The following is a 118,994-nucleotide window of genomic DNA, read 5'->3' as shown; positions in this document are numbered from 1 at the left end:
TGGCAACAAAATATGTTATCCTCCTCGCTTGTCCTAGGCGCCAATATAATATAATATAATATATCCAATATAATATAATATATTCAATATAATACAATATAATTCAAGGCATTTTAAGCTATTTATGAACTTTGAATATTTGAGTTTAGATGAGAAACAGGCTAAATTGCTAATGGTTGCAGCCTGTACATTTTTAAAAATACAGTTGGTTCTGCTGTTTATTTGCAAAATTTTTCTTTATTCAGGAGACTTTTCTGTGCTTCCAGCAGAATTGTCCCAACCATTCACCTGGCACAGGTAACTTCTTATCAGGGAAATATTCCCTTGCATCTTTAACCTTCATAGTTAGGAAAATTTTATGCTTTAAGAGAAAAATGTGCCTTTGATGGGTGTGGTGTAGTCTCTGGAGGCTGAAACACTCATGGAAATATGATTTCAAGGTCCATGTGCAGCATCACTCACCTGGAGGATTCCAGCAGACAGAAAACATTTTAAGAGCCAACATTATTGAGGTATTTCATGGCAGGAACACCTTATCCAGAGCTCTCCTCCCTGCCAAAGTCCTTTGCTGTCTGAAAATCTCCAGCTTCTCATCAGAAACCTACCACAGTTTTATTATTTATATGTTATTTACACATATTTCTGCACCACCCCGCTGTCACAGCTGGAAGCTCTGTGTGAAATGGCCTGGATCTAGTCTAAGAATAAATTTGTAAAATTAGTTAATAACACAAAGTATCTACAAAACAACATCATGTCATAGGAGATCTCGGCGGCAATCTCATAGTAGAGAGAAAAAATTGATCCATTTCACAACTGAAACTGATTTTATATCCAAATATTTTTCATGTCTAAGTCTCAGTGCATTCCCTGTGATCCAAATCATGTGCTCTGGAACATTTTTAATGTTCAGGCAACCACAATTCCACCTCAGACTCAGATAATGTAATAGTGTCATGTAGTGGCATCTATTGCACACCCAATTTCAGGTTAACACACATTTTCTAATGTTGTTTCCTCTATTCCTCTTCTCTCTTTGTACTCTTTTATCCCTCCCACTGCTTGTACTTATTTTTGTGCCCAAAAATGGAAAGCATGCAGAGCAGAGGCGGTAAAAGGTGGAACTGTGTCTTTTAATCACCAGTAAGTCGGGGGAAAGAAGCAATGTCATTTTTCCCCACCAAAAAAAAAAAAAATACATTTATTTGATTATACAGACTGAAAATCTCATAACTCTTGTGCTGTGAGGCATGAAATTCATCCTGTCAGAAGAACAGCACCTTTAGAGCAGAGTTACTAAATATTTATTTCAGTGGCAATGTTCTGTAAAGCTTCGACAGCTTAGATTGAGTCCTGCTCCCAGGCCCTTTCCCTTTTTTATTGATCACATTAACACTTTTAACACTCTGCCTTCATAAATGGTCACCAGAGAGCATTCACTCACCACTTTTGCATGGAGCAGCATTATGTTTGCAGGTGTATAAATCAGATTAAATGCCTTTATCCACTTGGGGTCACAGGCTTGGTACCAGCCAGACCCTGGAGTGAACTCTCAGGGTTTTTTCCTGCCTTTTCTAGGGCTGTTTTTAAAAGTTTCCCAAGACCTGTTGGCCCATCAAAAAATTAAAAGCCAGGATGAAAATTCCACCTCTGGGGGAGAAAAAAAAGGTTGCATCTCCTTGCCAGGATACAAGTCCTTTCTGAAAGACAAAATAATTTTGTCAGAGGCAGACGAGATTTTTTTTCAACACGAGTTTTCAACTCGGCAAAGTTATTTCACAGGCACATGAGTAAGGAAGAAAAAGTCTCAGGGAGATGGGAAACCTCCTGAATCGGACTTAGGGTGTGGTTTTGTTGATTTAGCATGAATTGTGAGGAAAAACTCTTCATGAATCACAGCCAGGCCTTGAGCCTTGGCCCTCCCACTCGTGTGACCTCTGTCCTGACCACAGCTCAGTTTTGAACAAATACCACCAAAAGTGTAGCTGTCAATCACAAAGGGGCTTTTGAGACAAGTCGGTCCTGACTTCGTGATTTTTATTTTTATTTTTTTTAAAAAAAACAACAAAAGCTGTGGCGCTGTCGCATCCCTGTGGCTGCCCTGGATCACTTGGGGGCCCACAGGATGGCACTGTGCCACAGGGGATGCACTCACCCTGAGGATGCTAAAACGGATTTTGGATGGCACAATACAGCATCGCAGCTGTTTTTCATAACGAGGAAAAATTCCCAGAGAAAATAAAATTTTTTTGTTCAGTGATAATACTTTGTTACAGTTTGATAAGGAAGTGAATTTATAACATTAAAAAAAAAGTGTCACAATAACAAATTTTCTCCAAGCAGTTGCTACATAAAAACACAAAAAATTACAATTATATTTCCTAAAAGTCTATAATACAAAAAAAACTCTTCTCACCCTTATTAAATTAAAAATTAATTATCTAAAAAGTAGTAACTTAATAAAAATCCAAAATTATATCTCACTGTATTTTAATAATAATTTTAAGTAAAAAAAAATTAATAAATTTTCATTCTACATTTTATATATGCCTTCTATTATATTAATAAGTTAATAAAGTTTTTTCCCTTTATTTCTAAACTTAAACATACTCTATTCCTAATCACGTCTCACAAGGTTCATTTAAAAAAATACATTTTCATAAAAACACTGACATTACACCAAAATCAAACCATAACATGCTTTTCTCTTACTTTTGGTGTAAATACTAATTGAATGTAATAACTTTTTGGTGCCTTATGTGATTAAAAAAAATGTCCTTGAATGTGACAATCCACTTTAAATCCATTTTTCTCGGCAAGCAATATTTAAATCAATGAAACAAGAACTTAAGGTGGTGAGAGAAAGACACATAAAAAAGTTTTTTTAAAGTCACAAAACCAAAACTTTCTGGAACCTGCTCAGGTAGATCAGGTCTGATGATAGGAGTTGGTTTGGAAATCTCCTTGAGAAAGTCCTCATGGATCAAAATTGTCCATCCAATAATCTCTCACAAAGGTGCCACAACTTCCATGAAGACAAAAACTCCAGGAAATGCTGGGGATGCTCCTGTTCAGTGTGTATTTTCATGCCTGGCCCACATTAAGTCGGTTCTCCTTGAAAATTATGGAGCAGGTTCTTTGTTTTACAGAACATTCACATGATCTGTATATTCATTTTTAAATAAAATGCAAGTCACTTCTAGTCAAAAATAAGGTCAATTTAGTTGGGCCTGTAGAGAGGATTGCCAGGAGGATAACAGCAGTCCCTGTGGGGATAACAAAAGTGCATTTGAAGTCTAGAAAATAAGAGTTAAAGAAAATATGATTAATCACTGAATACTAGCAGAAAGTAGATATAAATGGAAAACAAATATCCTAAAGGAAACTTTGAAGATTTGGGCTTTCTCCGTTCACTGTCTTTATCTCAACTCTAAACTTTTCTCACTTTTGCCTTTCCAGCTCTCCCCACAGCAAGTGGCTTTTTGCAGCTCAGTTGCCACAACAAACAGAAAAAAAATGCAAAAAGTTGGCTACAGATGTTAAAAAAAAGGGATTTGAAATCAGGAAACCTGCAGTCTAGCAAAATGGATTAATGTATTCATTTGCTGAAGCAGCAAAGACATCCTGCACATTTAAACGCACTCATAATTTTAGTCATATGGTATTCACCATGAAATATTCAGTTTTTCAAGCTTCTGACAACTGACTTTAGGATTACAGAACCATTTTCCCTTTCCACTCACAAATTCTAGGTATTTTTCACTGCCAGGACCTTACCTAGGCTTTTGTCAGCTTGGAAAACTTTTCTTGCCTCTCACAGCTGTGCACTCAGCATTATCTGCTCAGCAACATGGGATCAGGAAGAATTTCCTGATATTAGAATAAACCATTTTGATGTTTTCTTTTGTGTGTTTTTTTCTTATTCTGCACTTTGCTTCCTGTGTGTCTTCCTCCCTGTGTTGCCTTGAAATTCTTGAGCCCACCAGACTTCATAAATTGCTGAGTTTATACAGCATAGTGGTTTGAGGATGTTTGTGGCAGAAAGGATGTTCTTTAGAAACACTGAAATTTTATTTTTTACTTTATTACCAATGAGTTATATCCTGAGGTAATGGAGGGCAGTGACTTGGTGCCTTTACATTAAATTCCTTTTGGGAAAAGGCCATAATTAGATATAACTTTTCCACGGCACCAACATCCTCTCCCAGCTGCCACCCTCACTACTTAGGACACCACTTCCCACCAGATACAATCCATCTGGTGCTAACAAATCCTCAAATTAAAAAAAAAAAAAAAAATGCAGCCTGTAAAATGTTTTATCGTGAACTTCTGTTCATCTGTGAATATCAGCAAAAATTTGAAGAAGACAATTACAGTTCATTTGATACCATTCTGCCATAAATCTCCACCATGTGTAGGAGAACATTCCCCTTCCCATCAAGAAATTCACCTTCATAACACAACTGCATTCTTTGGCACGCAGAGCTTTCAAAAGAAAACAAAAACCAACACAAAATGAAATTTCCACAGATAGAAATGCAAAAGTCTAGATCATGTCTGTGTGGAGAGTTGTCAGGTCATTTTCAGACACCTCATGTCTTTGGTAAAGACAATTCTTTATTCAGAAGGAAGAACAATCTCTCTCCCACTAATCTGAATCCAAAGTTGATGTTGCTTACAGAGGCCTTAATTAATTAATTTAGTGAATATTTATGGACAAAAAATAAATTACAAGTGAAAAGCAAACTATTGCAAAAAAACCCAACAAAAAAACCCCAAAGAGCTGAATTATATATTGTAACTTCTGGGGAGCTTTTCAACTTCTTCCACCTCTCTTGTGTTTTCCTTTCTTCACCACCTCCAACAGATTGCCTCTTTTTTCCCCCTTTCCTTTATTCTATCAAGCAAAAATTGCAAGTCCTTATAGTTGATAAGAACCCATGCCACAGAATTCAGCTTCATTTCCTTTTTGGTTGGTTGGTTGGTTGGGGTTTTTTCTGATGTGCTTTCAGGTTGGCTTCCTCAAAATTTTCCATGCTTTTCCAGTCTTAAGTCCCCACCTTGTTTGTTCTCAGCTTTCCTTTCCATTGAATTTGCTGTCCCATATTTTAAAGCTGTGAGCATCAGGTCATATTTTAATATCTTTATCGGGGGGAATCCCAGAAAAATGGGTTTCTGTTGACTCTTTGACTTCTTTGAACCCCACCCCTGTTTTACACCATCCCATGACTCTTCACTCCCTATCTCCCATCCACCAGGCTTGAAATGAAATCATCCCTCTTTGTGCTGCTGATTAAATGGGAGGGGTAGGAAAACAAAGAATGCAGTACATTTTCTTTTTATTTGAATAAAATGGAGGTGATAAACCCAGAAGGGTAACATTTAGGTTATTCCAGGAATTCCTGATATTTTCTCCTCCTCCTTCCCTCTTCAGTGCTGCTCTCAGGGATAACAGCCTTGAGTGTTATAGCTCTGTAAAACAAGAAAAAGCTGAGCCAGGAGAAATAGAACCTCCATGAAACATCAATTGACTATTTTCATCCTACTTCCATTCATCTTTCAATTATTATAAAATAAGTGGTAACTATAAATGCATAGACATCTAAATTCCATCACATAGGACAGGATTTATTTACTGTTAAAACAGCTTGTTAGGTGAGAAACTAATCAAGATCATATCCCTGACTATATATAGGTCTAGCTGAGTCACACTCAAAATTTTGTCGTGGCCAAGAACAGGAATTCAGTTCTATGCAGAATCAGTTATCTAGTATCAGGATAAGTAAAATCATAATAGATTAAACAAAGATCTATTATTTAAAGGATAAATATAAATAATAAATAATTATAAATATAAATATAAATAAAAAAGTGTTACCAAAAAAAAAAAAAAAAAAACAAAATTAAAACAAAAAAACCCAAACCAAAACCAAAACAATGACAAAAAAACCTCCCCACAAATACCCAAAAATCCAATCCCAAATGCCTCAATAATCATAATATAGTTAATACTGTAAACACACTTCTAGATTCTAACAATTTTCCCAGGTGTTTACTCATATTTTCACCACAGAAGTTCATCAGCACTCCGAGTTTTTCACTTCGAGCAGCTTGAGTATGGTGGTAGTTTCTCCTTTACTCCAGGACCTGCTTGCGGGTAATTTAATGTTTAAAATGTGCTTTACACTTTGGTCTCTCTTCATCACTCTGTAAGTCACATTCTGTCCAGATTCACAATTTACACATGGACTTTCTCACATTATATACTTGGTCTTTATTCTCATTTTTACCCCAAAAAGCTGACTTTGCCCACTTTTCTATTTTTTAACTAATGATGAGTTGTCTATAGGTATAAGGTCTCTGGGCTGCCTCTGTCTGCTCCTCTTCTTCACATCCCGCACCTCCATTTCTCAGAAGCCCTGCTACCACTCCAGGATTCCATTCCTGTACACCACATCTCACTCAAAAATATTTCATTTCACAGAAGAATAATGGCTTGTTACACTTATCTGCACAAAACCCCTGATTGTATCACACAAAGACGAGCGAAAGCAAAATAAATTAGGTATAGCCATGTGGTCTTTAGAAAAATTACTGATGTGGCTACACCGTGAAAAAACAGAGCTCCAGGCAGTCCAGGAGAGGTGCAGGCAAAATTAGGCTGAAAAGCCTCAGTCTGGAGGCCTTGCAGTGGTTGAAACACTTCATTTTTCAGGCCTGCCAACCTTGCACTGCCTCGAGCACTGCATCAATCCCTCTGTAAAACGAGCACTCCACTGCAAGGTTGGTGAGTGTGTAAATAATGACAGCTTATCTTGTCAAATTTTGCTATTTGCAGGGAAAACATATGCTGAAAGAAGCAACATTCACTAGGGAGAAATAGGTAGTTTATTGCACTGCAAAGAAACACCTCTACGTTTTGACTGGGCGAGTGGAACAAGGCATGAGACACTGTCACAATCAGGAATTTATGAATTATCCTTGCCAAAAAAAAGTATTTGGGCAACACATTCAGGCACATGGTGGGATTATGGGGATTGTCTGTGCAGGGACAGGTGTTGAACTCAATGATCTTTTTAGGTCCCTTCCAGCTTAGGATATTCTCTGTTTCTATGAGACATAAAATGTGCTGCAAGCAGGAGTCCTGGTGAATTTGGGGTTCCTCATCAAAAAAAGAATCTTTCAGTAAACGTGATGCTAGCTCTTTGTTGTACCAAAAAATTCATATATCACCAGGTATTGCTACAAAAGTAAAGGCAAAAGAAAACTCCCACTTATTCCAAGTCTGAAAGATTAAAAACACAGTAATGAGAGATTCCCTGTTGCCCTGGGCAAGATGGACACAAATGACATCAAAAGAAAATTTGTTCAAAATTTGAGCTCTAAAGCCCAAATCCTGAAAACAGAGCACATCTGTAACTACCCTGAAGAAACTTAATGTTGGTCACACTGGACATCATTAAGATGCAACAGACAATTAGCCTTAATTAGGTTGCAGATGCTGAACACTTTTTTCAGTCTCACCTATCACTCAGAGCAATGTGCCCCCCCAAGTCTGATGCAGGATAAAACCCTCCCAATTAAGAGGACTTTTCCAACACAAGATTAATTTTAATATCAAAGTTACCTGGAACACATCAACATAACAATGAAATAAAAAAAAAATTATTTTGAACTTCCCAAACTTTTGCAGTCAAGATTTTAATGCATTTCACCATTCATGGCTTTTCATTTTGAACCACTACTTTCCCTGAAAATTGACAAAAAATTGGAGTGAATTAAAAGGCTGTGTAACTCAAAAAGAAAACTACACACATTTTTCTGTTCAATAAAGTGTTTCAGCTCACTTTTCTTGCTTATTATTGTTTCTACTTATTTCACAAGAATTTGAGAAATGCCTACTTTACTTTTCCAATATTTAAGTTGTATAAAGCTTTTAATGCATTCACAAAATCTGAACAACTCATAATTAGCTTTTTGAGATTTTCCCAAGTAAAAAAAAAACGTGTTCCACTTGCTGTTTCCTTTTGTTCACCAATGTTTTGCCTATAATTTCAGCTACCCCTAAACTGATATGGTCAAAAATAAATCTGATGTGCTTCACAGCCTCCCTCCAGGAGATCTCTTCTGTCAATGGGCCATTAATGATTAATTATCTCTTGTTCATGGGCTATTAATTATTAATTATCTTCTGTTCATGGCCACTGAGTGTCCCTGCATGGCTGAGAAAATTCCATCATCCATGGGGAGATGCCCTGCCCAGCGGAGGAGCCAAACATTCCTACCTGGATACAATCTGACCTGGGAACAGCACAGCAGCCTTTGCCCCCTGCATTCCCAGAGGAGCAGCTTCCTTCCCCCTGCATTCCCAGGGGAGCAGCTTCCTTCCCCCTGCATTCCCAGAGGAGCCCAGGCCCATCTCCCCCAGCCCTGGAGCTCCAGAGGAAAACTCCCCCCTTGTGCAGATCCTGCTCCAGCAGAAGCACAGCTGGCACTGCAGGAGGGCTGAACCACCCTGGGATGGGGCTGAGACACCTCCCTGACCCACAGCCTGAAAGGCATATTCTGACTCTGGCACTGCTTTATTTTGTACTATTGCATTTGTATTTTTAATTTTCCTAGTAAAGAGCTGTTATTCCTATTCCCACATCCTTGCCTGAGAGCCCCTTAATTTCAAAATTATAATAATTTAGAAGGCAGGGGTTTACATTTTCCCTTTCAAGGAAGGCTCCTGCCTTCCTTAGCAGAGACCTGTCTTTTCAAACCAAGACACTGGGCAATCCAGTATGGAGTTTTATTTTGGAAACATGTCTGTGTATCAGCAGCTGATACTGCACCAGACAGACTTATTTTAGCAGACAACTCATAAATTCAAGCAGTAACCAAATTAACCATCAAGATCAGAGGTTATTGACAATTCCCTTGTGGTGTGTTTACACTTAGCAGAAGCCTTGGTGAGGAAAGTAGTTCATTAAAAACAGACTCTGTCCTAAGTAGGAGGCTCCAGCGAGGGACAGATGAAGCCAGATGGATGTGGCTCATTACAGGAGCTTGGTCCTAGCCCTAACAAGCTCAAATCCATCCCGCCAGCCCCCAAACAAACAAGCAGAGTGCAGGCAGGAGCCTTGGCCAAGTGCAGCTGGCTAATAAGGTGCTGTAATTGCCTTGTTTCTTTGCCTTCCCTATCCAAATCTAGCAACCACGTTGTTAACTTTGCCCTTTGGTTGCTTAAAAATCCTTTTGCTTCACATCAAAAATCTCGCATTTGGTTGAGGGTGACAGAGCTGAAGGCCAAACACAGCCCCAGGGCTTTCAGCAGACTCTGGTACCCGGGTTCAGGGCATCTCTGATAGTAAAAGGGTTTTAAAATCATGGGGATTAAGAGTTAAAAGGAAAAATAAGCTTAGTAGGCTCTGGAAAAATAAACACCCTAAGCACATGCAGAACTCGTACTTGCTAGAACTGCACTGTGTAGCTAGTACATGATAATTGATATAATTGTTAGATGTGATGATTGTTTAGTAATTAAATATAATTACTGTTTAATCATAAGAATAATCATGAGAAACTCTGGTCAGTGACCTAAGAAAGATCACGAGAAACTCATGTCAATGTATACAATAGAACAATATAAGTTTCATAATTAATATGTGAGTTATGTAACGATAGAATATAAAATGCATTCTGCTCTAAAGCCATGTTGGAGTCAGATTTGGGTCTGTAAACCTGATTCCCAGAGCTCTCAATAAAAGCACCTGCAGATAATCACATCCTGTGATTATGTGTGTTTCCGAACGCTAACATCTCTACAAGCTCCAAGGGCCTGACACAAGGTGCTGCCCACGACTCTCCCTGAGCACAGAGTGAACACCGTCTGTGTGAAATGTGTTCTCTGTGTGAAATGTGTTCTCTGCAGCTGAGCAGCAGCAATGGAGGATGTGTTTTCATGCCCAAAATCAGACTACAGACTACAGCACTCGCCCTCTGTGAGTTTGTGGGCCCCAAGTTGGGCAACTCCCTGAAGGCTCCCCTGGCAGGGGAAACCCTCCTGGAGCAGTTCTGTGTCAGGAACCAGAGATGCATTGGACTTTTTCAGTCTTCAGCTTCTGATTATTGTTATCATATCAAAACTTCAGCACCCTGTGCCCAGAAAACACATAAGTGTTTTCACACACGCATGTGTGAAAATATCACATAAATGGCCAACAACCTTGTGCTGCAAGGTCTTTTTATGTTTAATCAAAAACTAAACTACCCAATTAAGAAGTGACACCTAGATTATTTTCCTTTCTAACCCAATAACAGACCCCTAAAGACCCACAATGCAGATTTTTCTACCCAATTACAAGATACCACCTAAACCCAAGAAGAAAGAGGAAGAAGAAAGAAGAAGGTAAACTCAAGACAACACCCTATATCCTCCATCTTGAACCCATCTATAACATCCTAAAAATTTTAAAACCAAAATTTCTCACCTATGTGACATACTACACTACTCTCTACAATCTCTATAATCTATTTCACATTTTTGTGGTCTATGGTTTACCATGAGGCTTTGGAAGTTTTCTCCATGAGTGAGGGTCAAAGTTGGTGTTTTCCTGGGCGTCAGAGCATTCCAGGGCAGACAGGGGGATATTCCTCCTGCCCTGGGTTCCCACAGCCCTGTCTGTTCTGTTCTGAGTCACCTGTTCCACAGAATCACAGAATCACACATGACAGTCCCAGCTTCCCTGCCATGGGCACGGTTTCTTGTCAAGCACATCTGGTTAAGGAGAGGATGAGGTGGCACATTTACCTGCTCCCCACCACCCCAGACTCTTGAGCAGCATTATGATCTCAGAACTGGCCGTTAGACATTGGCTTTGATGAGCAGCACCTGGGCTGAGCCCCTCTCCAGCTCATTAGAAACACCTTTCTGCTCCCAGGAATTTTGTCTAACAAGCTCCTGCTTTTCAACCAACAGCCTTGGAAAATTTTTCCTGCCTGAATCCAAGTGAAATAGTGTTTTTGTTATCAAACTTACTAGGAAAGTTACTGGCCTGAATTTTGGCCAGGGTGACAAATTATTATTAAACCACCTTCTTGCAACCCTATAAACACCAGCCAAAAGTCTTTGGAGCTCTCTTGGATAGCAGCAGGCTGGCTATGAGCAGCATTTTCCTGGGAGTGGGGCACCTCTGAGCCAGTCAGCTCTGCAGTTTGATGTACCTGGAGCACTGGCAAAGAGTGACAGTGGATCCTGAGCTGATTCCCCCACTCCCCAACCTTCACCCTGGGAAGGTGCAAAGGGCATCCTGCGTGAGTCAGTCACTGAATTCAAGGGCACTTTTTCACATATATAAACCTTGTATGGACTCCTTAGGTTTGTGTCTGTGTGGGTATGAATATGTCACAGCAAATGTACCAGGAATGGTCTCTCCTAGATCTTTAAGTAATGTGGATTTCTAAGTAAGTTAGGCTGAAAATGAGTTAGTGTTGTGCTGCAACGTATAAATCTTTTCACTAAAGATTAGCACAGCTTATCAATTAAATACTGTTAAGTTTAAATTATGTAAAACCGTTAGGCCTGATGTGTTGTTCAAGTCCTGAGCTCAGTTTAAGCTCGGATCCACTCTGAACTTTGTGACTCAAAAAGGGAAATTTCTTTATTCCTTCTTATCCTTGCCCTTTCTTACCCTCACCCTTTTCTCCTGCCTTGCCTACTACCCTACTACACAGAGATATTGTTTAGGTTGATTTTGGGCTCAGATAGATTGATTTTAGGGTTTTGTTTGCTTTTCCTCTGTGTGCTTTCACCATCTAGTCAGTAGCAGAGTGAATCTTGCCAGCGAACTTTGTCGCACTTTCACTTTTGTACTAAACCTGCTTTTGCCAACACTTTTGGCTCTTTTCAGCCACCTTAAAACCCTGATTTGGCAGCAACCTTTCTGCTCAGCACTGCAGGAGAGCACCATCCTCCCAGCCCTGATGGTCCCACTCTGAATAGTGCCAAAATCTGAGGAAGGACAAGGTTTCAGGTCTCACCTGGCCCCATGCTCCCTTGGGTATCTCCACCCAAATTCCCTGCTCAGCAGCCTGACCAGTTTGAATTCTCTCCTGGCAGGTCCCCATGTGTTGGAACCCTGGGCTGCTGAGAATTCCAGACTTTCTGTGCTGCCAGGCACTGGCTCCCAAGAGAACACTGCATTGACCTGACGCCATGGGGAAGCATCCAAAATGGAATGACAGAGCTGGAATTATGGGTGTGGAGTTTGGATAGAAATGTGGAATATCACAGGGTGGGAAAATCAGAGTTTAAGGGCTTAGAATATTGTAATAGATATAAAGCAAGATGGAGGTTTTGGGGCAGAGGTTGCTCCTTCTTCTTCACCTCCTTCTCCATGGGTTTGGGTGGTTTTGTGTAATTGGATTAAAAAGTCCCCATTGTGGGCACAGGTTTTTGGGTATTGGGTTAAAAGTGAAAATAAAGTAGATGTCATTTCTTAATTGGATAGTTTATCCTCACAAGGCCTTGTAGAGAGAGAGAGATTGGGTCCATTTTTTAGTTTGCTAAAGTGCTGTAGAACTCAGATTTTGTGAGACTGTAACAGAGATAAGAACTAATAAATATCTAAGTCCCAACAAGAAATATTGTCTCATTTAATATTTAATCCCAACCCTGTAAAAAAGAAGCAAAGACTCCACACCCATGAAGTGCCTCAATCACTGGGATTTCCCTCTGAGCAGAACCACAAAATCCTAGAATAATTTGTGTTGGAAGGCGCCCCAAAGATCACTTAATTCCAGCCCCTCTTCTCTGGGAAGAATTTACCTAAAAGTTACACCTGGCAACACCCAACAACTGAATAGTGGTTTTGGAATATTTTTTATAAAATTTAATGTGTGATATCTACCCTTCTCAGAAACAAAGAGATGAAAGGTAGGCACTGCTAGGAATTAAATTTTCATTGTGTTTTGGAAGCAAAGGGACACCAAACATTATTGTCTTGGCAGAACTGGAAGGGTAGCAGAACATATGCACATCCAACCTGGCTTGATCTTTTCCTCAAAGAATAAGGATATTTTTTTTTAGTACCAGTTGCAGATGAGAATAAAGAGGAAAAGCTAAGAGAAATCCCAACCGTTCCTCTTTGCACTTCTCACACTCCCACCTAGAATTTGCTAAACACACAGAAGAAAAAGCTTTCCTTCACTCCTCATCCAGTCACTCCACCAAAATTAGGCCTTCTTAATTGAGAATAACGTGTTCTAGCTGGTGTTGAAATGGTTAATGTGACCAGAAAAATGCATACTTTACATGGAAAAAAAAATAAAATTGGGTTTGGCTGGCAACTGTGGAGCAAAACAAGTAGAATTATTGCCATTTAAATTTCATATCCCACTGAAAAACTATTTAGTGCAGAAACTGTTTCAGACACAGAATAGTCTAGTTAAAAATAATTATGGGAAGAGCTGAGAGCAAAACTAATTCCTAAAGACAGAGTATATATTATTGTAGCCACTGCACTGATAAACATGAATCTGATAATCTTATGATTAAAATGTGCTGAAGCAAACCCTGGTAAAATAGGCTGCAGTAGATTTAAAGAAAATGTAGATGTAGAAAAATGTAAAAAATGCTTTTCTCAAATAAGTGCCCCATTAGAACACAAAATGAATGCACTGGCACCAGGAGCTTGCAGGAAATCACTTTGGCCGCTGTGTCCTGATTTATACAACTGCTGTGATTCTCTATTTTTTTCTTCTACTTTCTTTACACCCTTTTTTTCTTTTTTATTCCTCTGAAAGAAGAAACTCTCACACAACTTCAACTAAGCTATTTCAGAGTAACATGAAAGCTCTGACTTAGGCTGACAAATGACCTCCCCGTAGGGATCTCTTTCTCTGCACAAAACTGGCCATTGAAAAATATTGTAATCAGACATGGTGGTGATTTTATTGGAATAAGCTTATTCATTCCTGTTGGCTGTCAAGCAAGTTTCTGCATGAGCCATTTATCAAAAAATCAATGGGAGGCTTTTGAACATCATTTTTCTTGAAAACGCACAGAAATACCTAAGCTTCATAAATGTATTGATGTGTGTCCCTATGTGTGTGGGTGAGTGAAATGAAACTGTGTCTGGACAATGAAAAACGATAAGGAGCTCTAAAGTTCTCTTAGATGAGGTCCCAGTGCAGCAAGGAAATCCCAGAAAAACTTTCCATCAAGGAGGGTCACTGTGTAGATTTCCCAGAGCCAATGAAACAAATAAATGAGCAAAATGACTTCCTGAAATGTGAAATGTAAGATAACTGCAGTGATAAAAAATGAATAAAAAATCGTCCAGGAGAGTTTCAAAAATTCAGATTACATCCAGCACAAAAGGGGAATATTCATAATCTTCTACTCCTTCTGCTATTGGATTCTCTGACTTGAAAATCTGCTATAGACCAGTGTCAAGAAATGGGATATGTGATAGACAAACCATTGTTCCAATGGTTATTAATATGTTTTATACATTAGAGAAAGGAGAAATTTGACAATTTAAATATATGTCAATAAAATCTAATTGCAGACAGAAATAAGCAAAAAAAAAAAATCATTCCTAGTATGTCCATGTAGGTAAATTTTGAAACCCTTATTTTAAATCATTGTCCAGCCTTACCAAAGCATTACTTTGGTAAAAATATCTGGAATTACACCAAAGAAATACACTTAGATGGGAAGTGGTGTCATTTCCAAAGCACAAAAAAAAATGGTGATTTTAATGAAACATGCAAAGGGGAAAGGGAAGAAATAAGGAAAAGGAAGGAAAAGGAAAAAGGAAAAAGGAAAAAAAGGAAAAAGGAAAAAGGAAAAAGGAAAAAGGAAAAAGGAAAAAGGAAAAAGGAAAAAGGAAAAAGGAAAAAGGAAAAAGGAAAAAGGAAAAAGGAAAAAGGAAAGGAAAAGGAGGGGAGGGAGGGAGGGAGGGTGTGACTGATAAATTGACAAGGAAACATGTATGAAAATTAAAGTAAATTGAAGCTTAAGGAAATACTTTTCATCAAAGGAATCCTAATGGTGCAAATCTGTATGCAGGAGCCAATTTTAAGACAAAAGCTGCGTGATACTTCAAGAAGGAGATATGTAAAATCTCATGCTGTTACTCTGATTACTGGTTAGATTTACAATATAAACTTCACAAATTACAGTATACAGAGTGCAGAGGCAGAATAAATATTCTTTCTAAATCTTAATCACTTTCTACATGGAAAATCTACATGGTGATTATTCAGAGACCAAAAGAGTAACCTGTAAAAGCATTCATCTTTATTTTTTTTTAATCTTTTTGATGGGGGGGCTGAAAGGGGGGAGCATAAGCTTAATAAGAGGAAATTGCAGTATTTAAATACACCCGAGACCACAAAGCATAGTATTAGCAGAGTAAATTACTCTCATGCTCAAGGTGCCAAAAGCAATTTGGGCTGTATACAGAAACAAAATCACAAGATTAAGTCAATGTGTTTTCCCCATGTTTGTGGGGAAGGGATAATTGATTGGAATAGCAGGTCACACCTACACTAATGCACCATTCAGTAGCTGACATCATCTGTGCATCTTTGAAATGAACACCAGCTCATAACATTCACTTAGATACCTTTTAATTACTTTGCTCTGCAGCCAGAAAATGGAAGGCTAACTCATTAACCTTCTTTGCCTTTCTGGAAGGTGTTTTTTTCCTCTTCATGTTTATGCTTGTTTGGACCTGAAGTTATTCCCACAGGCTGCAGAAGTATCCATTAGCAAACCTGGTCCAGCTGCAAGTTCTCTTTCACTGCTTAATATATTCAGCAATCTGTTCTTCATGATTCAAACCCAAATTCCAGCCTTATCAGTAAATAGAAACTCCATATATTATTTTTCCTATTTCTGGGCATGAAGCGTTTTTTGCAAACGCTAAACCTGTTCTTTAAGGTTGCTTTGTTGGTGTCAGGGGATTAAGAAGGGAGCTTACAAACAATAATACAAAACACCGATTTAAAACAGAGACAACCCAATTGTAACAACCATTTCTCTTACTTATGAGTAATGACTCCTTTTTTATGCATTGTTAATGCCTTCCTAAAGCACGAGGATCAACGTGTCAAGAAGAAAAGAGAAATAGATTTCCTGGATCATAGTACAATTTTTCAAAGTCTGGACTACAGAACTAGATAAAGACAAAGAAACCCAAATTATAGAGGAATCAACAGAAAGCAATAATTCTGTTATGCTCCATATGCTCAGTTTACTTTCCTATAGAAAGATAGAAAAAGAAGAGAACCTTATGCATTTCTCCTGAAAATCAAGATAACTTTGCACTTATTCACAGAATGAAGATGTAGTAAAGTTAGTTGCACCACGGGTGTGAAAAAAAATAGAGATAATCAGAATTTGTGTCATAATGTCCCACTCACAAAAAGAAAAGTGCATTTAAGGCAACCACAAAGGAATGTGACTGGCAAGAAGCTGGAATAAGCACAAGGGAGCAATTCTGCACTTCAAAGAAAGCTTTAAGTGATAATAGGTTAAACCCTTCTTTGTCTAATCAGTTATTTAAATACTACTAATTACCTGGGCTATTGCCTAGCTCAACACCTATAATTTGAGGGTCTTAAATCTTATAAAGTACAAAGGGCCATTTTGTACTCAGATCAGAAATTTTTATGTGCTTGCAAGTTACATAAATGGACTGCAAGGAAAGCCCACAAGTTTACAACTTCTACACCTTAAGAAGGGGCTGATACTGAATATCTAAACTCCACATTTATAAAATTACGATTTCATACTTTAGGGAAGCTGCAAGCTGGGGAAAGCAGCCTGAAGCAATTAAAGGAATGCAGCAATTAAGGTGTGTAGTAGTAATGTTAATTGAAAGCTCTTATGCAGGAGGGCAGAAGGAAAGGAAATAATTGAATGGCCATAAGGCCATGGTAGTAATTCTGCATTAGTCTTTTTGTCCGGCCCTTTGTCTCACATCTGCAGCTTTTGAGTCCCCTCTGCTGTACCTGTACATCTGCTTCTGCACCTGAGCAAATCTGGCACATGGAGTCTTCCTGATCTAACAAAATAGCCCTTCTTCCTATGCATCCCACTGTAAAGTTTGCTGACTGATAATTCTATGTTCTAGCTCATGGCAGGAGGGTACGGGAAGCTGGAGAGGTGCAGAAACTAGAAACCTGAAAAACAAATAGTTAAGGTCTAGTCACATATTACAGATGCAAATCAGAACCTAAGTAATGGGGAGGCAAAACTCTTATTAAGAAAGAATAAATACTTTTGTCATTTCATTTCAGTGTGGAGGAAACAGCTGGAGACGGAATGCACCAGCACCAGTAACCACCTTTGATAAAAGCAGCAGGAAGATTTGGGTTGGGAACTGAGATTATTTGAGAGCCCTGGGGCTGTTTGCAGGAGCAGTTACTCTCACAAGACAGGTGAGGCTGTGGAGCCAGGGAGACAGAAAGGTAAGACTAAAAATTGTCTCTGTTGTTTTAGAATCAGCAACACACTTCTGTTTCTGTCAGAGCCTCTTCACACAAAATTCAGAAGGGCAAAGACTGGCATTTCCTACAACTGAGCCTTCCATAGAACTCACAGAATTTTAAGGGATAATCCACCTGTGATGAGAAAGGCCTGAGACTAAAGAGGCAATGGAAGCTGCATTCAAAGACAAATTCCCAAACATCTGGAGATCTTACTGCTCCCACATGATTCTGTTATCATCACCAAGGCTTTGGGGTGATGCAACTCCAAAAACCTTTGCAAGGATGCAGGAGTGGGTCAGTCTTATATCCTGAGCTCCTAAAAATAGATGTGCCCAGTTCCCTACAGTTTCGAGTTGTTATTTTATTCTTGCTATGAGGAAGTTTCCCATTCTCACTCATTCTGGCACCAATGCAACCAAATATTCCTTACTAAAATGCTCTGCTGTTTGCAGCAGGTGGCAATACCTGTCACAATGCCAGTGGCAGTAAAAATGGACCATGATGCAAGAAAAACTAAATAACTTGTAATATTTTCAGGGCAAAAAAATACAATTCAGATAATAAGACATTGCAGAAAGTCCAGGGAAATACACTGCAGCTGTATCCATACAGTATGTGAAGATCAGAGAGCTTTATGATGTGACCTTTGGCTGATGAACTTTGATTTAATTGGTTGTGTGAGACTTGTACCAAAGGACATTCCTGCAGCAGCCTGTAATGAATTTCCACTCACTGCAATCAGTGCCACGACCTTACCCTACTCACAAAAGAAATTATGTCCTGTAATGACTCTTTGAACCAAAGAATTAGGATTTTAAAGTTTTGTCTCCTACAGGGAGGGTTAAAAATGTAGCACTGAGTAGTGAATCCCACTAGCACTTATTTATAAAGGATGTACTGTGTGTCATCCCCTTGATTATTTCTAGATTTAAATGTGCTCAAAACCTTTGACAGGAGTTTTTTCATGGGGATATTACACTGGCTTCTCTGCTTGTGTTCTAAAACTTCTTTTCCTTCTATATCCATGTAGGAGTCTCATCTCTCCTCTCACAGGTGCATGTGCCTCCACCTTTGTTCTGGCTATAATTCCTATTTTGTCAATCACCAAGGAATAATAAAATCAATCACCCAGCTAACCTGCTCAAAACTTTCCTCTTGAGTGTGAATGTGAGCCTGATTGTCATGGGGAATTTTCCTCTCTCCCCTGCAATTTACTTATTTATTGACTTATTTATTTTTAAGATATGTCCAAAGCTAGACAATGTTACAGTTAATAGGTGAAAGTGCTTTGAGGAACTGAGTCAGAATTCAAAATTACCTCAAATAAGAAGTTTTTTTAAAAATCCAGGAAGGAATTCAGCTTGACAATTCAAAACACCAAATGAAGGCAAAGCAGCTACCATGAGTCAAGTGGCAGAAAAGGTCCCTGGGGTTATAGGCAGACCACAAATTTAAATCTGTGCTTTAAAATAGTTTTATACTTACTCTGTATATATAAATATGTTTATATATAATTATATATATTTATTAACTATACATATTTATACTTATACTGTATTTATATACTTACACTATATATATATATTTATGTTTTATACTAACACTGCATTCTTTTGCAGAGGATGTAAAACCCAATTACTCTGCTCTAGAGCGATTAGCAAACCCTCAGATGGGATGGTGGCTGTTGCATCCTGCATTAAAGAAGAGTTAGACACATCTCAGAGAGGGAACTACTCCACTGTGGCAGGGAAATACCTGTCTTGGGAGGTTTAAATAACTTCAGCTAATCTCAGTGCATGGAAACAGATTATCTCTCCTTGAGCTCCTTTTTCAGCCCTTTATAGACTTAAAATTACACATTCTAAATCTAGAAGGAGTAAAAGTAGAGCAGAATTTCCAGTATTTTAGCCATGGCTCCACTGTTTCAGGATGAGTCCTGGCAGATGCATCCTGTGGTGCTGAATTTTACCCTCTAAAACATGGTTTCAGATGTGGCAAGCCTCTTGTCTCACACTCCACAGCTGTAATTCATAGCAGTGGAGATGGTTCAAAGCAAATTTAAAATACCTACAGGCTGTCTCCTGCTACAGTCAGAGAGCTCTGATGCCTTAATCCTTTAGGTGAGAAGCCAGCTTCCTCTATTTTCCTCTCACTGGGGTGGGGTAGGTGCAAGCCTGGAGTGAATTGACTTTTCTTGCCTTCAGTGGGGACTGTGTGAGTTTTCTGACTGCTATGAAGAGGCCTTTTATAACTAGGATGACTGAAGCATGCATTTATTTGGTGCTGGGGGAATTTTGTTCACTTGGAATGTATAGCTGAGTTCCTGAGGAGCACAGTTTATTATATAAAATCTGAATAAACACACATTACAAGCAGGGTGGTGTTCTGCATTCGTTTAATTTTGCTGCATATTCTTAAGACCCCTGAACTTGAAGGACATTTGGTCAGCCTTGGAGTTCAGTGTGAGAATTAATTCCTCATTCTTTAAGAGTTTTAATAATGAAAGTCATATTTTTCAAAAAAAAAAAAAAAAAAAAAGAAAAGAGAGACCTCAAGCTGCAGAGGGAAAAGTGACCTCACCTTTAAAAAACTCAGACTCAAAAAGTTAATCCAGAAATGTGATTGTTACCAGTTAATTTCCTTATGATGTTAACTGAAATAAGAGATTGGCTATTCAAGTATCAACAAGAAGGAGTGTTATTCTAGGCCATTATTCTCATCTCCTTGCAGAAGACTCAATCACAATGACAAATGTCCATTAACTGCTGCAGAAATCACATCACACTCTATCTGGAAAAGTAGATGACCTCTATATGCAGTTTAAACGAATTTATTCTCATCAGCTTTAATCAACTATCAAATTAATTTGTAATGTTTGGGGTAGTATTACTGAACTCAGGGAAGCCAAGTTCGCTGAACAGTGTCACATAATCATTACCTTCTGGAGCATAATGAAACCTGAGGTGCTGGGAAACCACTCACAAAGGTGATAGGAGTCGATACTTTCTGCACTAAAGAAACTCTCACAAACACACAAATCTCTCCTTTTTCATCTGGAGCAAGATTTTGACTTGAAAAGGAATGCCAGAGGCTGGCTGTTTTCTGCCTTAGGTTCCTTCCAGCCTGCAGGGTGGACCAGGGGAGAAACTTTGCATTTCCCTTCCCAGAGCAGGCAACACACCTGAGCTGTCAAGATTTGACAGCTGAGTTTACTGAAGGAGGATGCTTTTTCCTCTCACAATTCAGCACAAGCAGGGTAAAACCCAGGCCAGCAAAAGCACAAAGATTTCATCTCCCCTTACACAAGAGGTGAGATTAAACCTTTTTCTTTTATGTAACTTGGTCTGAATTATAAGGTTTAAATTCAGATTCAAATCTGCTGGCTTAATTGTTCCGTTTAAGAGGAGAAACAAGTGCTGACACACTAGGGAACCTTCCAGAAATAATGTGCCAAAACATGTCCCTGGGGTTGTGCTACCTTCTTATTTTTTCTAAATTTTATTATTCAGAAACACTGCTTTAAAAGCTTGCTGATTTGTTCCAGCAAGCTAAAAATTGTTAGTATTTCATTGGGTCTGAGAGGTCAGTGTCAGAATAATTTTCAGGGTATAACCAGAAATAATAATTATTATAAGAGTAATAATACTAATGCTAATACTAATACTACTAATATTTTACACTGAGTGCAGCAAAATGTTTTAGCCCTAGCCAAGCCCATTGGAGCTGATTTTTCCTGGGGCTGCCTTTCAGTGGCTCCTTAAAGCAGGCAGGGCTGAATCACAGGGTTATTTTATTTTATTTTATTCCACAGCACACCATGGCCCTTTCCCCATGGACTGGAAACTCAGGAACATTGTCAAGGTGTGGGAATCCAGGGCTTCCCTCTGGCTGCCCTGGGACCCTGGCAGGGGTCAGGAACCCCCTGGACAGAGCCCCCAGAGACACTGGCTGTGATCTCTGCCCATGGAAAAGAGTTTTCAATCTTACAGGGTGAATTACCAGCTCTGAGGGTTTGATATCAGTAATAATTAAGTGTGGCACGGGTGCAAAAGTAAAATGTTAGGATTCTAGATGAGGGGTCCAAAGGGGACAAGATGGAGGAAATTGGGTGTGCCTTGTCCTTTTTCTCCTCCTTCATGCCCTCCATGTCTCACTGTGGTGTTGGCATTTTTCTGTTGGTTCAGGCTGGGGACACACTGTCCAACGTAGGTGACAGATATTGGCACGTTCTTGTAAATGCAGCCCAGGGAGTTTCTGGTATTTAATGTTTGTCACATCCCACTGAGGGCAGAGCCCCACACGCTGCCCTGCAGGACAGAGCTGGGCAGGGCAGCAGAACATGTGAGAGATCAACAGAATAAACAACCTGGAAACCAGCACAGACCAATTATGGCTTCTGCTTTGGCAGCGGGCTGACAGACAGAGACTTTCTACAACCTCGGGATCAACAATAGCTCAGATTCCGACATCAAGGCATGATAATTTTTGCCACATTTCCTCTTAAAACGCCAGCTCGTGCTCGGATTCGAACTGAGGCGAAAGGCCGGGAGTTTGCCGAGCTTTTCCCTCATTCTTCCTCTCCTGGAGGCATTCACACACCCAGCCACACGGCATTTGGGGGTGAAACGTTTTTCATCAGCACAGGGAAGCAGGAAATGTCGGAGGAGTTTTCCCAAGCTGTCAATGAGCACACAGTACACCTGACACAAGCCCTCGCCTTGTGCGTTTGTCGCGACACAAACAGCACCGGGCACCTCAGGGGACCTGCTCGGTATGTTCCCCCTTTTGCCCAGAGATGAATTAGGGCATTTAAAGGAGAGCACAGAGGCTGCTTTCTGAGTCCTGGGCCTTAACTTTGTTCTTGGTCACAGCTCAGCTCACAGAAAGCATCATTCACACGCACAGACACTCGCAGGCCCAGGTTTATGATTAATCCCACCGCAGTGTGCTCATGCTCCTGTAACAAAAATGGTCCCTTTGTGGAACCTGATGGATGGAACAAGGCGACAGTATATTCAGGCAGGGTTTTTTTTTTGACTACTAGGTAAAAAGTTCAAATTCAGCCCAAAAAACTAAAGGATGACTCAGGTTTCATGTTTGGACTTTCTGAAAATTTTCTCTGAAAACAGCGTGTGTGTGAGAGTACACATGTACAGGAAAAAGTGATTACTGGAGGTAAAGAAGGAGCACATCCAGGAATTCCTAACGCACTTGCACTTCTGTTCATAACAGCACTGAAATGCCACTTGAATTCAGAGTGTAATTATTCTTTACCTCCCTGATATCTCATGGCAACATTCCCTTCAGCACCTCAATTTTGTTATCCCTAAGCTCAAAGGTATATTGGCACCAGTAGTTGCCTAATTTGGTGCAGATAGGATATGGTACAGTGCAGATTTACTATGCTGCAACAAGAAATGAGGATTAAAAGCTGCAGGGCAGCACTGAATCAAGATTCCAGTATTTCTCCTCCAAGTGCCAGGCAGAGACTCTGGTGCAGCAACCAAAGCGTGGCTTCTGGGCTACAGGAGGCTGCTGCTCTTCCCACCCCTGTCCTGGGGTTTGGCACAGTGAATTTAAGCTGCTGGTAAATTTCTGAGCCCCACCCCACTCCTCTCTCCTCTCCTTGCCTCTGGGCAGGAGTTGTCCTGACCTGGATGGCACAGGGTTTGTGCCACAGGTGCCCTCACCCTGAGAATCTGGAAATTCAGCTGCTCAAAGGTGTCAGAGCTTAGAGGCAGCGGAGTGGAACTCCTGTTCCTGATGGAGGGACCAAGAGTGTGACAACTGTGGTGGTTTAACTCTGGGAATCTCATTCTGGATCAGTCCAGCGTTCAGACCCTGTGGAGTTTGGAAATTCAAGTGTTTGTTCTTGACAGCTGAAAATAATTACTGCAGTGTGTCATTCCATGCACTCCTCCTACAAAAACAAAGCAAAAAAAAAAAAACACATGGGTTTTTATGCCATTATAAGCCGTTAGGAAATGGATAATACAGGTGTTTCAGTGGACATACACGTCTTTACCAATCATTCCTCGTATTGTGAACACTGCTAAGATAATTATTGTTGTGATTAGCTGCTAAACTAAGATCACAAGCATCAGTTCTTGAAAGAGAGAGCAACAAAACAATGACAGTGACAATTCACACTTTTGGTACTTTTATGAATATATAAAGTGTCACTCAGAAAGAGTAGGTCAGAGAAGAAGGGGGAAGCAGAAAGAAGGCAAAACAACTGCATTGAAAGGTGCACGGAAAGCACTCATTATTCTTAAGCAAAAGAACAATTAAATACACAAATAGTTTTTTTAATGTCAGTAGAAAGTCTGTTACTTTAGCAAAGCTGCAGCAGACACTGAAAACATATTTAACTAGTAAATAAGGTGCTTCATTCAAAGAAAAAGTGATTGATAAAAAGGAACAATATAGACTTGTCCCAAGACTCAATTTGTATGTTCTCTAAAAATAACTGGTTGAATTTTGTTAAGTTGCTCACAGAGCTCCTATAAATCCAGAGAAATGTCACAGAATGACACCAGTTTTATTATCTGAGCAGAAAGCAATTCTGTCAGTTGAGCTTGTGCTTTCTGAAACAATCAGACACTGACTTGTAATGGGCTGGCAGCAGACTCAGGTTCACCTCTCAGTGATCCTATTTAGCACCTGATTATGACAGCTTCAGTTTAGTCAGAAGACTGTGAGGATCACAGCCACATCTTGCTGTTCTTATGCACAGACAAGTCCTACTGAATTCACAGGAAGGCTTGTACCTGGAAAGACTGTAGAGCTCAATTCTCTTTGATTAGTGTCTCATAAACACACACAGCCAAAATAATCTCTCTTATAACAACTGTATCCTTGCTCCTGTGTGGATATTCTTCTGATTTTCTTTTTTTTTCCAAGATGCCTGTGTGTGAAAAGCTGGTACGACTTAGCCTAGAACAATCATAACCACGTTTATTTATTACAGTTTTTGTTCTGGGGCTGTCTGGAAGGAGAGCCACGTGTGGTTGTCTTGGGTGGTAATTCTGCAGTGCTGGTGGTGCATTAGATCCTATGGGCTCCAGTGTCACTTCCTTCCAGGCTGAGCTGAGCTGAAATGACAACAAAAATCTGGGATCCTGCTGTGCCTGTGGGACCCTAGGATGCTGAACTGATGCTCTCCACAGCTGGCAGGACGAAGCAGTGGCCTTGTGGCCATCAAGGACTTTGTGTCACCTGCAATCAGAGCTGACACTTGGCTGTTCAAGAATCAGACCAAAAGAGGAAAGGGTGAAAAAAAGCACCACATAAGGATATTTTTCACAATTGTTAAATACAGATTAACTTTCTGTCTGTCATAAAATCTGTAGAGTTCTATCAATGCAATGTTTTGATTAAAAGCCTTCAGGATCCTCCTCTGACTTTGGCAATTTCTGGAAGACCACTATCCATGATCATTGGGATCCCTAAAAACATCAATAAGCAGCACATAAGAGCATCTACATGAGCTGTTCAGCTGCCTTTAAAGGCCTTCCAGTGGGCGCTGAGATAAAACTTCAGAAGCCTGGAGACCTTTTACAGGAGAGGTCACAGCCTTAAAGCAATGCTGAGGCTGAATCTCCCCAGAAGAGGCAGGTGAAAATCACAGGAGATCAAAGGTTGTAACTTAGTGCCCAACCAACTTATCTACCTGGATTGTTTGTGGTTACTCCTTGACTTTTTAACTCTGCTAAGAGACTTCCATTTTTCATCTATCAAAGTCCTGGGTACTTAGGCTTTGTCTCAATTAAATATCTATTCTCATAAGTTTTACTCATTTATGATTTTCAGGGATTTTTTTTTTCTTTCAACTATCAGAGGTTGAAAATATCATTTTACTATTATATACACTGATGTGAATGACAACTTCTTACTCCCTACCCATCAAAATGCATTAAGGGAACATAAAAGAAAAATTCACCATCTCTTTATCTCTGTGCATCTGCAGGAAGTTAAAAGAAAGTGATGAATGGCAAAACATAAGAACAAGGGTTCCCAAAATGAAGAAAGTGGCATGATTAGGTTCTGTATTTCAAATCAGAAATAACTGCTCTGAATACATAAGTAATCAGACCTCCATTTATATCCTGGTTAGAATCTGAAGCTTTATTAATTGCAGTGGAATCATATACAAAATGAAGACTTCCTCCAAGAAAACCAGGCTCATTAAAATAAAAACTTAATGTTTTATGATAGTATTTTCCACATTAGAGTTGTGGCCATGGCTAAATCATCATGGATAAACATACATATATTTAAACAGAGAAAGGATACACTCTTTTAGTCTGAAAACTGAGCCACAGAAAAACCACTAGACTAAATACTGATTATTCACATGAATCATTAATCAAACAGAGGTGAGAACCCAAAATATATGAGTTACTATTTCTATTTATAATGTTCAAGTTTGCATGGCATTTCTAAAGGCCTTTTTTGTCACACCCAGTTGCTCCATGTTGTTAGAAATAGAGATGAAAATCAGATCAAAGGACAGTCTGTGCTGTTGGTACTCACCTAGTAAACATCCAGTCCCCTTTTCCTTTCAGTCATATCCTTTTTTACACGAAATAAATCTGGGGTGACTCCTGTTTTTTTTACCATTTAGTTCATCACATGAATTCCACTGGAGGACATGGCAAAATGAAGACAAATTCAAGATAAATATTCAAAAAATCTGGATAAGATACTGAGTAATATTTCACCAAAAAAAAAAAAGGTCTACATTTTATCACATTGTGAGAATACCCATAATTTATCTATTCTGTCATCTACATTTTATGACACTATTCTGTATTCAAGAGAAACATGTACTTCTTATGAGAAGTTATACAGTGTGATCATTGCAGTAGTTAATCTGTAGAAAAAATGAGCTAAAAATAACAGGCATGCTTGCTGAGCCATGTTAGCAGTGAATGTGGGTTTTAACTTGAATCTTAAGGAAGTACAATATTTCTTCCTCATCTTCCTGCCTGAAGTTTTGCAGAGCGTGATTTGTTCTCCACTTACCACTTTTGCCATAATCAGGATTTTTTCCCATTACAAGTCCCTTATAGTTTATCCAGAAACTTGAGAGAACCTTGACAACAAACCTGCACCATGAGGAAAGGCAGAAATTATAGAAAAGTTGAGCTCACAATAACAACAAATCACTCATTTAGTCACAAACCAGATCTCCACTTCATTCACCCCTCTGCTGGTGTGGGTGTCTTTCTAAATAAAAAATGTGCATCACTGACGTTCTCAGCAGCAGCAAACATTTTCCTACATAACAAAACTCCTTTCAGGTCATGCTCAGGATATGTCTCTAACAGAAACTATCTTAAAATGAACCTTCTGTGGCTGATAATTTTATTGTCTGCTACCCTCTGCTGGCTTTTTTCCTTTGTCACATTGAATTGAAGCTGCTGGTTTTCACTGTGGGAGCCTTTCATAAGGGTGGCTTACAAGGTTCACTGAATCCTTCCATCTCCACTGGCATGGACAAGGACTTTCATGCAGATCACCAGTTTGGGTGAAAATTCTCAAACCCAAAAACTGCCGGGAATGCAGCAATTGCACCTCCTCAGCTCTCTTATTTGCAGTGGGAATTCATTGAGTCTGATGCTTAGATTTAGTGACTATGCCCATTTTTCTGACTTCTCAAGTAAAAATACAAAAAAACCCTCAATTTATTTCCGCACCATTTGGCTGAGAGCTCCATGTGCCCTTGATCTCCACATTCCCTTGAAACATTTTTCTCATTTGTGATGTGTATGGATCTGAAGGAGAAGGAAAAAAAAGTGGACATCTTATAGAAAATTAGGTAATCTTGACAGCAAACAGACCTTTCAATGCAAAACTGCAGGGGGAAAATATAGTTTGCAGCTGCAAATACATCACACTTGGAATCACAGGTAAAATCATTTCCCTGCAGTGTATAGCTGTTCTCAGAAAATTGTGTTTAGCCCTGAGACTCTCATTATTGAGAAGAGTTGTAAATTTGAGAGAGGTCAGTGCAAAGCCACTGATATGATTAAAGTGGGCTGGAGGCACTGACTTATGAAGGAAGATGAAAAGATCTAAATAAACATGGTCTGGCTGTGGAATGCTTTAAAGGCATCAAGATAACCATTAACAAATAGCTGAAGGATATGAAAACTAAGCAGATAAAAGATATATCTCAGGTACCACAAAGGAGAATAACCAAAACTAATGAGATGAGAATTAAGCAAGGAATAATCTAAGCCAAGTGTCTGGATAAGCTCCTAGAAGTGGAATGCATCATGCCATGGAGCACTCCCTCGGGTATGATGAAAAACCTATGGGCTGAGACAAATAGAGCTGGAGAGACAAAACTGGAGTGGCTGAACAAAGGGTTTAACCCTGCCTTTATAGAGAAGGAGGACAAAAATGTACAAATTGGTCTTTTTCAATTCTAATGTCTCTGAATTGCTGTGGAGGAACCCCAGCATTAAATGCAACTCTGTTGTGAATTCATTTGCTCATGCCTGGCAGAGGAAGCATCACGGAGTCTGTGATTCAGGTTCACAGAAGTTCTGTGCCCATTGCAGGATGGGCAGGATGAGTCATGACAGATTTTTCATTCACCAGTGTCCACAGTGGTTCTTTTTGTAGGACTGTTCTCAGTTGGTTCTTTGCCCTGTCTGAACCAGTCTCCTGCCTTGCTGACCGTGTTTAAGCTCCTAGGAAAGGATGCAGACGTTTCTCAAGCAGAGAATTCCTCAAGAAATAATTCAACCCTAATTCAATCCTTGTTCTTCTGGTCACTTCAATGAGAACAATGGGCAGAGGACTTGAGATTTTGGGGCTTTTGCACCCAAATCCTCAGAGTTATGCTAAAGCTCAGCTCCCAGTGTTCTCAGTTGTGTTGTGCCCTCAGAAAATCCTGACCTAAGTGAACTGCCTAAGCTCAGGCGTGCAGCCTGTTTTAGAGAGAGGACTTGAAGTTAACCTCCCATATGGCAATCCCCCAGTGGAGCCAGTGGACATCCCTGCCTTTAAAATGAAAGACTGTCTTGATGTGAGCCTCAAAACGCTCCTCTCAGTTTCCTCATTATATGCTGCAACTGTCAAACTAAATTTTTGCAAAAAATGATGTGAGATGAACCTCAGTCTCCTCGTTGCAGTGACCCTTCGTGCTGTGATCAGCGAAGATGCCCACTCACTTTTTTACAGGGTGTCTGTTCTGAAAGCAGCATGCTTCCCATGCAGAATCACAGAGCCAAAGGGGAAAGGGAAAGATGGCAATCTGCCAGCTGGATTAAAAAAAAAAAAATAACATCAACAACAAAAAAAAGAAAAACTCAAAGCCAACCCTTATCTGTCATATACTGAAGTCATTATCTGTTTTGCAGCTATAAAAAGTACATTAAAATGTCCCAGCCTGCTCGTAGCCAGGTCATGATTTGTTGGTGCCTGAGAGGCCAGCTCAGTGCAGCCTGACAGGTGTTTAGGGCAGGGTGAAATACAACATCCGTGCTCCCACTCAGGAGCTGGTACCAGCTCTGGATGATTTGCCAAATGAGGATCTATTTGCAAGGTTTTGGTTTTGACAGATGGATAGCCCATCCAAGATTTCTCAGTGCTAGGGCATCCAAGAGATTGCCCCATTTATGGTGCTTTCTGCAACCTACAGGCATTTAAATCAGCTTTTACTGGCATTTTAACAAACTGGGTTTGCCTTCGGTATCTCAGATATTGAGATCTGCACACATCTTCAAAGCAAAAATGAGAGGAAAGAAAAGACAAAATGCAGAGCCCCACAAATTTCCCAGAGATGAAGTTATGCACAATGAAACTATTTCAGAGTAAAAGGCTGAATTAAAAGGTAATGAGATCCTGCAAACACCAATTAATTTACTGAAATTTTACATCTTCACTATGGATTAAGTTTTAAACTTTTGGTCCTAGTGCACCTAAATCCACAAAGTCTATTCTTCTCAGGCTGATCAGACTTCAGATTATGCCTCTATCACCTATCTCTTAATCCTGACACCCTGAATGCAAGGTAGAAATCTTTGGAAAGCACAAAGCACCTTTTAAATAAGAAAATACAATTCAACACTCTGTGGAAAGCCCACAACAAAGTACTTGAAGGTGCATATGGATAGTGCAACATATGCATGAAATTAAGATTTCCCTCTATTCTTATAGGAACTGCCCTGGTAATAAAAAAAACATTATATTTGTAGTGACACATGGTCATTTGCCATGATGTTGGAGCATTGAGGTCCTGCTGAAAGAACAAATTATCAAATACAGAAGACAATTTTGCTTTCATTATTTTTTTTTAATTAAGAATTTCAAAGTAAAAATAAGGATTAAGCTTCCTCCTATACTTTCTCTGGAGAACAACCCCAAGAGGGTTTTTTTTTAATCTCTGTTTTCATTTGAAATTATTGGTAAATTATCTGTAAATAAACTGAGGTACCTTCTCCAACGAAAAATCACATCAAGTCCAGTGTATTAAATATCTCAGTTATACCAGCACAGTTAGAAGAAAGGGGAGAAAAGACTTCTCAGATGCAAATTTGGTTTTTATTTTAGGAAATCTGCATCACTTCATCACACATGGTCAGTTTTAGCACTTCAACTCTTCTGACTCTCGCCTGTCCCACTGTGGTGACTGAGCAGGTGGGCTGGGCTGATGTCCTGGCTTGTAATTCTATGTCCTGGCATGTATTCTATTTGCCATCTGTTGGAGGTTGGGCAGTTTTCTTATCTCTCCCAAGAACAATGTCTCCCTCCGGGGAGATATCTTCTGTTATGAGCCATTGAATGACTCACTGCATGACCAGTAAAGTTCCATCATCCCATGGTGAGATGCTCCACCCAGAGGGAGGAGCCAAGCATTCCTACCTGCAGAAAATCAGCATTTTTTGAGGCACTGGAGCCACTTCGCTGCATTCCCAGAGGAGCAGCTTCTTCTCTGCTGGATTCCCAGAGGAAGACCAGACCCACCTACTCCATCACCAGACCTTCAGAGAAAACTCCACCCTTCTAGAGATCACCACTTCAGCAGCATTTCATCTGCCCCTCCAGGAGGAGCAGCCACCATTTAACTATTCCCAACACCCCGACTCCTCAGGGTGTCAGGTTTCTGACTCCATCACTAGTTTCATTTGTACTAATTACATTTTTTTTTTTAATTTAGTTTTTCTCCTAGTAAAGAACTGTTATTCCCATTCCCATATATTTGCCTGAGAGCCTTTTTAAAAATTGTGGTAACTGGGAGGGAGGGGGTTTACCTTTTCCATTTCACAGGAGGCTTTTGCCTTCCTTCACAGACTCCTGTCTTTTCAAACCAAGACAGCTGAGCTCATGGCCAGGGTTAAACCAGGGCAGGTGCTCAACCAGAGAGGTCTCAGACACATCTCAGTGATGCCCCTCTTGCTACCAGGCCAATATGAAAGCCCAAAGCCTTCTGAGTCCCAGCAGGGCAACCAGGATTTGTGTGTGTCCCTCTGTCCATCCCCTGAGACATCTCTGTCCCCGTGCAGGTGGAGCAGTGACAGCCCCAGCCCCGCCAGGCTCAGGACACCTCTGCTCTGCCCAGAGCCTGCAGCCACCTCTGCCAGCACACCGGGTGGCTCAGGTGGGGTTTAACCCAAACCTGCTGAGAGCCCCGGGCTCCTTCTCCATCCCCACCCAGGAGCTGCTCCGTGGTGCTCCCGGCACCAGCCAGCCTGGAGCTTCCCCTTCAGCTGGCCTCGGGGACTTTTTGGGATATGGAGCAGCATTCACCTTTGTTTGGCCACCAGGGCCGTCCCTGGGTGTCCCAGAGGTGACAGATGTCTCACCCTGCACAGGAACTGTCCAGTCCCAGCCCCTTGGATGAAATCCATCCTGTCCATCCTGTCCCACTCACCTGGGGGAGGCTGTCTCCAGCCACCCCAGCTTGTTGCTCGCCCAAACCCTGAGCAGTTTGGTCCAGAGGGAAGCATCCCTGACAATGGCAGGGGGAATTGAGTCTGGATCTCCCTTAAGGTCCCTTCCAACCCCTTAATGTTCCATGGCTCTGTGACTCTGTGATTGAGTACCTCTGCTTTCTGTGCCTGCTGTCACACCGAATCAATTAACATCTTAATCACAGCATCAATAACTCAGCTACAGAACAAATGAGACTGCAGCATGTTTATTTCTCCCCCAGAAACAGAGATTAATAGTAATTAAAATATTTCTTAATTAAAGAAGCAGTGATTTGGGGATGGGAGGGTGTTAGTCTTCTTATAGGTGTGCAGGAACTGTACAGACATACCCACTAAAACCATTAAATGGACAAGACATATCTGAATAAATACTGAAAAAATTATCTTTAATTTACTGTACTTAGCATTGTTTTGAGAGTTATTCCTCTTTTGCTAAGCAAACCTGCCTGAGTACTGCTCCCAGTATCCATGGAATAATTGTTTTGATGTCAGCCTTCAGAACAGCTGGACCAGGGCTACTGCCAACAGCATTCATCAGTTGTTGCTTAGGTTTCCTCGATATTTTTTTTCCTGTAGAAGTCCATTCCTGACAATCTTTCACCTTTTTTTTTTTTTTTTTTTTGTAATTCATGGATCAAGAGAAAGCTTTAACCTTCACCCCAAGTGAGGTGATATTAATGTCATATATTTTCTAGTGCATGATAATTTGGCACTGCTCAGCTACGTATGTGGTTTTTCTCTTTCTTTCCTTTTTTTGTCTCTAATCTCAATAGACTTCCTGACATTTATACACTACTAATTTACAATGTCCCTGTTATAAACTGGAAAAAAACTTCCACACTTTTTACTGTTTTGGTTTCTGGTTTTTGTTGTGGATTTTGTTGTTTTTTTTTTTTTGGGGGGGGCGTTGGTTTTTTTTGGTTGGTTGGTTGGTTGTTTGGGGGTTTTTGTTTGGGTTTTTTGTGTGGTTTTTGTGGGTTTTTTGGTTTGGTTTGGTTTGGTTTTGGTTTTGTTTTTTGTTTGTTTTGGTTTGGTTTTTGTGGTTTTTGTGGTTTTTGTTTGTTGGGTTTTTTTTTGGGTTTTTTTTTTTTTTTTTTTTTTTGTTTGGTTTGTTTTTTTTGTTTTTGTTGTTAGTTGTTTTGTTTTGTTTTGGGTTTTTTTTGGTGTTTTTTGGTGGGTTTTGTTTGTTTGTTTGTTTTAGTTTTTTTTTATCACAGAGAATCAGCCTTCCTATGTATTTGAAGTACATTTACTTCATTTTAGATCACTCGACTGATTTTTTTTGAACATGGATTTTTTCAGTTCTGCAAATCTATTCAGACTTGGTGCCCGGCAGTACTTTTAACATCATCCTGACAGGACAAATTCAAGATAATTGAATTTGTGGCAACAAATAGCAGCATTTAGCATGATACCACACGTGTCATCACTTTTTTATCTGCCTAGGAGAGCTTCTGATCTTCAGATAACAGAGTCTGTTCTCACTATCAATTGCTTACCACATACAATCATTTCTAAATACTTACTCCACCCTTCCTTTGTTGGAGGTGCAAAACCGAGTGCTTAAAGCACAAAAAAGGCAATAACAAACTTGTCTCAGGGTTGATGGCTGATTTCTTTGGTCGTTTTGAAACATCAAAGGGATGGGTTTTTTTGCCTCCAGCTTTTGCCATTTGTTTCTGTAAAAGTGGCGTGTTCTTGTCCCTTGCTGACCTCCTCTCTGCCCCCAGGACTTTTTTATTTGTTATCTTGGTTGGGATCTCTCTGTTTTTGTGACAGCACTGGCAGCAGAAGATGCAGGACACAGCATCAAGTACATTGCCATGGCACAAAGCAAAAACTGGGGAGCCTCTATTCAGATTTTCCTTCATTTTCACTGGGGAAATGACTTAGTTGGAGGAATTCCAGCTGAGCATTAGGCAGAATTCTTCCAAGGAGAAGGTGCACAAACATCTCAACAAGTCACCAGAACCACCAGAGCAGGGCAAGCAGCAGACAGAAACCTGCTCTGCCCCTCCAGCCCACCAAAATGGGTGTAAATAAACAGAGGAATTGCACAAGATGAGGTGTCCCAGAAATGTGAACAGCACTGGATGTCTGGCCTTTTGATTTCACTGGTGCCTTGTTGGGACTGTCTAAAATCTCAGGTCAGACCGAGTCAAGAGAATAAAAAGTTGTGATATTTGTTGAAAGGCCTTCAGGTTAATTTAGGGCAGCCCCAGTGGCTGCACCCAAAATGAACCACGGGTTTTCACACTTTTATAAGTTTGGTCCATTTGCATATTGGGGGTTATTCTAACAATTAAAGCTTCAGCTAATGAAGGCATTTACCCCAAGTTTCTCCCCATAAGTCACTTTTATTTTCATTTCTGGGCCCTGAGGCAGTGAGGTGTCCTTGATTGCCAGGCCTGGAGAGGAATTGCTGTGTCTGCCCAAAATGGGACAGCAGCAGCTGGCACTGGATATGAAATTCAGAGTTATACACTAAAGAACTGCAGGATTGCAAATACATGAAAATTATAAAAGCTAAAATCCTAAAGCATCACCTCTTGCAAAGAAGCAACTCCAAAGCCACAGCCAGCTGAGGGGAAGGACTCAGTTCCCTTGGGGTGTGCAGCTTCCATCTCTCATCCTTGCCATTTTCTCCTGGGAAAGCAAAGATGCACAGATTCCAGAGAAAGAACAAAGTTCTCCCGTGCCAGGTGAAAAATTCATGTGGTTTTAGGCAGCATCCCCCCCGTAATGGGATGCTCCTGAATTATACAGAAGGGAACAGTTCAAACTCTGTCTCTCTGTACTGAATTGCAATGATTTACAAATTTATCTTTTGCCCAATATATAAGGAATATATATATGTATTCCACACCTGTTCCATGCAAAATTATTCTTCCCACCTTGCTGACACAGGCCCCAGACTGAAATATTTACTGCCTTTCAGTGACTAATTCCTAATAACATGGACAGGACTGGATGAGCTTAAAGGTTTTTTCCAGCCTAAATGATTGTATGATTTTATCCTATGATTTTTCCAATGAATTAACTGCATGTAGAAATACATCTTGAAAAGGGATGTGGAAGGTTTGAGCAGCAGAAGGTTCTTTGCTCAAGTCAGTCCTCCAGTACCTTGCCAAAATTCCAGGTAACATGCTAAAAATAAAACATTATTAAGTTATAAACTTAAGCATATACAAAGACACAGCCCCAAAACAAGGGTTTATTAATGGAAAACATCCTGCACCACACACAAAAAAACTGCAAGGCTCAGCTTTGTGATGGATGGACAACCCTCACAAATATTCTGAAAAGCAGAATAAATGTTCCTCATCAACTCTAGATATGACATCACTTTTTAATAGTGGTAAAAGCCTTAAGCTGAATGTCCCCTGTTTTTTATGGGACACCACTGTAAAAAAACAGCAGGAAGGGAGCTGTATTTCATGAAAATCTAAACAGGGTATGGGAAGTTAACAGGAAATGGGAGACAGGACAGAGCTTTAGCCCACAATGTCATTCAGATCATGCTGATTTCTCTGCTCCAGAGGAAAATAAAGCATTTACCAAGACATTTACCATTTACCAAAAGCTCTGCTTTGATTTTAGGCAAATACCAGCTGGTTTGGTTTGCGGTAATGTATTTTTCTTTGTGTCTATATTTTTTTCTCTTATAAATTAAAAATAAAATAATAATTAATAAAAGTATAGTTATTAATGAGCAGATGCCATTTTGGACATTGAGTTCTCTTGAGAACACCAGAAACTCAGGGAGAAATTGCAGAGTCCTGACCGGGGAATTGGCATTAACACCTGCAGTCTTCCAGAAAGCTCTTTGCCATCTTTTAATTTCACTGAGATCTCTCAGTTCTCCTGTGAGGAAAGGAAAAGGTCTCAGCTCCCCCTGTTGCTCCATCTTCTGGGTTTTTTTTCCTACTATGGCCACAATTCCTCTGCACACTCAATAATTCAAACTTTTTCCCATTGTCTCAAGCCCTCTTCATGTGAAAAATCCTCTGACATCTCAAATGATGTGCTTTGTACTTGAATCTTTATTTAAGACAGGATGACCTTAATATAAAGATTTTCTCTCACTTTTATTTATGATAGGGCTACAAGAGTTAATACTTGTTCAAGCTTTAAGCACTATTTTTATGTAATGAAAACAAGGCTATAAATAAAAATAAAACAAGCTGTCATTTCTCACCTTAAAACCAAAGGAAAGGGTAGTCAGGCACCAAGCTCGCACACTTGTAGCATTTTCCCTGACATTCTGGAATTCCTGAAGCATTAAGCATTAAGAAATAAATGTAATGCATAGCAGCAATACTGGAATTTCAGTTTTGTTCTACGCATTTTCCCTGACATAACCCACTGAGTTCTTTGCTTCTTTGACCACCACAGCACAGATGAGCAGATGTTCTCACCGAGTTTTTCTCCTGTGAGGCACAGGGTCTTTCTCCAGAGTGATCACAGCTAATTTATAACCCATCAAGGTGTATGAAAAATTCAGATGGTTCTTACCAGTGTTAAGTGAGCTTCCAAGAAGAAATACCTTTGGAATTCATCTGAGAACAGAACTGGCATTATCTGATATTTCACTGCCACGTCGCCAGCAGCTGTTTAATATTTTCATATATGCCATTTGCCCTCACTAGAGCATTAGGCTTCCACTTTTCTGGTCTAATTACACAGGCTTTATATTTTGATTTTTTAATATTTCAAGGTCAGTCATTCTCCCATAGGATCTGTTCAATCTATTACTAAACTGATGTCACTTCAGTGCCTACCTACAGAGGAAAACTAAAACTGAGCCATTTCTGGTGCTGTAGCTGGCTTTCAAGCTGTTTCAAACAACAACAACAACAAAAAATTAAAATCATTTAATTTCTGTTAAATCACAGCTATATTGAAGTCCAGCTACTGAGAAGAATATTGGAAATTGTAGGATTCTTCCAACTCACCTTCCTCCTGTGATTGTGGGGACAAACCACTGTGCCCAAACTGGATCTCTGCCCTTCCCCTCCTAACCATCCCATGCTGCACAAATAACCAAACACCCACCAGGACAAACACCAGCCCCCAGAGGTTTCACCCAGGCACTTAAGAGTCAGGAAAATTTTGTCCTTTTCCCATAAATCTGGAAAATGGAGAAGGATCCACATCTGTGCATGCAGTGTGCATGGGTGCAACTGTTTTTATCAGTGTTCTGACACTGTAATGCTTCTCCTTCCCAAAAAAATACTGAAACAGTTGGAGAGGACAGGCATGGGATTGTGTTAGCTGTGGTGAGAATGCTCCCTGAGAGGTGTGAAAGATTAATTATTTATTCAAAGCAGAAGGATTTCAATGGGAGATCTGAGCAGGCTCTTCTCCCTCCTCTTCCCTTGCTCTCTGGGCAAGGTTAATGCAGGTTGACATCATGCAGGAAATAAAAGAAATAAAAGAAATAAAAGAACTCCACCTGAGCAATTGCTCTACCCCAGCAGCACTTGACATCTCCAGCTGTTGAACCAAACCCACATTTCCTTCTTATTTTTGTAAGTAATGCTTGCACTGGTGTCAAGCATTACTTACAAATTTAGGCATTACTTACATTTGAGGCATTACTGCCTAAAAATTTTAGGTTTTGTTGCTTTATGTTTTCAGTAGGAAAGAAAAAGTAGTGGGGGGAGAAGTGTTCTGAAAGGCTTGCTCTGAGTCTTACTTCTTTTTTTCTTTTAGTTACTGGTAATAAAATTTTCTTTGTACCCCTTTAAAGTTTTAAACCTACTTTACCTTTCTCCTAATCCTATCTTCCTATCTCACAACAAAAAGCACATAAATAATTAACCAACGCTAAAACCCACCACATTCATCAAGACATTAGTTGAGACATCTCAAGATTACAGAAATCTTAAATTAACAAACAAAACCACTACACAAAATTAGTATTTCTACCCCGTTTTCAAACTAAAACCACCACATCTTCATGAAGCCACTTTGGGAGAGAGAAGCCTTTTCCTTCAGGGAAAATATAACAAATTACGGCCTCATTCACCATGACTTATTTTTTGCTCAAATACCCACCTCAGAAGTCAAATTTAAACCTGCCACTGCTCATTCTTTTCCCAGCCTCTCCTGATAAACTAAAAAAAACTGGCTGCAGATTTATTATTCAAAATTAAGATCTGCTGACATGTCTGCTATGGAATTCACAATCCAAAATATTTTTTTAGGTGATACAGGGTAGCCCAAAAGGATCCTTTGTAAACTCCATGTTTTCTCCATAAAGCAGGAGAACAACACAGGGCAATCATTGGATGCTGTAAGCCCAGCTGGAGCAGTATGGGGGGAAAAATGGACCTGGTGTGAAAAATATCCTGAATAATTACAAAGACAATCCCAGAGACTGCAGGAAAGGTTGTGAATGATGCCTGTGAAAAGCCTCAATGCATGCAAACATTAAACACCATTTTTTCTTGCAGTATGCAAGAAGTGCTCCTTCTGTTCAGTTGGGAAGTGAAGTGCCTGGGGGAAGAGAAAGGTAGGGAGGAAAAGGGGTAACTTCAGCTCTGTAACAGAACAGGGCTTGATATTTTCAAGGGAAATCAGCACAGAAGAGAAATGAGCCAGGAAAATAACTGGGAAAGATTAAGATTGGTGATCCAGAAAAGCCCACGTATATTTGAAGTGAACATCTGACCTGAGAGGGAGTCACTGCTCAGAGGAACAAAGCAGAAGGAAGGAAGGAGTGGGAAAATCCCTCTGGCTGATGCTGAGATGCATCACGTTGCTCATTATTAATTTCCAGCACTCCCTCCTGGGTGAAACTAAATCAGCACCCAAGTTTGGCAAAGCTTCAAACGCCACTGCCTGAAGTTTGCTGTTTGACATGAAGCAGGACCTTTAAGTGCATCTTGGAATTTCCAGGCTCTTGTTGAAGGGCAAGGGTGTCCACTCAGATAGGCACAGACATGAGATGCTCCAGGTGCTGGGAGAAGTTTAATTACAGAGCTCTCTCCAGAATAGAATTGCCTCCACAGTGGTATATACAATTTTTTTCCTTTTTTTGCTGGTTAACATGGCCAGCTTAGCAAAAGAGTCCTCTGAGAAATAGCAAAGGTAAGAAGATTTTTAGAAAGCTGGAGAAGTAGGCTTTAGAAACAGAAAGAACAGAGAACTTAGAACTAGCTACAGCTGCAAAGTCTGAAGGGAGAAAAAGTTACAAAATAGTAAGCAAGGGTATGAAACAATAGCTGGAGTTTTATGACTGTAGAAAAATATGTTTAGTAAGATAGTAGGTTTTAAGCTTAATTATGAACAATTGTGTATTGTTAATATAAAGCAGACAAGTAAGCGTTGTATGAAGTAAGTATACTTTTAGTATAGTAGTGTATTTTTAGTAAGTGTATTTTTAGTGATTGGTTAGAACAATTGTCTGTAAGATTTGCATTATTCTATTGGCTAGAAAGTTTTTTAAATGCAGTGCAACAAAGAAATCTTTGACTGTTGCTGGCAATAAAATCTTCTTATTGTCGCAAACATGTAATAAAGCTGCAATAAAAGCCCAAGGAACATGTCCAAGCAGCCCTGTCCCATTCATGAGAAAAAGAAAATTCCCCAACACCTCCTTGGAAGGACGTGGCTCAGTGCCCTCCCCAGCACACTGCACCTCCAAACCCTTCCACGCTCACAAATTCTGCAAACCCAAACCTCCATCTCCCAGCCAGAGATGCACATTTCCTTCCTGCCTCCCCTGGAATTTTTGGCAGTGAGCTGTTCCATGGGAGGTCACTCTGCTGGTGTCCCTCGGAGGAGAGCCACGGAGCTGAAAGGGAACGCAATTCTGCTCAGCAGCAATTCTAATTCTGTCACCACTCTGGGAAAAATCACCTTCTGGCTGTTTATCCATTGCTGGTTCTTGGCTTCTTCTTTCTGCCTCTGTCAGGGCTGGGGTTGAAGCGCTCAAGATGGTATTTCACATTCAGACTCAAATGTTTATTATTTCTTATCTATATTACAGTCCTACAAGTCGTGAGCTCTACAGAATTTCACTAACAAGCTACAAAATGGCTAGCTATCTTTCTCTACATGGTGTTTTAAGGGAAAACTATCCAATTAAGAAATGACACCTAAATTATTTTTACTTTTAACCCAATAACCACTCGTGCCCGCAATGGGGACATTTTTATGCAATTATACAAAATCACCCAAACCCATGGAGAAGGAGGTGAAAAAGAAGGAGCAGCCTCTGCCCCAAAACCTCCATCTTGCTTTATATCTATAAGTATATAGCCCTTAAACTCTGATTTTTCCACCCTGTGATATTCCACATTTCTATCCAAACTCCACACCCATAATTCCAGCTCTGTCATTCCATTTTGGAAGCTTCTCCACGGCGTCAGGTCAATGCAGTGTTCTCTTGGGAGCCAGTGCCTGGCAGCACAGAAAGTCTGGAATTCTCAGCAGCCCATGGTTCCAACAAGAAAATAGCACTCCTGTGTTAGTTTTCAGGTGCAGCATCCAGACCTCTTCCATCTTTCCTTTTTCAAACCAAGTTGCTCTTAATTTCTCACCTGTAGGCCACAAATTTTTCACCTATAGACCATAAATTTCTCTCAGCACATACTCAAGGCCAGCTGAATCTGGAAGGATGAATATTTTTGCATACACAAAGATTTTAGCTACTTTAACTAAGTTAGGTTTTTAATTGAGGTGTAAATTTATTAGATATTTTTTAAAAGTGCATTTAAGGCAATACTTTGGAAATTTTATTTAGACTGAATGTGTCTCATTCTGTGAAAGCTACTGCTTCATTTTCTTGTGAAATGAGTTCAGTTGTCATCAATACCCTTTACAGGAAGTAAATCTATGCAGGTCTCACAAAAAACATGGGAAAACCAATCTAATCTTAGCCAGAACATACCAATTGCTCTTTTTGCCTTGAAATTGTGGCACCAAAATTACAGCATTTTAATTTATTGGATGCTTAAAGATGACAGCAGCAATTTTTTCATCACCTGGAAAAAAAAAAAAACTACTGTATGAGCTGGGGATATTTGATATAAGATAATGTGATGAAGCAAGTCCCAAGTCAATGCTGTGGGTCCAAAAGTAAAATACAGGTAGATAAATTCAAAATCAGGTGCCTATTAGATAGCAAATTCTACCTTCTCTACCTGCCCAAGCCCCCGTTCTGACTTTCTGTTGTCTAATTCAAGCATTTGAAATGTTCCTATTCAGGGTGCATTTCACTGGTTGTGCACTCTCACTTTACTGTGAATCAACATCAAATTGTGAACAGATATGTGCACTTTCCTCTATATTTGATCTTGTAGCTCTTTCAGGGCACTGTACATGGAGTAGAGTGGCTTCAGGAGTAAAAATCTGGTTTTTAATGAGGAAATAATTAGGTAAATCTACAGAAAACATGAAAATTTTAGATTGGGTGTGCAAACAACACTGAATTCTTTCACCACTCTGGATCGGATCTACCTATAAAATTTAATAATCTTGCTGTGCCAAATGCCTCATAAACACTTCTTTTTTGAACAACATAATGTTCTGGTTCCTTAAAATGGAAATTAATAGAGGACTTCCTTAGTAACCTAAGATTTTTATTTTTCTTTTTACTTAAGGCTCTTCCTTTGTTGTCCCTAACACTGCAAATCTGCAACCAAGATCAGCAAGTATTCTGACTAAAAGAGGCAGAAGAATTTTGGTTTGTTGTTATATTAAAGGAATGTGGAGAATATAAAATTCAGTATTCAGACTGGGTTTATGTCCATTGTATTGTACAGCTGACTTAATCTGCAGGGCTCAAAAATCTCTTGGCATGAAGAAAACAATGTAATAGTTAAATTATTCACTGAATACTTAAAAATACAACAATGTTGCCTTCATTGTTCATCCTTATTTTAAGAGTTTGCTGTGACCATATAATTTTTTCAGTGCTGGAAAGAAGGATAATTCTTATCACCCCATTGCTTTACTGGTGCTCTCTTGTCACAAAGGCCTCCTCAGAAAATGAAGACTAAAACAAATTTAAGACTCTAAAAAACAAACTCTCATGGTATTACCCAATAATGCACAAAGAATTGGACAAACAGGTAATATTAGATCCACCTGAAAATTAGCATATGATGCAGGATAAAGAACTAAAGAAAGGGTTCTTTATTGATTGTGGCATTTTTCCACAGAATACTTCATTGGTGGGGACAGAAATATGTCAGATTCCAAGAAAGACATTCACACACATATACATAGCAACTATTTTTAAAAGTACAAATGAAACAAAGATTTCAAAGCTGGCTTTTTAGGTATTTTAGGAAAGCATTTACGTATTTACTTGTGATGCTATGAAAACATCACTGTGATTATTCACTGACACAAAATAGCATAAGAGAAACTTTTTTTGTTTATTTGTTTGGCTAAGGTGGTTTTTGGTTTTTTTTAATCTAAGCAGTTTTTTTTTTTACAGTTCATCCCCAGCTCAGCCAGTTATTTGCCTGCTGCTTGTGGTGAATGGTTAGTGGAGCAGAGATTCTGAAGATAGGAAATCCTTTTTTAAATGCTCCAATCCTCTTTATGGATCAGGGTGAGGGTCCCTGTGGCTGGAGCTCTGCAGGGTTATATCCAGAACTGCTATTTCAGTTTGTATCCTCTACAAGTGACAGAAGCCCTCTATTCATTCTGTGTTTTGGCCAGAAAGGCTTCATTGCCATTTTTTTTTTTAATTTTATTTTACAAGTTTTGATGTGTTTAACTCTGCTTCCTTTCTTCTAGATTCTCTGCAGAGCAGCAATGTGCCTTTTAAAACAGATAAATTCTCATGTTTCTAAGGATATGCCTTTTGCATGTATTGGAAAAGTGTGAGGAAAGCTGGGCTAAGCTGAAAGACTTTTACTATGTAGGACTTGACTTTTAGTAGTGTGGCTCACAACTGTAAAACTTCAGCATTCCAACAGCATTTGGTTCTCCTCATATGAATGGTTTCATAGATTATAACTCAGAATTTATGCAGGTGAAGTTAATTTCAGCACTAGTGAATAAGGGTTTTTTCTCCCATTTAAATTGTTTTTCTTAAATAACCGTCCTCATTTAAAAAGGAAAAATTCTCTGAATCTGGTCTCTTTAAAATTCTTTTTCTAGCTGTTCTCAGAAGACATATTTCCATATGAAAAGGTAAATCATCATTTTCTTATTATATTGATTTTCCACTTACTGTGACGGCAGAGATTTTCAGTCTTCCTAAAAAGAAAATAAAGAAGGATCAAAGTCAACACATTTTTATAACCTGATGAATATTTTCCACACTGAATCATTCAAGAAATTAAAACCCAACAGATATTTAAAATCATGATGCCAACACACCCCAGTGTACAACTGCTGCACTCCTAAACATTTAAATTCATTAAGTTCTTGGCAGCCCTATCTTATGTGTGCATATGTTTAATATATTTGTACTGACAGAAACTGCACTTCAAAATACTCTACCAGATAGGGATCACGAGATGGTATCAAAAGGGATTCACTGGATCCTCTCACAAGTTAGACAAGGTTTTCATCCCTTTTGACATTTTTTTTTTCCAAGAACAAGTAAACAGGAAATGAGAATAACTACATACAGCTTTCCTTCAGCTACACTGATGTAAACCCTGCACAGAGGACAAGCAAAGCTATTTGTGTTGACCTATATATATATATTTATCTACTCAAATATAGAGCATTAATTCTAGCAAACCCCAAAAAACCACCATGAAAGCCACACCTGCAGCTAGAAATACTGCTGTCAAAAAAAGGAGCATTCTATTACCACAGAAAATGTGTTAATGGGCTCAAAAGACAAAGTGACTGCTTCCTTTGCAGGGAACCATGTTATCCATCACTTCCAAGCAGCAGCACAATAAATTCCAGCAGTAGTTATGGAATTGCCAGGACAGCTCATGACAACCCATCAAAACCCCTGGAAGAAATATTCCTGGATATCCAGGACACAAAAACCTTAGTAGAATTCAAGACAACAATCAGAAATGCCTTTTAAGCAATGCAAATGGCAAAACCTCTAAGATACCTCTCACAAGGTCTCTCTCATAAAATATTTTTTTAACACCTCTTATTTGAGGAACATCACGTACGAAAACACAAAGTAACACTCAAATAAGGAACTGATACCAGAGCTTCTTATGGTTATTGAAAGATATCCTAGCTATAATTGAAGCCAGGGAGCTGCAATCAAGATGATCCTTAATAAAATAAATAATGAGATTTGACAGAATATGAATTTAAGCCTAAATACCAACAACGTCACGCTGTCAGCAAATGAAATATGTTAACTGAAAACTGTTGCATTTGATTTAAGGCCCTATCATGCAAACCGAGAAAACAGGTCACCCCAGACCTTCAGGGAATCTGTTCTTACAGAAATTTTAATTTTGCTCACAACCCCTGGGAAGCAGAAATAATGAAGAGCCTTGCTCAGGGATGTAAGAGGTGCACTGGCGGCGTTACAGGTGTTGTTACCTCATCTACCTACACGGAATATCCAGCTGAAAGAGCAGATCATCGGGACTAGGCAGTGTGCTCCTTTACTCACGCTGGAAATCCTGCTGCAGTGGGCCTGAGGAAGTGTTAGCAGCTTCCCCAGAATGAGAGGGACACCAAGCCTGTCTCGTCTTTCAGTCAGATGCAGAAGGAACGGGGTTTGTACCTCGTAATACAAGAGCTCCTTACAGAACATGGAAGCTGTAAAATAAAGTAGGGTGAGCCAATAACTCTTTAAAGAAGTCTCTGGATCAGCTCCTGACAGCAGCTTGTAGATGCAGGCATCTGAGCCTTTTTGGATGCAGTGGGAATGCCAAAAATATTCACCCATCCAAACCTTGCTGCATCCGCAAACCCAGGCGGCCCCACTCACTGAGAAAAAACGTGTGATCGTGTCAGTCCCACACATTCCTGGGCCAGCTGGCCTCAGAGTGTGAGCCTTGAGGGCTCTGCCTCTGGGTTTTGTTCCCTGGTGTCCTCTGCCTTCCTGGTAGCCAAGTGGCTACTGGCTCCTGCATGGGCTCCGTGATCCAGACTCCTCCAAAGCTGAAATCCTTGGAGGCAACTACAATTTGAGTATAACCACAACTCCCCACATTCCCACAAGCCTCAGAAAGCACCACCCAGCCCAGGAGAAGAGCACTGCAATGCTGCAAGCCCTGCAGCACCATTCCAGCAGGCTCAGAGCAGGTCCCAGCAGGAGCCAGGAGAAGACACCAGTTATCCAAGGCACACTGGCACGGTCTCTGCCTGCAGAGCAGGCACTTGGGAATGTGCCACTGGAAAGCTGAGCTGCCTCCTTTTATGCTGGGACAAGCAGCTGGTTAGAAGCTGCACTCAGATGGCCCAGTGGACGTTATGAAGACTGGCCAAAATATGCAGATTTTTGGTGCTGCCTGTGAGGACACGCAGCAACAAGCAAAGAAATATATTTCTAGTGGCTTGGGCTGCCTGGTAGCTCTGTCATAAAAAGTGCCTTTTTCTGTCTGAATGGCTTGAAAGATGGTAGCACAGTCAGTTTAGCAGCTTTTTGTTGATGGTGGTCCAACACTGAGTACAAACTGGCTCAGTTTTCCATGTGAAAATGTCACTCCTTGGACTCACTTCTAGTTTTTGAGAGTGCCACAATTGCCTGAAATCACATGGTTTGTGGTGTTAAACACCAAAAATCAGTCATGTCCATACAGATTGAAAAGTGACACCTAATCTGTGTGGGAGGGTACCTGTGATCTTTGTGGCATGACACATGTGGAGAATACACTGATTTTCCAGCAGTCACAGTGGATATTCACTGACTATTTCTGAGACTCATCTGGCACTGCGGTCATATGTGCGGCTTTAAAAAATGAGAGCAATAAAAGCAAATCAAGCAATTTACAGGAACTCATTATTTTCTTTCAATTTACCTGAAAATCAGTGCTTTAAACAACAGAACTTTGTAGTTTGCCTTTAAAAGTATCTTATCCACTACTGAACATGCTTCAGTTCTAAGATTGCTTTCAGTATTTTCCTTTTGTCACTTCCTAAACCAGATTCCTGCTGTCTAGTGGAATAAAACTCACTTATTCATGGGGTGTGCAGGGCAGAAACACTCACAACACATGTAAGAGCTGCAGAAATTATGGTGAAAATGCCAAGTATTTTGCTAACTTGAGTGCTGGTGGCAGAAACTTTCCTGTTTCTGCTTTTACACTATTCATTACAAAGTCTTGCTCCTCACCTTTCCTTCCTTCTTGGCTTCTTTATCACTCTCCATTTCTGCCCCATCAATTCACCTCCAGGGTCCATCAAGAAAATAGAAACCTAATTAAGGGCAAAACATTTTGAGCTCACAAAAGCTGAAAAAACAGCCTGGCACATGGAAGAGGCCCAGTTACTTGTGAGATGCAGAGTTAACAGCAAAACAAATTCTCAGAAAAGGCTGGACACAGCCCAACAGTGCTAATAAGTCAAATCAGATTCCGAGACAAGGCAGAGATAACACAGATCAGAAGACAAAAATCAATGAATATTCTGTAGAGGGCTGTGTAAAGATTGTGTGATGAAGTGCTAAGTCAAAAGTGTGTTTATATGAAAATCATTCTCCTGATACAATCAGGCAGGATGGAGACCATGCAAATTCCTTTTACAGAGCCCATCCATTTATCTCCAGAGAAAATGATGTTAGGAGAGAGATAATCTGAAATTTTTTTCCATGAATTTTTTTGTTGGCGTTCCATTTCTTAAGCAGTAGAAATGAGAATACTGTGAAAAAGGAAAAGACTGTGTAGAAAGGAGTATTAAAGAGCTACAAATATCTCACTGAAACCTGACAACTAGTCTGAAGAAAACAACCTCATAGTGTAAAAAGCCCAACTTGTAAAAAAGAAAGAGAAAACTCTGTAGACTGAGAATCTATAAATAATCTCAAATGGAAAGCTGGCTGTTCAGCTGGCATAAAATAATTTCCTTTATTTTCAGCCAGTTTGGAAAACCAGACTTTTAATATATTTTCTTTCTATTAAATGTTTTTAAATGGGTGATACTTTATTTGTCACCATATTTGTATTTCTCTTCTGGGTTTTTCATTGTTTTTCAGTAAAAAAATTTGCATGAATGTGTAGGGCTGTTTCCAGAAAAAAAAAGAAAAATAGTGTGTTCTGCTGCCTTTTTTTTTTTTCTCCTGGAGAATTCAGTAGCTTTGTACCAGTGACTCATAGCGTCCACCCTGCTGAATTTTCCAAGCAGAGAAAGTGCATAACTCACATTTTTCATCATATTATTAGCTTTTACCTTACATCTTCCTCAGTGGGATCAAGTGTGCTTCGTTTCTGCTGCCTGAATCCTTCCCTTTTCCTGGATTCAGAGTGAGCACCTCCCTGAAAATGGAATTCAGGGTGAGTGGCCACAGGAAAATGAAGGAGATGTCTGGGGGTGCCCTGGGGACCAGCAGCAGATCCACCACTGATCTGCCAGATGTATGCAGGAGGAATAATGGTGAAATTTGAAGAAAACTGGCAATAGAAGAGCTGCTAATAACCTAAAAGCAGTTGCACAGAGGACTATGCATTTCATGTAGGACAACAATCTTCCTGCAGGAAGATGTGCCTGCTAACACCTGATTTTTCTCACAAATCCCAAATGCACCTCACTGTGGCACTAAAGAACCCTAATTTTTATACTGGTTGTGTATGTTTATAGTTTTATCTCCTTTTTGTCTCCTCCCCCCATATAAAATCCTGATGGGCACCAACTACTGTGATTGGAAAATTTCTAAGAATTTCAGGGTGGCAGGACTTTTACAGGCTTTAAAAGCGAGTCCCTCAAGAAATGAGCAACACAAAATCAAAGTTATAAAGCTGTTAAAAACAAACCCCTGAAACTCTTTCTCCCCTGATTTTTTAGGTTAATTTGGAAGATTATGCTTTAGGTGCTGTATTCCCACTGTCCTCTCCTTAAAGGCTGAAAAATAGCCAATTTTATGTGACAACAGTGAGATTTCCCAAAGTTTTCCCTTTGCAGTCCAATGCAAAATGAATGACAATACTTGCTTTTGCAGAGAATGCCATCTTTGCATCCATATTAAAAAGGAAAATTCAAAAATCATTCACAAAATGCTACTAAATGTTCAATTTTTTTTCTTTTTCTTGAGTTGTTGCTGTGGTCTGAGGTGCCAGGAATAATAATCAGCAGGCCTGTGTTGTGACAGTGCTCCTAGGTAAAAGCAAACCTAATATCTATTCATCTTATCTGAGCTGGGTTTAAGCAAGCAGTTTCCACTCTGCACCCTTTCACGTTCAGATGCTGGGAAGGGGGAAGAAAAGAACCTAAACTATGCTTGGAAGAAAGGCAATAAGCATCCCTGATCACTATTATAGATATAGTTACTTAATGTTTTCTGGATGGTGATGGATGTGCACGCAGCAGTGCTCTGCATGTGGATCAGCTCTGAAGCTGGAGTTAACTCCACATCTCTCAAAAAACCCTCCACAGGGTTGGTACAGAAACATAACTATCATGATATGCAGATTAGGCCTCCAGAAGTGTCAGAACTATGTGAAATCAGGGGAATTTTTAACCTCTGTTGAGTGCTAATCAGGCAAGTTTCCTTTGAGACAGTGACCCAGCTCATGCTGAGCAAAGCTTTGGGGTTTAACCCAAAACTTGTGCACAATTGCATTTCTCTCATCAAGCAAAGCTTATAATGAACATTCTGCTTGCTTTGAACCTATGCCTTTGGTCAACAAAATGATAATATCTATCTAGTGCTTACTAGATGGAAACACACATATTGCCCCAAAATAACATTCCTGTGCCCAGCATCTGGCTCAGCAATGTTTAGTTGTGGGTGCCTGAAGGATGACTATGGAAAAAACCAGGAAAAGATGAACTTTCCACAGATATATCCTCTTGGTATCCAGCAGCTCCATTAGCTGGTCTTCAAACCACCATAAGGTGCTAGAATCAATTTTAAGATTTACAAGAATACTTTATTTTAAGACTCTGTGATGTTTCATCCTCTTAGTTACCTGAACCTGACTTATAACTGGGGAAAAAAAAAAAATAATGGAAAACCACACAGGTTCATTTCGCAGCTCCTTTTATTTTACTCTGTGTAATAAAGTGAAAAGAGAGCCCCTAAACCAAAAACAGGGCTCCTAAAAGCCTTGCTGACTCAAACCCCACAGCACAGGGTGTGAATGAACTGGACTCTCTCAGCCCAAAACCATTGCAAATAAAACAAGAAAACAACCCAAAGAAGGGTGCTGGGGAAATAAACATTAAACAAGAGGGTAGTGAAAAAACTCGGTGAAACGCCCATTTCTGGTCACTTTCATAGCGCTCCTGGTGGCTCCAGCTCTCCCTGCAGCATCTCACCACAGTGGGGAGGGACAGGGTGGGGACAGCCGGGAGAGAAGAGCCCCGAGAGTGGGAATGGGAGGAGAACTCTGTCCCAGCCCGGCTCTCCCGGCTGTCCCTGGTGTCCCTGGAGCTCTGTGCTGAGGCACCACTGCCCACATCCCACCCACATCCCATCCCTCATCCCACATTCCAGCCTGCATCCCAGCACATCCCGCATCCCTCCCTGCATCCTGCTCTGCATCCCGTATCTCACCCCACATCCCTCATCCCGCCCCACATCCATCCTGCCTGGCACCCTCCCTGAATCCCGCATCCAGAATCCCATATCCACACCCCGGATCCTGCATCCCGTCCCGCATCCTGCCCCGCACACCGCTGTGCATCCTGCCCCTCATCCCACAGCCTGCCCATATCCTGCCTCTTGCATCCTGCCTGCATCCGGTATCCCACATCCCCTGTCCTGCTCCCTATCCCTCATCCTGCTCCACATCCCACATCCCACATCCCACATCCATCATCAAACATCCCCCATCCCACATCTGGCTCCCTGTCCATCATCCCACATCCACCGTCCTACATCCCGCATTCTGCATCCCATATCCCACATCCTGCATCCCATATCCCACATCCTGCTCCCCATCCCACATCCACCATCCCACGTCCTGCATCCCACATCCCATATCTCACATCCTGCATCCCATATCTCACATCCTGCATCCCATATCTCACATCCTGCATCCTATATCTCACATCCCACTCCCCATCCCATTCCCCATCCCACATCTCATATCCCACATCCCGCATCCCACATCCCCCTCTCCATCCCGCATCCTGTTTCCCATCCTACTCCCCATCCCTCATCCCGCTCCCCATCCCACATCCCGCATCCCACATCCCACATCCCACATCCCATATCCCATACCCCATTCCCCATTCCACATCTCATATCCCACATCCCACATCCCACATCCCGCATCCCACATCCCCCTCTCCATCCCGCATCCTGTTTCCCATCCTACTCCCCATCCCTCATCCCGCTCCCCATCCCACATCCCGCATCCCACATCCCACATCCCACATCCCATATCCCATACCCCATTCCCCATTCCACATCTCATATCCCACATCCCACATCCCACATCCCGCATCCCACATCCCCCTCTCCATCCCACATCCTGTTTCCCATCCTACTCCCCATCCCTCATCCCACTCCCCATCCTGCATCCCGCTCCCCACATCCCACTCCCCATCCCACATCCCACATCCCTCATCCCACATCCACCATCCCACATCCTGCATCCCGCATCCCATATCTCACATCCTGCATCCCATATCTCACATCCCACTCCCCATCCCATTCCCCATCCCACATCTCATACCCCACATCCCACATCCCACATCCCCCTCTCCATCCCGCATCCTGTTTCCCATCCTACTCCCCATCCCTCATCCCGCTCCCCATCCCACATCCCGCATCCCACATCCCACATCCCACATCCCATATCCCATACCCCATTCCCCATTCCACATCCCATATCCCACATCCCGCATCCCACATCCCGCATCCCACATCCCACATCCCGCATCCCACATCCCACATCCCACATCCCCCTCTCCATCCCACATCCTGTTTCCCATCCTACTCCCCATCCCTCATCCTACTCCCCATCCCTCATCCCACTCCCCATCCTGCATCCCACTCCCCATCCCACTCCCCATCCCACATCCCACATCCACCATCCCACATCCTGCATCCCGCATCCCATATCTCACATCCTGCATCCCATATCTCACATCCTGCATCCTATATCTCACATCCCACTCCCCATCCCATTCCCCATCCCACATCTCATACCCCACATCCCACATCCCACATCCCCCTCTCCATCCCGCATCCTGTTACCCATCCCACTCCCCATCCCTCATCCCACTCCCCATCCCGCATCCCGCATCCCACATCCCATATCCCACATCCCATATCCCATACCCCATTCCCCATTCCACATCCCATATCCCACATCCCGCATCCCACATCCCGCGTCTCACATCCCATATCCCACATCCCACATCCCACATCCCGCTCTCCACATCCCCCTCTCCATCCCACATCCTGTTTCCCATCCTACTCCCCATCCCTCATCCTACTCCCCATCCCTCATCCTACTCCCCATCCCTCATCCTACTCCCCATCCTGCATCCTGCTCCCCACATCCCACTCCCCATCCCACATCCCACATCCACCATCCCACATCCTGCATCCCGCATCCCACATCCCATATCCCACATCCCATATCCCATACCCCATTCCCCATTCCACATCCCATATCCCACATCCCGCATCCCACATCCCACATCCCGCATCCCACATCCCACATCCCACATCCCGCTCTCCACATCCCCCTCTCCATCCCACATCCTGTTTTCCATCCCACTCCCCATCCCTCATCCTACTCCCCATCCCTCATCCTACTCCCCATCCTGCATCCCGCTCTCCACATCCCACTCCCCATCCCACATCCCACATCCATCATCCCACATCCACCATCCCACATCCTGCATCCCGCATCCCATATCTCACATCCCGTATCCCTCATCCCATATCCTGCATCCCACATCCCATTCCCCATCCCACATCTCAAACCCCACATCCCGCATCCCACATCCCCCTCTCCATCCCGCATCCTGTTCCATCCCTCATCCCGCTCCCCATCCCGCATCCCACATCCCTTTCCCGTCCCTCCTGCCGCCCGCCCGCGGCTCCTCCCGCCGCCGGAGCGGTGTTTTCTCCTTCTCTCGTTTTTCTCGCCGTGCCCCATCAAAGCCCCTCTGTTGCTGAAACCCGAGGCCGCTTCCCCCGCGGCGGAGGCGGCGATGGACGGGCGGGCCGGGCTCCGGCCGCCCCGAAGAATCGCCCCTTTGTTGAGGGGCCGGTGCCGCCCCACCGGGGCTCTCCGCATCCCCTCTGCCCCCGAGAGGGGTGGGCAACCCCCGCCCGACCCCCGGGCTGCCCCAGCACCGGGCGAGATCGGTGTCCCGGGGGTGGGGACCCAGCCCGGCCGTGTCCGAGCATCCTCGGTCGCTGATACCCCGGTAACTCTTTGTGGGATTGTCCTGTGAAGTCGGGCTGCCATGACCCGTGTCACTTCCATCTCAGGATGCTGCGTGATTTCCAGACAGAGGCGTGTTTATTTGCCTGGGGCTTGTTTTATTTTCGTTTTCTTGCTCCTTCCAGCGGGCTGTGCTGTGAAGTCGCCGCTGAGGAGCAGCAGCGGTGACCCCGGCGGGGTGAAACCCGCGTCCCCTCGGATGTGTCAGGCTCCGGCATTTCCTGGTCGAGCAGGATTGATGGGCTCGCAGCTTCTTTTGATGGTCCGGGCTGAGAGTTTGATACCCACAGATAAAAGCTTAGCGGGGTCCGGGCTGGAAAGTGATGCCGGGGTTTGCAGTGGGTGTGACACAGCCGCATTCTCCCGTCCAGAGTCGGAGAAAGAGCGGGTGGGAGGGAGGGGGAAGGGGAAAGGATAAAATCAGTCCACAGGACCAAGCTGGCTGGACCACCTGAGCTTTTTAATCTAGCAAATTTTAGGGGTTAAAGCTACACATTTGTTTCCTCCTGCCGTTGGGAGATTCAGACATCGAGAACCTCATTTTTATCAAGCGGAGCAAAGTTAACACCTGCTTTACACAAGTAACATTTTATTACTTTTTGAGCCCAAATTTGCCAACACGTAGTACCTCTAGAAGGCTTGACCTGTCCCCCCCGCGTTGCTTTCATCTCTTATTGTTTGACTGGGGTTTTGGTTGGTTGCTTTTTTAGATTGGACACATTCAGACATGCAACAACGCCCACACCTTTTGCCTCCACTTGTCAGGTGTGAGATTTGACGTGTGTGCTTCTCCTGCCGCGGCATTTAAGGGGTTAAAGCCACACACTGCGTGGATTTTGGCAGACTCCTCTGGGGCTGCGTGTCTCATGGTGTGAAGGGGACAGCAAAACAGAAATTTCTGATGCTGGAGGAATACTTTGGCCTGGGGTGGCGTTTAGGGATTGCATAAAGTCTTGGGATCAACAGCTGCTGGGATTCAGGGATGCCAGGGCGTCCCGGAACACGGCAAGGCGTGTTGGGGTGTGATAAGAGAAGGTGGGTTTGTTTCCTGGATTTACAATTCTACTGGAAGTTGGGGGGTAAAGGGAAAACAGAAGGGGATCCTGTTAGGTCCAGCTGTTTCCATCCCCCTCCACAACTTCCCTGCCTCACTTTCCCGGTGTCTGAAACCCTCAGTTAATGGGAGTGTGGGGGGTAAAAAAGGAGCGGGGGCTGGGAGGCAAGTGGTCAGGAGTGTCATGTTTCTCAGGGTGTCACACACCCTAAATCCCTAAAGTCAATGGTTTCTTCATGAGGAACACTACCAACTTCTTTCTTTTCTCTCCCCCTACTTTTTTTTTTTTTTCCTTTTTTTTTTTCTTCTTCTCTTTAAGTCCCGTGTAGTTTTTTAGCCCAGGACTTGCGTGGAGCTGAGTGAGGGTTTTTTTTAGGTGCGGATCTGGGCGGGCTGGACCCGAGGGGCGAGGACAGGGACCTGGAGGGAGAGAGCAGCCTCGCTGATCCGGGGCAGGGTGTGTGAGCCACAGGGAAAACCGCGCTCGTGTGGGTTTATTCCCCCCCTCTCCTTCCTGGGGTCTGAATGGGAGCACGTTGGGCTGTAATTAAGACATCTTGGAGGCGTACTTAACTCATGACGTGTTGCTTTTCTTTTCCTCTCGGTGAGAAAGTGGCTCTCTCTCCCCTGGATCAGGTCCTCTGCCACCCACAGCCAAAAAGAGACACTCGGGACATAGACACACACACCCACACACGCGCTCTGACTTAAGGTGAGCACCAAAAACTTCTTCCTGCGCTTCGCTGCCCTCCGTTCCCAGCTGCTGGAGAGTCCCGGGAGCATCTCAACTCGCAGGGAGCTCCGCGCAAGGTAAAAAAAAAAAAAAAAATAGAAAAGAAAAAAAAAAATCAAACTTTTACGAAAGTTTGGTTGGTTCTTTATTTTTTTTTCTTTTTTCTTTTTTTTTTTACTGCTTTGCCGCTCCGAGTGGGATGGGGACCCCGCGAGCAGCGCCTGTGGCATCAGCGGCAGGGCTGCCTGCGCTGGAGGGATTTTTGGGAGTTCTGATTTGGCAGCTGAGGCGAGGGGCGAGGAGGGTGAAAGACGGATTGAAACTGGCTAACTCCAGTGTCTTTGACTTCTGAGCGCTCTGCGTTACCAAAGGAGGGATCATGTTGCAACTGCAGAAAGACAAAAAGTCGTATACTTCTGCTCTGTGGCTTCCTCCTATGGGATTGTTCTTCTCACCGAGATTTGTCTATTTTTGTTTGTTTTGTTGCTTGTTTCGTTCTTTGAGTATTCCTCCATCCATTCAGATGCTTTTAGAAGTTTTCAGGACGTAGGGGAAAAAGAGCAGGGTAGACTGAGAAAAAAGATTCCAAGGACTGGAAGCAGAATCCGCACAAAGTACTGCCCATCCAGTTAGAAGCAAGCACATTTTGATAAGATGTGATATGTTACATACTGATGTCATATTTGGCTGTTTATTGTCAGGGGAAGCCTGAATAACGTTTGGCACAGGTTCCTGCAGCCTCTCCACTCACTGATAAAGTTGGGATGCCTCAGCATTTCAAAGATGCTGCTGCAGATGAGCTGGTCCAGGGGTCTGATAGCAGCATCACTTCACTGTTTGTTTGGGGTTTGGGGTCAAACCCACAGAAGGGTGCCGTTCAGAACGTTTTTCATGGCAAAACTCCTTGTGTGGTGAGTTTAGATAGCAATGGCTGGAAAGCTTTTTGTGTGTTTGAATTAAGGAGGTTTATTGCTGTTTGTGTATAATTAGTGGGGGCTTAATTGCTGCTGGGGTCTTTCAGGGCAGAAAGTGCTGCCATATAGTTGGTGCTTGGTGTCATGCAAGTGGTGCAGCACCTTCAGGAGGCTCTGGGAGCCTGGCAGTGTGCTCAGGAGAATCGTCTAGGTGATGAACAGCAATGAATTTGCATTTATGTCTGCTTCAATGCCTAAAATGTGGGAAGAAGGAGCTCTGGGAAGAGCCCTGTTCTGTCAGGAGTGTGTGTGGTGTGGTGGCTGACAGCACGGATGAGTTGGGGTGCAGACCCCTCAATAAGCACAGCTTCCAGATGGGGAAATACGGGTCACAACCAGCAAAACCATCCCTGGACCAGGAGAGATCTGCAGTGCCAAGGTGTGGCATGCAGGAGGCAAAGCCCTCGTGCCACACACCAATGGTTTTTTTCTGGTTTTCTTGGGGTTTTGGGTCTGGTGAGGCCACCAAAGCACGGTCCTGCAAAGCACAGCTCAGCAAAGTTGTTCTGAGAGCATCACCTGAGAGCCCAGCCCTTACACACCTGCCAAGGGGGACAGGGAAGTTGGAAGAGTGCAGGAGGCAATTAAAAAAAAAAAAAAATTTAAAAAAAATTTGAAAAGGACCAGTTTATGATGACTTTCAACACTTTAAAGTGAAGTAGGGTGGGAAAGATGCATAGAGCAGCTTTTACAAATTAAATCCCCCCAAAAAGTAAATGTAATAATGAAGGCACTGCCAGTCCTCACTGAAATTTTTTGCCAAAAAGCCAGTCAGACTTCCTAACAGGATTCCTGGATGTGTAAGCAGACTCCAATAAAAAAAAAAAAGGGAAAAAGCCCATCAAGAAGAAAAGTTTATGTCCCTGCCAGAGGCTCACAGGACAGTCCACAGCAGAGCATCCTCTCATCCCACACCCAAGAGGTTCATTTTCTCCCCAGTGCCACTGAGCCTGATTAAAACAACCCAAGATACTAAAAAAAAAAAAAAAAAAAGCCAAAAAAAAAAAAGCCAAAAAACCCCACACAACAAAACAAAACAAACCAAAACTAACCCTAAAACCAAACAAAACCCTGGAGAAGTACAAAGGCTTGGGGCAGAGGGAGAAAAGGTTTCAGGAAAGGATGGAGGGTTTCTGTTGCGTTGCAGTTTGTAAAAATTGGTATGAAGAGTGTTTTCTACTGTAGGTCCCCAATATTTGTATTTGTGATTTTTATGCTGATTTGTGACCAAAAGTAATATTTTTGTCACAGTCTGGAGCCAAAAGGATTGTTATCAATACTTAATGAAGTTGCTTAACCTCCTGGCCCCTCAGTAAAAAATCTGGAAGCAATATGTGCCACCCCTTAAAAGGTGTCCTGAGATCCTCAAGTGCAAGAGAGACTTTGCAATTGCTTATGTTTAAAAATATTAAAAGTTTTCCAATTCGCTGCAAGGATTAAGGGGTGAAAACTGGAATTAATATTTTCTGCTTTTCATTTGCTTTTTCACCGAAGCAGTGCTTAAACTATTCCTGGGAGTTGGAAATATTTAGCATTTCTGTTTTATTGTAAACCTGACAGTGTATTTCGTTGCTCGAACTCTGTGGAAATGAAAAGTTTTGTGGTGTTGGGGGAAAAAAAAATGTTATTTTCATATGACAAGCTTGCTTCTGTTGCTGGTGAGGAAGTATTAGACATTCTGTCTCCGCTGGTAGGAACTGTAGCACACAGTGCTGCGCCTGAAAAGGCATCTTGTAACTTGTAGGTAACAAAATGTTCTTTGGGGTAGGGGAAAAAAAAAGGCAAAATTAAAAAAAAAAAAAATAAAAAGCTCTGAATATACTTAGGATTTCAATCAATGGTGTTTAAGGAGGATTAGAGGAAGCAGCTGGCTAAACAAATATTAGGTGTAGAGTGGATGCGGTGGTATAAATTAATAATGCAGTTCTTTATCTGCCGTATGAATGAGAGGTTTTGTGGAGATAAGGCGGCCCAAACGCGGTCGCTGGATGCCACCTAGTGGATATTGCCGAGTTTTTTGGCAGAATTTTCTTAAATTCGCAACATCTGTAATTAATTCAGGTGTAACTTAACTGTAAGTGGTTCGTTTTATTCACGTTTATCATTAAAAATCAAAATAAAATTTTTTGGAGCGTAATTTTAAATTATATTTTAAGGGGAGTTTGTCTCTGTGTTTTGGGTATGACTAAAATCAACTTGGCTTCTATTTGTAATTTGCCACTGACATCTGTTTGCAGAGAGTTTTTAAACCACTCAGTCTAAAAAAAGCTTCACAATCAGTTTGATGGGCTGGGCTGTTTGTGTACAAATGAGGAAATTTCTGAAATTTCTGTACAAATATTGTGTCAGGAGAAGCTGTGTCCAGCAGCAAGGATTTTAAAGCTCCTTCCAAAAGTCCTTTATCACATAGGACGTGCTTTTCTTAACCCTCTTTGTGTTTTCCCTTGAATATTGTGCCAATGATAAGCATTGACAAAGAAAATGTATTATTTTTCATATCTGATAAAAGGTCATAAAGCTGTTGTTTTTTTTTTTATTTCACTTGCTGTTTATCTCCACCTTCCTCAGATGTCAAATACACTCACAGCTTAAGTTTTCTTTTTTACTGGGGGAAGGAAAATTGTTTATTTAACAATTATGAAGACTGTTTATTCAGTGGTAGGTATTCAGGTGCTGTCAACCCTCATAGCTCTAAAAATGATCCCATCCATCACAAAGTTTTAAGCAGGCAAACATGCACCTGGACATACTTTGTGATGGGATTTATGGGATCTGGCCAGCTCACAGGCTTCTGCTTCCTCAGCTTTTTTTAAAAAAATGCCACCATCAACACAGCTTTCACTGCAACCACCCCCTAGACACCCAAATGAGGGGATGAATGCCTGGTTCTGGTCCTACATTTTTAAAATAAGTGCCACAGTGGCTATACGACCAAAGAGCTATTAAAATACATGGTAAAGCCAAGCTCCCTGTGCTTAACTTTCCCCTGGTTTTCATCACTGAGCAGGAAACGAAATGGAAACCTCACACTCAGCAGAGCAGACAATTCCTGTCCCCTTCTCCTTCTGTCAGCTTTGAAAACACTTATTTTTTATGTTGGTGTGTTTGCTTTAGATTAGGACAACAGGCTGCGTGTCTTAAACATGATCAATAGCTCCAAAACAAAACAAAAAATAAAACACCAAAAAACCCCCAAAACACTACCAAAAAAAACCCCCAAACATTTAAAACACGCATGAAGAAAACACACAGCAGTAGCCTGCACTGGCTACCTTGGAACCTTTTCCCAAGACTCACATGAAATATTGCCACAGGAGGTTGTTAACAAAATCGTGACTTTATGGCTAAAAGCCTGCTTTTCCATTAATCAGGAAAACTTTATGAATTACAGACTAGGAAGGCCAAATATCGCAGCAGCAAATGAGCTAATTGACTCAGCCCTGTGCCTCACAGGTGGCTTTAGATTTTCCCTTCAGCTCTGCCCAGCCTGGTGCTGTGAATCACAGGGGAAAGAAACACAAACCTGATTAATGAGAGTCTTTGCAAGGCTCCTAGGACCAAGATTTCCACTGGCACACAGAGCCACTGTCACTTCAGGGCACATCAGGGCAAAATCTGCATCATTCATGGCTTGGCATAGCAGGAAAAAATAATAAGGCATGAGACAGAGGAATGTACCTGAATATATGTGTCTTGCTCTAAAAAAATATCATCTTGGCATTTGCCTTACTGCAGGAGACCATTATCTTGAGACATCTTTCCATTAATAATATCTTATAATCACCTTAGGAACATGCAGCCTGCAAGGAAAATGTGGGCCATGGAGGCAGGTTAGAACAGAAATGGGCTCGACAGAAATCTCAGGTGGTAAGAAACAAAAAGTTTCAAGCCACTCCAGCGTAAAAAGAAGGAAAAGTTGGAAACATGGAATGATTTGGGTTGGAAAGGGAACTTGGAGGTGATAGGATCTTCCAGCTGCTCTGCCATGGGGTAGAGATAGCTCAAATTTGGGTTTCATCAGTTTTGCTCTGGGTGTATTAAGGGTTTTTTGCATGCCATATGTTAATTTGCACTACCTGTGCCATGGTACCTGATAATTCAGCTGGTACCTAAATTGTGTCAGTGAACTCTGCCATGAGGAACACCTAAATCTGTTGTGATTAACACTTTTTTTATGCTCAGAATTCCGTTCCTGCAGCGCTGCCTGCACACAGAGGGAAGTGGCAGCCTGTGTGCATCCACTGCTCTGAGAGATTCTGGTCCAGAAAAAAACACAGATAATCAACATTTACTCACATCAGTAACTCTGTGAAATCAATAGGAACTCAACCAGGCCTCAGTGAATAAAACTTTTAATCTATTTGCATACAAAGCATCACACATGGCTGATCAGGAAGCAGCTCATAAAGCTCCAAACTGCAAATCTGCTCAGTTTTATTGATATGAGCACCTGTAAGGTGATGTCAATAAAGCATTAGGCAGAACTCTGCACATTTGCAAAGTGTAGAGGAATCAAGGCCTGCACCTATGGAAGAACTACCTCATTAATATAGGAACAAGAACTTCCATTGCCAGAATAACTTCCCAAACTCTCCAACTGAAATTAACTACCCATCTATTCATTAACATGCTGCACTCCAGTATATTTATGTGATTGCTGATTGGTCTTTTTTTTCCCATAAACATATTTTCAGGTAAAAAAAGGAAATCACCTCTGAGCCACATAAAAACAATATGCCTAGAAATAGGAAAAGCACACTGAAAAATGTGAAAATACTGGAGTTCTGGGCCCAGTCAAAAGGCTTATAAGAACCATATCAGACAAAAATAATGTTACAGGATGTGTGGTGGTTTTCCTACTGAAATTTCAGTGATGCACACGTGATGAAACAGACCATGATGGTGTCACCACTTTCTGATCATGCTTCCTGTGGCCTTGTGAGGTGATTTGCTCAGCTTCTTTAACACCCAAGGTGCTGGACATGCTGCAGGGAAGGTCTGGGATTTTAATTTCATGCTTAACCTGAAGGATTTATGCACACACTATGATTTTCAGAAAAGCTGTATTTCTGGATTTTCAGACACCTGAAGCAAAATGCCAGGTTTTGCTGAGCCTTTGGGGCTTGTTTTTCTAGTAGCTTTGATTATATAGATCCAAAATATGTGCACAAAACATGATTCAGCTTTTATCAGCAAGTCGTCAGGCAGATCTTTTGGTTTTTTGGTTTTTTTTTTCAGTTGATGCTGTGTTTATTCTTTGTTTGGTTTCATTGGAACACATTTACACTGGTGTACTGTAAATAAACTTGACGATCCTACAGTTCTTCTGCAAGCTAAATAATTCTGAGAGCTGTGTCAATGCAGTGGCTGCGTTTTGGTGCTGGTGTGCCTCGTCACATTTATCATTCCACTTCACTTTGTTGTGCTGTGGGGAGAGGGAAAACCAGCAAATTATGTTGACATCCCAAGCTTTTTCTACATTTTTCCCAGCTGAAAAAGCAGATAGAGAGAGCAGTAATTCAGATATTTTTGTTGATGCAGAAAATATAGCCAATTCTTGGGTTGTTGCTCCCAGTTTCCAGGCATTTCGTCTGTTTCCCCCCCTCCATGAGCAGGCTAGGAGAAACATGCAAATATTATATTTTTTTTTATTTCCCCAAAGCATCCTCCATAGCTGGTTCCATCTGCATTTTAATGTAAAGTTCTGCTCTGATCAAACCAGAGAGAAAAGAAAAACTTTCAAGCCCAGCAGGGCATTTCCCCAGCAGGATGGAAGAACAGCAGTGGCAAGTTTAACATCTTCATAAACGAGCTGGGGAGATGTTTTCTTGGCAAAACTAGTGTGACATGTTTTCAAAACTGGTGAGGGAATAAATGGCTCACTGTGACTATAGAGGCACATTTCAAATGGGGTTTTGCCAGGGCTAGTCAGCATTGGTCCCCTTCAAGGGAATGGAAAATATGTAAAAGTTTTTAGAAAGTGCAAAGTACAGAAGGAACCAAATTATTTTCCCTTTGAAGTTTAAATGGCTTTGCCTGACTGGAGAAATTAGAAAATAATTAAAGAAAAAAGGAAAATAATGTTTTCACAAAACAGAATGGGGTAAAATGAGACACCAGTAGGATGACCTAAAAAGACACTTTGGCAACTAAAAAAGCAGAAAAATATTTAACAAAATCTAAAGGGGCAAATGGCAATTAACACTTTGCAGCACAAATCATAACTCTGTTATTTAATAAAGCAATTCAAGTACAAGAACTTTGCAGGAACAGTTCACCACAGTCTGACTTCAAAACTCATTTGGGTGCTCAAAACTTAAAAATTATTTCTTTGCAATCACATTCTGCAAATCTGAGACAGAAGAGTCATTCTCACTGGTGAATGTTACTGTGCTGAGTGATCCATTTTGCATACCAAGTTGATAGAAACTTCAGATTTACTGTTTTTCAAGACCTATCAGGCAGCAAATTATGCAGAGAATTATGAGATAATGTCCCATAAATAGGGCTTTTCCAAGGAATAATGGCTGCCTATAAAAAGTAAAACTGCCACACTTAGGGAAAACTTTGAAAGTGTCAAGAGAAAGCACAGGCATTTATTTCCAGACCAGGAGACACAGATTCTGTCAAACCATATTTCAAGAGTGACTTATTTTTGCTGCATCTGGTGATTGATAGAGATTCTTTTATTTTATCTGAGGAACGTTGGTTGATCTCTGCATCATTATTGCAATTTGTTTGTTTGGACTTCAGCCTTTTCCTGACATTCTACTGGGGAAAAGTGGCTTTACTTCCAGCTGATTACAGCTTTCAGCAGATCTGTATTTATTCCTGTGACTTGCAGTGTACAAAATAATCATGTCAGACAATGACCCTCCTTCCACACACAATGATATTCATCAGCTCTTCATAATTATAGCTTCAGAAATTGCCATGAAGTGATGACAAGTTTTATGCTTATATATATATATATATGTATATTAGTAGCAACCTTCCAGTTTATACCTTCCAGTTTATTTATAAAATAAAGCAAAGTTGCTTGTAAGTGTGAAAATGGTGACCACATGGTGGAGGGCAAGAGCTCACCCTGAAAAATATCTAAAGAGAGGGAGGTAGAGAGGAATGTGGAATCACATTCCTCTAATGTGGAACTACACTGTCTCTCAGTTCCTTTGATACTAAACAGCCAGTTTGACTTTTCTTTTTTTTTTTTTTTCCCATTTTCTTTATATATATATATTTTTTTTCCATCAGGCTTGAATATTCCCTAAAGTTCTATCTATTTTGGCTTTCTGTTTGTGCCACCTATGAGGAATGGCCCTTTTGCCCATGGAGTCACAATCCCATTGTCAGGGAAATTTATAGATGGGAATTTGTTATCTGGAGGAGCACCAGAAGAAAAATACTCCTCTTCTTTTGCAACTAAACATTTGCAATTTCAGTTAAAATGTGCAAATAAAAATGAGCAAAAGGAGAAATTAAACACTCCTCTAGTCAACAGCCATCACATTTTTATTCTCTTTTTATTCTCATAAGTATTGTCACGAAAAAGGAAACTCTGATTCTCTGCAGGTACATAAGCTCTTCCCAGACTTTAGTAGGGACAAGAGAACACATAGGAAATACAAGTGGGTTTACCTCAAGTAAAATTTGGTTCATGTTCCTCTGTCATGGAAGCTTAAATATGGCAGGTGGCCTAGAAAGCAATAAAACAAAACAAAACAAAAATTCTCATAATGTTTTGTGGGTTTGTTTTATTAAGTCATCAGTTTTGAAGCCAGAATATCAGATAAGAGCTTTGACTCCCAGCAGGGAAAGTCTTTTGGCCTTTGTGCTTGTAATGTAAAGCTCAAATATATGAACTGCAGGAGTAAACTGGGGAGAATGAAGAATAAAAAAAAGAAGATATTACAAAATGAAGCCAAAGCTGTAGTTCAGCAGCATTTTCTAGAGCCTTTCAAGGAAAAAGGAAGGTAAAAATAGTGGCGGAAAAGCGAAATGTGTAAAAATTGTGGTATTTCTTTTTCCTCAAACTAGAACAGAGGGGTGTAGGGGGGGAAGCTCAGCTCTTCTGTGCATGGTAGGCACTGATGTAAAATGTTTAAAAGTCTTCCTAGAACTTCGTTTAACTGCATGTAGAGAAGGAAGAAAGGCAGGACATAATGCAGAAAACACGTGGCTCATTTCCAGTTTCCCCATCGAGTCTTCCATTTCCTGTCACCCAGCCCTTAATTGCTGCTGGCTTTGACCTTTAATGCAATTGTCCAGCCCTGAGATGATCATCTTCTGAGCTGTGGGTGCTTGATTCAGTGCTGGGAGAGCTTCTTGCAGTGCTGTATTTCATCCCAAAATTACCTCGGATGAATCCAGACAGTGAGGGATGAGCCAACAGACCTGCCCGTGATGCTGACCTTTGCTTCCCTTTTTCTGAAATAAAATCACACCAGAGGACAGCCAGAGGTCCACGGAGCAGGCCATTATGAATAAATGCCTGCTGCATCCTGCTAATGCAGTTTATCAATCCTGCAGGGTGATTGCAAGCCAGGCAGCTTTATTGAAAAGCTGAATCCCAGCACTTTGCTGCTTATACCCTGTGAGAAATGGAAAGACAGAAACTTCCACAGGCACAGGAGAGTTTGATTTGCAGCCTTGGAAGAAGTTTGGATTGATGTAAAAATAAAAGTACACAGACATTTAGCAGAAAAGCCATAAAATTGTGTTTCTGTAATGCCTTAACTAAGAAACTGTATTAGGTAATATTAGGGTCTGTAGTGTAGTAATGTAATTTTATATATATATATATATCTATAATATAATGTAACTATATAGAGTGAGCTAAGACTTTAGAGGTTATAATAGAAGCATATTAATGTATATATGTGTTATACATATATCACATATATGTATATGTGGTATATATATATATGATAGTAGCCCATTAGATAAAAGTAAAAGAGGTTAGAAAAGCAAAATAGACTTAGTAGCAACTGTCCATTATATTGTCTTGTAACAAAGAACTTATGACAACTTTATACTTAAATCTCACAGCCTGTAAAACGGAGATTTATCTGAGCAATAAATCATTTTTAACCCAACTGTAGTCCCACTCCTTCATTAAAACCAGAGATGATAATAATAATATCTCACTGCCACTCAGGACAGCAACATCCCAATGCATAATGGAGAGCCCACAGAGGATTTCCAGGCATCATTTTTGCCATCCTAACTCCTCTCTGTTCCAAGGAGAGAACTTGCTGTGCCAGCAGAGAACGTAGCACAGCATCATTTTGAGACCCAGGCACCTGAAAACTAATATTAATTGTTACCTTTTAATTATGTTTAGCTTTTAATAGGAGAGAGAGAATTGCTGAGTGGTTAGGACACTTTCCTTTAAGGATATTTTACTGTTGCTGGTGGAGCATTGCTTCAGTCCCCTGCCCAGCATTCATATTGATTTGGGCTACCACCTTCAAATACACATTATTTCAAATTCAGGAGAGATGTCTGAGTGCTACAGAGTGCAGTGAAAGTGAAATAAAAGGATCTAGACTGCCTGAGAGTGCTGGGAAAAAAATTATTTGTCCCAGAAACTTTCCAACTTGCTTCTAGGGAAAAATGCAACAAATTATACAAGGAAGATGTGGAAAACCTACACAAAATTAATGCAGATTGTCACTTAAAAATGACACATTTTAGTGATCAAAATTAAAACTAAAAAATTACATGTAATAATAGAAATTATGCATGGAAATTAGTGCATCTTTTTGAATGCAAGAAAACCCCTCCTTTACCCAAAGGGGTTCAAAGTAAGTGAATTCACATAGAATATATCTTATTTTGGTGAAGATATATTCTATGTGAATTCACTTACTTTACCAAGATATATATGTCTACATGAGTAAAAGGAAAATATAAATCTGGTCAAAATGCCTTGAGCAATGAGGTTATTGTTCTTTCTGAAGAAGACAAAAAGGCAGTTCTGGCTCAAGCTTTGCTGAAGACTGTCATGCAGCTTTCCACTATTTACTTTTCTAAAGGTTAACACAGCAGCCTGAAAAATCTTGAGTAATTACAGTGAGGGCTGTGTATGCTAATGTCTTCTGACTCATTGACTCAGAGGCCAATAATATTTCATTTGATTTTCTGACTTCATTTTCCTGTTAAAGCATGGATAGCCTCTGAGATTACTGATTTATAGATTCGTAGGCATCATCTGAAGGATTTTGGGTACTTTTATTCAAAGCATGCAAATTTCTCATTCTGGCCCCTTGCTCTGCTGATTTTTCTGTGGGTATGTGCCTGAAAAGAGATCTCACAAAGTAAAGTTCACTTTTATTTATTGCATGAGGAGATGCCACAGGTCTTAGATAATTTGGGGTTTTCCAGATTCCAGCAGGTGGGAGAGGACATTTCTGACCTGGGGTTTCAGCAAAGCCAATGTGAACTTAGACATACGTGGAAAATATATTCCTCATTAAGGCATTAATTATGTTGCATTTAAACACCAATTCCTACACTTCTGACATTATATTTTCAGGTTTTAAAACAAATAGGAGCTGTAGGACTCTCTGGGAGATGGCAGAGTCCTGCAATGTTCTCCAGCAACCTTGCCATAGCTCACCATCAGAAGGATTTCTTTCCAACCATGAACATAATAAAGTTATTCTTGCAAATTGCTTTTCATCCCTGCATCTTAAATGCCAAAAGAGAGATGGCAGACAGCATCAAGTCATTTAAATGAATGCGAAGTTAAAATTATATATATTTTTTTTTTTTTTTAAAGTAAAACTGGTGTTCTGGAACACCTTTTGCAGTCTCAAATCAAAGAGAAATCTTGTTAATTTTTTCCTGTACATATCCACAATACAGAGAACCCTAAATATACATTTCTAGACTCAAGAAACACTCGGCCAGAAAACATTTCCAGGTCAGGATATTCCCCCAGATGCCTTGCAACTGCTGAAAATGTTCCTTGAATTTGCATCTGTGGGTGTCTCTTGTGAAATTAATATCTTTGCTCCAGTGACCAAGAACCATAGACAGTGCTGCTTAGCCTCTCATTTTTGCCTGCTGAAAATCAAACAACATTTATCTTTGGCAGCACCCACTGGACTGTTTTGCCAGTGCTACAAAATTAAGTCACTTTTCCTTTTCTTTCTGATGGCCAGCAAAAGGAAAACTGGGCCTTCACAGCTTTACCCTTGTAAAATATTAAAACCCAGAAGTCTCTTCAGAAATATTTTCATTAGTTTGGGTCTTTTTGGTTGGGTTGTTTTGGGGCTTTTTTAGTTTGTGGGGTTTGTTTAGTGGATTTGTTTTTCATAGATTTTTTGGATTTTTGGGGTTTTCTTGAGTATTTTTTCAGGTTTTCATGGGTTTTTTCAGGTTTCAACATTATCTCATGTGTTTTAGGACATCTAGAGGAACCATTTCTAGATGTCCTAGTGGATGCTAGGTTGTTAGGTCTTAGTCTCTTGTATCCTTAACATACAAGCATAAGAAAGGAGAATTTTGAGAATCTTTTCCAGCTGAATATCCATTTGAAAGGATGGGAACACACAGGTGGGAGGACAGTGCAAAATATTTACAACTTCTCATGAAGGGAAAGAAACCTGGGCAGAGGTAAAAAAAAAATCATTTTGGCTAAAATTAAAATTAACTGAGAAAGCATAAGTGGTTAATGGCTGCAGAAGTTTGAAGTGAGCATAGAGAGGTTGGATCCTGGGCCACAATCCTGAATTTTTTTTAATGGGATTTGCTGCTTGCTCTGCCATGGAACTGCAGGGAACTGCTCTGTGTCCCTCCCTGAGCTGCAAACACATCTCTTATCCCCAGAAGAACAAGACAGAAAACAGTTTCTTACAAAATTTTATTTTAAAAAATATTGAATAAATAATAAATAAGTGCTATAATTTATTTATAAAGCATTGTAAAGAGAGAAATCAGCTGAAGTCAAAATATTGTTTCTGAATTCAGAGCATGTAAGGAAAATCTGAGTTGTAGTGGAGGTGCTATTTATAGCTTTTATGTTCCAAGTTTATAGTAGAAATGAGTTTATAATGGAAAGTATGTCAGGTTATGAGTGTGCCAGTACCTTTTTTCCAACAAAATCTAATTTGAGACATTCAAACTGAGGTGTTTGGAGTGGAAGACTAGCATCAAAAGCTTTTTTTTTTTCCTCTCTCTTTTCTGATGACCAGCATGAAATCCTTCATAAAATATGTGTGCCAGTCCTTTTATAGTAATAATGAAGGGAATCTCTGGGCTTTTTAAATAGCATCAGACTTTAAAGCCTTTGAAATGGAGGTCACCCAGTGCCTCAGATAAAAACTGTGAGGGAAGGAGGCACAGCACATCCTCAGCTCCTCTCTGATTTGGGCTTCCCCTTTTTCCTCTCATTCCACCCAGATCCTCAAAAATTGCTCTCCACTCCCCACCAGCTCCTCACCCACATTCTTGGAGTTAAAAAAACCCAAAAAACACCTTTGTTTTGTTGCCACAATTGCTGTCCCCTTTCCCGTGGCAGGGAAGGTGTCGCATTTCTTTAATTGATTTTCCCTGCAGCACATCTGAGATGCTGAGGCTGAAATGCCTCTGGTACCCAAAGGCTGGGATTGTTCCACCCAGACACCAGCACAGATCAAAGCCAGAATGCCCCAAGTTAGCCTGGAAGCAGGAGGAAAAATGTCCCTTATTCTAGGTTTATACAAAACAGACCCAAGGCTGCATCCCAAAAGATGTGCCGGGTAAATTTGAGATTCAAACAGCAGGGCTGAAATTAATTCTGTCTGGTGTGATCTTTTAGTGGCACGTTGGAGGTGAGAAAGTTATCTTCACTGAATGCATGTTCTTATGTCAGTGTAAGATCTAATTAGAGCAATGACCTGATTTTTTGGGGAAGAGATTTCTACTGTCTCCAGCCTTTCCAGTGAGATTAGACCATTAAAAAGATCATTAATTATATTTATGCCTCTCAGATTATTTCACTTTGGTGCTAGGAAACTGCTTTTTAAATAGTATCCATTCCTCAAATTGACCAAAAGACAGGAATATTTTCTATGATTACCTTCACGTATCAGCTAATGGAACCATATTTTCTAATCTTCTGTTGTCGGTGACATTTTCTTTGCTACTTTTTGCTTTATTAGCAGCTTTGGCCCCTAAAATGAGCAGATATTCTCCCCTTGTATATGCAGCTGCTGTGAGAATGTTGAGGCAGCTGTTGTACATGAATAACCCACTTTAGGCACAGATTAACCACCACACAAGTCTGAAGGATGGGTGATGGAGGTTGCATCTGGGTCTGCTCAAGCCCGTCCTGTGAGGCTCCAGACCCAGAGAACAGAAGTTTAATATTTTATAAATAAGCATTCACTTTCTACCTGGAACCCACAGGAGCTGCATGAGCAGTCATTCTTTCTTCAGAGCAGACAATAACATATATTGATGCTCCAGGAGGGAAAAACAGAGGGAAATTATTTTATTGCAGGTTTTGCGTTGGGTGATTTCCCTCTTTGTCACCAATAGACATCTCGAGAGAGAGGAGGAGCAAATTCCTGAGCACTGGTTATTCTAAACAGCTTTTACTGGTGCAGTTGCTTCAGTCAGAAATATATCTTGTTTTATCAGGGTGTTATCAACAACCAGAGCTGGGATGGCCATCCACACATGTGTAATATACAGATTTTCTACAATGAGCATTCATTTTGCTAATTAGTAATCCATAATTAGTAGGGTGCTATTTAGTAGACTGCTAATTAGTAGTCTGACAGGTAGAATTATTGATATTATTATAATAATTATTATATTTTAACATGTCAGTATGTTATTGTATATTATTATGTTTCAATATATTAATATATTAATATACTATACTATACTATACTATACTATACTATACTACACTACACTACACTATACTATACTATACTATTATATTATTATATTATATTATATTATATTATATTATAGTATATTATAGTATAGTATAGTATAGTATAGTATAGTATAGTATAGTATAGTATAGTATTTATTATATTTATTATATTATATTTATTATATTTATTATGGTATATTATTGTATAGTATATTTATTATATTAATTATAGTTTAGTATATATATTATATTAATTATATAATAACAATAAAATAGTGTTAAATATCATAATATAATGTAATAAATATAAATCTATAAATAAATATAATAATGAAAATCATTTCCCCCAGTTTTTCACTCTTGAAGCATCCATATATGTTATCATCTGCTCTGAAGAAAGAATCGCTACTAATCCAACTGCTCCCAGTTATGCTCTTGGAGGTTTTTTCCACCTCTCTGCGCCACAACTAACCTGTCAGCATCTCCTTACCTATCTAGCTAAATCAACAAACCCTCTCCAATGTAGATTAAACTTAATTAGGGATTAGGACAGCTCCCAGCTAGGCAGCCCTCAGGCTGGGAGGTGGAGCTGGGCTGGGCTTGGCTCACTGGGGCTTTGCTGGGATAGGTTTGGGCATTTGGGGCTCTTTTTTTTAACCCCTGCTATTTGACTCTTTAAAAAACCCTGGAGAGCAGCATTTAGAGTGCAAAACCTGACATTTGGGAATCTGTGCTTTGGCCCCTGAGGAAGAAATGGAGCTGAGCTGACCCCACCAGATTCAAGCTCCTGGTAAGTGAGAGATCCTAGAGCAGGGTCCCACGCCCCGTGTGCACTTTTCTGTAGCTTGGGAAATTTGTAAGTGCCACTGAGATGAACGCTGGCCTAAGCAGGAGTTCAATTAAATTTGTTTGATAATTTATGGTCCTGGTAGAAAATCACAGCTTCTAAAAGCAACAAGGGAATTGTAAAGCTTTGATGATGCACAGATCTGGCAAATACCTGAGGCGGGTGATGCTGCATGGGAGAGAAACCACAAGTTTTCCACAGTACTGGCTGTGCAGCTTTTGGTTAAAAATGAGCAGAAATACCAGCTTTTAGGGAAATTCTCCACAGATCCTCCTGCTCTCCCCTCTCTCCTTCAGGGTTACAACCCCTGCCATTAGCACACCAAAGGGGAAACCAATCTTTTTCCCAAAAACAGCATTTTGGGGCAGGGATTCTCCTTTCAGACAGCTTTGGGGAGATGCATTTTTTCCACTGATTTTGGGTTCTTCACCCCAGGCCAGAGTTTAACAGCCCTGTTTGCAGTGAGTGGAGCTTATAATGGAAATTTTCTCGTTTTTTCTGTTGCACACAATAAATCACACATTTACCTTAGATGTAAAAGAGGGAAAAGAGAACGTTTTATTTCTGATTCAGTAATATTTTAATAATTTAATAATATTTTAATATTTTAATAATTCTAAAAGTGACAGTGGATTGGAGGACGAAATTGTTATTTCTCCAACCATACTGGCCAACCTAACCAATCTATTAATTTTTTCTTCCTACAGAGAAGAATGCAAAATAATCATTATTTACAAGATAGTGTGTGAGAAACTCTAGTAGAACTATGTAAATATCAGAAGGTATAGGCAACTTTCAGAGGAATTTTTAAACTTTTAAAAGAACATGATGATAGTGACTGGGGCAGGTATTTGGTGTAAAAGCTCAGTGAAGCTTTGGTGACTGAAAAAAAAATTTAAAAAAATAAAAATAGAGAATGGCTATAATGTGTCAAGGCAAAGTTCATCCAGTGATCACCTGTAATCGTTTAAGGATAGAATAGATATAGATATTCCAAAAAAATAGGCAGGAGGAGTGCTAACCTGCACAGTCCTGAGGACATCAGAGCCCAGACAGAAGATTGGAGTTTATTCTGGATGACTGTAGAACTGCTGATCCATGTAATTAACTAAGTTTGGAGGAACTTGCAAAAAAAAAAAAAAAAAACCACGTTAATTTTATCCATTTACCATTAATTTAATTTTTGAAACACAACTCATTTTCAGCCTAACTAATGTGAGTATTCTTGTTGCCTATGCAAGCATATAGCCTCGTCTGGTTTAAACCAAATTAATACAATTTCCTTGTTAACTGAGTTTCTCAGTTCAGAGCTTGTCAAGAAAAGCTGGTGTTGGGTTAATGTTTTGGTTTGGCTGGCTTTTGGGTTTTTTTAACTGAAATCTGCACAGGTTTACTTTATCTTCAGGACTGACCACAAGCCAGCAGATGTTGCTGGCAGACAAAAATAATTCTCAAGCCAGTCCATTTACCAATTACATCAATGTTTTTTTTTAAAATGTCTTCTGTTTCATGTCACAGCTCTACAAATTAAACCCCGTCCTTGGACTTTGGTTCTCTCAAACTCTGTGTATGCTAAACAAAATTTTCTCCTGTGTGTGGATTTCCACGCATTACTTCTCCAAATATGTGTCATTTTTCTCTTCAGAATGGCTCTCCTAGGCATAGACTCTTCAGTCATGCCCTCCTACATCTGAATACATCTGAAGCTAAAATATGATGCACTTCTGTAGCTGTACAAGGTGCACTAAACTGCCTGCTCTGCAAGCCTTTATGCTTACACAGCTTCAGAGGTTTTTATTTGCCATGATATGTTCTGCATCATGACTTTATCAAGCAGTTCCAAATTGTCCAGTTAATCCTTTGCTCTGCATTTTCTCACATTTGTTCAGACCATTGTGGTTTTCCTGTTATGAGGATGTCAGGGTGGTTTGTTCAGGGGAGATCCTGCTTTATTTTTTTGTCTTGTTTTGTTTTGGTTTTGTTTTGAGGTGGTTTCTTTTGGTTTGGTTGGTTTTTTGGGTTTTTTTTTTGGGGGGGGTTGTTTTTTTTTTTTTTTTGGTCATGTTACACCTTTGATTTACAAGCACGTGCCGAAATTAACTTTATTTTCACAACTTAATGCCCTGAGCCACTCCTAGTGGTCCAGAGTGGAAACAGAACTGCATTTTCCTTTCTTTCTGCCACACCTCTGGGATGCAAGGGTGGGAAATTCGCATTTTGCACACAACCACTGCAGCAGGAAGGCAGAAACCTCCTGCATGACCAAGCATTTCAGCAGCCAAGCCATTTAAGCCAGCCACAAGTGCCTCCATTTCATTTGCAGATATTTAATGATCCTTATCAGGGGGGAAGAGAGCTGCTGCTTGGAGCAGCTTAGGAAATTACTGGAGTTAGAGTTACTGGGAGCAGGTTTGTGGCTCCATGTGGATCAATAGGAAGCCCCATCTGAATAATTCTGGATTCTGTCATTAAATCATCAGCCAGGAGAGCCTGGACCTGCCATGAGAGGGAAGGAAAAGAAATCTGCTGAATTAGGAATCAATTGACCTACTTATAATGAGGTTTTTGCCAAAAATCAGGTCTACAAGGCCAAAAAAAAAAAAAAAAAAAAAAAAGGGATCCCCCATGTCATAGCTTAGTCCTATCCACATTCCCCTTCATCTGAGGCAGTTTCGCATAGAGCAAGCAAATTGTGATTTAAAACTAGCTTTGTGTTTCTTTTCTCCACCCTAAAATGTCTTTATGAAGGCTGTGAAGTTTTCCAACAGTTTAAAATTATATCATTTCCAGCTTAAACTAATTTATGGCCCCACTAGTTCTATTCCCAAGTCTTAGCTGAAATATTCTTTAGCTTCTCTGGCATTTTCTCCCTGATAGATTTATAGAGAGCAATTATGTCCTCACTGAGGTGTGTTTTGCCAGACTAACCAAGACCAGCTCTTTTGGCTTCAAATAAACAAGTTTTCCTTTCCTCTGATTGCAGCCACAACCCCTTGCCTTGTCCTGCTTTAAGCCACCCCCTCCCCATCCCAGGGACCAGGAATTTGGGCAGCCTGCCTGAAGGTGCTGCCAGTGGCTGGGAGAGGGAGGAGAGGCTGCCAAGGTGCTGGTGAAACCCAGTGGCCACTCCAGCTCTTTGATGCTCCCTGTTGCCAAAATTTCCATCCTCCTTTTCAGCACCTCTGGAGGCCAGGCAGCCAACCTCCCACTAATTCTGGTGCCCACATTGCTGGTCCCCTTCCCTGGACTCCTCTGAGGCAAAGTTCTGAGGTTTAGCACAGCTAAATCACCTTTTATTTTTTAAATTCTTTGCCTCCTTAAGCCCAGTCTCTTCCTTCTCTATCCCAAGTGATAATTCCCAATGCTGAGTCACAGCCAATGTTCTGATGCTTTCCTTTTTAAGTCCTTATCTAAGAACTTTTCTAGACACCTTTTCACCTTATCAGAACTCTTCTGGTGTGATCTGCCTCTAGTGAAGCTTTTCTCCACTGTTCACGTGTCACAAACAGTATATTTGTTTATTTATTATTAAATTCCCTCACAGAGGTATTTCTGCAGCACTGTCAGTTTGTAGTATCAGTTTTCAAATTATTGTCCTTTCCTCTTGAGCCCAGTAAATCCTTTTCCTATTTCTTTCTAGTGCTGCTGTTCACTTATTTATTTCCAAGTGCAGAACTGCAGCCTTTCTTGTCAGTATCTGCATCTGCAGATGTAGAGAGTCTGGACCTTAAAAGAAATACTAATTTCTGTCATCTTTCTCACATCTGACTGACCAAGGATGACTGTGTAAATCTCTGTTACCATTGCTGTAAACCAGTAAAGATCTTTTAATTTTTATTTTTTTTTTTCATTTTAAATAGAGTCATGCATTTTTGGACCTGAAACAAAAAGTGGTTTTGAGACCATAGTTTGAATTGTGTGTTGTTACTATTGTTGATTCTTTTGTAAACCAAGCCCCCCCAAAAAAGGTGTATGCATAACACTGAGGTGAACACTGTTTACTTTAAAAGCTTGAAAGGCTTGTCTGTATCTGGAAATATTTTCTTACAAACATCCACAGTTTTACAATTGTTTATTATTTGTTTTCAATTGAATTTAGCTAACACAACTTTAACTAAACAATCATATGACTCGTGTTTTTACAGTGTTCTCAGGCTAAGATACTGCAATGAAAAGATACTTAAGAAAAGCAGGGAAGGGTGGTTTTCTCAGAAAGGGGCAGAAATGGTAAAATTGGACATCTGAATGTTCTGCTGTGTGTAAACACATGGTCAGCTATCACACGGGGCCCCAGCATGTGGAAATGTGTGGTGTTTTCCAGTGGTGGGCTCGTGGAAAACTCCAAATCTCTTCTAGGCCCTGATAAAATCTCATTGCAGTGATGTTGCAGCTCCTTCTTACTCTAAAAATATTCATTCCCACAATTTTTGATCAGCAAAAAAAAAACAAAACATCATCGTGGTGTCACCAAAAGGGAGTTTAGGAAAAAAAATTTAATCCTCCCCACCCTTTCCACCTCCCTCCTGTGAAGGGTTGAACTCATGTCCCCCCAAAGCCTGAACCCATGGCCTGACCCTGAATGTAAAGCAACTGATCTCAGTAGAAAGTATGTTTTGCCATCAATTGCAGATTAATTAAATTATAAAAACTGCTGGAAGAGCTGTGCTTTCACAAGTGATCCCCATATGGCTTTGATCTGGCTGCACTTCCTCACCACCAAACACCCAGAGAAAACTCGGGTGTATTTGCAGTGAGGAGCAGATGTTTGATGAATAAACAGCACTTTAAATTTGCAAAAAAATTGAAGTTTGCCTTCTCAGGAGCAGTGACTCGACTGGGGCTTGCACTGGCAGCGTGGAGCTTCAGTTTGAAAATATTCAGGGCGTTGTACCATTGGTATTATTTCTTTATGAAAGTGAGTGGCCTCTTAAAGTCATTCTCAATGACACCGAGAGTGCAGACAGTGCAGTTCTCACACCACAAGACAAAAAAAAAATAAAATAGGAAGAGGGGGGACAGGACTGAGTTCTCATGGCTGGCTGGACAAGGAGTCCTGTTTTATGCTTTGCACCAGGACCCATGACAAAAACGTTGTACAGCTAGTAATTCTTGCAGCAGGCTGGCACCAGCCCCTGCTCAGGAAATCTGGCAGTGCATCTGTTCTCTCACAGAGTGGTATCCTTGAAGGATCTCACTGTTGATGTTTTTAATTTCAATTTTTTTTAATTTTAATTTTGATTTTAATTTCAATTTTTTTTCCAATTGGCTGGAGAAAAAGGATTGGGGGACTCCACCACATTAAATGCGGGTCAGAAAGGAGATGCTGCACCTTCCCTGGAGGGAACAGAGAGCATCTGGCCCATTTCCAGATCTCAGACTATTATCTTTGCAAGGACAGCTCCCTAACATTCCTATGACTTTTACAATATTTCCCAAGAAGAAAGTCTACTAGTAAATTTCAAGTGCTGGTCAGACCACTTGGTTTGAGATGAGTTTGGAAACCAGCTGCCTGCAATGACACAGAATTTATACAGAGTGTCAGTAGGTGATTTACCTGTTTGCTTTTGAATTAATCAAATTTTGCCATGTTTCCAGAGAATAACCTTTTCTCTGTCTTTTTAGCGGGGAGTGGGGCTTGTTGGTGTTTGAGGCTCGTTTTCTTTTCCATGTGCAATAAGTTTTTCCACCAAGGATTTGCACGTGTTTGGTGGGAACTGGAGAAGGTTTAGGTTGTGCAGATTCATCCTCTAGGTCTGGCTCAAAGCTCCATCATAATTTCATATGACATGGGTTGTGGGAAGGATGAGCAACCACTCACTACAGAAAACTATGAAATGGGACTACAATTTAGGAAAAAAAAATCAATTTTTTGTCATCCTGGCAGAATCTAGAGGGTGGTGCTGCTGTGGTGCCCACTTACCTGAAAATTGATAGTGGGAACTACCTAGATCCTCCCTACTCAGATATCTCAGTCTCATCCTACTTTATCAAATTTTAAAATGTCCAATAGCCTAAATAGGCTTTGAGTAAGTTATTTGCCTTTTCACTGCACACAAAAACATCAAAAATTCTGTCTGACCAATTAGAAAATGTGGGTGGACTGGTCTAATCATTCCATTTAAAGCACAAAATCTGACACAACAAGTTTAGGTACAGAAAAGCAGTTCAAGCCCCCAAAGACAGCAATTATAAAGGTAGCAGTTAATGATATAATCATATTGTAAAGAAGTTAAAAATTTGTAACAAACTGCCTAATGTTATTTGATATATGAGATTTTTTTTTTTAATTGTCTAAAGAAGACAGGCACCCAGCTCATGTTCACCTCTGGCAGGGGGATAGAGCACTATAAAATTAAGACATTTATAACCGTGTAGAAATCCAAGCATGCAGGAAAGAACAGGCAGAACCAGAAACACCCAAAACCCTGGCTGGGATTCCCAAGGCCTTGCACAAGTTTTGCTGGGCAGTGAGAAATATTCCTGCCACCAAGAAATCACCTTGAAGAAAAAGCGTGGGTAATTTTACAGGGCCTGGGGAGCAGAAAAGCCCTGAGGAAAAGCCAGTTTTGTAAATATGACCAAAAGGCAAAGAAATTGACGGGGAGAGATCAAGTTTTCTACTGACTCCCACGCCTGTATGCTCAAGAAGAGATTTTTGCTGAAGAACGTGTCAGAATACAAACACAATCTGCCTGGAAAGACAGCTCTCAATTTTTTGATAAGTGGAAATTGAAGTAAAAGCTTTCTGTAAATTAAGGGACTGCAAAGAAAAGAGTCCAATTTATAACACAAAAAGCAAATTTGCCTTTCTGTGTTATCACAGAACATCCCACTGCCATACTGAAAGCAGAAAAAAATCCAAATTCATGAACTAAAAACTTGGTTATTCAGATCATGTTTAATCATAATAATCAGACCATTGTTAATTTAAGAATTTAAATAGTAATTTAATGTAATTATTTAATAATAATTTATTTTTAATTTAATAATTTAAATAATATTTTAATTTAATAATTAGCAATAATAATTTAATTATAATAATTAATAATAATTAGTTTCATAGTAATCATCAGACAATTTAATAATAATAATAGCCAGATCATTATTAAAGTAAAATTTAAAAAAACCAAAACAAATCAAACAAACAAAAAAAAAAAAAAACCAAAAAAAACCGAGAAAAACTCCAAGAAAACTCAAGAAATAAACTAATGGAGGCACTGAGTGAACAGCATTCCTTCCAGGGTAGGTCTTAAAGAACATTTTCTTTATCTCTGATTTTATTTAAAACCTAGAGTACCCAATTTTCTAGACCACATGACCTTGACTCTACCCTACAGATAATGACAGAATTGTTTCTACTCTGTGTTTCTGGAACAAATTCTGGAATAAATTCCATATCTGGTGCAAGGCAGGCACTTCAAAGGCCATAAAGGCCATTTTCTTTCTCTCTGCAAGCAATTTATCAGCATTCCTCCTGGAAAAATATTGGGCTGCAGGGGATTCCAGACGTGTCTGGGGTGTCGTGCTGCTTTTGCACTGAGCTGCTCTGCCCAGGGCTGGAGAGCCACGATCACAACCTGTTCTCCAGACAGCAACTGTCTGCCACCTCAGATGGCCCCAAACCTCACACAGCCTCACAAATTGCCTTAAATATTGAAGCACCAAGGAAGGAGGAGGCCTTGGAATGCGACCTTTAAGTCATCCTTATGGACAATGTAAATATCGTCACTCCTATGCCACCAATTGTTCTTTCTTTTTTTTTACCACGGCACCAGTAAATTTTATTTTGCAGGAATAATTTAGCTTGGGGATCAGCCTGCTGAGTTTGTCCTGCCTTGATTCCATCATTCTGGGGAACTTTTTCAAGGAGAAAAAGTTATCTTAGCAAAATGAGTGAAAAGCAGTATCCAAAGCAGGCACTGTAAGGGAAGTCATGGCAAGAAGTGGATTTCCAGAAACACAGGGTAGAAGCAATTCTGTCATTGTTTGTAGGGTAGAGTCAATGTCATGTGGGCTAGAAAATTTGGTACTCTAGGTTTAAAATACAATCAGGGAATGGAGGTCTCAAGTCTGTGGCTGGAAATGAATGTTTTGCTTCTGTCTTTGGAGAATGGAGGGCTTCTGGAGGAGATGAAGGTGATTATAAAACAAAAATGAATGGACAAAAGTCATCCTAGGTCAGTCGAACACATACTTCCACCATGCTGGCCAGGTACAAACCAACTGTGACAACAGCCTTGGCTTCTGAGTGGGATGTAAACATTTTACACACAGACAAAATAGCTCAGGTGCCCACAGACTGGAGCTGAATTCCATTCTTGCAGTTTGACTCAGCTGCCAAAGCCCAGGGGTTTGCACACACAGATAAGATTTGATCTTGAGCAGCCTTGGGACTGAGCAGAAATCTGTTTAATCAGCTGGACTGAAGCGTTCTGCTGCAAGTTACCAGTTTTAAGAAAAGCTGCTGAAGGGAATGTGTGAGTACTGCCTGGACTGGTCTTATTATTATTCTATTACCCACCAGAAGTGCGTAAAGATTGTCAGAATCTGTGATATTTAAATGTTCCTGGGATTGTAGAGAGTCTCTGTCTGTCAGCCCCGCTGCCAAAGCAGAAGCCATAATTGGTCTGTGCTGGTTTCCAGGTTGTTTATTCTGTTGATCTCTCACATGTTCTGCTGCCCTGCCCAGCTCTGTCCTGCAGGGCAGCGTGTGGGGCTCTGCCCTCAGTGGGATGTGACAAACATTAAATACCAGAAACTCCCTGGGCTGCATTTACAATAACGTGCCAATATCTGTCACCTACGTTGGACAGTGTGTCCCCAGCCTGAACCAACAGAAAAATGCCAACACCACAGTGAGACATGGAGGGCATGAAGAAGGAGAAAAAGGACAAGGCACACCCAATTTCCTCCAGCTTGTCCCCTTTGGACCCCTCATCTAGAATCCTAAAATTTTACTTTTGCACCTGTGCCACATTTAATTATTACTCATATCAAACACTCAGAGCTGGTAATTCATCCTGTAAGATTGAAAACTCTTTTCCATGGGCAGAGATCACAGCCAGTGTCTCTGGGGGCTCTGTCCAGGGGGGTTCTGAGCCCTGCCAGGGTCCCAGACCTGCCAGGGCAGCCAGAGGTATCCCACAAGAGATGACAGGCCCTTCATTACTGCTTCTGGCACCATCTCCTTCAAAATACACATTTTGACCTGTTAATAGATATTTCTCTCTGTTTAACACCAGCTCCACAGATAGGAGCATGTAAAGGCTTATATTATACAGTAGGTTTGTGCATGGGTGTGAATAGCCCACAGATTAGGGGGTTATTTCAACCCCGAATTTTCAAGACTGATTTTATTGATTCTGTTCCCTATTTTAGCTGCCATTGATCCCTTTAGTTGCTAAGCCTCAGTGTGCTAAATTTGGAATACTCCACAGAAAGGCAGAAAGAAGCCTCCTGTTTCTGCCCAAGGAGTTTGGGTTTCTCTTGTGCCACTTTCAGTTCAGGCTTCCACAGGTCTTGCAACTCAGGGAAACAAACATTTGATGTAAGAAATCATCATCTCTTCACATAAGACAAAAATTACCTCCTGTGAACAAAGATCTTTCCACTTTAAAGGCTTTTGACTACTACCAGAGAGAAAATATTGAAGTAGGTGGCCTTTGTCCTCACACAGTGGATGTTTGCATGTTCTGCATCTAGACAGCAGTTGCAAAAGTAAATAATATTATTCTATTCAAATAATACTATTCTATTCAAAACAGACATTGGTTAGGTAATGCTGTTTTTCAGTGTTTTGCCCTTCAGAGAGATGCTTGTCACTTATGCAGCCAAATTGCTTGAAAGCATTCTGTAAACTCTCAGAATATTATATTAAAATACAAAAATTGGTGCTCAACAGCCTTTTGGATATACCAGTAGTAGATTAATTAAGGGTATGTAAGTATTAAAGAATGGTGATTAATGTCAGAACTTCAAAATGTGTCTGAGAATGAGCAGTACTTGAGAATTTCAACACTGAGTGTGCAGTGACCTTGAACACTTCCCTAAGCCTTGAGGTTCTCCCTTTAAAACTGCTTCCCAGCTTCTCTGTGTGCCTGTCCAGGGAGATAGCAGATGTATAACCTGCAGTAATTTAAACCAGTGTGAATTTCTTCAGTATGACTAATCTTTACCATTCCTTACCAAAAAAAAAAAAAAAAAAAAAAATCACCTAGTCCCAGCCAAGATTTTATTAATTATAATATGAAAACTTCCACACCTATCATGTCTCCCCTGAGGTCCTCAGAAAAGGAGAAAAGGAGTCTGACTTCTATTGCTGTGGCTAGAGGCTGAGGATGTGAATTCCTCTGGCTAATTGCTTTTTGGATAACCTACAAACCACCAGGGGTCAGATTCTTGGACTGGAAATGTTGCCTTGGCTCAAATCCCATCGTGGGGAATCCCAGGAGGAGAGGAGGAGAGTGGTACCAGGTCGTTCCTCACAATCCTGCCTTTTAACAAATCTAAAATGCCACCCTCTTGGGTAAATTCCCCTCCCCAAAAAGAAACAAACAAACAGAAAAAAACCCAAAAAAACCCCGTGATGATCTGTAGCCAGAAGGCTGCCAACATCTGTGACATGTGGGATTGTTCAGGGGGACACTGAGGAAAAGGAAAAACAGACTCTCACCCTGCCCGTGTGATGCTATCACATAAATACTCTAAAATCAGGTCAGACCTGCCCGGAGGTACAGGTGAATACCCCTAAAAGGTGCATCCTTCATCCTGAAACGATTTGCTCTGGAAATCATCACCAGATGGTTCTGCATGGAGGAGTTTGCCCCATCAGTGTAGGGAAGGAAAGGGAGCAGGGCATGTGCACGCAGGAATAGATGGAATAGATGGGGCTGCTGTCCCCAGGAAAGGCCCTGTCACTGTTTATTGTCACAGAAAAGGGCAGATTTGTGGCTAGAAGTAAAGCCAAAGCTCCAGTGAGCTGCTAAGGCTGATGTGCAGAGCCCCTGTGGGCTTTTCCTCACTCAGAGCCCAGAGGTTTTGCCTCCAAGCTGCAGGTGGAGGTGGGATCACTCCCACAGACCTTGCCTCCCCAGCCAAAGCTCTTTCGTTACTGAATCAATAAAAATCATTAATAAAAATAACTGTCAGAAGTTAGCCAGTAGCCCAAAAGAGAGAAAAACCCAAATCTACAGGATTTTGCACACTGAGGGGGAGCACAAAGAGTGGGGTTTGTGAGGGACAGGGCAGGGTGGTGGCACACGAGTGATGTCCCAGGCAGGATTGATGCCTTGGAGTTGCTGCCTGGAGCAGAGGCTGGACAAGATTAAGACAATAAAAGTAGGTATTTATTAAAGCCCTTCAAAAGGTGCATCTTGGACACTCAGAAGCCTCCCAGAGGCTACACCCAAAATGGATAGTGGTTATGAGTTTTTCACACAGTTTTGAGTTTGGTCCATTTGCATTTCAGGGGTTAATCCTCCAATTCCAGCTCCAGGTACTGAAGTAATTGACCTGCACTTTGCTTCCCCCAATTCACATTTGTTTATACTTTTGGTGCCTGAGGCTGTTGGGTGTCCTTGAGTTTCAGGCCCAAAGGGATTGCTTTGTCTGACCAAAAACATGAAGACAACAACTACCACTCAATTTGGAATATAGAGTGATACCCTACAGCAGAACAGGATTGGAAAAATATAAAAGCTAAAACCCTGAGGCATCAGAAGGAGCACCCAGCTGCCCTGGAGTGACCTTCCCTGAGCCCAGGCTCGGGCTGATGTGCTCTAGAGGGAGCCACATCTGTCCTTGCTGTCCCAGATGGAGGTCACCAGCCTCCCAGGCTTTCCAGGAAAGAGGGAGTGGCCGAGGCTTGATTTACTGAGCCTGGACCACCTGGGAAAGAGAGTGCAGCCAGCACTTGTCCCACCTCTAGGCACTCCACAAGGAAGGATTAAAGGATGCTGAACTGGTTTTGAGCTCCCACCCAAGCTGGCTGTGAAGAAATGGAAGGGCAGGCAAGTAAAACGTGCATGTTCTGATATGGAAAAATGGCAATAGGATTTCTGCATTTCAGTCTGCAGCGGAGGTTGGGTCAGGTTACGGCATTTAGATCTGGACTTGAAGCACTTCAGGGTTTGTGCCTGTCTGGGGGTAGGGAGCTGCTTTCAAAACTCACACCTAGACCCTGGTTTTGACTGAGCACTCTGCGAGTTTTATCTGTTTCTTGCTTTATTAGAGAAAAAAAAAGGAGGAAAGAATTATCTCTGTGCATTTGAGAAAAAAATAATATTAATAATGACACCACTATTTGATGATGGGGGGGTGGGGGGAAATCCAACTCTCTTTAAAGACAAAGTTGGGAAATAGCTACCTTTTTATTATTATTATTATTTATTTTATTATTATATCTGATCAAGGAATCAGATTCACAAAAACTACAGCCATAAAACACAACAGCAGCCCAAACCCTGCACATAAAACCTCCTGTATTTTATGCCTCCTTTTCTATTTCAGGTCCTCATTTGCCTAATTACTTCTCAGAGGCTGGCAGAGATTTTTCCCTGCAGCGCTGAGCTCTGCTGACTGCAGAGACCCTACCTGGCACACTCAGTGAGTGCGTCAGCATTCTAGGTGGAAATGAATGAAAAATCAATCAGGGCAACTGCAGTGGTAGCATATTCAACTCTAACCTACTTTGTACTTTCAAGCATTTCATTGTATGTTCAGTTTTTGTTTTTTTTTTTAATGGTAAGTCGGTCTGAAGTAAAATTTATCTTCCTTACTCAGCCTAATAAGTGTTTTGTCATCTTCACTGCTTAGCTCGAGCACATTTGCCACCCTGACTGCTAAGTTAAGCTGCAGACTTGATTGGCAATGCCAAAACCTACAAGAAAATTGTTTTAATCTTGAAAACCTATCACCAGCAGATTGCATCATGGAGTGGATGGAGATACAGTGGTAGAGCTTTCATTGTTTTAATTGTATTTGCAGACCAGATGCAGAGTAGGTCTGGAAAATCAAAAGTACACCAGAACCTCTTTTGAAGCACAGGTGCTGCTTCAGTGTGGTCTTGCAAGGAGTTTGGCTTAGGAGTATTTGTCTCTGCACTTTCTTTTTTTTCCCTTGTTGCATTCCTGCATAGGCAGAGATCACCAGTTTCACTTAGCTAAAGTCCACAATAGAATGGTCCAATATTCATGCCTAAAAAATTAGCAGCTGTTGTAACTTCTGCCAGCTGAGTGGGTTCAATGCATTAAAAAAAACCACAACAAAACCTCGGAACATCACTGCTCTCACAAGTTGTGCAGTGCAACACTGTAAAAGGTTCCCAAAAATTCACAATCCTCTTCATATGTGATGATTTTACAGTGAAGAAGACTCTTTTGGCTGTAAAGATGAAGACTCTACTTTTCCTGGTGCTGATCTCTGCCTGTGGGGCTGAACCTCACCCTGGCAACTCAAGCCTGGAGCATGAAAGAATTGTTCACATTCAAGGTAAGGAAATAAGTGAGAAAATACCAATATCTGCATGTTGCTGAGGGAAACAGAATAATGTGCTTAATGATCCTTAATTTACTTTTTTAAAATGCTGTCACACTGTTTTTAAATACTTGTATGACTAGTGACCGAACATTTTCTTTTCTGGTTCTGTTTAAATATTATTTCCCCTAAGTAAAGTCCAAAAAAAAGAAAGTTGCACTGTTTAATAGCACTTAGTCACAACCTTGCAAAGGTTAGTGAGTAAAGTACAGCATGATTTAAGACAAAGAGAAAAAGCATGCATCCTAAAGTAATAAACAACTGCAGTGGGTTGAAATACTTGTATTTCAATACTTTATTGTACAATAGATTTGATTTTAAGAGGTCTGCCATACACAGCTCTCCACAGCACAGATATTTATTGCTGTGGTTTATTTAAAAAGGCTCAGCGCATCAGAGATCATAACTGGGCAAACTAAACCAGTAAAAAAAAAAATAAATTAACTTACCCTGAAGGAAATATGCCTTTCCTGATACCTTTAGTTCACACTAAATATTATCCTGGCCTCCTGCAGAATCCTGTTTGGTTCATGTTTGAGTCCCAGAGATTATAGCTGTGGGAGGATTTGAGCCTGCAGCACAATGCAGCTGTTTTTTCAGTCCCAGCTTCAGTCGTGGAGGGTTATCCTGCATAAGAAGAATCAGGGGATTTATGCAGTGAGGACAGGCAGAATGAACAGGGATTTTCCTGCGTTCACCCCTACCTTCCTTGAGCATGGCTAAAATTAATTTTGCAAAGTTCAGAAACGCAGGATGACTGCCCCTCCTCTCTCTGTCTCTCTCTCACTCCCCCTCTCTCTTTTTAAAGTTTGGTTTATTTCTTTCAACAGCCAGAAAAATTGTGCTGTTTGTGTAAATATGAATTGCCAAGCTGGAGCAGGGTATGAGGAAGGGCTGGATGTTCAGGAGTTCACTGGAAAGTCACAGAAGTTAAAGGCACCCTGTACCTATTAAAACAGGGATTGTCAAGGTCAGGCAAGGAGTAAGAGGCAGCTCTCCCTCTGAGGAGACTTGGGATGAAGGTCAAGTGAAGGTGTGATGTCAAAATGAAGATCTGTCACTGCTCTGAGATGATGAGCACTTTTATCCCAGGGCAAATTTCAAATCAGACATCGATGTCTAATAAACATATATTTTGCCTTTCCTTGTATAATGAAGATTTTGTCTCTGAGCTTGACTTTTTTTTGGAAAATTAAATTAGTGTGATAGCGCTTTAGTGTAATTCAGGAGTCATACATGTCATTGTTACTAACCCAAACAGTTCAAAGCTAACAGAAGTTTCAAGGTGAGCCCTTCTCCCTCCCCGTGAAAACTCACCTGTACCTCCAGAGTTTATTCCTTGAAGGAGGGCTGGATGAAGATTTAAATTTGAGCTCCACCACAAGTCTTCCAGATGGTTCAGGCTCTGAAATGCACAGGCAGACCCCAAATCAAAGAGACTGAAACTGCTGGGGCGTTTTTGCTTCTGATTTTTGCCATTCCTCTCTGCATTGTGGAATCCCACCAGGGCTGGGATCCCTCTCTCCCAATCCTGCAATTAATAAAAAAACAAACAAACAAACAAAAAAAGAAGATAAAAAAATCCACACCTGGAAAATGGGATGGAGATTAGGGAACACAGTAGAAGATGTTCAGGTGGTTTTTTAATCACATTAACAAATCCAGCATTCCTCTCCACAGCTGAAATCCTGGAGATGTGTGGCTAAACTCTGCCAGGGTGGGAATATCTTGGGATTACAAAAGGTGTGAAAGGGATTTCCTGAGGCAGGGAAGGAAAGTGGGTTACATTCCTCATTCTTTACATCATGTAATCTCCTGTAGGCTGAGTTTTATTTGTTGAAAAGCTGGGTTTCAGGTCTTCTTACTGCAAAGGGGTTCTGCACCCTACTTTTCTGATATGGAAAACACCTTCCTAATCCTCCACAGTTATTTTATGGTCTAATTCTTCTCATGCTTTGGGTTCCAATAATATTTTTTCTTCTTTGAGGCTTTAATACATCAGTAAGATAACACCATAACCCCACAGCTACCATTTGAGTGTGCTTCTTCAAATTATTCTCTAAGTGTATCACCTCCTGATTACTGTCCTAATTGGATATTGTAACCTGTTGATGTCAGGAATTCATCTTTACACTGGTTCTCATCTGAATTCCTACTCCTTGAGTGCAGTTATCCAGGATTTCGTTCCAGATAAAATCCTCATTTGACCTCAGTATTTCTGTTTTCCATTTCCATGCTTTGTTCTTCAGACCTTGGATCAAATTTGCTGTTCCCAGCTGTGCTGCAGTGCTGATCCATAGTGGTGGTAGACAGTATTTAGCAGTCAGTCTCCCTCACTGCCACTCAAAATTAACAACTACAAGCTCTACATCAGTAATTCTTCATACTAGACCTCAAGAAGCTGGGTTTTGCATTCAGCATTAAATGTTATCCTAATTTTTCCACCCTTCTTTCTTCAAGTGCTTTAAATACCCACTCTCCTCCTTTCAGTGCTGCTTAATAAGCCATGTGAAAATTGTATTTATCCAAAAGTCACAATTACTTTATAAGTTAAAATTAGTGGAAATATTTCAGAAATTGTACTGCAGGCAGTTCACTGGCCTTTTTAATATATTTTTTCCGTATCATTAAATTCCCTAAGCTCTAAGCAAATGATGCATCACATTCCTCAGCCTTACACATTTGTTTTTGTTACATACCTGATAGCAGACTACTCTGACTTTCTTTGTCAAATATCTGTTTAATTTTATCCCTCTTTCTAGAACTGACTCTATTCCTGTTGTTCAACAATTTTGCTTCCAAACTTGTTCTAAAATCCTGTTTGCTGCTGAGGTCAGACTGATTGGCTGGTTAATGATCAAATTACTTTATTTACATGTATTTGTTATTTTGCTGCTGTCCAGAAACACCTGGTGCTGTCCTCAAGTGACAGGTGAGGCCACAGCAATACCAGCAGGTCTGGGTACCCAAATTTTCTGCCCCTCCATCAATGTAAAATCTCCTCACACCCCCCTCAAACTCAATATTTGTCAGCCAGAACAGTATTTCATAAATTGTTATTGCTCTGCAATTATACTTTGTTTTCATGGACACAGAGCTCTGCCTGTCAAATGTCCACTCTCTGGAAAAGAAAGTTATTTATTTTTACTGAATGATCGTTTTTCCAGTCTCTAACGCTGCAGTAGACAAAGTTCTATGTCTATGTTCTCTTTTAAATATTTCAGTTTTTCTCTAGAAATGATTTGCTGGTTTCATCAGCAGCTCCTGTTGATAGTGTCAGTTCTAGCTCCTGGTTCTCTCCTTTTTGGTTAATACAGTTAATTTGGACTTGAACAAAATTTCTCATCTGCAAGACAGTTTTACCTCCCTACTTTTCACAGTCTTTTCAGCTTATTTCCTCTGTCCCAATTGCTTCCTTTATATATTTTTTTTTTCTCCTTTGGTTTCATTCCACTATTGATGCACAAAATTTATACATTTATAAAATTTATATGTAAAGCTGCATTTTATGTCTTTTGTGGCTTTGTTTTCTTTGCTGAAACCTGTGTTGGATTTCATGGTTTTGGTCAGTCTGATATTTTATCCAGGCTGCTTGACCCTGCCCCCTTCCTCTCATAGTTTGTCATTCCAGTCTCACTTTTGGGGATAAAAAAAAAAATAAAACCCCAGAAACCCCACACCTTAGAAAAACCCCATTATTTTCTCAGGGCGACACCAGTTCCACTCTTCAGAAAAAGCCACAACCACAAGCAGAATATAATCACCAGAAATAATCTGGTGAGTGTAAAAATGGGGCTGAAGCATCGCCACACCGCATTGACACCCACAAGAAAACAACATTGCTCCCAGCACAGAAATGTCATTAGAGACTCAGATTTTTTCTCCTGAAGATCTGCAAAGTCTCTCTGTCTTCTGAGAAGGGTGACTCCTCTCAGTGCTCACTTTGTCCATCTCTCTCATCTGCTCATGGTGATGCCTGCTGACCAATTATCCAAAAAAAGACAGAGCTCCCCTTGGAGAGAAGGGCATTCCCCTGGGTGTAGCTGCTCTGAATGTAAGAAATTAATATTCATATTCATTCATTTTGCTATATTTGAGGTGCAAACGTTCACCCCTTTGCTTACCAAGATCTCTGCACAGATTTATTTATGCATGCCCAAAAAATACTTCAACATGAAATGAACAGCAAACTTTTTAATGCTGCCCAATTGGAGCAAACTAACAAACAACAATTAAAAAAAAAAAAAACCAAAAAAAAAAAACAAACTAAGCACTCACAAATGAGTTAAATCAATTAACCAATAAAGAAGGCAGAGGAAATCTTTGACCAACTTATTCTCCAGTATAATGAGTTTTATTTACAGTCCACTTCTTTTTATCCAAATCAAGTCAGCACCAACAGAGAGTAAGAATCTGAACAGAGTTTCTGGACCAGCCAAAACCATGATAAAAGATAAATTGATGGAAAAACATGATAAAACATAAACACACTGCTCATCTGACCCCTGACACCAATTCTATCTGCTCAAGATAATCTTGGTTACTTTCATGCTTTTCCACTTTAGTTTTGACTTCTTTCCTTCTTTCCACCTTTCTGCATTTTTCCATTTTCCATTACACTCACTGACTTTTCTTTCCATGTCCTTGCCTTTATGTTTTCTGCTTTATGTCTGGATTTCTTTTTTCTTGCCATTTTGTTTTGCTATTCAGGACAATTTTGATGATGCCACAATGGGTTTTTGTGTCTCGTGTTGCAACTGAGTTTTTTTCTTTGATTTCCACAAAACCTGCTTCCCTCCTCCTGGCCTGTTGCAACAGCAGGGGTTAGAAAAGTTAGCAGAGAGCAGAAATTCCACACCAAAAAAAAAAAACAAAAAAAAAAAAAAAAAAAAACAAACAAACCCAAATACAAAGAAAAACAAAAATTAAAACAAAAATGTGCTCTCCTTGAAGGCATCCTGGACTGCATCTTCTGGAGCAGACCTTAACTGATGTGTGCCAGGGTATTTGGGTTATTAAAAAAAATATTATTACAGAAACACAAGGGTTCACATGGAACACGAATTTAAATTGTTAATTTGCCTTTGTTGGTTACGTCAGTGGAATTCCATATTTATAAATAGCATGTAGGGATGATTAAGGGACTGGAAGGGCTCTATGTAGTTTCTGTGTAATATTTTGGTTTTGTCAAACAGCCCTCATGCCACCCATGAAGATTTATTTCTGTGAGGAAGGAGTGCAGAGACTTTGCCTTGATTTCTGTTCTGTTCTGCTCCGCGACACCTGATCTCCGTGAAATTTATCTACACCCAAGCAAAACACACTTAGAAGTTATTTAAGGCAATAATTTAGAAGAGATGAAGTTTGTTAGTTCCCTGATGGTTTTATGTGCTCTTAGGTCTCCTAGAAACCCAAACCTGAGTTAATATATCCTCTTTAACAACTCCCCCACAAGGTGTTACTTAAGATGAGGAGATGGAATCAGCTGAGAAATGTTTTATCTCAGCCCTGTAATGCCTTTTTTACAAAGACAGATTTCTTCTCTGCCATATATAACCCAGGCATTTTTCAGCTGTAGTATTATTTGGAAACTGAAGCTTGAAACGAAGATTTATCTAGCATTTCTCCTACCAATTTTATATCAAAACTAAACAGGAGTGTGTTGGGGCTGTTCTATCCTGTCTGTTCAGGGGCAGGAACATGGGAGTTGGATCCTTGCCTTTTCTTTCTCATGACACAGCAAAACTGCTTTAGTTCTTGAGCCAAAAAACTATATTTTTGGCTTACAGATGATATATAAAAGATTTTAGATTTTTTTTTTTCCAAAAGCAGAAGCAAAAAGGTAATTGGTTAAAATACATATAGAAAAAAATTGCATTATGTGCAAAATCTATCTGTGATTTTCCTTCATGGTTTCCCTCAGTATTCTTTGAGTGATGTTGCTTCATCAATAATGCACTTCTCTACATATTACAGAAAACAAGAATCATTGTTGCCACAGAAATTATGATTTTTAAGCAGACATTTTAGATAACAAAAAAAAAAAAAATTAGAATAACAACTTGCCGGTGCTGTGGGAAAAGTGAGAATATTTTAGCATGAGTTCAAGTCCCTGGAAACACTACAGGAAAACCAGAAACAATTCTGTATATTTAAAACATAATGGCATAGGATAATATTAAGCTAGGGGCTTGATAGCAGTGTGGAACATTTAGGGAATACATGCATTTATCTGAAAAAGCACTCCTGTAATGTCATCCTTGGCTTGTGATTTTGCTTTTCCTGTAAAAATTCACATCTTTTCCTCCGCTGTCACTTTGTGGGGCACTCCATGAAGATGCTGGAATAATCAATTTTTGTGGCCAGCTCAGCATAAGTTGTGGGTACTCCTGGTGGATAAAGCAGGTAAAGCTGTTTGCCAGGGGTTGGGGTGTGACTCTCATCCTCTACGCCCTCCAAACCTGGCTTGCCATCATTCAGGTGTGCAGAACCCAGTTAAGGAAGAAAAATAAAGAAGGGAAGCCAGGAGAAAATCCCACAGCAAAGTATAATTAAAACGCACACACAAAAGAAATAAAAACCAAAACCAAAACCAAAATAAAAAACAAACAACAAACAACAAAAATAATTTAAAAAAAACCCAAAAGCCACACACACCAAGAAACCAACCACAAAAAAACAAAAAATCAAAACACAAAAAAAAAACAAACAAAAAAAAAAACACACATCAAAAAATAGAAAAAACCTACCAAAAAATCACAACCAGCCAACAATTAAGGAGGCAGGAGGAGGAAGAGGAGGAGGAGGAGGACAGAACAGGTGCTCAGCCTGTGCCTTTTCATTTAAGGTAGCAAAATATCCTTTTTCCTGCAGTTCGTACCAGACTTGGCACCAATGAGATACAGCAAAGCCAGCCCAAAAATCAGCTTTTAAAGTGAGTTTTCATTTCTGTCAGGCAGCCTTTCCCTGCAGGTTGGGGAAAGCAGCTCCCAGAGTCATGTTCTGTCCTGGACATCCTCTGCATCCTGGACAAACCCTGCTCACTGTGCTGCCTTTTTCATCCTTCTAACTGCACCAAGAGGATTAGCAAAAGACCACAGTTTGTCAGAATCAATAGCAGGGAAGCTGGTGTGGAAAAAATATTGCAAATTAGTCACCACTGGGACCTGATTCTGTGCTAACAGCTTGGCTGCTGCCTGTCTGACCATGCGAAATGTGCCTGGAAGGGTGAAAAACCCTTCTCAAATCTTTCTCATGCCAATTCTGCCCTTGGAGGGGAGGCCAGAGCCATTCCCCAGGGTGTTGCCACCTCTGTCCCCAGCAGAAGGAGCAGCTGGAAGATGCCCAGCTCTGCTCTTCCACCATCTGAGGCTCGGGAGTGACGCACGTCTCCTGCCTTGTCCCCAGCCAAGATCCAAACTGTGCTGTCTGTAAGGACAGATCCTTAATGAGGGTTAAGCCCTCTCTAACCCAGGGGTTTCAGAGTTTGCAGTTGTTTGGCTGTTCACCTCACAAGTTCTCAGAAATCCTCCTCAAGTGACACCCTGGGCTCCGTGACCACACTTGGGTGTCCCATCCTTTTTCCTTCTTGCAGTCACCTTCCAGATATTCCTGCCATTTAGAGAAATGAAAATATTTGTTATATTTTAAAATACAAATAATTTTATTTACAAGGATCAGCCTTGTCAGAATGCCCATGAGGGGAGCAGCCAGGGGGCTACCACCCTCCAAACCAGTGTTTGCTGCATCTCCCATCACTGTTTCACAACAGATCAGTCCTTGTTTCCCTTGTTGAAGTCCTTGTTAACCCAGGAAAATCCTTGATTACCCAGGAAACAGAATGCATTGCTCATTTGAGCCCAGTTTCACACAGTAAAACCAGTAAAACAATCACATATTTTAAATGAAAGTATTCTGGTTTGTTCTGTGTTTGGTTTCTTTGAGGTTTGTTTTTTGTTTTTTTTTTTTTGTTGTTTTTTGTTTTTTGTTTTTTGTTTTTTTTTTTTTAATTTGTCAACTCCAGGAAGAGTGAGACCATTCATTCTGCCATACTCCCAAAAATGTGCAGTTTAGGTAGATTTGGCCCTGTCTCTCCCTGGCTACTGGATAATGAAGACCTCTAGGCCTCTTGCCAAACCCCTGTCATCTCATTTTCAATCCCAAGTCCCTGCTGCCTTCATGTGTTCTAGCCCAAGCTGTGCCTCATTCCTCAGTCTGACATCTGCTTTTCCTTGAAAGCCAGAGGTCCTCTCTCCTCTCCCAGGTCCAGAAGAAGCAGCAGCAGCAATGTAATTTTCTGCCTCATTGTCTTTCCAGTGAGAGGGGCGCATCATCCCATTTTCTGTAAGGAAATAACTGGCTTTTGCAAAGATTGCGCTGGAGGCACATTTCAAGTGTCACATCTCCCTTGGAACATCCAGGGTCAAAGGAGATATTCCAGGATGAGAAAAGCTTCGTCCTTTTCCTTTCCTTTCCTCTTTCCTTTCCTTTCCTCTTTCCTTTCCTTTCCTTTCCTTTCCTTTCCTTTCCTTTCCTTTCCTTTCCTTTCCTTTCCTTTCCTTTCCTTTCCTTTCCTTTCCTTTCCTTCCCTTCCCTTCCCTTCCCTTCCCTTCCCTTCCCTTCCCTTCCCTTCCCTTCCCTTCCCTTCCCTTCCCTTCCCTTCCCTTCCCTTCCCTTCCCTTCCCTTCCCTTCCCTTCCCTTCCCTTCCCTTCCCTTCCCTTCCCTTCCCTTCCCTTCCCTTCCCTTCCCTTCCCTTCCCTTCCCTTTTTTCCTCTTCCTTTCCTTCTTGCTTTCCTTTTTTTTTGCTTTCCCTTTCCTTTTTTTTCCCCATTTTTTCCTTTTCCTTTTTTTTCCCCTTTTCCTTTCCTTTTTTTTATTTGCTTTTTTTTTTTCTATCCTTTTTTTTTTTCCTTTTCCTTTTTTCCCTCCCTTTCTCCTTTCCTTTTGCAGAGGGCCAGAGGAGGTGGGAGGCAGCCAGCAGGGAGGAGCATCCCCAAATTAGGATGCTGCTGCTGGAGTCAGAGGTGTCATTGCTCTGGGCAAGCCTCCAGGCCCCGCTGGCACAGGCACAGTTGTTAGAAAGAGTGAGCATTAACAGCCTGAGTCAGAGCCTCCCTCCTGCCCCAGTCCTTTCTGCTAATATTTATTAACTCGACTATTTCAGTATTAAAGACCCAACATAGCCGAGCTCTGAATCAGATTTCTCGGTAATAACCACCCCAAAGCATAACACTTCTCCTCCCAAGGTGGACAGAGGACTGTGGAACATCTTTGTCCCCAAAGGAAACAGGAAAATTTGCAGACAAGCTGTGCTGGCTGCCTTCACTTTCTTCCTCCTCCTCCTCCTCCTGTGGAAACTGCTGGTAAGGCTTTCCATGGTGCCTTACCTCAGATCACCTCTCTCCTTGGATGCTCTCCTTGGAAGGGGGAGGATGGATTATTGGAGTACCCCTGAGCCCCTGGAAAGGAGGGCAGTGAAAAAGAACATCATTTAAAAGGGACTGTGGGCAACCTGCTTTGGTTTTTCACCAGGCAGGATGGTCTCTGCACCCTTGCAGAACCCAAATTTGCTCATTCTTGAGGAAGCTGGAGCCCTGACCTGTGCAGAGAGCAGCAATGCTCTGGACACAGCACCTCCTGACAGAGAACTGACCCTTTGGGATACCCGTTTTCCCCAAGCAGATGCACATTTGCACTCAGCAAGCTTGTCTTTGCAATTGCCACCCTCAGACGTGTTTGGATCAACACAAAATGCTGCATTCCCTGGGGTGGAGCTCAGTGCAGAGAGGGAAATCCAGCTGAGGCTGCGGTTTGGGCAGATATTTCATTTAACCACAGACCTGTCATCAGGCCTCAGAAGCCTGGGAGTGTCTGGAGAGATCCAAAAGTCTCCCTGCAGACCCCTCCTGCTGTGGACACACCACAGATTCCTGCAGTGCTGTGGGCAGATATCTGGAGGTCCATGGGGAGCTCCTCATCCATACCAGTCCTTCCCTCCTCCAGCCACCCACACCTCCCTGGCTGATAACATTTTTTCATCACTTTTTTCTGAACCAACCAGCAGAAAATTGCTGCTATCCTCCACAGGGCCATCCTCTCAGCAGCCTCTGTGGTTTTTTTGGGAGCTCACCCACAGCTTTTGCTGGATTTAGAGAGGGCCAGCTCGAGCCTCAGAGTGGGGAATCTCATTTTTGGGCAGCCACATCGACTTGCACAGGGGATTGCAAAGCCTTTTTTCACAGCCTGTGGATGCAGGGTGAGGTTGGTGGTGCTTCCACAGCGAGCTGGTGATTTATTTGGGGTTTTGGTCACTGTATCAGGGGTCAAGGACAGCAAACCCCAATGGGCTCAGTCAGTTTTGCAAAAGAAAAATAAAAAGTTTGCATGAAGAATGAGGCAAGATATACTGAAAGGAGGGAAAACTCTCACTTTTGGGTACATCTGCTGACCAGCACATGAAATCTGCATTTTCCAAGGTTTTCCCAAGGCAGCACAGTCTGTAAAAGCCCCAGAGACTCAGGGCTGGAAGTGAGCACCTGCCCCAGCTGACTGTCCTAAGCAAAATTATTCCACAGGGCTACATCTGCTACTAGAGGGAAGGAAAGCAGGAAAGCTGGGGTGAGGAGGAGAGGAGACAGCCACATACAGGTTTGCATGAAAAGTGAGATAAAAATATAAAACAGCCACAAATTTTAAGAAGGTCACCAAAAAAAGATGAGGAAAAAACACACACTGGGATGATGAAAGGGGTGGCAAGCAGAGGATCAGATTTTACATTTGAAGAGCAACTGGACTTCCCTACTCTTGTCAGAAGAGGAACTTACACTCAAAAGCTAGAATAAAATACAAATACAGATGACTAAAATATCTACTTTTTCATGTCAGTAAAATAATGCTCTTTGGTGCATAAATGGTTTTTCTGCATTGTAAGTGGGATTCTCTGCATCCCAAACTGTGAGGAGCTTTGTGTGCTGCTGCCTGAATAAGCTGAATCCTCCAGAAAAACTGAATTATGAAAATAAAAAATAAAGCACTGATATACAACTCTTGAACAAAGAAATTATGGGAAGTGTTTTGGAGCCTTTTATAGGTGATGGCATCCATTCAGCAGCAATACAACTCTGTAAATCCATTTACACAGCTCCCTCTTCATGAATATAGGATGGTCTCTGCCTGTGTGAGGGGCACTGAGATGCTTTGAGCTGAGCAAATAATTGTTTATAACTGGTTTATAAACCTTTTTACTGAACAGGTCCAAAAAACGATTGCAGGGCAGTGATCATGCAGATGCAAATGGTGATGCCTTGTGAAGGCAGACCTAGAACAGAGGCTGGACAGAGCTAAAGAATAAAGCAGGATTAAAAGGATTTCCTAAATGGATCCACCTTGGGCAGCACAAGAGCCCAGCCAGGGCTGCACCCAAGATGAACCAAAATGGCCCCAAAATGTATGAGCATTCACTTTTATAAGTTCTGCTTCATTTGCATATTAGGGTTAATTGTCCAATTCCAGCTTTAGCCCATGAAGTCCCATCCTGCTTGTTTTTCTCTCTTCAATTTACTGCTGTTTATAATTTTGGGGCCTGGAGCTTGTAAATGTTCTCTTTGGTCAAGCTAGAAAAGGAATTGTTTTCATTCTCCAAGGGAAAAGAATCTACCTACCCTGGGAGGAGAACTTGCTAACACTAAATATGAATCTCAGAGCGACACACAAAATCAGGAGAGAATCTGAAAAACATAAAAAGCTAAAAAGGCACCAACAGCATTGACCACACCCATTTTGTAAAAGGAAAACTGCAAACCAATTATTGGAGGGCGGGTGGTTTATTTTGTTTACCTTTTTCCTCCTCAAATCCCACAGAAAACGGGCCCCGTCTCCTCGTGGTCGCAGAGCAAGCCAAAATCTTCTCCCACCGCGGCGGCAACGTGACACTGCCATGCAAGTTCTACCACGAGCACACCTCCACCGCCGGCTCAGGAACCCACAGAATCCGCGTCAAGTGGACCAAACTCACCTACGATTACCTCAAGGAAGTGGACGTGTTCGTGGCCATGGGGCACCACAGGAAGAGCTACGGGAGCTACCAGGGCAGGGTGTCCCTGCGGGAGAGCAGCGAGAACGACGCCTCGCTCGTCATCACCAACATCAGGCTGGAGGACTACGGCCGGTACAAGTGCGAGGTGATCGAGGGGCTGGAGGACGACACGGCAGTGGTGACCCTCAATTTGGAAGGTAGGCGACACCCTGAGCCACACCTTGGGTGGGGTTGGTGTGGTGTTAGACAATTCCTGCTATTTTTTCCTTCCTTCTGCTGGTATTGTGTTGTCAGATACTGGCGTTGCGTTATCGCCGGTATCGTGCCATCACTGATTTTATCTTATCAGTGGTTGTGTGTCATCACTGATTTTGTGTGTCATCAGTGAAAACAGCAAGCTGAGGAAGCAGAATTCATTGTGTTCATTGTTCAGTCCATGACAACAATCATAAATTTCAACATCATCATGGCTAGTAGAACTCACGCTAGCCTATGCCATATCCAAATTCCAAATTCTGGTGTGAGAAGAGCCAAGAAGGGATGAGCAAACACAGTGTTGAGGGTTCCATGTGTTTTTCATTTTCTCCTGTCATTTTGCAGAAGTCACTTCATCTTTTCACCGAGGTAAAATTATATCAAATTCCCCTGCAATAGTAATTTTACGAAACTTCAGGGTATTTTAGAATATCAAGCAAATGCGAATCTTCTCTTAAAGACAAAAAATTTTCCAGTAGTTATCCAGAGACAGGGTGTTTGCATTTCTCCAGCCTTATAATTAGATAAATTAGATCTTTATATTGTCTGCCAGGACAACTCCTCCATGTAATGTCTAGTCATTTTCTACATCATTATTCTTGAAGACAGTAGAGTGAAAAGGTAATGAAACAGGTTTAAAGAGGACAAAATTTCATCTTTCCTTACTTCTTATGCAATTAATATAGAGTTGATGAGTTTCAATGCATGTAAAAGAGTGTTTGACCCTTTCTTTTTTTTTTCCCCAAAGCACTGCACTGAACACAGAGGTAAACTAAAAGTTTCATGAGGACACATCACAGACTCTTACAGTTGCCAGCAAGTGTAAGCCAGAGGGATCCAGAGAGAGGAAGAGGGAAAAGAAAAAAAAAAAGAGAGAAAAAAGAGGAAAAGAGAATTGGGTAAAGGGAGGGAAAAGAAAAAAAGGAGGAAAAGGGGGAAATGAGGAAAGAAGGAAAAGAGGAGAAAGAGAAGAGAATGAGAAGGAGGAAAGGAGGAAAGGAAAAGGGGTAAGGAAAAGCAAAAGGAAAAGGAAAGAGGAAAAAGGATGCCGCTGCACAATAAGAATGTCTGAGTCGTTCTTGGAACCAGATAAACATAATGGGTTTATTTTACTTCTTTCCATCTATTCTTCCGTTCCTGGCTGGAGCCCACAGAAACTTCCCATCTGGGATTACTGGAAAACCCTGCCCAGTTTCCATGCCAGTGGGGTAGTGCATTTAGGTTGTTCCACCCCACATAATTCATCTTTAACAAGAATGTACCCTGCTCTTTTCAAACTTATGTGATAAAGAAAACTGGACATTTACATGTTTAGCTTAAGTTCTCAGTTATGAGTGAAGACAGAAATGAGCTGGAGGAGAAAAATCTTTATTCTTCTCTTCTGGCCAAAATCTCTGGTGTGTTCTGCCTCCCCTCCACTGGGACAGGCTCTGCAGGGGTTACTCAGCCCCTGAAGGGGGAAAATTCCTCTTGGCAGGCTCAGCTTTACCTGAGTGAAACAGCTCTCCTCACCTGCTCAGGCTCTTGCTTCCTCTGCAGTAAAAGTTCATTATTTTTATGCTGTTAAAAGCAAGGGAATTGTGCTGCAAATGCTTCCTGCTGTGCCTGGGAAAGGGAGATGCTGATGGACGTGGAAGCAGAGCAAATTTGCCTGAAGCTTGGTCCAAATGCTTGTGCACATGCAGAAATCCATACCTGAAATTCATTATTGGATTAAAGGTGCAGTGGGAAAGCAATGAGAAATCATTTCTTTGCTGCCTGCAATAGCACAAGGCAGACTTGTTTTAAAAAATATTTTCTGCCTTTTCTACTGTTACTGTTTTGTAATATAGCACCAGCCTTGGATACAAGGTCAGGGTCCCTCCTCCAAAATAAGGAAATTCATATGTAGAGGAGGAATCATATTTCTTCAGTCAAATGTGCTCCAAACTGTGCTCAAAGGAAGGTTTATATATTTTTAACCAGTGTCTGGCTAACATAAGGAGCAATGGTTTTCCAGTGATTTTTGTCTCACATGGGACAGTGTAAGGCTGTTCATTTCTGACGTTGTGGTGTTTCTTAAACTATAAGAAAATTTTTCTTCGCAAAACTTCATGGTAAAATGTAAGTTTTCAAGTAAAATAAAAGTGGTGAGGGTTTCAGTGTCAACCCTGCTTGTGTTGACTAAACCCAGTGATTCTGAGTCTATGGTATACTGAATTTTCCTAATAAAAAGATAACTATTAAAATATAATAATAAAACAGTGGAAATGTATAGCTGATAGAATATATTACTCTGTTTGCATGGCCCTGCGCTTATTTTTAAAACACCCCTGCAGCTTTATGTAGTTCTGGCATTAATTTCCCCTTCATGTATTTGAGCAAAGCAGAACGGATCAGGGAAGGGAAAAAAAAAAAAGAAACCACAATATTTGGACTAAAAATAAAATATATCAGCCTATTCTAACATTCTGGTGTAAATAATCAAGTTAATCTCACAGTGGGAGTGATTTGCATCAGTAGCCTGATGTCCTGAGGCGGTGGCCTTGAGGATGTTAATTGGCAGCAGGACAAAGCATTTTACACCCAGAAATGCCCAAGAGCAGTGCAAAGCAGCTGATGGCTCCCGTGTGAGCTCCCTTACAAAACCCATGCCCATCAATACCAAAATTGTTGACCTCCACCTTAATGGACCTTTTTTTTCCTCCCACTGTGGCAGCATTTTATTCTTTCTAGCCTTAAAGGCCTCCTGGGGTTGTTATTAAATAAACCATTCATAATAACTGGGCACTTTTAGCTTTCTGAAATTAGAGTCAGTCTGAATCTGTTGCATACCTTACATTTTCATGATGTGTTTTCTTCATTTTTATTAATTGGGAACCACAACTCTTTTTTTCTTTTCTTAGACCAGAGAGATTGTGCTGAGCAACATCTAAAGCTCGGAACTGGAACCCACTGCAGTTTTCCACCAGCTTTAGGATCTGTTCATGTCCTAAATCATGCCATGATTTTCATCCTGTCTGCAGCCTGAAGTACCAGGAGTGGTCTGAGGGGTGGTCAGGGTTGGTCTGGGCACAGCAGCTGCAAGAAGTGTCAAGTGCTGAAGAAAGCAGGATGTTGTTTATGGAGAACCATCCTCATCACCAAACCCATCTTCTCTCTGAACTGGCCTTACTCTCCTCCCACACATAAAATATGGATCATGAGTTTTACACTCTTTGTTCAGTGCCCTGGGAGTCAAAAGCCTGACATATTAAAAGGCCTGTGACAGCAGGCAGATATTGTTGTCCGAGCTGTAAGCAAAAAAAACAAAAAAAAAATCTCAGCTTGCATTAAATTTTATTTACATCAGCTTTTTACGGTCCTACACTAAATTTTCTTTATGTTTGTGCTTTGCTAGTTTATTTCCTCATGGATGCCTGGCACTGTGAGCATTTTACTAAACAGGATTTTACTCTATTAGAATTATCTTTTAATATTAGAATTATCTTCTTAGGGAGGTGAGAGTTGAACACAATAAGTTTGCAATACAGGATGTAAAATTAATTTGAAGATCTGGATAAAACCATTAAAGGCCTCTGTAGAAAGCAGCTTCTAGATAGAAGCCAACTCTTTGTGTGGCTCCCCAAGAACCAAAAAACCACCAGCATTCATGTTCTTGCTTTGAGGTATGTCATCTGTAGGTCCAAGAAAGAAAAAGAAAAAAAAAAAAGACAGGCATCCCTTTCAAAACCAGTCTCTTTAGTTCAAAATAGCTCAAATAGATCCATAAGCTTCATATAAACAAATTTTTTTTCAAACTGTCAAAACAATCATTTTTTAATCTGTTCATTTGGTCTTCAGATGGATGTAAACAATGGGGAATGCAGAGTTGAAACCAACAGGAAATCAACTCCGTGCTCTCAAGAGCAGGAGAAATCAGATTTAGCCTAATAATGTCATATTTGTTTCCTCTGTGTGCTGCTGTTCCAACCATAAACATACACAAAAACCCACCTATTTCTAATGTCTTCTGGTGATAATCTGTTCTACTCCCTGGTGAAAAACTGAGTTTATAGGACAGAGTTTTTGTGGGTGCCTGGGACAAAAACCAAAGAGGTGTTGTCAAGAGTAAAGTCACAGCAGACCAATGTAATTCCTTCTGTGACAGGGCTCTGCAGACAGAGCTGTGTTTGCACATGCTCCAAGAAATGGTACTTGAATGATGCAGCTGAAACAAAAAGTTTAAAAAATTGTCTGAAACTGTCAATCCAAAAGGAAAGTGTCAAAAAAAAAAAAAAAAAGTTTAGGAGTAATTAGGCTACGAAGAGCAGAGAAAGGCAATGATCCCAAATTTTTGATAAAAGCTGTAAAAATAAAAGAGGATAATATGCCCTGGGCCAGATCAGTGTATTTTATATTTTATATATATTATATATATATTTTATATTTTATGTAACATATTTTATATGTTTCTATTGATTAGAATTAAGCAACCCACTGACAGTTATGGGATGCTGGAGGGACACAATTTCAAGGTTCAGTTTCATTTTTAGGGAGATTGGTACCTGCTGACAGCCAGTGGCATCTGACAGTTCTGGCAGGCAGGAAAAAGGAGATGGAGACTCTGTGAAAATGAGGGGGTCACCAGTTTTTATGGAATTTTAGGAATCCAGCATGAAAAATTTTGCCATTGAGTGTATGAACCCTCCAGCATAAAACTGTACCCTACACTACAATAAATACCAAACCCTACAGTTGCCCCATGTTCACAATGACTGCAAGAAAACTTTTCAGTTTAGGCTAAAACTCAAGGAAGCCTATTTCTTTATTTCTTTCTGCCTATGAAAAGACCTTTTTTTATTTTTTCCCCCAATATGGATCAACAGAAATTTGTGTTATGCTGTTTCCACATGCCAATACTCTTGAAACTGCTAATTGTGTGTGGTGCTGGCTTAATTAACATACAAAATATCATTACAGGAGTTTAATTTTCTGAGGTTATTTCCTCACCTTGTTGTCCTGGGTAAGTGCTGCAGCTCCTTGCACTGGCAGTGTGTGTGAAGTGACTACTTGCACTGAATTTTAGGGGTTACCTACATATATACAAATAAGACAAATACATTCCTAAAAACAAAACAAAACAAAAAAACACAGCAAGTGGAGGAGAGTTGTAAATTTGCTCACTTGAATGAGAAATCCATAGAAATGCTGGTGCTCCTGTGGGGAGGATATATAATACATCCATTTCCCATGCTCTGATTTGGTAGAAATCCCGATTTCCATTACAGGATTCATTGTATAAACTGCAGTTTCTTGGTCACAGGTGCACACATTCATTCTCTGCTGAGCTGATGTGTCTCAGGCTCTTCCTGTCTCTTTTGGGAGCAAGGAGGTCCCTCCCTGGGGGCAGAACCTATTCCAGAGAATAGGTTTTCCTATTCCCAAACCAGTGGGTTTGGGAGAGCAGCCACACCATCATTCCTTGTAATTAATTAATTCCTTGCAATGGAAATTAATATCCCCACTCAGGCTCCACACAGGTGGGGAATGGAATCACCAAGGTCAAGCTGAGGCTCCTCAGCTCTACCTTCCCACACAGCAACCAGATTTTTTCCTTCTGACGCTGGAAGTTTTTGCCTCCCTCCCTCTTTTAAGCTGAATTTGTTAAAATTTGGGAGCGGGTGTTTTGTCTAGTGGCAGAGCACAGGGCTGGGGTCAGAAATTGAGGCTCAGTCTGTGCTTTGGGAGCAGCAAGGAGCCTCAGGACAGCTTTTGTCCATTCAGGAGCAGACGGGATGGATTAATCTTTGATGGGTTTGTAAGGTCCAGGACTGAGGAAGACGCCCTGCCACGAACTAAAGATCAGCACTGTAAAGTGTAAAAGAAAGGGGAGATGAATCTTGACCCCTCACTATGAATTTCAGTGATGTTTGGTAGGGAAATGAAAGAAAAAAAATACAAATTAACAAAGTTGCAAGGTAATTCAAAGCTGCACAAAGCACATACCCAGTCCATTTTCCTCAGCAAAATCACCCCTGGCCACCCCTGGCAGGGTGAAATTAATGCTAATCAGTTGCAGGCTTGTACTGCAGATGAACTCCAACAAAAAATCAGCTTCTATGCAGTCTGCTCAAATATAGCCCAAAGCTAATATTACAGTTTAGTGCATATTTATGTTATAAAAACATTATGTCCCAAACTGTCAAACTCAGATTTGTAACACATTTACATACACAGTTTAGCCCCCTTTGAAAAGAGATTTTAGAAACCTTGAGGAATCAAATCTGTTTAAATAGTTATCAATTAGTTGCTCAGTTGTTAGAAGTATGTAAGTTTATATCTTGATCTTTCCTCCTTGAAGGGTGTTTTTTTAATGTATATGCAAATCAAACACATGTATTGGAAAAGGAGCCTGTTGTCTGGGGAAATGTAGTTCTGAAAAAAAAAAAGTATTAGATTTCTAAAAAAGTAAAAAAGCTCAGATTCCTATTACATTTGCTAAATTTTTATTTACCCTGTGATATTTCTATCCATTAGTATGGATGAGGAATGGAAATTTTTTTAACAAAGATATGATGAAGGGGAAACAGATACAGAGATATAGGAAACATCTTCAGTGTCTTGTTTATAAAGCTGAATTTAACACATGTTGTGTTACATTACATTCATACACTGCAGCTCAGAACACCACATAACAGAAAAACCCTTTAACAAAGGATTTACAAAAGGAAAGAACTGAAGCAGACTCTCTAGCTAATTGATGAAGTAGAGCAAAATATTGTTTATTATTACCCTGCCAAGTTTACATTTTCATGCTTTATTTTCTTGGACCAAGTCTCTGACATTTAGTAATAGCAAAGGTTTTGTTAAACAGAAATAACACTTGGATGACACAAGGATGAGGGAGGGAAGAGGAAGCAAGGGGACTTTAGGAAACTGGTGGAACAGATACAGAAATGGGTTAGAATGTTCTGAAAGAAGAGTGGCTTCATCACAGGGTGACTGCCTTGTTTGACCACTGGGTAATTTCTCTCTCCTATTCTGCACTGCCTTGAGGACAATGAAATTCTTGTAGGCAAGAGGATCCAACAGCAGGAAAAATGTAAAAAGGAAGGTAGATATTTATACCAGTGCAAAGTTTTTGGCTTATGTGCTGTCTTGTCTTCAGTCCCCCTCAGTCCTACAGCACTGAGTTCCACAGAGATATCTGAGGATAAACATTCTGAGCTGGATATTCTCTAATGCCATTTTATTTCAGCTTATTATGAGACTATGGGCTAAAGCCAACCATAAAATTTAGGTCTGGGTTAAGTTTCTAAGCCCTGCCAAATATTAGGGTGGTCTGAGCCAAGCTCTTGTTTCAAGTCTCTCTTTTCTGTTTTATCAAACCCACATGGGGAGGTGGTTCCTCAGTGCTTTCTGAAACGTCTTTCACACTCCAAGGAACGGTGTTTAACTTCTGATATTTTCCATAAAATCAGAAGTTGCAGAAGAAAAGAAAAAAAAAAAATCTGTCATGTAAGGGCAGGGGTTAGATGTTGCTTTTGACACCATCCTGGAGGTGTCCCCTGCTGCGAGGTGTCTCTGCTGTACCTGTCTGGGCAGCAATGAGCAGCAGGCAGGGCTTGGGGACAGGCTGTGTCCTTGTCCCCGGGCAGGACAGAGCATTTGGCAGGGCCACGCTCCTTGCACAGGGTCCCCAGCTCAGGGTGAGCTGCAGGGGCAGGGAGGGAAGGTGGTGTCACACATGGTTTCCCACCAGGGCTGTGCCACCATCTGTGCTGGGGAAACCTGTCCTCCGTGAGGAGCCCTCCCTCCCTGAGTGGTGGCAAACAGCCCAAAAGCAGCAGAAAAGTCTCCCACACAACCTCACTGATTTCACATCCCCATGGCTACTCCTGCTTTAAAACCCCAGGATGATAAAATTGTGCCTCCTACCAGATAAGCCTTGAAACGCTGCTGTTAAGGCAGACATGCCCATTACTGGGATAATGTGAAATTGGGAAAAAAGAAGGAAAAAAAAGCCACTCAAAAAACCCCACAAAAAATGCAAACAAAAAGCAACTGCCTTGAGCCTCTCAGGAAATCTTGGCCAGGGCTCGTGCAAAGAACACAATGCTCTTTTATGTCGATCAAAACATTTCATCTTAATGTCTATGAGTCAAAAGAAATAATTCATAGAAATTCAACTACTCATTCAACAATTTCTTCTTTCTAAATAGCTGCCAGGAACTTCCTTGCTCTCATTCCTCACCAAAAAATCCCCACCAAACCAACTAAGCAACAAACAAAAACAGAACCCAAAAAAACCCCAAAAAACAAAACAAAACAAAACAACGAAACAAAGAAACAATCACCCTAACAAACAAAATTGAAGTAAGCAAAGAAAAATGCAAACAAATTCAAAAAGTAGAGCTATGCTAGGGTTTAACTGCCTCTTTTTAAAATGAGAAATTGACCTTACGGTGGATAAATAGGAATTTTCCATGGATTTTCATAATTCCAGCTATCTTTGCTCCTCCTTTAAGCACTCTGAGAGCAGGGGAATGACAGCAAGGTGCAGGTGGAAGGAGCATGCAGACCTGGCAGGATTCCCATTGGGAAGGGGATGAGGCCATGGGGAGATGATCCAGCTAGGTAAGGCAGCACAGAATCACAGAATCACAGAATTAATCACAGAATCACAGTGAACTAGGTTGGGAAAGACCTTAAAGACTATCTAGTCCAACCCATGACCTAACACCTCCTCATCAACTCACCCCTGGCACCCAGTGCCACATCCAGTCTTTTTTAAACACGTCCAGGATGGTGACTCCACCACCTCCCTGGGCAGAACATTCCAGTGCCCAACCCCTCTATCAATGAAGAATTTCTTTCCAATATCCCACCTAAATTTTCCTTTGCACAACTGAAGAGGCAAAGCACCATCCCTAACCTCTTCCCAAAACCAGAGCTGCTGCGCTGGTGGGGCGTTTTTCCCCAGAAATAAACCAATGTCATGGATCCTCCCAAAGCCAAAGCTTCTCCCGGCTCTCTCAGTGCCTGGTAACTCCTCTTTCCTTGCTCCAGGTGTGGTGTTCCCCTACTCCCCGCGGCTGGGGCGGTACAACCTGAACTTCCACGAGGCGCAGCGGGCGTGCGCGGAGCAGGACTCGGTGATGGCCTCCTTCGACCAGCTCTACGACGCCTGGAGGTCGGGGCTGGACTGGTGCAACGCCGGCTGGCTCAGCGACGGCTCCGTGCAGTACCCCATCACCAAGCCCAGGGAGCCCTGCGGGGGCAGGAACACCGTGCCCGGAGTCAGGAATTACGGCTTCTGGGACAAGGACAAGAGCCACTACGACGTCTTCTGCTTCACGTCCAACTTCAACGGTGAGAGCGTTTCCTTCGCCCTTCCCTCGTACACGGCGGTGCTTAGGCAAGGTGCTCCAGGGGCAGAAAGGGGTGTTTGGTTGGTCGAAGCCTCGTGTTAAACCTGGAAAATGCTGGGAATGAAATAATCAAGGTAATTAAATCATTGTGGAGTTTTCAAGGGTACACGCGCGGAGTAAAGTCGTGTTTGCCACACGGTAGTTTTTACAACTGGGGACGTGTCCTGGATTTTCTAATATCTCACCTTTGTTAAAAGAGGAGATTAAAATGTATACATTCCCCATTAAAATTTGTACACACCCTTGTAATGATGGTGTGTAACCAGTTTAATTCAGTTAAAGCAATGAAGGAACCTGAAGGTCATTAACTGAGGTTTCCTGCTGAAGTCAATAATAATTCTGTTCCTATTGGTTAAACATGTCACCAAAACATAATTTTGATCATCACTGCACCTATTCTGCAGTGTCAAGCAGCTCCTGCTCATGTACCAGGTCTAATGTAATTAATAGTTCCCCATCAACAGACCTATTTCTAGCTTTTTTCCTTCATAATTTAGATTTCTAATCTTAGTATGCTGCCAAGCTACCAATCACTTTTGCTCTGAGGCTGGACTTCTGCAAACCTTGCTTTAGCAGCCGCAAGATTTTTTTTGCTATTAGTTGATTTATTTTTTTTTTTAGGTACGAAATGAAATTACCAATCTCAGCTTGCTATCATTTCAGGGTTTACCTAGTGTCAGGAAAAGATTTAGAAAGCATTGCTGTGAATGTCCAATCCTCTACAGAATCCTATTTGTGGATATTTCCTACACAACTCTGCACAGGTTTGGCTTGCAGCCCACTCAGACCATGGAGTATGGCTTTTTTATATTTATGCACAGGTTGCTTAGCCACAGTGAAACAGTTTTATCTTACAGCACAGCAAAAAAATAAACATGAGCCTTGGTTTCAGTGCTAAGTCTGCACCACCCTTCACAGAAAAAGACCCATCCAAAAAAAAAAAGGAAAAAAAGGGGAAAAAATGGAAAAAAGAACCAAAACAAACAAAAAACCCTACCCTCTCAAAAAAAAAAAAAAAAGAGCAAAACAAAACAAAACAAAACAAAACTTACCACAAAATTAAAAAAAAATACACACAAGAATAAAACCCCCACTAAAAAAAAAAATACAACAGGAAAACTCAAACAAATCCTCAAACCAGCAGTATTACATTAGGTTCAAATTATCTGAAACAAAGGTTTGGCTGATTTTTTAATCATACTGCTTCATCCCATTAAATGCCAGCTCAATTTTTCTTGCTTCATTTACCTGAGGTGGAGTCTGTAAGAACTCATCTCTTCTATACAGGTTTAACCCTGTACTATAGAAATATCACCAAGGTATTAGATAATCAAACAAAAATAATTAAAATGTGATAGCTGCAGTTTTTTCTAATGCTTGCAGAGTAAAACCTTGTGAACTGCTCACTGATCACCAAGCTTTTACACACCCGAAGCTGAACAGCATCTCTTAGGGAACAAGAAGCATAATTTCTGGGAAAAAAAAAAAAAGAAGAAAAAGAATACTAACATAACTGGCTTAAAAACAAGAACTAACTAAGATAAATATTGTCTGTGCACTGATACAAGGAGAAAGAAAGAGGGAGAAGAAGGGTGTAAGGGAAGAGAGCAAAGACAAGACACTGGCATGAATCTCAGCCTTGACGAGTCTTGAAATTGACCTGGAGACAGCAATGAGGAGAGGGAGAGAGAAGTGTATAAAAATATATTTTTTATATATTTATGCATGTGCATTTATTTATTAATATATATATGTATGTATTTTTATATATAGGTATATCAATATATAGATATATAGATTATATTGATATCAATTATACAGATATAGACATAGATATAGATATTGATATGTAGATGATATATAGATATATAGATGGATATAGAGAGATACAGATTTAGAGGATATAGATAGATATAGATTATATACATAGATATAGATAGATGATATAGATAGATATAGATATAGATATAGATGATATAGATATAGATAGATTTAGATGATTAGATATAGATGATATAGATATAGATATAGATGATATAGATATAGATATAGATATAGATATAGATATAGATATAGATATAGATAGATATAGATTATATAGATAGATATAGATAGATATAGATATAGATATAGATATAGATATAGATATAGATATAGATATAGATATAGATATAGATATAGATATAGATATAGATATATGATATATGATATAGATATAGATATAGATATATAGATAGATATAGATTATATAGATAGATATAGGTAGATATTCCCCACAACTCAGTGTCAAATGCCACTCATGACATCAGCTGAAAATCCAGATTTCTGCTCCTCTCAGCTCCCTCTCCCTTAATTCACCAGAGTACGTTTTCCTCACATGTCCCTGCCGTGTTCTCCACTACTCCTTGTCCCAAGCTCACCTCCACAACCACAATTAACCCAGCTACTCTGCCAGCTCCCTGTTTTCAGCACAGCATTTTGGATAAGGTTGTCTAGTGGCATAGGTTAGCTCCCTCACTGCAGAGGGAAGATGTTAAAATTACCCATTTTGCCACCAGGCCGGGATTGGCAGTTGCCAAAGATAGCAGTTGCAGGCAAAAAAACAAACAAACAAACAAAAACTACCAAAAACAAAAACAAAAACAGAAAAAAAAGGGAAAAAAAAAAATAAAACCAAAACCTGTTACTGCAAGATCCAATATTGATTCTCTCAGCTCAGGAAGAGCCAAGGAAAATGAGAGGTGGTTGGGGACACAGTGCATTCCCAGTGGCTGCTGGAGTCTCCTGATAGTAGGAAACAGAGGAGCCTTCAACTTTATGTAATGGAGATAGGAAAATTCCAAGGCCCACAGGAGCAGGGAAGGGTAAGGAGAATTAAAAAAAACAAAAGTTTTGGGACCTTCTATAAAAAAAGAGGTAGGGTGAGGTTTATATACCTTCTGAATGGCTTCTCTGTAGGGAAGAAAATTTCCCAAATGTATTATGATCTCGGAGATTATTAGAAGAAATATTCAATTTAAAATAATCCAGCTGTAAAAGCAAAAAAAAACTTGGTCTGAAGTACATGCAAAGCTTGTTTTTTGCCTGAAAAAGAAAAGTAAAAGCCATGGTATTTAGACATTCAGTAAAAAAAAAATGAAACTGTAATCCTCAATGCAGTGAATTCAAATCCAGGTGCAGTGTTTTCCCTGTGGAATTATTGAATCCCAACTGTGATGGCCTGGATACACAAAAAACAATGGTTAAAAATGAAGGAATTATACCATTAGTAAAAAAATTTACACGCTTTTCTGTTACCTGCACAAGGAAATAGTTTGAGCAAAGCTGAAATATCAAATAATCTGGTTACTTTATGAAATTATCCTCTACGATGCCTTTTCATAGAGTAAGGAAAATACAATTTGCACATTTTGTTCTGCCTGTGTAGCTGATTTATACTCAAAACTTTCTATTGTTTCATACGAGATTTATTCATGTTTTGCATCCAAGAACATGAAATAATTTCATACCCTTTACATCTAATAGTAAGAGCAAGCTACCAGTTTATAAGGATATAGAGATGTGTTTCATAAAACAAAGCAAATAGTAACACCAGCCTGATGCTGAGAAATCCATCAGAATATTTTGAAATAACAAAATATTTTCTGCCTGCACTGGATTGGCAATATGTTTCCCAATCTGTTTTTACATTCCTTGTGCTGATAAGGGCTATTGAAAATGAATATACACAAATGGGGAACGTCTAACTTAAATTTGAAAATTCCGCATTGGAGTTTCCTGGAGTCTGAGGACTTTGATCTCTCACAACCAATTTATCTTTCATTTATCCTGACTAGAGGAAACCACTTTAGTCCATGTCATCTTTAGAAAAGCTGTTGGTTCCTGCCCCGTGTGGTGGCACAACCTGATGTCATCCAAAGTTTTTCCAGGGCTACAGATCACCACAATTTCTCTCCTCTCCTTGTCCCAAGGAATAGGGATGCTCCTCCCCATGCCATCTCTCCAGGTGACTAATTTGAGGAAATAAATGCTGATTAATCCTTTTGTTACAACCTTCCCCACCGAGCTTAATAGCCATAAACCAAGCCATGTATAATAGAAGAGCTGAGTGGTTATTTTTTATTTATTTTCAAAGGTCTTCTGAAGGACAACAGTGCTTTGCTTTTTGAAGGAAAATCCCTGAGAATCTTTCACACTGAAAAATGCTAAAAGAGCTAAATGTAAATGTATTTATCAGGTCCTCTATAATTAAGCATTTTTCAAGAAAATAAACCAAAGAACAGCTTGCAGTACACTTTCCCCTCATTAATATGCATTTTGTTACATACTTTGTCCACAGAACCATAGTGCATAATTGATCTTTCATCAGCTCTAGGAAAATAAAAAAAAAATCTTGTTTTAACAAAGTTAAGAACATGAAGAATAAAATTTTGAGAGCGTGTTAAAAGCACAGCTGTGAGCCTCCTGTTCATTACAGCAGTGCATGACACAAACCACCTCTGCCATTTAAATGGGAGAAAGCTGTGGAAAGTCCTGTCTGAATAATGCTGACTGTTTGTTTGACTATTTCAGAGTATTTTATCACTGGAAACATGTAGCAACTGCTCCAAAAAGAGAAATTGAACCCAAAATAAAATCATACACCCTTTATTAGGAGTGGTTGCTTCTGACTCACCAGAGTAATTACTGATATTGGTATGTTTAATTTTTTTTTTTCTCATATATTTAATTCCAAATTAGTTATTTGAGAGGACCACTGGATGTCAAAATATTTACCAGGTCTTAAATATCTCTCTCCATTTTTTTCTTTTTTTTTTTAATAAAAGTAACTCACTAATAAACCTCTCAATTGAGCACTAAGCTTGAAGAAATCTCCAAGTGTGATTCATCCCTCAAAATTCCACAGTCACAAGGGTGTGGGGTGTGCAGGTCAGTGGCTGGAGTTTTCCTCTTTCAGCTGCTCTGTTACACACAAAATCCTAAAATAGCAGTTGTAGATGGGGTTTGAGCAGGTTTGACCACAAACCCTCTGCCCCCTGGTTTTGGTGTGAGGAGTCAAATCAAGCAGAAGTGACCCAACCACCAGACATTAATGAGAGACAGTAAATTACTCCCTATCCTTCCACAACAATTAATAAATTCTGAGATTGAACAGTTAGGAACCCCATCCCAACCATTTTCAGGGGGAAAAATTGCAAATCTGTACTGAGTTTATTAATGGAATTCTATGTAATCAGACATTCTGGATACACATTGCACCCCTGTGGGGCTTCCTATTAAATTTTTCTTGTTGGAGGGAGGAGCAGAGTATAGGAGTTTTTATTATTGATGTCATATGTCAAAAGCCTGACCTTACTGCAAATCCCTAGGAAATTACATTCCACTGACATATGGTTTGAAGAGGAGCTGATAAACTAGGTGAAGTTTACCCACCATCAGCTCAAACCCCTTTTCCCCTAAATCAGAAATCCTGTTTGCTTTGGGGAAACCTCTTAACAGTGTATCAGTAACAGGATTCCATTTAGCAAACATTCCCTCGGGCAGCACGCTGTAAATGCTCTCAGCTTGCCAAAACACAGTTTAAAAAAAGTGTTTTACAAAAGCATGATTACCTATTCCCAATAGTTTTCTGTGCAAATTCTGTAGAGACTGTCTCTGACAACAATGAAATTTTTAAAAACTTTCTTTTCCACCACAGCTGCAATGTAAATGCTTTTTTTTTTTAAAAACAGTTCTTGTCTTGATATACAATTTCCAACCTTTAGACAAGGTTAATTCAGTTATCTTTAAATTGTGATCTGACCTGACTTTCCTTCATTTAGAAAAAAAATTACTGTTTGATTTCTGCAGGAAAATGAAGCTGACATAACTCTTACTTTGCTCACCACTTTTTCTTCACTGAGAAAGTAATCTCATACTAGGCGTAGTTCTGTGTATCTGCCTGAATTTTGTGAGGCAGAAAATTAACATTTTCCTCAAGTACATTCTTATTTGAGCAGTAAAGAGAATTAGAAGGAATTAGAAGGTGCCCACAAAAATAAAGTCGTTCCTTTTTTAATCTGACTCTCCTCTTCAGGAACAGGCAGATTGAAAAGTTGTGAATTTATTTGGAAATTACCGAATGTCTTTAAAGAAACATGATTCTTCTGCAGTCCATCTGGCTGTCAAATCAGTGATGATAAATAACCCCAAGTATAATGAACGAAATGCTTACAATGAGTGTTTATTGCCTCGAAAAGTGGAATCAATATTAATATTATTGCTGTGTATGGATTAGTATGGGAGACTTTGCTTTTTGGGCTTTATTTTCTGGCATATATTTTCATTACCTTGGGGCAGGGAACATTTTTCTTAGCAGCACTCTCAGTTCAGTCCTGTGTTGTGGTAAGGAAATAACCTTTGATGCCTAAAGAGAAACAGGGCTGCAGAACTGCTGGTGAAGGCTTACAATAAACAAAATTTTGCTCCACCACAGGCTCAAATTCTCCTCCTGAGAAGCTGTTCAATACCTTGGCTTTCTCACAAAAAAAAAAAAAAAAAAAAATTTGTTTTTGTTTAATCAGAAACAAGTTCACCACCTTGTCAGAGAGCAAAAGAGCACATGTTACCTGCAGCTGCACTCCCCTAAATGCTATCACAGAATATGACTTCAGGTGGAGATGCCATCCTTTGATAATAGAAGAAATAAATATAGCATTGCCTTTTGTGTTTTTTTTTTTTTTAATAGCCTGTTTTCTGTACCAGGGCTGTTTGTTGAGTAAGTTTATTTTTCTTCCTGATACTTATCAACTCACCATACAAAAAAAAATCACAACATTTTCAACAGCACAATGTCTAACTGGCACAGACCCAAATTAACAAGATCCTTCAACAGAACATCTCCATTTCTCCTCGAAAGTCAAAGTTATAGTATTGTTGCCTGAAATCAAAGCAGAAAAAAGCCTTGCCACAGTATTAAAATGTTAAGATAAAAGAAATTCCTTATTGGAAGCCTCCATATGTATTTATAGTCATGGGCTATGGGCCCAATGCTATTGAATTTCTACAGTTTTTATAAGATTAATTAATTAGGACATCTAAGAGGTGCATTCAATAGGAGATTCAGTTTCCCCTTGGGTTGGAGCAAGGGCTTCTATGCCCCAATTCCTGTTATGTCTTCTTATGGGTCTTCTACTTGAAAATAAGACCAAACAGTATTTCAGGAATTCTGTTGGAAGGTCAGCTTATCTAAGAGAATCTAAGAGAAAGCGTAGGAAAAATACCAGGAGCTATATAACTGGCACACAGAGCAGTGGATGCATAAAAAGTGCATGAAAAGTAAAAATCTTTAAGCAACAGCATTGAGGTCACAGAATCACCTGAAAGGTGGCTGTGCTCAGGTGGGGTTGGTCACCTCTGAGAGAACCAGAGGATACAGTCTTAAGCTTCTCCAAGGGAAATATGGGTTGGATATAAAGAAGAAGTTTTTTACAGAAAAGGTGATAAAGTTCAGGAATGGCTGCCCGAGGAGGTGGTGCTCACCATCCCTGGATGTGTTTAAAGCAAGCCTGGATGTGGCACTGGGTGCCAGGGTTTGATTGAGGTGTTAGGGATGGTCAATGGTCTTGAAGGTCTCTTCCAACCTGGTAATTCCGTGGATTCTGTGATTCTGTGGATTCTGTGATCACTTCCAACCTGGCCATTCCATGAATTTTGTGATTCTGTCATTCTGCGATCACTTCCAACCTGGCCATTCCGTGAATTATGTGATTCTGCAATTCTGTGATCACTTCCAACCTGGCCATTCCATGAATTCTGTGATTCTGTCATTCTGTGATCACTTCCACCATTCCGTTAATTCTGTGATTATGTCATTCTGTGATCACTTCCAACCTGGCCATTCCATGAATTCTGTGATTATGTCATTCTGTGATCACTTCCAACCTGGCCATTCCATGAATTCTGTGATCACTTCCAACCTGGCCATTCCATGAATTCTGTGATTCTGCAATTCTGTGATCACTTCCAACCTGGTAATTCCGTGGATTCTGTGATTCTGTGGATTCTGTGATCACTTCCAACCTGGTCATTCCATGAATTCTGTGATTCTGTTATTCTGCGATCACTTCCAACCTGGCCATTCCATGAATTCTGTGATTATGTCATTCTGTGATCACTTCCAACCTGGCCATTCCATGAATTCTGTGATCACTTCCAACCTGGTCATTCCGTGAATTCTGTGATTCTGTAATTCTGCGATCACTTCCAACCTGGCCATTCCATGAATTCTGTGATCACTTCCAACCTGGCCATTCCATGAATTCTGTGATCACTTCCAACCTGGCCATTCCATGAATTTTGTGATTCTGTCATTCTGCGATCACTTCCAACCTGGCCATTCCATGAATTCTGTGATTCTGTCATTCTGTGATCACTTCCACCATTCCGTTAATTCTGTGATTATGTCATTCTGTGATCACTTCCAACCTGGCCATTCCATGAATTTTGTGATCACTTCCAACCTGGTAATTCCGTGGATTCTGTGATTCTGTGGATTCTGTGATCACTTCCAACCTGGCCATTCCATGAATTCTGTGATTCTGCAATTCTGTGATCACTTCCAACCTGGTAATTCCATGGATTCTGTGATTCTGTGGATTCTGTGATCACTTCCAACCTGGCCATTCCATGAATTCTGTGATTCTGCAATTCTGTGATCACTTCCAACCTGGTAATTCCGTGGATTCTGTGATTCTGTGGATTCTGTGATCACTTCCAACCTGGTCATTCCATGAATTCTGTGATTCTGTTATTCTGCGATCACTTCCAACCTGGCCATTCCATGAATTCTGTGATTATGTCATTCTGTGATCACTTCCAACCTGGCCATTCCATGAATTCTGTGATCACTTCCAACCTGGCCATTCCATGAATTCTGTGATCACTTCCAACCTGGTCATTCCGTGAATTCTGTGATTCTGCAACTCTGCGATCACTTCCAACCTGGCCATTCCATGAATTCTGTGATCACTTCCAACCTGGCCATTCCGTGAATTCTGTGACTCTGCAATTCTGCAATCACAGGGTTTAAGACTGGAAAACCACCTCCAGCACCATCGACGCCCAACCTCCGCGCCGCTAACCGCTCCACTTCCTCCTTCTACTCCAGGTCGCTTCTACTACCTGATCCACCCCACCAAGCTGACCTACGAGGAGGCCGTGCAGGCGTGCCTGAAGGACGGTTCCCAGATCGCCAAGGTGGGGCAGATCTTCGCGGCCTGGAAGCTGCTGGGCTACGACCGCTGCGACGCGGGCTGGCTGGCGGACGGCAGCGTGCGCTACCCCATCTCCCGGCCGCGGAAGCGCTGCAGCCCCAGCGAGGCCGCCGTGCGCTTCGTCGGCTTCCCCGACAAGAAGCACAAGCTGTACGGTGTCTACTGCTTCAGGGCCTACAACTGAGAGGGTACACCTAGAGCGCGAAAGGTGGTTTTTATTGCCTTTTTTTTTTTTTTATTTTTAAAGTGTGAAAGATGTCTTTTTTTTTAATTATTTTTGGGTATGAACTCATGCAAGCTACCAAAACTGTGATAAACCTCTTTTACTTACTGTAAAGAGTCATTTTCGTAGACACTCCCTCCCCCAAACCCATTGGTTTGGTTTTGGTTTTGTTTTGTTTTAGTGTTTTGGGGTTTTTTTATTTTATTTTTTTTTTGTGAGAATATCATTCCATAGATATTTTAAATTAATATAATTTAATGGGAGCTCTAGGTATGGAACTTTTAGATTCAAATTCTTTAAGCTATATCATCCCAAAAAATTTATAATTTTCATGAATGGGGCATGCAATAGAGCTTGACAATTGCTAGGGCACAATTATGGAGTGTAAGGCTACTCAAAGCAGAAGATTTTAAAAGCACAGATTTTACATATTTGTACCAGTTTGAGAAACACTGCAAATTGATTATGACAGGAATTTTAAAATAAAACAATCTTTTTGTTAAAGGGGATCAGTGAGGTTTCGCAAAGAAATCTCACAACAATATATGTTAGCAAATAACTGTTTTCACTGGTTCACATGGGAACAACGGAGAGTTTAATAAAAGCAGCTAAAACGGTCCACAAAAATAGGACTAGTTTTACAGTTTCAAACCTTGCCTTTCTGAAAAATAAGCTCATGGTCCCATGCATAGGAAGAAGCACAATTAATTCTCCTGGACATTTCAATTGTGTTTTTGTCGTGTATAAATCATAGAGTGAATAACTAACTAATGAGAAAACTCTTCTTTTGTTCTTCTCTCCAATTAAAGATGCCTGAGAAGTGTTGTATTACCTTTGAGTAGCTTTACTGAGCTATTTTTAAACTCTTAAAGGCCATTTGCTAAGCAGCATAATAGCATCTACTCAGGGCAGTTGTATAAATGAACTGCTGGACAGAGAAATTGTAAACTTTAGCAGCTTGATTTTACATTAGCCTTTGAAATGTTACTGTCTTAATTAAGGAACATTAGAATATTTAATATTTCTGAGCTATTTACACATCACAAGAAACAAAAATTAGAAAAAAAGATATTTTAAATGGTGAAGTCTTGAACAAAGACTATTAGACAAAATCTGAAACCAGCCATTAAGTTTTAGAAGAGAAAAAGAAAAAAAAAACTAACATTTCCTTATGTCATATTTGTATCTAAAAAGTACATCTGTTTTTTAAACTATCAATGAAATAATATAGTATCGCTAGCCCTGAATTATTTACTTAGTCCTCCTTAGAGTTAAGAGAAAATAAAGCTATTGAAATACTTATCACTGAATCTGCAGTGGTCTAGGTGGAAGATGTTTACCTAAATCTGCCAGTGTCAGAGAAAAACACGCACTGTGCATGGTGCCTAGGATTTTCAGAGCTGCCTAAAGCACTAGGTCCTCCCTAAGTACCAGTTTGAGGGAATTTGGGATTTCTGATGCAAACTCTCTTTGGATGCAGCAATTCTTGGTGCTCATCTTCAGCTACCTTAATGCAACCAGTTTTTCAGAGAGCAGGTGCTCGAGGCTTTCTGAAAATTTACTCCACTTATGGTGTCTCAAGCTGGATATCCAAAAAAAAAAGAAAACAAAAATGCAGAGAGGCCACTGATTAAAAGTGTCTTGGTCTCGGGTAATCTCTTCAGCGGTTTTTGATGTTCTCTATCCAGTATTGGTTCTACCACTTAAAAATGGAGAACTCTTTTTCCTACTCTACGCTTGCTGACTACGAAGAACTCAGAGGACCAACATTTGTATTTACTCAAAGTTTTATAGCTGCCCACTGTTTCCATAATTTAAACGAGGTATAGTGATATTTATCCAACTAGGACACAACCTGTATGCTTTCATGGATGGTTTGCTGTAGCTATTTTCCCGTGGACAGTAAATAAATCTCTTTCCCAGAGTGGTTGTGGTCCTGTTTTAAGACTCTGTAAGCAAACCAGGGGCAAGATATGGCAAGGGGCTGCAGTAAGATGTATTTATTGGAGTTCATTCCCACTAAACTCAGAAGCAAATTTCCGTCCTTCTGGGGATATTTGCATCCTCTGTGGATACCTGTTCATACTTTACAGATGGAGCAATCTCAGTGCCAAACCCCACACACCTTTTTTTATTCTGTTAGGAATTGGATTTTCTCAAAATGGTATCCCTTAGCTATAAATAGAGACTTACTTCAGGTCAAGTCCCTAAAACCATGCAACTTTTCTTGAACAGCCATTTTTTAAATCAGTGCCCATTTCACACATTTTCTCAGGCCATTCAGAGCCTTCTCTGAAACCTTTGCAGAAAAGAAATGGAAATGTTAATAGAAATGTAAAATACCCAACCAGGAAGGAGTTGACCATGATCAACAGGAATATATGTCATGCCTCCATCCAACCTTTTGAAAAATTTGAAAAGCCTGCAGTTTTTCTTCTGAAGTTTGGACAGAGAGGTTGTGGGATGGGAAAAGCTGTAGAGAATATCCAAGTAATTACCACAGCTAGATCCAGAGTTGCTGTAAAGAGGGGAGCCTTACGTAGCTGGCTCTACCCTCCCCAAAGATCTGCTACATCTGGAGGAGGCTGCATGGTTTTCTTATTGCACAGAGGTGAAGAGACCCTCATGAAATTTTATTTTTTTTGTACCTCTCCAAAGAAACCCCCCACAGGGTTTCACCCAGACACATCTTTTTTTTTCTTTAACTTTTTTTTTTTTGCAGGAATGGGGATTATATTTTGCCTGCATTAAAAAAAAAAAAAGTGTACACATCCAACCCACTCGTGGGGCTGGCTGAAGTGCTCTCACTGCTAGACCAAAGGCACTAAGGGAAAGGCAAAGCTCAGCCTTTCACCAACTTTGCAACGCTCTGGAGATGGCTGATCAGGTCCTAAATCACAGCAATCTCAGGCTTGCTCTTGTTTTTCTGCCTTTTGTGTCCACATCTTCCCCGGGCCAGCCACGGTCCGGGCGTAGCATCCCCTGACCCTCCCCTGCTTCCAGCATCCCCCGGATCCCAGCACAACCCCAGGATGGTGGCTGAGCGGGCTCTGCACCACCCACCCAGGGGCCTCCCCTGTTTTGGCAGCATGAGGAGGGTGACGAGGGGGTCAGGGTGTCCAGAGGGACACCGAGTTGATGGCTGTGACCACAGATGTCCGAATTTTACCGCTGGGTGTTGTCGCCCGTGAGTTCGCGCGGGAGACGTCGCCGTAATTTCACGTGTGGAGTCACAGGGTGTGGGCTCACACCCGCCGTGTTGCCCACCAGGAGCTCGGTAGTCTAATGTGGGATCAGGCTAGATTTAGGTCTGTGTACCCATATACAACATTACATCCTTTTATAAAAGCTGTTCTGCTCGTCTGGTGAAAACGTGTTTGTGCGGAAGAGAAAAAATAAGTGTGTAAAAAAAAAATAAATAGTTCTAATGTAAGCACGTATAAGAAACATATGAAATGTGTATGATTACCTGAGAAGTGGGCACAAATAAAAAAAAAAAAGAAGACACGAATTGTATTTATTTTTACAGCTAATGACTCCATTTCCTTTTGTAATGTCAAATGTCAGGATGTTTTCTTATTTTCAACTCAGCTAGCTAGGTGCTTGAATAAAAACTTTGAAAAGCAGCTTAATAACTGGATTAAAGCCTGTGCTATTTTATGTTCATGAGAGAATACTGTTAGCATTGTGTTCTCTATCATTATCTTCTATTTCACAATGTATCAGAATTTTAATGCCCATGAATTAACAACAATTAAATCACATTGTTCTTTCCAATATCATGGCTTCTCCTTATTGACTGACTATTCTTCTACTTGTGTCCCAAAAAACACAAATAGGGAAAGGAATAGATCAAAGTATGAAAATACTTACTTTGCCATAGTAAACAACATTATTATGAAGCTAAGGGGTTGGAGGGGAAAGACTACTTTGTGCATATGATTCACAAAGAAAATTAAGACAATTGTATTGCAAATCCTTTGGTTTATGCTTCTTTGAAGCATTTTTAAAGTAGAAGTGCAAGTGCCAATTTCGTCTTTGTGTTTTCTGCCATCTTCTAAAATAAAATAAACCATAAATAAAGAAAGTGCTTTTTAAATTATTTTCATAGTTATGGTGGATATGACACTGCACATCCATCTCTAGAAATTGGATGCAGAACAGTGTTTCACGTATGAGAAAATTTATTAAATTATTTATATAATCCTCCAGCCTTAGAAATTAAAACCCAACAAAAATCTCTCTTTGTAAATTGAAACAAGAAAAATTTCCAGTGTCAAGCAAGAATTAATTATTCAAAGCACTTGGCCAGCTTTTCAGCTTCTGTAATCAAACCATTTCTTCATTCTCTTATTGATCTGTGCCAGAAATTTAACCCTGAAACTTGCCTGCACTGCACCATTTTGCTGGGAAACACTAATATTTCATAAATTTTTGGTACTTTGGCCATATTTAGGAACAGGACCAAAAGAGCTTTGGAAAATTTGTCACTCAGAACAAGGGAAATATATGTTGTCATTCATAAACAGTTGTGACTAATATCCTTTACTTTCTAACAATTTAGCTAAAACATTTAAACCTTGCACCATTTTCACTTCACAACCTTATTAAAACTGCCTATTGTAGAAACAATCACTCACTAACAAGGATTTTAATTAATAGCAGCAGATTTCCTGCAATGTTATCTTGCTGTTCAAAATAAAGCCACTGTCTTTGTGCTTGGAAGTGGCTGGATTTAAGACTTGATGGAACTACCTCAAAACCAGAAATGTGAAGATTTTCACCCAAACTCTCAGAAAATGAAGGAGAGGACTGCCATGGTGTTTAGCCCTTCTCTCATTTAATCAGGAATTATATCAGTAGCTTTCTGTTCAACAACAGTCACTTGTCCTTCTTCACCCTCAGAAGGTGAATTTT

At 40.6% G+C, this 118,994-nt stretch overlaps 1 protein-coding gene and 1 long non-coding RNA gene across 6 annotated transcripts; one reads left to right on the top strand and one right to left on the bottom strand.

Annotated features, from left to right (window-relative positions):
* Positions 1-53,178: 53,178 nt before the first annotated feature.
* Positions 53,179-117,703, top strand: HAPLN1 (hyaluronan and proteoglycan link protein 1). Of its 4 annotated transcripts, XM_085567014.1 has the most exons (6): positions 53,179-53,331; positions 53,569-53,667; positions 82,748-82,873; positions 94,779-95,150; positions 104,239-104,541; positions 113,749-117,703. In XM_085567014.1, the coding sequence occupies exons 3-6, from the start codon at positions 82,774-82,776 to the stop codon at positions 114,036-114,038; spliced, it is 1,065 nt and encodes a 354-aa protein (XP_085423140.1). In that variant the 5' UTR covers positions 53,179-53,331; positions 53,569-53,667; positions 82,748-82,773; the 3' UTR covers positions 114,039-117,703. The 4 variants fall into 4 exon arrangements, with proteins under 4 accessions (XP_085423140.1, XP_085423137.1, XP_085423138.1 ...); XM_085567011.1 differs by lacking the exon at positions 53,179-53,331 and having other exon boundaries at positions 53,625-53,765; XM_085567012.1 differs by lacking the exons at positions 53,179-53,331; positions 53,569-53,667 and adding an exon at positions 68,693-69,328.
* On the bottom strand, positions 53,563-89,289 carry LOC146763567 (uncharacterized). 2 transcript variants are annotated; one of them, XR_014951394.1, is made up of 5 exons: positions 83,623-89,289; positions 83,368-83,545; positions 70,408-70,508; positions 62,301-62,358; positions 53,563-60,087 (listed from the first exon to the last, which is right to left on the bottom strand). It is a non-coding gene; the product is annotated as an uncharacterized LOC146763567 (long non-coding RNA). The 2 variants fall into 2 exon arrangements; XR_014951393.1 differs by having other exon boundaries at positions 83,368-89,286.
* Positions 117,704-118,994: the final 1,291 nt, after the last annotated feature.

This window comes from Lonchura striata, chromosome Z, assembly GCF_050655825.1.
Source record: "Lonchura striata isolate lonStrDom1 chromosome Z, ASM5065582v1, whole genome shotgun sequence".
Lineage (NCBI taxonomy): Eukaryota > Metazoa > Chordata > Aves > Passeriformes > Estrildidae > Lonchura > Lonchura striata.
Note: the sequence above shows the minus strand (reverse complement) of the source record. Positions and strands in the feature narration are given on the sequence as shown.

Bases quoted from the DNA above. Each gene is read 5' to 3' on its own strand.
- HAPLN1 (XM_085567014.1), top strand. From the start codon at position 82,774: ATGAAGACTCTACTTTTCCTGGTGCTGATCTCTGCCTGTGGGGCTGAA. The intron at 82,874-94,778 runs GTAAGGAAATAA...CAAATCCCACAG, and splicing joins AAGAATTGTTCACATTCAAG to AAAACGGGCCCCGTCTCCTC. The intron at 95,151-104,238 runs GTAGGCGACACC...TCCTTGCTCCAG, and splicing joins GGTGACCCTCAATTTGGAAG to GTGTGGTGTTCCCCTACTCC.